At 48.0% G+C, this 140,930-nt stretch overlaps 3 protein-coding genes and 3 pseudogenes across 6 annotated transcripts; 4 read left to right on the top strand and 2 right to left on the bottom strand.

Moving 5' to 3' along the window:
* Positions 1-13,395: 13,395 nt before the first annotated feature.
* LOC119059723 (uncharacterized) lies at positions 13,396-13,548 on the bottom strand (annotated as a pseudogene).
* Positions 13,549-29,396: 15,848 nt separating this feature from the next.
* FBXW4 (F-box and WD repeat domain containing 4) lies at positions 29,397-107,092 on the top strand. 2 transcript variants are annotated; one of them, XM_037159346.2, is made up of 9 exons: positions 29,398-30,171; positions 43,208-43,303; positions 45,655-45,840; positions 46,323-46,455; positions 51,646-51,740; positions 95,918-95,983; positions 105,408-105,548; positions 106,025-106,166; positions 106,368-107,092. In XM_037159346.2, the coding sequence occupies exons 1-9, from the start codon at positions 29,468-29,470 to the stop codon at positions 106,485-106,487; spliced, it is 1,683 nt and encodes a 560-aa protein (XP_037015241.2). In that variant the 5' UTR covers positions 29,398-29,467; the 3' UTR covers positions 106,488-107,092. The 2 variants fall into 2 exon arrangements, with proteins under 2 accessions (XP_037015242.2, XP_037015241.2); XM_037159347.2 differs by lacking the exon at positions 95,918-95,983 and having other exon boundaries at positions 29,397-30,171.
* LOC119059626 (small nuclear ribonucleoprotein E-like) lies at positions 54,056-54,343 on the top strand (annotated as a pseudogene).
* On the top strand, positions 84,777-84,856 carry LOC119059720 (uncharacterized; annotated as a pseudogene).
* A 588-nt stretch (positions 107,093-107,680) lies between the features above and the next one.
* Positions 107,681-125,493, bottom strand: DPCD (deleted in primary ciliary dyskinesia homolog (mouse)). 2 transcript variants are annotated; one of them, XM_037159349.2, is made up of 7 exons: positions 125,368-125,493; positions 121,360-121,440; positions 115,660-115,784; positions 115,191-115,324; positions 108,397-108,499; positions 107,914-107,973; positions 107,681-107,777 (listed from the first exon to the last, which is right to left on the bottom strand). In XM_037159349.2, exons 1-7 carry the CDS (start codon positions 125,432-125,434, stop codon positions 107,697-107,699), a joined length of 651 nt encoding a protein of 216 aa, XP_037015244.2. In that variant the 5' UTR covers positions 125,435-125,493; the 3' UTR covers positions 107,681-107,696. The 2 variants fall into 2 exon arrangements, with proteins under 2 accessions (XP_037015244.2, XP_037015245.2); XM_037159350.2 differs by having other exon boundaries at positions 107,681-107,973; positions 125,368-125,491.
* A 68-nt stretch (positions 125,494-125,561) lies between these two features.
* On the top strand, positions 125,562-133,741 carry POLL (DNA polymerase lambda). 2 transcript variants are annotated; one of them, XM_037159492.2, is made up of 9 exons: positions 125,562-125,919; positions 126,406-126,569; positions 127,297-127,591; positions 127,783-127,945; positions 128,193-128,510; positions 129,392-129,565; positions 130,063-130,191; positions 132,234-132,402; positions 132,834-133,741. In XM_037159492.2, the coding sequence occupies exons 2-9, from the start codon at positions 126,455-126,457 to the stop codon at positions 133,196-133,198; spliced, it is 1,728 nt and encodes a 575-aa protein (XP_037015387.2). In that variant the 5' UTR covers positions 125,562-125,919; positions 126,406-126,454; the 3' UTR covers positions 133,199-133,741. The 2 variants fall into 2 exon arrangements, with proteins under 2 accessions (XP_037015387.2, XP_037015388.2); XM_037159493.2 differs by lacking the exons at positions 125,562-125,919; positions 127,297-127,591; positions 127,783-127,945; positions 128,193-128,510 and having other exon boundaries at positions 126,504-126,569.
* The last annotated feature ends 7,189 nt before the right edge of the window (positions 133,742-140,930 follow it).

Here is a 140,930-nt window from a genome sequence, read left to right as displayed (position 1 = left end):
TTTAGGCCCACCACCAATCATGGCCGTCCCCTTGGCCTTGCCGGTGACTGGTGTGCAGAGGAGTATGAAGGGAGATGCTGACCAATGGGGTATGAGAGTAAATCTGCTAGGGGGTTTCTAAGAAAAGTGTCCTCATGATAAAAAGAGATGCACAGGAAGACAGGGCCTGTGTTCTTCTGCTAGCTCTTGTCTGGTCCACAAGATGCTGAGACCTACAGCAGTAACCTCAGACCCATGAAGGGCACTAATGGAGACAATGCTGACATGCTGAGGATGTCAGGGCCAGACACGGTTTTGTCCAAAGAGATGACACAATGACGACATGACTGAGTTCCAAACAACCCTGGGGGCCTCCTTCCAGCAGACGTCTTATGATGAGATTATAACTATTCTTTATTGTTCAAGCCACTTGGAGTTGGACTTTCTATAACTTGTGAGCAAAGACCCTCTAACAGGTACAGAATATCATAAAATCAGGGCTGGGCTCCTTTGGCCCTCTGAGTGCTTTTTCTTTCTACGGCCTTCCTCAAGTCAGAATAAATCACATTTCTTCTCCCAGGAAAGCACTGCGGCTTGGACAACAAAATGCCTGCAGGGTTCCCCGGGTGAGCCTGGGGGTTCGTGGCAGCTCTGTAGGTGTACCGCTCAGATCTCCCTTCAAGGAAGGACGTGCCACGTGGATGCCCTTTCAAGTCAAGTCCTGTCTGTCACAGGCAGCCCTTGCTAATGACTGAGCCCATGCCGGGGATACCAGGGCCTGGCCATTCCTGCCAGCATGGGACTCCTTCAACTAGCAGTCTTTCCTCTAAGCCTCTACCTGCCCAATTCTGCTTCTTCCCATTTTTTCCTTTTCTAAGGCATTACCCTCTCTTCTCACACATCCCCCCCTCAAACTGCACACCTTTCTCTGTCACAGTGTCTGCTTCCAGAGGACCCAACTGACACAGAGTTGAAGACCCATAATGACTCCTTTGGAGGGATTTGTCCAGCCTGGTCTGCAAAGAGGAGGTCTACTTTTTCCTTTTTATTGGTCTGCCTATTTCCTGATATACTGTTCCTAGTATCTTGAGTAACAGATCAGCAGACTCGCAGTGATTTAATACTTGTTAAGTGCCTACTCATGTTAGTGCTGCACTGGAGGCCTCGTGTTCCTCATCTCATTCCCATCTCAGCAAAGTCCTGTGAGATGGGTATAAGCGTCCTTATTTAACTGATCAGAAAACCAGGTCTTGACATATTAGTGATGTATCCAAGGTCACATCACCAAAAAGGGACAAACTTCATTTTATTCTGATCTGGTTATCACCCCCCATGAGAGCCTTGCCTTCCTGTCTAAAAACTTCCCCTACCGCCATTATTCTCTGTGCCTCTGCCCCACTTTACCGCTCCCAGAAATGACAGTTTTATGCACTTATTGTCTGTCTCTGTCTCTGAAGGGGAACTTCCCCGGGCATTGGCCTGTCTTATTTATCGCTGTATCCCCAGGACCTAGAGCATCACCGGGCCCTGCACAGTGCTCATCTCGTCACTGAACGGATGTGTGGGGGAGACCAAGCTCATCTTTAAGGCATGTTTATAATCATGGTTTGCAATAAAACACCATGGTTTGCAATATTTCACCACATTGGAATAATGCTGTACATTTTAGGAAGTGTTTCCTCTGTCATCTCATTTGACTGACACTGTTGCTGCTTCTTCAGAGTCTTCTTGCACTTTCTGTTCTTTCTGCTTCCTTCTATGCCACTTCCTTGGAGATGCTGGCCTGGTCTCACAGCCCATGTTAGGAACTAGTATTGACACACTCTCTTCACACCTCATAAGTCTCCTATAGCCCTGACCACAGAGCTAGCTCAATAATTATGTAGTTCCTTTGTGACTGGCTCCCCCACTAGCTGCGGCTCCAGGAGGACAGGCCTCGTTATGCCTGTGTATGTTCCATGCCATTGGCTGATACACTGTGGTGCTCATTATAGGATCCAATAGGATCCTTAGACTTCTGGTCAAGATGGAGGCGTAGGTAAACATACTTCGTCTCCTCGTCCAATGACAGAGAGAATGACAAGTAGACCCTAAAACAAATAAGACCTAGAACCATCAGAAGATCAAGCTTATGGAAGTCCAACAACCAAGGATTTAAAGAAGGCACATTTATCCAGGAGGAGCAGAGACAGGCAGAGAGGTGCAGAGAGGCAGCGGCAGTGGAACGGGCAGTCCCACATTCCTGTGTGGTGGATAAAAGTTGGGAGGGATACCTTGGGAGCCCCAGGCCAGACTGCACAGCCTAGGCTTCCAGCACTAGGAGGAGAAATCTCCATAACTGCTGGCTGTAAAAACCACTGGGGTTTGGGGTGACAGAAGAAACTGCCAGATTTTCAGGATATTCCACTTAAAGGGACTGCATAGACTTAGAACGTATGGAAACCCATCCCTCGGGGATTCGGTACCAGGGCACAGCTGGAAGAGTGTTGGTCGTATATGGGGAGTAAGTAAGTAACTGGAAACAGAGCAGGTGCTGGGCAAATCTCCAGAAGTCAGGCAGTGGCACTGTCCCCTCTCTGAGCCTCCTTTCACTCAGAGCCACAAATTGATGAAGTGGGTTGCCCTGCCCTGGTAATTACCTAAGGCTCCTCCCCACACAATTCATAGATGCCTTTTCTACAATAGGCCATGCTACAGGGAGTCAAAACAGCTCTACCTAATACACAGAAACAAACACAGGGAGGCTGCCAAATTAAGGAGACAAAGAAACATAACCCAAATGAAAGAACAGAACAAAACCCCGGAAAAAGAACTAAATGAAACAGAGAAACCAATCTATCCGATGCAGAGTTCAAAACACTGGTGATCTGTATGTTCAAACAACTCACTGAGTATGGCAAGAACATTTAAGAGAGAACAGAAATGAAGGTTACACTAAGTGAAATAAAGAAAAATCTACAGGGGACCAATAGTGGCAGGGGTGGGGAGTAAGCCAGGATTCAAATCAATGATTTGGAACATAAGGAAGAAATACTCTTTCAACAGAACAGCAAGAAGAAAAAAGAATTAAAAAAAAAAAGAGAGAGAATAGTTTAAGGAACCTCTGGGACATCTTTAAATGTACCAACACCCAAATCATAGGGATCCCAGAAGGAAAAGAGGAAGAACGAGAAGTTGAAAACTTATTTGAAAACATAATGAAGGAAAACTTACCTAATTTGATGAAGGAAATAGCCATGCAAGTACAGGAAGCACAGAGAGTCCCACACAAGTTGGACCCAAAGAGGACCACACCAAGACATATTATAATTAAAATGCCAAAGATTAAAGATAGAGAATCTTAAAAGCAGCAAAAGAAAAGGAGAATTACCTACAAAGGAGTTCCCATAAGACTATCAGCTGATTTCTCAAAACAAACTTAGCAGGCAAGAAGGGACTGGCAAGAGGTATTCAAAGTGATGAAAAGCAAAAACCTACAGTCAAGATTACTCTACCCAGCAAAGCTATCATTTAGAATTGAAGGGCAGATAAAGTGCTTCCCACACAAGGCAAAGCTAAAGGAGTTCATCATCACCAAGCCCTTATTATGTGAAATGTTAAATGAACTTACCTAAGAAAAAGAAGGTCAAAACTATGAACATCAAAAAGGCAACAAATTCACAACTATCAACTGAATCTAAACAAACAAAATAAGCAAACAACCAGAAGAGGAACAGAATCATAGATATGAAGATCATGTGGAGGGTTATAAGCTGGGAGAGAAAATGGTGCAGGGAATAAGAATCATAATTGATAGGTACAAAATATACAGGGGATGTTAAGAGTAGTATAGGAAATGGAGAAATCAAAGAACTTACATGCATGACCCATGGACATGAACTAAGGGGGGCATTGCTGGAGGTAGTGGGCATACCAGGAAGAGGGGAGCAAAGGGGGGAAAATTGGGACAACTGTAATAGCATAATCAATAAAATATATATTTAAAAAAAAGAAGTACAAATAGGTAGTTACAGGATAGCCATGGGGATGTACAGTATAGTAGGGAAAATGGAGTAGCCAAAGAATTTATACACATGATCCATGGACATGAATAATGGTGGAGGGAATTGCCTGAGGGAGTTGGCGGGTGCTGGGTGGAGGGGGGAAATTGGAACAACTATAATAGCATAATTGACAAAATATAATTTAATAAATAAATAAATAAGTATATAAAACGAAAAACTACCATCTACAATAACACATGCACACAAACCCAAATACTTACAATGGCATCAAACCCCCCAAATACTTAGTATAAATCTAACAAAAGGTGTACAGGATCCATATGTAGAAAAGCGGTGAAGGAAATAAAAGGAATCTAAATAAATGGAGACAGATTCCACGTTAGAAGGTAATATAGAAAAGTCAATTGCTCTCCCCTATACCAGGAATGAACTACTGGAATCTAAAATTTTTTTAAAGATATCATTTAAAAGTCTTTGTTAGTGTTATGTGGTGCATTCAAATAACTAGCACATTAGCTTGGTGATTAGCAGTTTCAACTTGACCACACCCTTCGGTCAGAAATCCTGGGGTTACCAAGACCTTCAGGGAGTGACCCAGGCCTCGTCTTCAATTCTGAGTCACAGTTGTCCTTTGAGTGGTTCCACCCATCCCTGGACACCTCTGAGGTCCTATTTATCAAGCCTCGTTCTTTTTCTCCGAGCCACTTTTATTTTGGCAGCTCTGCAGGCTTCCCTCCCTCATTTTCAGACCTTCCTGCCTCTCTTGCTCCCAGCAGGTTGCCGAACTTTGGTCTGACATGTCCAAAGACGCCTCCGACTCCCAGCAAGTCTTACTGCCTCGTGTCCTGTTTCCCAAGTATTGTCTGGTGTCTCTGTTCTCCACTCTTCTTCGCCTCCAACCCCCTCCACGCTCTTGGCTCAAGCACGGGGCTGTCCTTCCAGAGTGTGTTTATTATGTTTAAATCATCTTCTCTGCAACAAATATTTGCATATGGGAACCCTACATTTGCCATCTGGTTTTTCCTATTTTCCAGCCAGAGGAACTCTCAATTTCATATATATTTTGAGAAATGAAGTTTTCCCCAGATGGTCTCTCCAAAGAACCAAAGCAAGGTCAGGGTTTATGCATTCCTTCAAAGGTTCTGGGCAGAGGTTAGAATTACTCATGTATTCTCGGTCCCCTCAGCAGTTATTTTGTCAGTGCACCTGATAATGGGACACGGCCTACCTCTTTTTTTTTTTTGTTTTGTAGCTAAAAACATACCAGAGTTTGAGAGAGATGTTGAACCATAAACTGGTGTCCCCAGGGAAGGGAGAGAAACCTGCCCAGTTGCTCAAATAATTTCAAACCAAATCCCCTAAGAATATTTCCACAGGGAGAGAAAAAAGTATGGATATTAGAAAGATGATGAACCAGGTGTGCCAAAAGATTTCTTAGTCATTCTTAGCTCTAGAAGGGGTTGGGGGCAGACCCAAATCTCTACTGGGAAACATATTTCCCCTTTTAAATCAGGAAAGAAAAAAAAAAACCCCAACAACATAGCCCCAAATAGAGAATGTTTTCTTTTGTAACTGGAAGCAAACATTGCTGATGGCTTTAACAGCTGCCTGCCAACACAGCCTGAGAAGCAGGCAAGCTCAAACATTTTTTGAGATCAACACATGTACAGACATACAGTATATTAGGTCAAATTATAAATCCAGGAATAAAAGAACAAATAAACAAGTTTCGGCTTTCTCTAGCTTTCTGCATCCAACACCAGCTAAACTAGACTCTGAAGCCGAGAAATCTAGATTCCAAGCAGGCATGGCTCTCAGGGGTTCAAGGCAAAGCTCCCTCTGGTAGGAAAAGAAGGTGCTGTTGTAGATTAACTGGCTGACGGCTGGCCGGGTGGAGGCTGACGGCCCTGCCTAGCCGAGGCTTCCTTGTGTCTTAGCCCGGCAGACTCGGAGGATGTGGGGCAGGCTAACTTCAGGCCTGCCATTGACTTGATCTTTGACCCCAGTAAATCATTTAATATGCCATGGGCCTTTGTCCATATGTTCACGTTTGGTGTAATTCGGATGAGAATTCCAGCAAGTCTGGGTGTGCCACCCATTAGGGCTAAATCTTTCTCTGTAGAGCTTCTGGGAAGAACATTCTGGACAGCTGCATTGCAGAGAGCCAGGGTATCCGGACGAACCACATCGAAATGCCTGCAGATGCTGAGATTAGCATTCCCTTAATTCTGGCTGAAAGGTAGGACGAGTTTGTTCTTTGGTTATCAAAATGGACACTAGACTTTTGTGATATTGCCTTAGAGTTTTGCCTTAGGGCCAGAACCCCCCCAGAGTGTAGCGGGTGGGAGGATATTGTGTTATTCCCCTGATTCCATCACTATATTAGCTGGCCCCCTTGAGCAAGTCACTCAGGCTAAGGTTGTTCAGACTTTAGTTGGTCAGGAAATCAACAAAATGAATCAGAACTAAATACTTTTCAATGAAGTCAAGTTGAGTAAAATAAAAAATACAAGTACTTAGGCCACATTAAGTATAAGCAACTGTCACATGTGGGTGTGGATGTATGTCCTGTGGTCAAGATAAGCAATATATTTTTTAAAAATATATATATTTCATTGATTATATTATTACAGTTGTCCTGATGTTCCCCCTTTGCCCCCCTCCACTCAGCACTGTCCACTCCCTCAGGCAATCCGCCCACCATTGTTCATATCCATGGGTCATGCATATAAGTTCTTGGCTACTTCATTTCCTCTATTGTACTTTATATCCCCATGACTATTCTATAACTACTGATTTGCACTTCTTAATTCCCTCACCTTCTCACTCATTCCCCCATCCTCCCCTCCTATGAGGCAACCATCAAAATGTTCTCCATGTCTATGAATCTGTCTGTCTTCTTCTTGTTTGCTCAGTTTGCTTTTTAGAGTCATAATTGGTAGATATATATTTATAGTTCTTTTTAAAGATTTTATTTACTTACTTTTAGAAAAAGGGGAAGAGAGGGAGGAAGAGAGGGAGAGAAACATCAGGGTGTAAGAGACACATCAATTGGTTGCCTCTCACATGTGCCCAGTTGGGAACCTGGCCCACAACCCAGACATGTGTCCTGACTGGGAATCCATCCAGAGACCTTTCGGATCACATGCTTGTGGTCAATCCACTAAGCCACACCAGCCAGGGGTATTGTTCATAGTGTTGATCTTCTTTTTCTTAAGTAAGTCCCTTTAGCATTTCATATAATAATGGATTGGTGATGATTAACTCCTTTAGTTTTTTTCTTGTCTGGGAAGCTCTTTATCTGCCCTTAGATTCTAAATGATGGCTTTGCTGGGTAGGGCAATCTTGGCTGTAGGTCCCTGCTTTTCATCACTTTGAATATTTGTTGCCAACCAGCAAACTTCTAGGCTGCAAAGTTTCTTTTGAGAAATCAGCTGACAGTCTTGTGGGAGCTCCCCTGTAGGTAACTAACTGCTTTTCTCTTGCTGCTTTTAAGATTCTCTCTTTATCTTCAAACTTTGGCCTTTTAATTATGATCTGTCTTGGAGTGGGCCTCTTTGCATCCATCTTGTTTGGGACTCTCTGTGCTTCCTGGACTTGCATGTCTATTTCCTTCACCAAATTAGGAAAGTTTTCTTTCATTATTTTTTCAAATAGATTTTCAATTTCTAGCTCTTCCTTTTCTCCTTCTTACACTCATATGATGCAAACATTGGAATATTTGAAGTTGTTCTAGAGGCCGCTTTTAATATCTTCATTTTTTTAAATTCTTTTTTCTCTTTGTTGTTCTAATTAGTTGTTTTTTGCTTCCTTATATTCTAAATCATTGATTTCATTCTCAGTTTCATTCATTCTACTGTTGTTTCCCTGTAAATTGTTCTTTAGTTCAATTAGTGAATCTTTTGTTTCTGATTGGATCTGTTTTATTCTGTTGAGGCCTCACTAAATTTATTGAACATCCTTATAAGCAGTGTTTTGAACTCTACTTATGATACATTGCTTATCTTTATTTCCTTTAGCTCTTTTTTTGGAGTTTTTGTTTAGTTCTTTCATCTGGGCTGTGTTTCTTTGTCTTCTCATTTTGTCAGCTTCCCTGTGTTTGTTTCTATGTATTAGGTAGAGCTGCGTTGACTTGGTGTCTTGGTAGTGTGACCAAGTATAGTAGGTGTCCTGTAGGGTCCAGTGGCACAGCCTCCCCTGTCCCCCAAGCTGGATACTCAGTGTGTACCCTTCATGTGGGCTGAGTACAGCCTCTTCTTGTAGCTGAGCCTTGACTGCTCTTGGCAGATCAATGGGAGTGATTTACCTAGGCCAGTAACCTTCAAGGATTGGCTATGACCACTTATCACTGACCTCCACCCTCCACGGAGGATCAGCTGTGCAGAACAGTGTGATGGTGCTCTGACATGGTCTGTAACTGTCCACTTGGTGCACTGGCCCTGGGGTTCCCTGGTGGTGCAGGCCAAGGTCAGTCCCCTCCTGTGTTGTGCCTGGTACTACCCTGCCTGAGATATATAGCAATTTGAGATTGCTGCTACTTGTGCTGGGCTTGGAGATTCCCAGGCAAAGTCAAGCTGTGAGTCTAGGCTGGCTGCTGCTAGTGCTGGTCCTGGGGCCATTTACTAAGAGGTAAGGGGGCTGGGAGCTTACTGAGGCCAGCTTGTTTGAGAGGATTTAGAATGTTGTAAAGCATGATCCAAGACCAGCCATTTATATGGAAAAACCACTGTTAACCGTTAGGTGGGCTCTGTAAGTTGGGTGGGCCTCAGGAGATCTCCTGAGCAGGTCAAATAGTGTTAGCCAGGTTGATGGAGTCTCAGATATGGCACCCACCTGATGACTCTGTGTCTCTGTGGGGGAAGGGTTCAGAAAAGGAACAATGGCTTCTGCCCACCTTTCTGTCTGGGAGGAAGCTGTGCCCCAGCTCCTGCCTTGATACCAGATACTTCAGTTCTTCCCTGTATGCCACTCATACCTTTCAAGCTGCTACCCCAGTGCTGGAGCTCAGAGGGAGTGAGTTTGGGTAGGTGAGTCCATGTGGGGTTCTTTAAGAGGAACTGCTTGGGGTTCCAGAAGTTTCCTCCACCAACATAATCCCCACTGCCTTTTGTAGACATAAATAATGGGGACTTATCTTCCTGGCACTGGAACCCTGGGCTGGGGGTCCTGGTGTGGGGCTCGGTTTCCTCACTCCCAACATATCCCTCCAAAATTTTTATCTACCACACGTGGATGTTGGACCAGCCTGTTTTGTGTCTGTACCCCTCCTACAAGTCTGGATGCATATGGTTTCTTTAATTCTGTAGTTGCCAGGCTTTCATTCATCTCAGTTTCTGATGGTTTTGAATGATGGTTGTTTTATATTTTAATTGTAATATTGATGTGGTTGTGTGAGGAGGCAAGCCATGTTAACCTATGCTGCCATCTTGACTGGAAGTCTTAGTGTAAATGGTAATGTTTTTTTAAATTCAAGTACCGGGACTTCTGACCAAGATGGAGGCATAGGTAGATACACTTTGCCTCCTCACATAACCAAAAGAAGGACAACAACAAATTTAAAGACAAAAAATAACCATAACTGCCAGAAAATCAAACTGTATTGAAATCTGACAACCAAGGAGTTAAAGAGGAAACATAAAGCATACACCAAGGCACATTATAATTATACTCCCCAAGATGAAAGATAAGGAGAGAATCTTAAAAGCAGCAAGAGAAAAAGAGACAGTTAGCTACAAAGGAATTCCCATAAGACTATCAGCTGATTTCTCAAAAGAAACCTTGCAGGCAAGAAGGGGCTGAAAGGAAGTATTCAAAGTGAGGAAAGACAAGGACCTATGTAGGACATAGATAAGGTCCTACAAGGACCAAAGCTGTCATTTAGAATGGAAAGGCAGATAAAGTGCTTCCCAGATAAGGTCAAGTTAAAGGAGTTCATCATCACCAAGTCTTTATTCTATAGAATGTTAAAGGGATTTATCTACAAAAAAGAAGGTGATCAAAAATATGAACAGTAGAATGACAACGAACTCACAACTATCAACAACTAAACCTAAAAAAACAAAGCAAACAACCAGAACAGGAACAGAATCACAGAAATGGAGATCACATGGAGGGTTATCAGTGGGGAGGGGGAGAGGAGAGAATGGTGGAAAAGGTACAGGGAATAAGAAGCATAAACGGTAGGTACAAAATAAACAAGGTAAGGTTAAGAATAGTATAGGAAATGGAGAAGCCAAAGAACTTATATGTATGACCCATAGACATGTACTAAGGTGAGGGAATGTTGGCAGGAGCGGGGTGCAGGGTGGAGGAGATTAAGGGTAGAAAAAATGGGACAACTGTAATATCATAATCAATAAAATATATTTAAAAAATTCTAGTCCCACCCAGGCTGGTGTGGCTAAAAGGATTGAGTGCTGGCCTGAGAACAGAAGGGTTGCTAGTTCAATTCCTAGTCAGGGCACATGCCTGCGTTGCAGATCAGGTCCCCAGTAGGGGGTGTCTGAGAGGTAATCACACACTGATGTTTTCTCCTCTCTTCCTTTCTTACCTCCTCTTTAAAAATAAAGAAATAAAATCTTTAACAGAAATTCAAGTCTCAACAGTTCATTGCTGATCTTTAGGGGCACGTAAGAAACTTGACTTTTGTCTTTTTAACTGCCGTGTTGAGCTTGACCCCAAAGACCCTCTTAGTGAGGAAAAGTTGGGGCAGATGGGTGGGTAATCACAGCTGTCCCCTCCCCATCTTCCCTCCTTCCCCACTCTGCAAACATGTGTTTATTTCATTTGAGTTGACGTTATGCTAAAGAGCAGCTAGAGAAGAGTGGTTACTGTTGAGAAATAAGGAAAAAATGTTTAAGTCTCAAGGTTAAGATCTTTGGAGGAGTCAGGTTTGAACTCTTAGTGTTTGAAACAGAATGGTGGGTGTGGGAAAATTAGCAGTAAAAATGACATCTAAAGAGGGAAGAGAGGGCTTCACCAAGTGATGTAAGCAAAGATGAAGGCATGTTATACCTGGGGTTAGATACAACTTTCTACAAAAATAGCATGTGAATCGAGATCAAACTCCCATTTCTGACCCAGAGTAATTAGAATATAATGAAATCATTGCTGTATTAATATTTATGCTAATGTTTGTTTCTGAAAACAATAAGAAAATATGAACGGTCCCTATGCAACTTGAAGGTTTTTGCTGATATGAGGCTTGCTGGTTGTGAGAAAGTGAGGCTTTCAGTGGAAAATGAGCTGAGAAAAAAGAAGATTCCAGACCCCACCTTTTTCTCCCCGGTAACTACAGGCACCTGGGAAGTAGTTCTCAATAAACGCATATTGAGCAAATCTGGAAGCAACCCAGCAAAGCTGACTTTAGTGCCCCAGTGTCCAAGGGCAGCAGGGCAGAAATGAATTCACACAACTGTTATAAATAGAATCTAGGGCAACAGCTAAGTCAAAGTTCATGTCGCTTCTTGGGAGTTTTACCTGACACTCTGGACAGAAAGGCCGTTGCTTACTCAGTGACTGAGGTCACCCAGAGACGTGACTCTGCTTTGGGTTGCCGGTGACCTCTCTGAGGACTCCCGCAGTCCCTATATCTGAAGGATGTCTCCCGCGCTGTCAGAGTTAACTGTGTAGCTGGGGACACATGCTGGGTAGTAATAGGACAACCCTTAGAATCTCCTCAAATTAGGACCAACTGACTCCCGTAGGCTGTGTCTAAAGAGTTGTGTCCTTTGCTGGAGGGACCCCAGTTCAGGAAGGGCGACTGCAGGGTGAGAAGTCCTGGAAGCCAGAGCCAAGGCCTAGGAGCGGAAGCCGTGGGGGCAGGTTCCCTAGGACGTCGCAAGTGCGGCGGGGGAACCATTTCTAAGAGAGCCGCTCTGAGTTGTAATTAATTAGGTGTAAGGGAAAAGACACCTTCTCACCTTCCCAGCTTTCATTCTGGGCCTCAAGGAAATAATTTACACAAGGTTCTCACCTGGAACATTTCCCCGAGAACTGGCGCATTGTGTACATTTCTTTCATGCCTCCGCAAACACTAAAGAAATTTCTTTAGGCAGTTACTGTACCCCCCAAACACCACCACTTCCTTCTTAAACAAGGATCTAAAAGTCAATGATCATATTACTTCAGAGAGGGACAAATGTCCATTAACAGTTAAATAGGGAGGGACATTTTATTATGTGAAGCCAAGAGCAGGAGCTGTGCAATCAGTAGATCTGAATTCAATTTTCCGTTCTGCCACACACCGGCTTCGTGACAAATCACTTGCCCTCTCTGAGTCTCTGAGAAACGGGGATGACAATAGCAACAATATCCCGCCTGTTACCCACATAGGCAATCATTGTAAGCAGGGACGTGTTACACATTAATTATGATTATCGCTGGGGCGAAATTGGTACAAACACTCCCTGAAAGCTGCTCAGTGGGGGCGTCTTTTTAGAAGGGTACAGGCAGATCACGAAGCACGGGGAGAATGAAAAGTTCAGTCAACCAATATTTATTGACCATCTACTACGTGTAAATCATTCCTAATAAAGAGGGGGGAAAGTGAGGTGGGGGAGGAGTTAGTAGGCATGGCTCCTGTCCTTTGACAGACCTGGAGAGAACAAATACATGGTAGAAAGTGTGACCCACATCAGGTAGTATAGACATACTACAATGCAGGTAGTAAGTAAATAGTCTAGTCAGTGAATGCTAAAATTTTTGTGGGAGGACTTTCAAGGGGGCTATAACACGAGTTTGCATTGGTAGGGGGGTAGGATTCAGATGAAAGAGGACTCACTCTTTTAGAAAGAGAGTGGGTTGGAGCAAAGGCTTAGAGGCCAGGATAAAGGAGACGTTCATATCACCTATCAGACTGGTCATCTGGCAGACACTCACTGCAAACTCTGCACCGTGCTAACTCCTTTCACATGCTGTTGTTTAGTTTAACATATACATAATGTTATAGCAGATTAGCCTTTGTCATCTCTGTTCTACAGATGAAGAAACTGAGTCTCAGCAAAATTAAGTATTTTTGCCCAAGACTACCTAATAAAGAAATAACAGAGCCAGAGTTCAAATCCAGATTTTCTGACGCCAAGCCCACAAGTCTTTCCATAGTATGTGTTGCTTGTTCGAAATACTGAAAATAGGTCAATATGAGTGGAATGGAAATTTCCATGCTGGGGCCATAAGAATGGTAGGGGGAAACCAGAATATTGCCCATGAAGCCTATGGGTAGCCAAGGTCTCTGAGGAAGGGAGGGAGGGACATAATTCTGTCCAGGATTCCTAAGTCCAGGGCTCTGTGGGGGCATTGGCTATACTGACTAATCATTAGGCAGTTCAGGAGGAAGAAAGCTAGCTCCTTGTTATTCATTCTTGGGTAATTCCTCATCTCCAACTTATTTTCTTTTCTATTTTTTTTTTTTCGTGAACACAGTCCCCCACTACCACAAATTATTCAGTCAAGTTTCCCACATTGGGGAAATCGCAGGGGTCAGCACATCCGGAGTGCAATGGATAAGCCTCGCCCTGGGAAAACCACCTTCGTGATCATGGTGTCTCCCCTGCCAGGTAAGTATCCAACTTACTTTTTTGATTGTTAATCTTGGGTACCTTGGCAATTTCTACCCCAGAAATGTCATCGGGTTTTGGTAATGAGAAAAAGTGAGATTCAGGTAGGTCCTGGATCCCGTGAACTACAGTGAAGAAAGTTCTCACACACAGACTACGTCGGTGCCCTGAGCACTACTGAATCAGGCCTTCCAATGAGATGCTTCTACACTCTTTTCCCAAAGTAAAGATTTTGTTGTAGGTCAACGGTGACAGACAATGCCCACTCTTTAAAGGTGTGTGGGAACTTCCCAACTCCTTAAGTAGTAGTTTGCTTGGGGTCTCAAGCGTGTAGCTGCAGTGGCGATTCTTTCTGCCTCCAATCCCTCTTTCTGAGTGAATTTTAAAATGGATATTGATCTTCAAATCTTTCCAAAATATATGCCCTATGACCCAGCAATATCACTGTTGGCAATTTATAAGCACATTCAAAGCAAAGTCAAGTATATAAATATGGAGCACTCTTTAACATGCCCCCAAAACTGGAGACACCTAAGTTTCTAATGCTATAGTGGTAGGGAATTGGTCGAGTATATTATGGTACATCCTATTCAGTGGAATGCAATGCAGCCATTTAAATAATATTGAAGAATGTTTTTAATGGTGTAGAAAATGTCAAAGTTATTTCAAGCTATATTTGAGGCCAATTTTTAATTTTGGAAAGGATATAGCCATTTACAACTTTAAGATGGCTACTATATATGTTAAACCCTGAAAACAAGTGTTTGTTTGGATATAGGGAAACTGGAACCATTGTGCATTGCTGGTGGGAATGTAAAATGGTGCAGCCACTGTGGCAAATGGTATGGTAGGCTCTCAAAAACTTAAATACAGAGTAACCATTTCAAACAACAGGTCCACATCAGGGTATATACGCAAAGAACGGAGAGCAGGAACTCACAGAGTTATTCGTATTGTACACCAATGTCCATCTCAGCACTATTACAAGAGCCTGAAGGTGAGAACAACCCAAATGTCCATCAATGGATGAATGGGTGAACGAAATGTGGTCTATACATACAATCAGGTATTACTCAGCCTTTAAAAGGAGTGAAATTCTGATGCCTGCTGCAATGTGAGTGAACCCTAAAGACATTATACGAAGTGGAATAAACTGGACACAAAAGGACAAATGCATGATTCCACTTGTATGGAGGACCTAGAGTAGTCAGATTCATAGCAACAGACAGTAGGACGGTGGTTCCCAGGGCTCGGGCCCAGGGGAGGTGGGGGGTTGCTGTGTAATGGGCGCAGAGAGTCAGTTTGGAAAGATGAAAAAGTTTTGCCGAGGATGGTAGGGATGGTTACACAACAGCATGAATGTGCTTGTGCCACTGAACTTAACATGGTTAAGACAGTAAATTTTGTTATGTATATTTTAGCACAATACATTTTTTTTAGAAAAGTATATATACAAAATATTATCCAGAAGGCTGGGTAGTAGATTATGGGTGATTTTCTTTTCTTTTGAATCATCTTCTATTTGGTTTTAAACATCATTTAAAATTTGCTTTTAATTACATAAGAATGATAAAACATTCTCCATGGAAAAGAATAAAACACTTCACACAAAGTTAAAATCCCCTTAGATCACCTCCCTCAGTCCCAGATATATATCTTTGAACCCACTAAAATTATATAGGATTGTTTTATATATAACATTTTTCAACTTTTATTTTCAGTCGACACTATTTCTTAGACCTGTCTCTACGTCACGCTTTTTCAGTTCTGCTCTGTTTAATTATTACATATCATTCTATGGATGGAGGTGCTATAGTTTATTCAGCCAGTTGCCCATTGATGAACAGTTAGGTGTTTTAATTGCAGGTTTTTGCAATTAACAACAATGTTGCATGAACACAATTTGCGTTTTTTTTACATTGATTCTAATAAAATATTTTATATTTATAAAGAGAAAAACTATTTTATTTTTTAATTTTTTCACCCCAAACCCCTGACAAAAAGTATTTTAAAATATTAAAAATATTTGTTGTTTGAATTTGGGCTGGAACAAAGGCAGTGACTTTAATTCACTGTGTGTCCCCAGTTTCCTAGAGGCCAAGGTGGCCTGAGACACACATGTGCCCTCACACTGTGGGTGTGTTCGGGACCAAGTGATAACACTTGGCCTCTATTATTTTTTTCCTCACAGAATTCAGAGCAGTATAATCCATCAACCTACCCCCTCTCCAATTTTCATGATCCATTTGAAAATTGAAAAGGCCAAAGCTGCTACAGATAAGAGATTGAATCCATTCCTAAAACCTCAAATCAAAAGAATTGAAACCTGCGGTGAGAGTTTTCAGCCCCTAGCGGGGCGGAGGTGATAAGATAGATATCTCAACCCCTATGGTACATCTAAATTCTTAGGTAGAATTTATATAATTTGGTCCCTTGGATGTGTAACCACATTAGCTCCTGTCACCATCTGATCTTCAGTTCCTAACCTTGTACTTGGGATGCTGGAGACGCTGGAATTAATGAGGAAATCAGCTAATTCTCAGCACCCCCTACTTAGTCCCATGTCATCTTTAACCGAAGGTGCAACTGAGTGTAAAATAAGCAAAGTTCTTGCATTTGCTAAAATGAGTTACCACACAAAGGCTCTCTGGTTTAAAAAAAAAGAAAGAAAAAGAAAAAGAAAAAAAACCTCCCCTCTCTGCAGCCTCCCCTCAAGCCTCTAATCTCATCTGTGAAAAAGAACTGTACTTTACTGTCCACAAAACAGTCTATTTTCAAAGTGAGGGGAGACTCGCCGGGCGAGGACAACCATCGGTAACTGCGGTTCACGAATTCCTGCTTGTTTATAGAAAGCAGTGGCTAAGGACAGACACTTTGAAACCACCTGTGAAAGAATTAAAGACCGAGGGGGGCAAAACCCCCATCACAAACAGAATCTCACTGATCAAGTGTGAAAGAAAAGGAAGAAAGAAAAAGCCAAGTAGATCTTTGCAGGCAACCACTAGATGGACATAGAATTCAAAAACATTCTTTAGTGAGATCAAGGATGGCAGGCTTTGAAGCCTGGAGGGCTGGCGAGTCTCAGAAACGGCCTGGCCGTGGCAATCCCCACACTGAAGCATCCACAGTCTTGCACTTGCTGGAGGAAGGCATTTAAATGGGAACAATGTCAAATTTCACAGCTATCTTATGTCCAGTGACCTTACGGGACCCTAAGGGAGAGACAGATAAAAAATGATTGTTTTCAACAAGGTCCTAAAAGTGAAGAAGTCACATAAGCAACCTCGAGAAACAACTTCGAAACGAAAACACTCACAAATGGTTGCAGGCAGGGTGGTAAGCCAACAGCGCTTATTTATTTATTCCTCTATTTATTCTTTTTACTGAGGACTCACAGTGAGGCTTATTCCTTACAGAACACACACAAAGGTAAAGCTCCATCACCACACTATGTGAATTCCTGAGGATAAAGTTATTGTGGAAAAGAGGAGGTCACAACTATCCTAAATTATTTAATCAATTTGAAACAGGTTTCATCGTTGTTATAAAGTGAGACATATCTATTGTCTGAGGAAACAGTATCTGCACTTTACGTGAGAGAATAATTTGAGGACAAAGATGAGGTCTCAAACCTCTGCTGCGTTGCTCAGATAAGAATTTCAATGGTACTCCACATGCCCTAACTACGACTAAGTGAATCATCTTAGCTGAATGTTTTCATCCTCCCTTTTAAAGCAAATGAACATTATAGGTGCAGCTAAGATTCCCTTTCACCCCAATCTCATTTTCCATCTTCCGTCCCGGAGGCAGCCACCACTACCATGAGTTGAGATGTACAATTCTGTAAATGTTTGTATTTCTACATACATGTATATGGCCACTAAAGAACTGATATTGTCTTATGTGCTAATTTTTCCTAAATTGTGTCATGCTGTATGTATTGTTCTGAATTTATTTTATTTTGTATATTACACTTAACTTTATGTTTTGTCAGCTATCTAGATATGTGTCATTCCTTTTTTTTGGACTTAATGTTTTAATTTTTTAAAAGATATTATTTATTTATTTTTAGAGAGAGGGGAAGGGAGGGAGAAAGAGAAGGAGAGAAATATCATTGCGTGGTTGCCTCTCATGTGCAAGCCCCACCGGGGACCTGTCTTGCAACCCAGGCCTATGCCTTGGCTGAGAATCGAACTGGTGGCCCTTTGGTTCAAAGGCTGGTACTCAATCCACTGAGCCACACCAGTCAGTATTAATTTAATGTTTATTTTTTTTAATCATTAAAAATTTTTTTCAGTTATAGTTGACATAGATTACTATATTAGTTTCAGGTACACACCCCAGGATTTAATGTTTTAAAGGAAGAAACCTAGGAGGAAGGAAAAGATTATTCAAACCTGAACAGTTACATGTACAATACGTAATGTTTCTGCCTGCCTTTGATTGGGAGACTAAAGACAGGAGGCCTTCTTGGAAGAAGGGAGGCCCACGTTAAGTTTTTGAAGGAGATGAAAAATGCTTAGTGACAAAGCATATCGCACCTAGGGCATTTCAGAGATACCCCTTAAAGTAACTTCCCAAACTAGATATTGTGAGATTTGCTGTATGATTTTTCCTTCACTATGTAGCATATAGGTTTTATGGCTAATTAAAAAAAACCATTTTGGCTAATTGAAGATTTTGACTGTTGAAGATATGTTTAAAAAGGGATGCTATACTAATTAAGTCAAGATTTACTAAAACGAAACCCCAGCAACTCTATAGAATGGTATCATTTAAGTGCAACAGGTGGACACAAACCAATTACAAATGAAGGAATCTTTGATCCATGGAGTCATTGGTGTGTGCTGAATAAAACACATTCAAAATGTATTTGCAGAGTGAGATAAAGACACGGAGGTCACAAGGGGTGCTGCTTATGTTAGTCGTTTTAATTTCACCTTGTCAGCACGCTTGTGCACAAAACTTGAGACAGCAAGACTTTGATTTGTTCAGGTTTCCTTAAGGAGGAGTCACAGAATCCTTGAAGCATGATTTGAAAAAGATGGATAAGATATTCCACCCAAAATTCAACATCACCTTTAATCTTGCCCTCTCCTCCTCTAATCCCTAGGTAATGTTTTGTGCTTCTTTTGCAGGAAAGCAATTTTGTTAATCACTTTAGCGCCAATTCTTGCATCCCTGGCAATACTCAGAACTGCTTCCATCCAAGTCTTTGATGTGGGAAAGAAACACACACACTCTTTCGCATGTAATCTGAAAACAATTCACCTCTTGCCAATGAATGCACAGCACTCCACTTTAATAGAGAGCGAGTTCTGTGGAGGTTTCTAATCCTTTCTGCCAAAGAAGAGAAGAGAGAGAATCACTCAGGTAGCCCAACCTCATTCAGGAGTTAAAATCACTTGGAATGTTTTGTGGTGTGTTTGGGGCTTTTAAAAAATATCACTTGCGGAAGATTACGGCTCTCAGGGGAAATCAAAACAACTCAAGATTTTAAAAAATAAATAAATAAAAAATAAAAAGTAAAAAAGGCTCCCTATCCGCAACGCAAACAGGATATTCTTCTCAACTCAGATAACTCTTGATCTGAGTGTATTACAAGAAACCTGCTTTAATCCCTCAAAGCATTGGTGTTACAGATAAGTAGCGGTAACTGAGGTGGCTTAAATTCCAGAAATGTACAAAAGCTTTGGTTGAGAACAAAACTAAGAAAGAAAGAAAGCTCAATCTGCATTGCGGTGACTTGGAGAGGTAAATTTAGAGCAGTAAAAATGCAAAGAATGACCCCTAAAAAAGGAATAGCCATAAAAGTCCAGAATTGTCTGCATAGCCTTACAGGCTACTCATGGTCTGTGTCTGAAGTTGTGTGTGTGCTTTAGGAGTGTGTTTGTGTAAGCATTTTAAGAAAGTGAAATTGCTTTACTGATTTTTTGATCTGATGGAGTTCATTTGAAAGTTTACTTAACATTTCACTGTGATATTACAACATTCCGAAGCTTCAGCACACAAATGATTTTTTCCTTCTGCAATTTTTGAGTTCTAGTATTTTCTCCATTTCACCCTTTTCCCTGACATATCACTACTTACTTGAATGCAATGAGATAGACTTTATTCTTTCTCCCTCTGTCAGTAATGATCATGTTTTCACAGTTTGGGTATCATTTTGACCTACCTTCTGACACCCTCGTTAGCATATTGCAGAGTTCCCCAGGCCCCTTCTCCACCACACCTCTTTATTGGCCGGTAAGGCAGTTTATTTCATGATGGCCTCTTCCATTTACTCAAAATGTGCTCAAAATGCTCTTTTATTTTTCAAAGAGTCCTGCCTCCTTAAGAAAAAAGAGATAAAGCTTATTATTTGATAGGTAGTATACACAAATACTTAATAGAAATTCAAAATGAAAGAAACACTGTCCATCACCCACTCCTTAGAAGCAAACACTGGTACCATCTTTTTGTGTATTTTTCCAGAGATATTCGGCATACAAAAGTCAAAGCACATAAATATAATTCTCCCGACAAATGGCAATGTGTTATATACAGTTACTCATTTTGCTTTTTTCACTTAATGTATATTAGAGGTCCTTCTATAACAACATATATGATCTTCCTTGTTTTTCCATAGCTGCTTATTATAGCCTTCTATGGATATCCCATGACTTGTTTAAACAGTTTAGGATATATTTGTTCCAAACACTTCCATGCTCTTATTTCTTCTCAGGTTGTTTCTATGACTCTACCTTGGGTGCTGTTGAAGAAGTGTAACATGGAAGGCCTTAGAACAAATTTAAAAAGTTTATTTTCTAAACTTAAAAAATTTTTTTTTAATTTACCCAAAGAAATATGGGTCTGTAGCTTCAAAAGACCAGCATCATGGAAGTAGTGTGATGCCAAGACTTTCAGTTGCTTCCCCTTGGCCCCATCGTGGACCCCACTGAGATGGTGTCATGACCTAATGGCTTAAACATTTAAAATGCCGTTGCGCATTGATTTCCCTATGGGGTTCCCATAGGGTACTGAAGTGATCATTTCCTTTATGAACTTTAATTCCCTTAACCTACAAAATAGTAAGTATTAAATATTGCTTTATACCCCTTTAATTGAACACCAATTCGACATGCCATTTCATACATGACTAAAGACTCAAATCAGGGAAATTGGAACTTCTAGTTGACCCTAGTCTTTCGGAAGAGTGGCGCAAGCTGTGGGCCTGGACCATTGTGATTTGTGCCCTGTGGCCGAGTGGGCCAAGAGATGGAGCGCTTGAGAGACTGTAAATTAAAATTCTGGGGTTATGCCTCACATTCCACCAAGACTGGTCATGCTTAAGGGATGCAAGAGCACCTGGGCAAAATTCCTTTCTGCTTCTTGGTGGCTCCATAGAACTTGGAGGCCCAGGCCCTTGCCAAGTGAGGGTTTCAACTTTTAACTCTGTCTTGCCAGGGCTGGTATCTATGCAAGTGTTGTTTGGTTCTCCTATTAGACTGACTTTAGTTTAGCTTTCTGATCTGTTCATTTTGCTCCTAATTTATGAGCTCCCACCATAGATAGGACGCTTAGCTTTTCTTTGCTCATTCTTTTACTGGGAAACTCTTCTAGTGTAAAGCCTGTATTCTGGTTTTTTAAAATATATTTTATTGATTATGCTATTACAATTGTCCCATTTCTCCCCCTGTATTCTCCTCCGCCCTGCACACTCCCTCCCAACTGCATTCCCCCCTTTAGTCCATGCCCATGGGTCATACATGTAAGTTCTTTGGCTTCTACATTTCCTATATTATTCTTAACCTCCCCCTGTCTACTTTCTACCTACTATTTATGCTGCTTATTCTTTGTACCTTTTTCCCCTCTCTCCCCCTCCCATTCCCTGCTGATAGCCCTCCATGTGATCTCCATTTCTGTGATTCTGTTCCTGGTCTAATTGTTGTTTAGGTTTTTTTGTTTTGTTTTGTTTTGCTTTAGGTTCAGTTGTTAATAACTATGAGTTTGTTGTCGTTTTACTGTTCATATGTTTTATCTTCTTTTTCTTAGATAAGTCCCTTTAACATTTCATATAATAAGGGCATGGTAATGATGAACTCCTTTAACTTGACCTTATATAAGAAGCACTTTATCTACCTTTCCATTCTAAATGATAGCTTTGCTGGATAGAGTAATCTTGGATGTAGGTCCTTGCCTTTCATGACTTTGAATGCTTCTTTCCAATCCCTTCTTGCCTGCAAAGTTTCTTTTGAGAAATCAGCTGATAGTCTTATGGGAACTCCTTTGTAGGTAACAGTCTCCTTTTCTCTTGCTGCTTTTCAGATTCTCTCCTTATCTTTCATCTTGGCTAATGTAATTATGATGTGCCTTGGTGTGTGCTTCCTTGGGTCCAACTTGTTTGGGACTCTCTGAGCTTCCTGGATTTCCTGGAAGTCTCTTTCCTTTGTCAGTTTGGGGAAGTTCTCCTTCATTATTTTTTCAAATATGTTTTCAATTTCTTGTTCTTGTTCTTTTTCTTCTGGCACTCCTATGATTTGGGTGTTGGAATGTTTAAAGATGTCCTGGAGGTTCCTAAGCCTCTCCTCATGTTTTTGAATTCTTGTTTCTTCATTCTGTTCTGGTTGGATGTTTCTTTCTTCCTTCTGGTCCACATTGTTGATTTGAGTCCCAGTTTCCTTCCTGTCACTGTTGTTTCCCTGTACATTTTCCTGCATTTCACTTAGCATAGCCTTCATTTTTTTCCTCTAATTTGAGACTATATTCAACTAATTCTGTGAGCATACTGATTACCAGTGTTTTGAACTGTGCATCTGATAGGTTGATTATCTCTTTGTCACTTAATTTTGGGGGGAGCTTCGATCTGTTCTTTCATTTGGTCCATTTTTTTTGTCTCGGCGCACCTGTTACATAGTAAGGGTGGAGCCTTAGGTTTTCCCCAGGGTGGGGTAACCCACATCGCTGAGTTGTGATGCTGTATGTGGGGGAGGGTCCAAGCCAGAACAGTGCTGCTTGCTCTGCTTTCTGCTGGTTTTCGGTCACTTCCCCCACTTTCCACAATCAAATTGGGCCCTTCTGATGCTGATTTCTATGTGGGTGGGCTTGTGTATGTTCTAGGACTCTGTGTGTCTCTCCAACAAACTCTCCTGTGAGGCTGGGAGTTTCTCTCACTGCCTCAGCCCCCACAGTTTTCAGTTAGAGGTTTGAGGCTCATTGCCCCACTGGAGTCCTGAGTTGTGTGGTCTATCCCACTGCACAGTTGTTCCTCCCAGTTTATCTGCACATGAATGTGGGACCACCTGGTCCTCCAGCTGCCACTTTGCCTCGAGTCATCTCTGCCGGGCTGCGAGACTCTGCTCCTCCTACTGATCTGGATGAATATTTCTTCTTTAACTCCTTGGTTATTAGACTTCCATACAGTTCGATTTTCTGTCAGTTCTGGTTGCTTTTTGTTTCTAAATTGTTGATGTCCTTCTTTCGGTTGTGCAAGGAGGCGCAATGGGTCTACCTGCGCCTCCATCGTTAAAGCCTTTTAGCTGTTGTAAAGGAGAGCTGGTTTTGAAGCAACAGAGTTGGTGGTCCAGTGGTCATTGTCCTACATTAGGAGCAAGTGGTGTCACTAAGCTCCACGTGTTTGAAAACCTTCCTGACCAGTACCTGCCTTGGGAAAGGAAGATGAGCCCAAGCTGTACTCCTTGTTTTCAAGTCAATCTACTGACCCTGGGAAGATCCCCAGGGGCTAGCTTGGACTAAACCCTGCTTTTCTCTCCATGGTGGATTTTTAAATGTAGGAAGTTTTTCTCATTAATTTCTGCATTTGTGTTTGAAGTAGCTGCTATAAGGGAAGAGAAAGGCACATTACACTGAATATGTCATTTTTTTTTAAGAACCAATGACACAGGTTCTTAAAGGATAACAAATTTTGGTCCAAAAGCCATATTGAGCTTTCCTTAGTATATGACTGTGTAGTGGACTAGTGTTTTTTAACTGAGGTAAACCCCCCAAAAATTAAATAAGACTTACCCTTACCCCATTCATACCCAAACTTTTATATTTAACAACTAAACACAACGCCCCATCTGTTCAAAAGAAAGTATTTGAATAATTGACTGATACTCCAGGAAAGTTGCCTTTTGTGTTTTTCACATTTTTAACAGGACTCAAAACCTAGCACAAGATGAATACATTATATCCTGCAGTTCATTCGGTGTAATAACTGTCTTGAATGAAAAAATGCACCTGAAGTTAGGCATGTTTAAGTGGTAATATTCATTATAGAATCAGAAATAATAATTTCATATTTGACCTGGCACTTTCTTCCAGAAGAACTGAAGACACTTAAAGAAATTTTTAACAAGAATGTATCATTCTTTTCTTTGAAAAAAGCTCATTAAGGTTATATTTGCATATAATCCATCTCAGTGGCCACCTTGTTTTTATGTATGCATTCATTTAAAGAAATCCTCAGGTAATCATAAAAATTTCATGCAATTTTGGGGTTCCATTCATCTTCACATTTTATACCTTCCATCATCTGTTGCTAAATGACTCAGTCCTCTGCCAGAGATCAGAAAAATCACTAATTCTGATGCCAGATGGCAACACAGGAATTTATCCTAGATCCCAGTACCGATGGCGTGCTCTGCATTTTGTTCAAAATCTCTTTGACCACCACCTATTGACATGAAAAGTCTATTTTAGACTAATAATCGCATCCCTTCATTGGCAAATCTGGAAATCTGTTTTCTGAACAAACTTACATTTTATATTTTTATCCTGCCCACCCCCTTTCTTGCTGTTCTATCCCTATATACATAGGATCTTTAAATTTTGTATACATGTGTATATATCGTACTATACATAAATACATATATGATTTATTTAAAAGTGTGCTTGAAAATGTCTGTTTTCTCACAGTTGTGAAGTCAGGACAGTACCTAGGGATGATGTCTGACCTCTTGGAAAAAGAATCTTTCTAGTACAGCTGTTAACGTGGATAACTAGAATCTTACGTAGTGGTTTGCTTCTTGTTGGAGATGACTAGGGTACATTATTTTAACTTTTTTCTTTTGCATCTGGGGAGATAGGACAGAGTTTCAAGATACCATAAATCTTTATGACTCAGGAAACACATTGCCTTCTTTTGCAAAGATTTTCTGTAAAAGTCACAAAAGTCCAAAGTGAACTTTTATAAAAACTTCATTTTGTAGAACAGATTTAGACTTACAAGAAAAGTGTGAAGCCAGTCCAGAGAGGTCCCGCGTGTTCCCATTATCAACATCTTACATGAGTGCAGTTCATTCGTATTGACTGATAATGGACGGGTCGGGTTTGCTGAGTTTTTATCTGAAGTCCTTTCTCTTTCCTGTCCTAGGATACCACATTGCATGAACTTGTCATGTTTCCTTTGGCTCTTCTTGGCTGTGACAATTTCTCAGACTTTCTTGGTTTTCGATGACCTTGGCATTTTGGAGGAGAACTAGCCAGGTAGTTCTGTAAAACATGCCTGAATTGGGATCTGTCTGTTTTTCTCATTATTAGGCTGGGATTATGAGTTTTAGGGAGGAAGACCACAGAGGCAAAGTACCATTTTCATCACTATGTCAAGGGTAGATGTTGAACTTGATGACCTGGCTGAAATAGTGTTTGTTAGCCTTTTCCACTGTAAAGTTACTCTCCTTCCCCCTCTGTCCATATTGTACTCTTTGAAAGGAATTCACTATATTTAGCCCTGTTGAGTATGTGAGTGTGTGGTGGAGTTATGATCTACCTTTTTGAAGGTGAAGTATAACATAAGTTATTTGGAATTCTTCTGCATGGGAGATTTGTAAAATGAACTTTTAAAATATTAAAATAAGCTAGCCTAATTACTTTAAATTATTTCTTATTTTTCTAATACTCTAATTTAGGTGTAAACACCTCTTAGGCTTTTTTTCTTTTTTTTAAACAGTGATTATCTGTGTAATACATGCTCACTGCAGAAAACTTAGAAAATGCAGACAAGTGTAAAGCAACAGCAAAAAGAACTACCCATAATTCCACCTATGATAAGTGTCCATTTCTAATGTTCCATCATATTTCCTTCTAGTCTTTTCAGCATAAAGTAACTATTTTTAAACAGTACATACTTTAAATTGTTTCATACGAAAGAAAAATATTTTATATTTTCAATATGACAAAGATAGTAGAGTCACAGAAAAAGAGATCTTGATGGTGTTCCTAAGAGACATAACTTCTGGAAACAGCAGTTTAGATTCCTACCATTTATGACTGGCTCAAATGCTTACGGATATGGCATTCACTGTTGGGCCCCCTATTTCTTCTAATATGCTAACTTGTTCTTTATTTTACTGTCACATGATACACGTTTTAAATGCAGTAAGTACAGTGGGAAGAAACTCAGGTGGCTAGATAAAAACCCTACTAATGAATGTCCTAGGCTGCAGATCTCAAGCTCTCCTGTTGCATGACGTGTTTGGACTGAGGATGACACTATTTTCCTTTTTGAGAGATTTTATTAATTTTATAAAGGTGATACATGCTTCTTACCAAAAAAATCAAGCAATGCAAAACGTTACAAAGTAAATCCCAAAATTCTATGACCCAGAAATAACCATCAACATCATTGTACAAAATCTCCGTGTGTGCGTGTGCACACACACATACATACAGGCAGGGACAGTGATAAAAAGGGTCACATAATACATACCATATATTGTTACTTAAATTTAACAGAAGAAACTGAAGCTTAAGCAAAATGAAGGAATTACTACACTTTAGTTAAATGTTCTTTTGCAAGATAGTTTCTACAAATCTGTGTAAAGATTATGAAAAGCATTAAGAGGTTATAAGTCTACATGGTTTCCATAAATGTTTAAAGATGATCAAAAGCATTACGAGATTATAAGTTGACATGGTTAACTGGCAAAAAGTAATTGAAACAAGAACAGGAGCTAATTTAATTGCTTAGAAACAGCTTTTATTTAGATACTAGACTGCTTGATAGAGGTATAGTATTATTAGGTATGTCTTTATTAGTTATAAGGAGTCTAAGAGAACCCCGAATTCAACACCTCACTCCATTTTCTGCTGTGTATGGCAAAGGCAAGGTTCAGAGTACAAGCTTTGGGGTAAGGTTGGAATTAGTACCTGCTCTGCCATTCAGGAACCATGTGATTATAGGCCACAGTTTTATCTTCTACAAAAAGCAGGTTAATAGTATCTTCCTCATGTGACTGTTGATAGGAATCAGTGAGACAACACAATGAAAAGCTCTTATGATATTGCCTGATATATAGTAAGTGCTCAATGAACATAAGCTATTATTATTGTAGAAGAATAATAGTGAGCATCAGAACCAATGTATGATATTGAACACTGTAGGTCTCAAAAATAATCTTTTGTTTCATAATAATTCCCCTGTTAAATCTGAATATTTTTAAAGGCTGGGGCCTGAGGGCTTAATCACTGGACACGTGGATGATGGAGTACTAGATGTGGGAGCCAATTGTATCTGAGACTGTCACCTATGTTTATAAGAATGGACAGAACACAAAATTCTAGCCTCTTTACAATCCTAGACATATATACTATAACAGTAATATTCACTACTATGTATGTCATTTATATGGACATACACAATGAACTTTGCACTTAAAAATTCTCATTAAAAGTATGCTACTACAGTATGTGTTTCTAAATACTCAGTATAAAAACCCACATTGACTCTTAAGTTTTAATATAGGTTGGGACAAAATTAGTTTATTCACATATTATTATGTATTATTTTATTATTTTCCATATAATTGTGAACCTAATTTTGCTCCACTCTGTATATTATAAATTCCATGTTTTTGGCATCCTAAGTTTAAAGTAGTCCAATGTTTTCAGTTTACTTATTAACATGCAAATTTAGAAAACTTTTTAATAAGCCCTGACCAGTGTGGCTCAGTTGTTTGGGCAACATACAGCAAAGAAAATGGTCACTGGTTGGCTTCCAGGTCAGGGCACGTGTCTGGGTTGCAGGCCGGGTCTGCAGTTGGGGGTGTGCAGGAGGCAACCAACCAATGTTTCTCTCCCTCTCTTTCTCCCTCCTTATCCCTCTAAAAATAAATTAAAATCTTCAAAAAAATTGTCAAACAGTAGGAAATTACAAATTGTCTAACACAAATCTGAACACAAAATGTAGGAACCACATACTGTATTTATCTCTGTCTTCCTTCCAGGGTTGTTCACAGTACACACAGGAAGCAAAATCAACAAATATTGAGTGGATAATGACAGGACCTCAATTTGCAGAGTTCCTACCTCAACAGTGTTCTAATAGTATGAATAAGTAAATAAGTAAATTTCTTCACAGTGATCTCAAAGAGATGGTGTAAATTCTTTACGTGTACTGCAGTGTTGTATCAAGTATTGCTTTTAATAAGTAAACCACTGGCTGAAGTTTGGAACTCTTTTTCTACACAATGCCTGTTTTGGGGGGGGCGGGTAAGGGTATTTTTTTGTAACAGGATTTGACCTGTAACTATTATTGAGAATTTTCTTAGCGGAGTTCAAAGCATTTTACAGGGATCATCTCATTTATCCCTCGAAAGTAAGGCAGAGGCATTATTATCTCCACTACAGACTGAGAACACTAAAAAGCCAAGATAGGTGGGGCTTTTTGTTGTTGTTTTGCTAAGATCAAAAAGTAATTCTAGGGCAAAGCCAGATTCCGGTCTGACCTTGTTACATGATGCTTCTGCAATACCATAGTGCAATGCAGTTGCTTCCTAGGTCTCTCTTTGACTATGTTAAAGTGTTGAATAATTTCCAGAGTTGATTTTTAGTTCACTGTTGCTACTTAAAAATGAGTCTTAAGATGTAAATACAAAATAAAACCCTCAAATCCTTTCTATCAGAATTTGGGGTACAGGATACACAGACAGGACTAGGTATTTTCTTCCCTTGCCTCCAAATCCTACTGTCTAGCCTAGTGCTGTCCAATGGAAAAATAATATGGGCCACAAATGTGAGTCACATGTATAATTTTAAATTTCCTTAGTCCAATGTATCAAAACTCTTATCACTTCAACATGTAATTAATACAACATTATCGAGATAGTGGTATTTTTCTTGTATAAGTTTTCAAAATCTGGTGTGTACTTCACATTTATGGCCCACCTCATTTTGGATTAGCCACATTTCAAGTGTCCAGTAGCCACATGTGACTGAGGGTAGGTGGGTGGGGCACGCCAGCATGTCTGGACTTCAGGAGGTTTTACTTAGCTCTCCCTTCAGACTGGTGCCCTTGAGAATGGAATGAGTGCTGTGGGGAAGGGCTTGTGGGTGACCTTGGAGAATCCACTTGCATGTGGGTGGTGACTAGTAACAAGCCCTAGCTTTGCCATTTACTGATGCATTGGGGAGTTAGGAATTCGGGATCTAGAGGACTGCAAACCTCCCCAAATACCAGCTCACTGACAGGACGATGGTTCATACCCTTTACGAGAACCCCGGGCATGCCACTTGAAAGGGGGTTGCAGTTTGTGGGGCGCTGGTATATGGCTTGTGGAAATGAGGCATCACCCGAAGAAGAGGAGAGCGCTAAATTTAGCCATCCAAGTGGTTGCTTCTTGAGGGCAGGAGCTCCAACTAGCCGCTTCTTGAAGGCGAAAGCTCCTTTTGCGTGTGGCCTGTGGCCAGGCTCTCTGTGGGCCTCACATGCTAGACGATGAATGCATGTGCTAGCACCAAACGCTGCGGGAGGTGTAAGGACTGGGGACCGAGGTCCGCTCTCCTGCCAGAACCCCGAAGCTGCTCCGCGGCCGTGGTTGTGAGGGGCGGGCCCAGGTTTCGGCCCGCTCCGCCCCATGTGACCCGGTCCGACAAGGTGTTGCCTCCTCCCCGGGCGACGGCGGCCGCTCCGGCTAGCTAGTGTGTCGGCCGGCCCCGCGGCCGCTCATGAGCGGCCAGGGCCGCTTGGGACCCCCCGGGAACGGCGGGCCGGGCGAGGGCGAGAGCGGGGAGGCAAGGAAACTGCAGGAAGGGAGGGTCGCGAGGAGGAAGCGAAGGAAGGGGAAGGGAAAAGCAGGAGCGGGGCAAGGCGGAAGAGGAAGCGGGGCGGAAGGGAAGCCGGAGCCGCAGCAGGCGAAGGAGGCAGCCGTGCTGGGAGCCGAGGCGGGAGCGAGGGCAGGCCCGGGGGAGGAAGGAGAGGGAGGCGGCAGCGTGGAGGAAGGCGCGAGAAGGATCGTCAGGGGAGATGAGGGGAGCGCAGAGGCGAGGAAGGAGGCCAAAGGAGGAAACGATGGCAACGAGGAATGGAGGGCTAGGACTGGGCGGCGGGAGGAAGCAAGGCCTGGCAGAGTACTGGAAGGAGAGGGTGAGGCTTGGGGCCGCTTCGCGGGGACCCGGGCGGCCCTGGCGGCGGAGGTCGAGGAGGAGGTGGCGGCTCGGGAGCCAGCGGGCCGCCCAGTCGCGGGGTCGGCGCTCTGGCGCTTGCCGGAGGAGCTGCTGCTGCTCATCTGCTCCTACCTGGACATGCGGGCCCTCGGCCGCCTGGCTCAGGTGTGCCGCTGGCTGCGGCGCTTCACCAGCTGCGACCTGCTCTGGCGCCGGATAGCACGGGCCTCGCTCAACTCCGGCTTCACGCGGCTCGGCACCGACCTGTAAGCGCCCGCTTGCCCGCCCGCTCCCCGCCCTGGGCCGGCCCGCGTCCCGGGAAAGGGCGGGGCGCCGCGGCCTGGTCAGCCTGGGGCCGTGTCGCACCCCGAATTCCGCACCCCGGCCCGGCCTCCGCCGAGACCCCTACCCGCGCACCCATGTCTCCTCGGAGGTCCCCATCCGAGGAAGCCTCCCAAGAGCATCCCTCAGTCTGCACTGTCCCCGTGGGCGGCTCCTCACAATTAGCCATCTTAAGCACTCCCTTCAGCTTTTAATTGTCTTTTCACTTGACTCGCCGAGCTCCTCAGTCCCAGAGAGCCCGGCTGGTCTGTGGCTTTGGAGGCCTCCTCTGGTCCCGGTCTAGGACTCGCGTTCACTGTGTCGTCTGTTTGAACGTTTGGGGACCTTCGTCCGTTCACCCTCTCTAACGGTTGTTAGGCGTCAGAGCTCAGATCAAGTCGAATATGGAGAAAAGGGTTCAGACCCGAAAAGGAGGCCCTTGGTCCAAGTGTCAACTCTAGTTTACGACTTGATACAGGCTGAACGACACACAGAAGGGTGCCTGCTTGTGGCAGGAGGTTGGGTTAGGTTTAGGCTGTATGGAAGGGGATGGTATTGCAGTTTGGCTTGTTCTTAGCAACTTTTTGAATCACTTAAAGCTATTAAATAAAAGGGAAAAAGATGTATGGAATTGGAGGAGAAAAAACTTTCAGATTGCCCTCAACTCCATCCGGTTTGAGTTAAAAAAGAAAAGTAGTTCCAATATAGTATAACAACATTAAAGAAAGTCATTTGAAAACATAAAGAGATACAATGCCACCACCTCTGGACACCAACTGATTTTAAAAATTTTCATTCTCTTGCTTCTGAGTTGCTATCTTAACTGATCCTAAAAGAATAGGTACATAATTAATGTTTGTGAGCTGTACCATAATGAGATTAAATGTTTGTTATATCCAGCTTTTTGCTATTACAGATAACAGTGAAATGAGTAATCATTTTTGGTAGCAGCTTTATTGAAACAAGTCACATAGCATCTAATACATATCTCTTTTTGAATTAGTTAATTAGGACAAATTCTCAAGATTGGCATTATTGGGTCAAAGGTTATGGTTTGTAAAGGTATACCAAGTCACTGTGGCACCAGCAATGAATGTGAAATTTTTAAAAATCTTTGCTATATTGGGGCATATAATGCTATCTCAAAATTTTGTTATTTTGCATTTTGTTTTACCATTGATCAGGGTAAATATTTTCCCGTATGTGTGTTTCACATGTGAGATTGTCTGTTCTTAGTCTTTGCCCATTTATTATTGGGGTCTTGATGTTTTTCTTGTAAATTTGGAATCCTTGAGGTTTATAGGTATTAGGCTATAGTTAGTAGGCTATAATTTGTCATGTTTGATACAATTATTTTTTCCCAGTTTCTTTTACTTTACTCTTTTTAGCCTATAGAAGTTTTTTTAAAACTTTTTAAAACATTTATTTAATTATTGTTCAAGTACAGTTTTCTGTTTTTTACTCCCATCCCAGCCCACCCCCCCCAGCCTATAGAAGTTTTACACTTACATACAGGGTGAGCAAAAGTAGGTTTACAGTTGTATGGAAAAATGATATCATAATTAATAAATAATAATACAAGAATAAACTCTGTTGCCTACTCACAACTGTAAACCTACTTTTGCCCACCCCTGTATATTAGAATCTGTCAGTCTTTTGTGATTTATTTATTTTTTTCCCCCTAAATGTGAGAAATTTATAGCTCCTCCATAGGCCTGAAAAATCTTCTCTTTGAATGGCTGCTGGTTTTCTTATTATTTGATTTTTTGGAACAGCTAACACTTTAATCAATATCACTTATATGTGCAAAGGGTGAGTTCAACTCTTATTTTCTAAATGGCTACTTGGTTATCACTATACATTTTGTTAAATAACTCCTGTCTTTCCCTCTGTTTTAGAAAGCTTATTTTGTCCACTATTAATGAATTCCCTATTTTGTTCCACTGATACAATTTTCCATTTCCATACTGTGTTAAATACTGTGTATTTTTGGGTGTGTATGTGTGTGTGTGTGTGTTTTTGATAGGGTCTAATATCTGCTAGGGTTAGGTGATCCCTAGGGTTAGGTTGTTGGATTTGTGTGCCTGTGTGTGTGTGTATGAGAGACAGAGAGAGAGACATCTATACTTCTACTCAACCACCCAAGCAAGAAAAAATTCTGTGCCTTTTCAAAAGTTTTTGTGGTTTTCATGATAAAGTTCCCACATACCTGTTGTTTTACTTATTCCTAAATATCTTATGCATTTTGTTTTTATTATTGAATGCAATCTTTTTTTAAGTATGTTTTCCAGTTGGGTATGACTGGTGTATGAGATTAATTTTTTTGTGAATTTTGAACCTGATAATTTTGTTTAACTGTGACTAATTCTAGTACAGTTTTATTGTCAGTGACAATGATTCTCTGGGATTTTGGGCGGATGTAGTCTTGTTACCTTTATTTCTTAGAAGAAAAACTTTCAGGGAACATACCAGTTGACTTATAAGAGAAGTTGGCTAAAATGACTGGAATCCAAGCCAGCCAGCGAATAGTTTGGCTTTCTCTTTCTCCTTATAGAGATTGAATGGACGAGTGAAAGAACTGGTGTTTATTTTTCTTTTCTTTTTAGGTGCTCTAAAAGAGAGCTAATGGGAATGAGTGTGTGTTCTACAGGCAATAATGACAGTAAAATAAAAATGAGTTTACATGTTTAGTATACTCATTTATAGTGCTTTGATACTGCAAAGTGACATGGCTTTATTATTTATTTGCCACATGTGTTTTGATTTTTGTTTGCTTGTGTCCTAGGATGAGTTATGTCCAAACTTTTAGGGAAGTTGTTTTATCACAGCACTTGATAAAGAGCAAGGTCACTGTTTGTGTTTTCTGAGTTGAGGGGAGAAGTTATGTGGGTTAGAGCAGGTGGAGACGTGTTTACCAGTGTGGTCTCTTTCTGGACAGCTGCAGAGACGTGATAAGCCACCAAGAGAGGTGGCTGTCAACCCTGGAGGAAGATGGCATGCACCCCATTCCTCTTGTAGCATGAGGGTGCCATGGCCCAAACTTCAGTGAGCGTATGGCTGCTTGGGTAGTGGCAGGGCTGCAGTTCATGCTTTGGGCTAATTAATTGCAGACTGGACAGTGGGATAAGTTTTTGTAAGTATGGCACAAAACTCCATTTTATCAGAAGCCACACATCTTCACTGCACCAGTTTTATACCCTATAAAGAATGGGAATAACATGTCTCGTAAAATGAGCCTTAAATGTGTAAGAGCTAGCAGAGTGTCCAACACATAGTAGGCACTCCATAAATTGTAAAATGAAACTTCTTAATTGCTTGGCTTCTCCTGTAGTCAGTCTGCATATAGCAAAAGTGGAGGTGGTTGGACTTGGAGATGCTGCCTAAAGATAGCAGCAGGTGAGGGAAAACACACATGCTGCTTGGTTTCCCTCACCTGCCCACATGTTTTCGGAAACTTGACAGCAGAACCTGTGAGCTTAGGGTCTGCCCTCCCTGCCGAAGAGCCTCTTGATTCTCAGAAACACAAACTGCTACGGTTTACTGACCTTCCGGCCCAGGGCAAGTCCCATTCAGTTTGGCTGTTCCTAACTGATCATAGCTTTGTTGAGTAAGATGAACTGCTTTGGTTCCTTGTGATTTGTTAATGGTCTTATACTTGTGCTTGAAGGCATTTTGGCCACTTTAAAACCACAAACAAATAATTTGCTTCCCTTTAGGCCTCTTGCTCAAACAGTGAACGCTGGTAGATATCCTGAGGGTTTTTTTTTTTTTTTTAAACAGACACAGAGTTTGAGTCAGTCATCTGGTTTGAAATCAGTTTAGTTTGAAGGTTTTATAAAGCTTGGGAGAATGGAAATATCTGTAATATAAAAATCAAGGAAATGTTTCGTATAGCAACCTTTTAAGTTTTCCCTAGAGTATGGGGAAGACTAACCTAGTTCCGTCTTCAAAGCCAAGACAGTGAAATTTGACTCTGGCAGTTAGTGCGATGGGCGGAAGAGCGAAGGTGCTATCTGCAAATGTCCCGATGCTGAAAATTAACAAGAGCAGAGAATGGAAAGAGAGAAGTGTATCTGTGTTTTTAAAAAATACTTCTGCCAGTCTTATGTTAAAGAAAGCTTATTACTTAATCCTCTTCCTTCCAAATTAAGTCCTACAGGTTTTCAAACTTGAATTTTATTTTAAATATCCTCTGAGCAATACCTGGGTGCCCTTGTGTTTGCCTGTGGTAGATTTGCCTAGAACTCACAATAAGCGTTTAGGAGTAAGGCGCTGAGGTGTTTGCCCTGGCATGTACATTCATTCCTCAGACAGGGTCTTGTGGGCTGGGAGCACTTTGAGGCTGGGGAGCTGGGGTATCTATTTCAGTGATGATTAACGTCCAGAGTGGTGAGATGGACACAGATAAGCAGAGTGTGTTTGTTTGTTTTAAAATGATTGCACCTAAGAGCATTTTTTTGGCCCAGAAAGCATAAAGTTTCCTTTCCTAGCCCTGAACAGGGAAGGCATCGCTGACTGGCTACATTTAAGGTCTAAACAGTGATTTTCCTAAAACGGTGATCAACTTAAAGTAGCTCTGGCCTTCCCCTTCCCCTTTCTGCTTCACCTAGGGAGGAGAGTCACTTACTTGTTCCCCAGTTCATCGCAAGGTTTCATGTATAGATCTTTTTTATCTTCAGTCGTTTTTGGAAAGGCTTATTTTTAATGGTTCTGTGAGTTAATACAAGTTGAGTTCAGTTTACATGCTTCAAATAAATAAAACAATAGACCTGTGGAAGCAGGAAATGGTCTAGTGCAGTCAGTACCTCCAAACGCAAACTGGGAGAATGGAGGAAGCCTTTTCCTCCAGGACCACGAGAGTAGAGAAGCTGCTTGTATACCTCCCAGTCTTGTGCCATTGGATGAGTAGGAGATGCATTCGCTAGCTTTCAAGGCAGAAACAAGGAGAAACCCAAAGTCCTCACAGTGTGGAAGATGAGCAGTTCTTACTGGGATGAGATCTCTGACAATATTTCAGCATACCATACTTCCCATTTTCTGTGTCTCATACCTTCTCCTGAAGTAAAAATTGTGTTTGACCTGCTGGAATCAAACTGATAGTGAGGTTACTGAAGAAACATACAGATTAAAAAAACCCAAAACTATTTTTGAGTGGTTGACAAGGAAAAGAATTACTTTTGTATGTCAACTTAACCTTAACTCTGGGTCGACTCTGGCATTGGATTAGTTTCTGGTCCAGACTTATTGGTCTGGTCCAGACAGCCATGGGGCAGGGAGAAGTTCAGGTAGACTCTTCTTGAGGCCAGGCTCCAGGAAGTTTTGAAAATGTAAGATGAGTTAAACTGTTTGAAAAGATGAGAAAGTCGAGTTTTGAATTTTCTGTGAAAATTGGCATACTCTCCACTTTGATTCTTAGAAACCATGTTTTTGCTAAGCCCCAGAATTCACCTCAGGTGTGTGGACCAAATTCAAAGATTTGGTTTCTTCTCCCTACTCAGCAGTCCTGTTCAGGAATGACAATGATTCAGATGGAGCTTCCGTTGTAATTCACAGAAGCTAGATGGTTGGGCTCATCAGGAATCTATTTATAAATGCAGAATCATGTATATGCTCGAACTGTATCTAAGACTGTGGGACTGTCTGGAGAAGAATTGATCTGTTAGAGGTTTGCCACCTTGTCTCAGCTTTGAGTCCGTTCTTCATCATATCCAAACTGTCCACACGGCCCTCCCTGGAAGTCTGGGCCACCCAATGGGCCCCCGTGCTTGCCCCTCTTTAGCCCACAATTAATTGCCAGTACATTCTTTCTTCTTCTCCTTCTTTTTGGTATTTGACATGAGCTCAAATTGCTGAGAAAGGTGACAACTGTGAAATGAAGACAGGGCTTGGAGACACCTTAAAAAATACATGCGAAGGCCACTAAATGACAAGAGCAGACTGCCAGGCTCTTTCAAAACATCACCATGTCTGTTGACTTTCCATTCCTTGTCCGCAGCACAAAATTGGAGGTCAAAGAATCATAGGAGTTAGAGATGGAAAAGACATTTGGGGTCAGCCAGTTCAGCCCTCCACCTTCCCCTGCCCCTGATTCCGAATCATTCCTTACATTATATTTTCTCCCCCAGCTCTAGTACAGTTTTCACGGTCTTCACTCAACCCCGGCTGTCACCTTTGGGGAATGATGCTGGAGGCTCTGTCCAGTTTCTCCTCAGCAAAGAGAGATATTGCTTCTGCCCCCAGTTGACATTTGTGAACTTCTTTGTTGGTGGTCTCAGCTGAGAGGCTGAAGGCTAACTGGGAGTCTCTCTTCTGCCTGGTGACGGGGCTCTTCTGGGCGGAAAAGCGCAGTCGGTGTGTGACAGTGTTGGGAACGGAAAAGGGCTAGGGTGCAGTGTAGCCACTGCTGACTTTGTTCCTAGACTTTTGTGTTTCAAGGCTTTTGACCTGAAAAGAGATGTGTGTGTGTGTGTGTGTGTGTGTGTGTGTGTGTGTGTGTGTGTGTCTATAGGAGGTATTGGGGAGGTGGATGGAGGTAAGGAAATTATACTGAATAGGAGTTTGATAGGAACCCTACCTTGCAAATGAGTAGGTTAAGCAAACAAACACTGGTTTGGTGAAGTAGTACAGGATTGTTTCAAGAAAACATGTTGGGGAAGAAAGAGTGGCGGCTTACTATGTAGAAGTTTCACCTTATAGTCAAGTTGAGAGGAACAGATGGGGATGTGGATTTTGGACAAGGGTACAGTGTTGCTTTGGGGGGGGTCTCCCCTTGGTTTAAGAAGTGGAGAAAGAAGTCCTATGTTTACTGGCTGCACGGTTTGGCAGGGAGAATGGTCATTTTTAGAGGCAGCTTTGGAAGGTTACCCCCGCTCCCCCTCTTGTTCAGCAGCTGTTGGGAGCAGTCCGAAGGGGGTATTATATTTCCTCTGGTAACTCTGCCAAGAATGAGAGGAAATCCACAATCTGTGGGCTTTTGGGGGAGGGGGAGCGGGGATGGTGGGGTGGTAGGTGATGGGACAGGGAAATTAAATTGTTTTATAGTAAATACGTTGAGATACTTTTCCTGGAAAGCTATTTCCCTGAAAGGAATGATGTTTCCCCTGCTGACTAGATCTGTAATGGGCTCTTCTAGGACTTTGTTTTCTTTCTTCCCTGTAGCTCCCATGTTTCGAAAGCCCACATTGAAAAGATGAGTCAATATTCACATACAGGTGGTGTACATACGTAAGCGGCCTTCCTCTAGGAATGAGTTACTAACGGAGAACCTCTCATTCATCACTAGTCTTGGCTGCAGTTTGGCTTCATCAAAACGCCTAGGAACTGGAGACGTGAAACTTTCTGGGTGGTGCCTGGTTCACCGTCCCATCGTCCAGGCTGGAAGGGCACCAGGGATTTTGAAACTTGGCCACCAGGGCTGAGAATCTGCTTTGGTGATGAATATGGAATACAGTTACAAGATTAAAAACTCTGAAATAACCCCAAGGAGTAGAGTAGTGTATTCCTCACATTTTGGATGGGGAGCCCAGGGGAAGGTCATTTTGAAGGAATGAGAACAAAGTCCACTTCTGAGTCTGTTAGATGCCAGTTCATGCCTCGGTTAGAAGATGGCCCGTCCTCAAAAAATAGTGGCATCTTTCTTGCTGCTGTCTGTTCTCAGGAAGTGCTAGATTAGTCTGGTACTGTGCGATTTTTGAAAAACCGATTCTGTGACCCAATAAGTGTGGGAAATGCGCGCTGCACACCCCCTCTCTTGGGGACTCACCATTGGTAAACTAAAGGCACTGAGACGTCCCATGGTAGAGAGACCCGTTTAATTCTGTTGCATCCAGCACTGCACAGAATGTTCTGATGATAAAGTTCTGTTTTTCACCGCTTAATATTTCTTGACATCTTGCAGAACATGCACACTGGTCAAGTGCCCTGCAAATACAGGATTTGACCAACAGGTGGAAATGAATGTGAACGTGAACATGACCGAAATTCTAAGCTCACCTCAGGAATCAGGGTTACGCCCAGCTCTTTTAAAACTGCTTTGCACAGCTTTGACGTGTGGGTGCCACCTTAAGATACTTTACCTGCTCGGATTCCTTCCCTGGAGCTTCTCTAGCATAAGAATTTGGAAGCCTTGGTTGAATTCCTGAAGATGTACTGAATTATACATTTTTAGGAAGGGCCTTTGGGGCTTGAAGGTAGCGTGTCCAGCCTCCTGAAAACCTACAGACATTGTTGAAAGTGTGGCTTGCTAAAGGGAGAACTGTACTTTGAGCGCTCATTTAAGCAGTGTCTATCAAAATACCTGTTCTCCTAGGACTGTGGTTCCCACCTTTTGTGTCTAAGGCATACTTTTGGGTGATATTAGAATTTTTGATTGTATGTTAAAGGATTAAAAGCTGAATGTCTTCTTTATTTTTTAAAGCAAGTTTCAGAAAGTTGAAAAGCTTGTGCTTATTTACCATCTAGTATGTTCCTGTTTGAGTAGAACTATTACTGCCCTGACCTTGTTTTCTTACAACTTACTTTGAGATAAAGTTTACATCTAGTCCTCTGAACACCCAGCCTTCCTCTTATTTTGCAGCAACTGTGTCATGAGTCACTCAGTGGTGTGTTTGACAGAAAGCTTTATAAAAGTATGGCTCTTTAGTTGAATGGAAATAAATGCTGTACATTGTTTAAAATTTGATGGCACGCTTATTCAGGGTTCCTGCTATATCACTGGTTGAGATCCACTTTTAGAAGTGCTAAGACGTTGAAGAGTTGCCCCTGTGGAATTTATGACTGTATTGGACAAACTAGACATACAGCTGTGAAAAGCTAACAAGCCTAGGTTTATGATAGGTTCAGTCTGCGGGTTTGCAAGAGAAGGCAAGGAATGTTTGGAGGAATCAGGGAAGCAGAGGTTTAAGCTGGACCTTGAAGAATGGGTGAGGTTGACCAGTGGCCAGAAGAGGGAAGGAGGCATTTGTCAAGGACAGTGGTAGGTCGGTGCTGGCATCGTAGGAGAAGGTATGGGTATAGTTATAAATGTAGAAGAGATGGATTTGGCTGGAGCTCAGTTGCATAGTGTGCAGTGATGGGAGGTGAGGCTGAATAAATAAAGTGAGCTGTCAAAACGAAGAGATAGAAGTTTCTTGTCTTAGGCTATCTAAATGCTTGTTCCTAAAGCCAAATTCTTAGTTTTAGTAGAAGAGCTAGTGGGTACGGGCACACTGCGGGGAAATCTGCTTTCTGGAGAGCAAGCAGATTAAAGAAATCAAGAGACAGTATTAATTTAAAATTCTAAGCGTCCAAGCCCTGTCCCCCTCCTCAGCTTGGTGCCCCTGAGATGGCCTTGATTGTCACTTGTGGACAGATACCCTCCTTTTCTGAATTTCCAAGTCAGCAGGAAGTTATGCTTACGGTAATCATGCCAATCACACAGGTAGGCAGCTTGGGTGGCATTAAGGGGAATCAAACTACAAGATGAAGCAGGGAGGGACATTGATTTGCGATCCAGGAGTTTTCTGATCTTAGGGACTGTGCAGGTTTAAGACCTCTGTGATGTATCCATACCGCCCCTTCCCTCACCCCCCCGGCCATTTTTCTTCTGACTAGGTTTATTTATTTGCTTTTGGTTTGGGGGGCAGTGAGGAGAGGTGAAATGAAAGGGGAATCTAGATAAGTGCCTAGATTAATTTCTGTCCCTCTGGACTGCCTTGTTGCCAAGGTTTTAAGGGACCCGATAGCTTACTGTGGGTGCATGTTGTATTGTTGTTGTTTAAAATAGGTCATGTGTCCAAGAATGCAGTCAAACTGTAATGGGGACTAAGTGCCGGAAAGCTGAGAAGGTGGGGGCCCAAGTGGAAAAATGAGCCTGAGGCAAGAGAAGGAGGGCTGGGAAAATGGAAGTTCCAGTAGGCCCACCGGCCAGGTTAGGGATCCCTGCGTGCCTTAACAGCGTGCAAGAGGTTTATTTTCAGGGCACCAGTCATTTTTGGAGGGAGTACCCCCACCTTAGGCCAGTAATCGTGCTGGAGAAGCAGCCAACCAGAGAGCATTTCAGGGGTGGGTACAAGGGTCCTTATTGGATTCCCATTTCTGCCGTCTTGTTTTACTGACCCCATTGACCGGGCCTTGACAGGTCCCCACAGGGAAGGAGGGATGCCTACTTTCAGAGAAGGAAGGTTTTTTTTTTTTTAATCCCTTCTGATTTTTCCGGTCCTGAAGCTAGTAAAGATATGTTTATGATTTGACCACCAGAGATGACTGAACCAACAAAAGGAATGAAAAAGCCTAGTTGTTGCTTTTAACAAAGTGGTGCTCTTCTCAAGTGAAAGCCGAATGGAAGAGCTTTAAAGAGTTGGAATTTGATGTGAAGGACCAGAGCCCGTATTTTGGTTGTGGTGTCATCGTGGGAGAGGGCGCCTGCACCTGCTCTTTGGTAGCCGCTTCTAAAGTTCAACTCTGAAAGTTTCTTGCTGCTGTCTGTGATCAGGCCCTCAGGGCAGTGCTTTGACCCTTAGTAAAGTGTCACCAAATTGCAGTTAAGTGACCAGGGAGATGAGAGAAGTGTTGTCCTTATCCCAATTCAGGAAATATGTTGACTCTTTCCCTCCTTGTTTCAGTTTTGGTTTCATCTCCACCTGTGAACTTAGACCAAACTGGAGAGGAAAGAGGAGAGGTTAGCTACAGACAATCTCTCCCTTCGTATCTGGGAGGGATGTGCAAGTAAGATTTCACAGGGAGTCGACTCTCTTTCATTGAGAGTGCAGTTCTTTGGGCCATCCTGCTGACCACCTTTTACTGTCCTCAGCTCTCTGGCCAGAGGTAGGTAGTGCAGGGTGCTTACTAATAATGTGAAACCAGGGACCATATTCACCCGGTGAACAAATTCAGTAACTTTATTTTAGCTTTAACATGCGCCCACCCAAATCCTAATCATTCAACCTGAAGGGGACTAAGTTTGACATGAGAGATACAGTTTCTACTAGTCATAATTGAGTTAGGAGAAAAACAGATGATTATTGAGTTTGCTTTAAAGATGACACCATTAATGGACATTAATCATTATGTATATTTATGTGATAATAATTAGCCATTTTGTAGAGATTTATAACATGCTGTACTTTTAATTGTCATCTCTAAAACACCACAGTTGTGTGAAATACTGTCCTCATTTCATAGATGGAGAAATTGACCATTAGAAAAGTTGAATCACCAGCTTCGAAGCCCAGTTTCCTGAGTCTGCATTCTGTGCTCTCCCTGTAACTTCATTTGATCTACAATTTAGATGTAAATGAAAAGACCTAACTCTTCATAATTATGCGATATATTTTTTAAAAATTGCACACTTCCTAAACTACCATCTATTTACCTCTTTTGTTATTTATGGAGGTGTAATTTTGTGTAGTCTCCTCACCTTTGTTTTATAAATTTAGTTCTTTTATCCTCACCTGAGGACATTTTTTCATTTTTTTTTTAAAGAGAGGAAGGGGAAGAGAAAGGGAGAGGAAGGTAGAGAAACATTGACGCAAGAAAGAAGCATCAGTTGGTTGCCTTCTGTACTGTATATGCCCACATCAGGGATTGTGTCCATCAGGACCAGGGGCCGAACCCTCAACCCAGACATGTGCCCTGACCAGGAATTGAACCTGCAGCCCTTCGCTTACAGGATGACGCTTCAACCAACTGAGCCACACAGGGCCGGGGCTAATTTGACTTAGTTTTAAAATTACTGTTCCCTGCTATAGTCATTTCTAAAATATTTTGTAGTCCTCACATTTATCATTTCTAGTGGCAATATATTCTTGTGCATTAGTACACCATTCTCCCCCATAGACATTTGGACTATTGCCAGATTTTAGCGCTAATATATAGCTGCAACTATAAATGTCTTTATAAAAATATTTTTTTCTTTTGAATTATTTCTTTGTGATGGGCGCCCAAAGTGGGAGTGCTGGGTCAGAGGCTGTCATTGAACAGCGTTTCTCGCCAGAATTCCTCTCTGAAAGGCCGCTCCGCGCGCTGCTAGCAGTGCGTAACCAAACCCAACCCTTCTATCCAACCAAAGCGAGAGCAGATTTTCCATTCAGTAGACGTGAGGCGGTACTTCCGCAATTGTTTCAGTGTGTACGTCTGTAAACTGGGTTTGCGGGTGTTCCCCCCCCCCCCGTGTTTTATCATGCGAGTGCCGGGGGTGGGGGGGCCTGTTCTTGTCTGCCGTTGGATGTGGGGGACAGGGTCTTGCAGTCTGGGTGTGTCATCCTGGTAGATTTCCATCAGTCCCCGAAAACTTCTAAGTTATGAAACTTGTACCTGTGGTATTAATTATTCATTTCCCCCATTCTTTTGGGGGAAATTACAGTCTTTTTCTTTTTTCTCTGTGCAGTATTTAAAATTTAAATACTTTAAACTCTTAGTTAAAGAGACCATTTTAAGTTCATTCTTTCATTTTGGGGGAGTGTATTATATTGTGCCGTGAGTCGATAATCTAAATCAGTTTTTTCTTTATGGACAGCCTGTGGTTCCAGCACTGTTTGTCATCGTTTCTCTGTTAGATCGCTTTGGCTTGACTAGAGACACTATTTTTTTTAAGATTTTATTGATTAATTTTTAGAGAGAGAGGAGGGGAGGGAGAAAGAGAGGGAGAGAAACATCAATGTGTGGTTGACTCTCAAGTGGCCCTCACTGGGGACCTGGCCTGTAACCGAGGCATGTGCCCAGACTGGGAACTGAACCAGCAACCCTTCGGTTCGCAGCTCGTGCTCAATTCACTGAGCTATACCAGCCAGGGCTAGAGACACTTTAAAGGAAAGACTGTTCTCCTCGGATTTCTTAGTTATCCTATTATGGAGAGCAGGGATTTTCCTTTCTCGTCTCCTAGCCCCTTCACTTATGTCCAGAAATGTTCTGGACGTTCCCGAGTCCTGACTTGTAAGCCCGTGGCATTTTCTCTGGCTGGCAGTGCATCGTAGTGACTGGACTATCTGTTTTGTCTCGACACAGGATGGCCAATGTGCCAGTGAAGGAACGAGTGAAGGTGTCTCAAAACTGGAGGTTGGGGCGCTGCCGAGAGGGAATTCTGCTGAAGTGGAGATGCAGGTAAGTAGCCTCTTGACTCTGAAAGCTACCTGGGACAGAAAAGCATGCTGGGAAGTGAAAAGTCCGGTCCTAGCTGGGGTGCGAATAGCCTGTCTTGAGTATAGGTATGGTCCTGGTCGTCCTTTAAACACCACAAAAGGGGCGTCAGAGGGACAACTTTTTCACATTACCAAGAGGATTACAGAGACTGTATTTCATTTTAATGAGTTTCATATTTTTTATGATTTTAAAAGTAACAAATGTTTATTGTAGAAATTTGGAAAAATAGAAAAGTTTAAAGAAGAAAATAAAACTTAACTTGTAAGTTACCTCTCAGAGGTAACCACTGTTAATGTAACTCATCAAAAGACATAAATGAAGCCAATATTTCAATGTATCTTGTTTTACAATTATTTTTCTTTAATTCTTCTAGTGTAGGGAGTTAAACCTTCATTCCTGGCTTCCTGTAGTTCTCTCCCTCTACTAAGGGCAGAGTAGAATATAAAGGTTTGGATATATATATGTTATAGGAGGCAGAGCTTAGGAAAGTTGCCAGCAGATTTAGGTAATGGCTTTGGGAATGCTCATGCCACAGATTTTATGCTTCATCAATGCTAAATTATTTCAGTCACTGTATGACTCCCTACAAAAAAAGTGCTCCTTGTTGATCGGTTGGAATGGGTAGTGAACGCCATGATTCCTCATTCTTGGTTTACCTGTCCCTGTACTGACAGATATAGGCAGGCTTCTTCTTCTGGTGGCCCTTTCTCTCCTGCTTGTGTCTGGTCTGCTGTTTGACTGACATCAGTTGCTGTGAGTGATGTGGAAGTGGTGATGGAGAAATGGGGGCTTTTATGATGAAGGACTTTACCCATAGGCTTTCCACTCTTGTCTTTTAATACCAGAAAGTAGAGTTTATTTCTCTATCAAGGTTTTGTCCCTGGCCTTTTTTTTTTTTGGCTGGTTTAAAGCAGTTTGGCAAATAAACACACAAAATAGTTAGCAGGCTGCCCTGGGATTCTCCACTGTTCACCTGGCATGAACCGAGTTTCTTGTCCTAGGCAATGGCTGCCTACCAGGTGGCTCTGAACATGAATTCCAAACCCCTCTGTTTGCTGCCCACTTGGGTGTGCCATGAACTTGTGCAAAGGGATGTTGAAGAGGAATGTGTATAATGAGTGAGAATGAAGGCATCTATACACATTCTACACATGTTGCACATAATATATGCACACACTTGTAAAACCTCATGAGCAGAATGTCGGTTACTACAAAGTCCAAGCTGCATTTAATGGCCCGTCAAGTCAATTTGCAGAACTTTTCCACATTCCCATGACGCTGGTATTAAGGAGTCTGGGGAAGAAACACAGCCCAGTTTGCTCAGACGGGCTTGGCAGTGAGAGCTGGTGTCTCCGCAGATGGGGTGAATCAACTGTCCCTGTGCTTTGCTTGGGCCTGGTAGCTCCAGAATCCCTAGGTAGAGTTGGGCAGGCTGCCGGGATGTCTACCTTGGGGAAAGGGCATAGTCCCCACCAGAGAGCCTGGTGTCTGGCAGAATCTTCTTTCTTCTTAATGCTCACTCTGTGCCATGGGACTGGTCTGTGGCTTTTAACCTCTCTTCTTGCCGCCAGAGCATAAAGGGGAATCTTTAACTATGTGTGGATTTCTTTTATCAGCTACCAATGAGAGCTATTTCTCCTCTTTAGCCCCTGAATTGTAGTAAACCGCCCTAGGGGCTGTGTTTTTCCATTGCCACTCTTACCCTACACCTTCTAATAGAGAAATGCAGATATCCCCTGTGAAGATGTAGGTGTCTCATCAGTACACTGTTAGCATCCTTTCCTAAATGGCTTTATTCCTTTTACTTATCAGTGGCCCCTTTTCTCTAGTAGGACAAGGGAATGGAGCTTCCCTAGGACCACTCTCCTCTTTTCTCTATCATACCTAACCAATTAGAAAAGAGGCATGTAGGGGAGTCTTGGAGCCTTGAAATTTAAGCACTTACACTTCAAATTAGTGAGAATACAGAATGAAAAAAGATTAGCTCATCAGGATAGGTTGCATTTTGGCCCTTCCCACCCTTCAATCATTGCATTTTCTAAGCTCTGCCTACCCAGTAATTCAAGTCTTAAGCATTCTCCAATTAAAAGTGCTATTTAATTGGTTTTTTAATTCTCACTTTCTCTTGGATAGTCCAAAGATAGTAAGGTCACCACAAAGTTCTTTGAAGATGGGGAGAGTGAGGCATATATAGACTTAGTCTTGCAGGTCATTCTTGCTAAGTTGGGGATCAGTCGGCCTCTCCAAAGATTGAAGTCAGGTTTTCTTTTTGTATCTTGATGATACTTAAATTTTGTGTTTCATCTCTGCAGTCAGATGCCCTGGATGCAACTAGAGGGTGATTCTCTGTACATATCCCAAGCTAATTTCATCCTGGCCTATCAGTTCCGCCCAGATGGTGCCAGCTTGAACCGTCGGCCCCTGGGAGTCTTTGCTGGGCATGATGAGGACGTTTGCCACTTTGTGTTGGCCAACTCACATATTATCAGTGCAGGAGGGTAAGTGCTACAGTTTTCTCCTTCCACCCTCTTCCTTAGGACTCTTCAGGGGCCATCAGCCAGTGTCTGACTGTTCTGTCTTACCTCCAAAGGGATGAGGACGGAGACTAGAAGAAGGAGTAATTATTTTGTCTCTGCCCCACTTCCGCCCTGCCTGACCCCCCCAATTTAAAGCACAGAGATTTACCAAAGGCACTTAATACGGTTAGCTGGGGTAGGAAAACAGGAAGAGTCTTTAATGAAAAGCGAAGCTGGTCTTGATACTCCCAAGGGGGAAATTTGTTTTGTCTCTCAGCTCTGTTCAACCCCAAGTATACTGAAGAACTAAAGGTAACTGGAAGGCAGAACCTTATTGGACTAAACTGCCTCAAGCTTAGCAAATTTGGACATCATTCCAGGCTTGGGCTATTTCTATGACTTTTTCCTCCTCTTACAGAGAGAATAATTGGCTGTTTGGGGTGGGCTCCTTATTTCTCTCCTAGAGATGGAAAGATTGGTGTTCATAAGATTCATAGCACCTTCACTGTCAAGTACTCGGCTCATGAACAGGAGGTGAACTGTGTGGACTGCAAAGGGGGCATCATTGTGAGTGGCTCCAGGGACAGGACGGCCAAGGTGAGGTGGTCACCCCCTTACATACCGTTATTCCCTTCTGTCTATAGGGAGTGGGGTGGGAGAGGGTGGATAGGGCCGCAGTCTCGGGATTGGCCGAGAGCATTGGGTGGGGGCGGAGGAAACAACACAATAAAGGACTCACTTATGTGCCTCTGGCATGCAGCTTGCCATGCCAGGTTGTGTCCTTGCCAGCTGGCCTGGGAGAGGAGTGGACAGTGGCTGGGAAGCTTGCCACTCACTTGAAATGTGGCGTGAACTCAAAAACAGAGGGCCTGGCCAGCTTTTCCTCCCTGAGCTGAATTTCCTCAAGTTTGTGGGTTGAGTTCTGACCCCAATATTTTATTTTAAAGTCTCCCTCTTTTTACTTGCTCTCTGTTTAGGGAGGTTAATTTTTCACCACCTTGTTTATAAGCAATCAGGCTGATAATTAAAATGTGTTTTTACTGCTTCTCTGGAGAGTGATGTGGTCAGTAAGCAGTAGAAAAATGACAAGAGAAAGGTGTTATTTGTTGCATCACTGCCAAATTGTCTGGTCTACAGTCAGACACCTGCCAAGACCCAGCAGAACGAGCCTGATAAGTAGTGTGACCCCTGCTTTATGGCCTCGGCTCCTCCTGTTTGAGTCAAATAGGCTCCCACCCGTGAGAGAGAGAACTTTCTCCTTTTGAGTGTCCAGCAGCCCTAGGCAAGCCCCACACGTGCCTGATCCTTTCGGGCTGCTGTGGGAACTTTGCTGACCATTCATTGGATGGTGCAGGAGGCCTAGTTGTGTCTTGCCTGTCTGTTTCTCAGCTCTGGAGACTTTGTAGTGCTAACAGGAGCAAACTCCGTGTTCATGTCCACAAACAGGCCTCTAAGACACGTAGGGAGAGAGGACTCAGGAGAGGGACGTCTTGCTCTCTACTCACTAACTTTTCTGACTCCATGCACTCTCTGGTGACTACTCCGTCATGGAAAAATGTCACTAATTTATATAAAAGAAGAGCTAAGTATATTCTTTATTGTTTGTGGAAGTTTTTCCTTCCTTTGCTGTTTTCTTCCTCACACTTTGTATTATGTTGGAGACATGCACACCCGCACAAGGAGCCTGAGAAATCCAGAAAACCTTTGAACAGACGTGGAAACTGAGTTTCCTATCACCTGCTTCCCACTCCCCCACCCTATACTTCAGGTTTCTGATCGGCCACTGTCTCTGTACCATTCCTTGCAAAGAGACTGGACTTAAGTTTCTGTCAAACTTAAGTTTCTGTCAAACTGTCCAGTCCAGAGACTGGACAGTTTCTGTCCGCTCAGAAGTCAATTTGCACAGAAACCTTTGGTGGCATGTGTGACCTAGATCATCCCATCTCACTACAGCATCTTCTTGTCATACTTTCGAGCTTCCCCCGGCTCTTCTTTTTCCTTGGCATCCCTTTCTTCCATCCTGTTCTCTGCTCTGCTACCCTGAGCAGCGTGAAACTAAGCCTTATGACCACACTCAGCAGTTCAAGGGCATGGACTACTTACAGTCAAAGAATGGCAGCAGTTCTGTCTGGGATACTGGGTTAAGTAAGTACTGACTCAGCCCTACTTGGTGACTTCGTTTTTTAAAAAGTACTGAAATAGGGTACTGTTTAATTCTAAAATTGTCACTGAAGCATATTCTGTTTCTTTTGAGGATTTCTTTTAGGTCAGCGACAGCACTCTCCCTCCCGGGACTTCAACTTCAGAAAGCTAGTCAGCTCTTCAGGCTTCCCCAGTGACCTCCAGGCCAGCTTACCTTTCCCAGCTTTCTGGATGCTGCTTGTATTTCTCCCTTTCTGTTGCTGGCTTTGCATTTCTCCACCTTCATCTTCTCGGCTCATTTCTATGTTACCCATAGTTAGTCTTTTATAACTGATTCTCCATGTTCTCTTGGTGGCATTTGCAATTCTACAGCTGCTACTTCAGGCTTCTAATATACATGAACCTGTGTAAGAACTACCATGCTTGTCTTTAAATATCTATAGCCTCTTTTTGAGGGGGTTCCCAAATATGTACTATGTCTTAGGAAAGAGGTTTGTTTCATTGGTGTGAAGAAAACTAAAACATTTTCTTTGTAAGACTGCTGAGCAAGTGACTTCCCCGAAAGCCCTCTTCCTTCTCCTTCTGGAACCTAATTTTAAACTTACTGCAACTTAGCTGGAGTTGCTTCTCTGGGCTTCAGTGGGGCCAGCTGTATTCTGAGATGCGGCAGAATGGTAGCTTATGTTCTTGATGGGCCTGGGCTGGAACTGGCCATCCCTTTGTTTCTTCCTTTTTCTCTGTTTCATTCATTGTGGTATGTACCTACACAAGACACCCAGGGCTCTTCAAAGGGGAGGAAGATACAGCCTCTCTACTTAAGGGGAGCTGAGACCTGAAGGCACTGTGAAGGGGATTGGAAATGGCCAGAGACTGAGGTGTAAAGCTCTCGGGAAAGGGCCAGAAGGTTTAGAGGGTGGAGGGATCACATCTGGCTTGGAAGGGGAGATTTTCTGTAAAGGGTGCATTTGAACTCATTTTTTCTTCTTTTAGTTATTTTTCAGTGCATATATTTCCTTGTTTGATTTATAACCATACAGAATGTAACCAGGCACTACGCTAAGCCCTTTGCATTTATTTATCTTTCTCATTTTATCTTTTAGGATAATTTTCTGCTGCATAATATGCTTATAATATATTTTAGCTATCCAGTGTACACAGCTGTATCGACTTTATTTTACAAGGTTTTCCAGTGTTATTACAAATTATTTGTTAGTGTCATTTTTAATGGCTTCACAATGGACTTGCCATAATTTAGTCACTGTTTTTCCTCTTGGTAATGTTTGTATCTAGTTTTTTCCTATGGTATTAAGAACCATTATTATTGATGTCTAATACCTACCAAATTCTGTTGCCTACTGTGCTGGGTAATTTATACGTATCTTCACTTTTCCACACTGCCACTCTGAAAGATAGATATTCCTTCCCATTTAACACATGGGGAAACTGAGGCTAAGGAGTTTTGAAACATTAGTAAGACCAGGGACGATACGTAACAAAGAGGGTTCAGCCCAGATTTGTCTGTTTCTAAAGCCCTTTCCATGACTGCAGCCTTCAGGGAATATTTTCATCATTTAGTTTTCTTTGTTTTAGGTTTATATTCTCAAACTAGGGTCTCAGCAATAGAACCACTAAGTCAAAAGCTTTGATAATTTAATTGTCTTTTTCTTTTATTGATTCTAGAGAGAGGAAGGGGAGGGGGGGTGAGAAACATCGGCTACCTCTTGAACATGCCCTGACTGGGGACCTGGCCCACAACTCAGGCATGTGCCCTGGCAGGGAATTAAACCCATGACCTTCAGTTTTCAGGATGACGCCCAACCAACTGAGCCACAGCAGCCAGGGCAAAGACTTTGGTGATTTTAAAGGTCTTGGTACATACAGCCAGTTGCTTTTTAGAAGAACTGTATAAAAGTCCACTCCCACGGGGTTACACCTCCAGGGATGGGTCTTCTTTGTATTTGACCACTGAAGGTGAAGGTGTCTTCAGCATACTCATGTTTCTGGTAGATGGGGCGCTGCTGGGGCAGGTTAGGAGGCCCACGTTCCTGAAATGATGCTCGGAATTGGCCTAATGCTCCCTGAACCACTCCTGGAGGCCAGGAACCTTGTTCTGTGGCTTGTATGATCTGGGAATCCACTGGCCTGTGTCCCGGAGGCACCAGTGAATTCAGGCCTAGGCTGTCCCCATAGATTTTGTAATCAGAGTTCTGAGTGACTTCCCACCACCCGTGCAAGAACATGCCTTCCGTGGGGCTTGCTTGCATCAGGGAAGAGGCAAACCTCCCTTCCCATATGGGGCCCGTCTAAGGACAGTAAAAGTGCATCTAGTTACTACCCAAGTGGCTTGGCTGTAAACCTAGAAGAGTGAGCCAGAATCATGGCACGCTGAGAAATTTGTGGTATTTACCTTTGTTTTCTGCCCCTCCTCATTCAGGATCTTCTTGTTAGATTTGTTTCTTTTCCCTATGTTGAGAAAAGTAATTCATGCCCACTCCCCCATCACACACACAAAATCTGAAATACTTTCTCCTTTTATAGGGAAGAGATATCATGTGACCCCAAGGAGGCTGGACTACCCCCACTCCATTACTTACCCCTTAAACTCAAGGAATGTGTCCTGAAAGTTCTTCCATCTAAGGTGCTGACTGACCTGTGTGTTCCCCTTATAGCACTGCAGGGACCTTGAGAGGTCATTGACCCATCCAGCCATCCCAGGGTCCCTCCTTGGCTGCTGTCTGGGGACAGCCCTGTATATTCAAGGTTTCCTTTTTGTTTAGTTAGAGGCTTCTATCCCCGTGTATCATCTGGGGTAGGGTGAGGTGGGGGGGCCGCGTGCTTAATGGGAGATTTCTAAATACACTGACTGCTGAGAGGGCTCCATGAGTGTTGATTAGAGTTAAGCCCAGAGTGGCTGCTAATGTACATTCCTGACTGATAGAGACCAGATAATGTGCTCCAAGCAATATTTTTAACCTGTAGGAGATATGGGAGCTTAAAAGAGTTAAGCTTTTCTGCTACTTTTGGTGACACTAGGTGCTAAATTCCGTGCCGACATGAATAGCATTGGATCCTGGGCATTGTCAACAAACAAACAACAACATGCCATCTTGCTACTTTGAGGTTTCTGTTCTTCTTCCATTCTTTTCTTCTCTTGCTTCTCTCTTTTTTCTCCTCTCTCTAATGCTGTCTCTTTCCTCCTGCACTGTGCCTTGATCTTCCTCCCTCCCCGCTACCTCCCCAAAGTGAAATCTTGGTGAGAGATAGGAGAAAGGAAAATCCACAAACAGGGGGAGGTTGCTAAGAGAGGTGAGCCCCACCACTCACTTGTCTTAGTCAGGCCTCAGCTGAGGAATGTGAAACTTCTGATTCCCTGGTAGAAAATCAGCTGGGAAGTAAGGGCCATCGGGTGGAGGCGAAAGGGTGGTTAGGACTGGGAGCCAGGGTCTATTTGGGTGGTGGGCTATCTCGAAGCCGAGAGGCCCCTCTGCCGGCACCCTGTGCTCTGTGTACACAGGATGGAAAGGGTCTCCACCACCGCTGCCACCACCCCAGCCCAGGGACAGTCACCCCCACCCTGTACATCTTTCCTTTACCCCATGCCCATCCAGGCACTGCCAACGAGAGCATCTCCTCTCCTGTTTCCAGGTGTGGTCTTTGGCCTCAGGCCGGCTCGGGCAGTGCTTACACACCATCCAGACCGAAGACCGAGTCTGGTCCATTGCTATCAGTCCGTTACTCAGGTAAGGGAGATATTTTTGGATATGCTTATGTCCCATGTAATAATGCTTTCATTTTACAAGGTCAGGTGGGCTAGAAAATCTTCTACCTGTATATTCTAGGTTGCTTTAAGTTACTCTCCTGGAGGTTTTGGGAATCCTCCAGAGACTCGAGGTGTGCAGCCCACTGCCTATATGCATGGGCTTGAGATAACCTTCCAGGAGCCAGCTTCCTAAGCATCTGGCCCAGGAATGTGAGGGAAAAGATGCTTTGTTAGAATATAACTGAGTCCAGCTATGACAACAGTGTCCTGTCTGAAATAGATGCCCTTCCGGGTTGATATTAAAGCAGAGGCCTCTCAGCACCCCGGGGAGGTGACAGTACCAGTCAGCCTGCTCCCACAGCTTTCATGCCAGTGGTGTGTCCCTTCAGAAATGTCTCCCGGAGAAGCTCTTACAGAGTTGAGGCGTCAGGAGAGGCAGAGGCCTGTGGGCCATTGGGCTTTCATCCAAAGATGTGTATGTGGAGTAGATTTACTGACCATTGTAGAAGAAGTGCCAGACTTTTGATGATGGCTCTACCCTACCCTTTGGCCTGACTGGTATTTCTCTAGCTTTCTCCATCCTGACTTCTGCGCTCTCGTGGACTAAGGCAGAGCCTCTCTCCTCCCCAGCAATGTACACTGATGCCCTCTCCCGTATCTGCTCTGTCACGGTGTTTGTCTCCGGTCTTCCCCACTTCCTCTGTCCCTCCCTCCTGATTCAGATGATCAGTAGGAAAGCTGTAGGGCTGCTGCCCTCCAAAACTGAGTTTGAGTCAGTCATTTGTTTTATGGGAGAGTCAGTTCCCCCCTTTGCTCAGCCCCCTTTCCTCCTCTTCACCCCAAGGAGCTTGCACCCCTCCTCCTGCCCCCTTCCACAATTCCCTTTCAAATTTTTTTTCTTCCTAAAGAATTAGAGCCGATTAGCCACGTCATTAATTCTTCAATTTGACGGCTGATATAGCAGGACCTGAAACACATTGCTGACCTCAGAGAATGGAGACCCCATTCCTTAGCATATTGACGATGGGAGAAGTTAATTAAAATTCCACAGAGCGGAGGTGTCGGCTAACCTATAAACCTGTCGCTGTTCAGAACAAATCATTTAGGGGTCCTAGGGAAGAGGGAAGGAGAGATCAGCAGGGAGTAGAGAGGCCTAAGTGTGTGGGAGCGGATGGTGGAAAATGGAGCCAGTGAGCTTTGGCCCCTCCTCAGTTTCTTCCTCATGCCGCCCCTGTTTCAGCCAGTGAGCCGGGCTTCGGGGTCTGTGGGCTGGGTCTGTGCGAGGATCGAAGGAAGGTGGGACAGTCTGTGGGAGATGACAGGTGCGCCGGTGACTGTCTTGGTAGTTACCTGTGGACATCTGCTGGCTTCAGGGGACTAGGGTGGGTTGGGGTGGGTGGTAGAGGGAAATCCTTCTGGGCTGGTGATGGTCGACGTGCTTCCTGTCCGTGGGTTTAGGCCAAAGAACACAGACAGACTCTCCCCGCGCCCCCACGTCATAGTCTTCTGCTCCAGCCGCCTCTTCTGGACTGTGCCAGGCTACCTGTTAACAGGATGGAGCACAGCAGCTGTTGCAGATGGTGCCAATAAGAAGTCGAGGACAGAGTCTGCCCTCACCATTAGGTAGCAGTTTAGATTACAATTAAGAGAGTTTGTGGCGTTTGGCTACAACTTGGAGACCAGCTTTGAGGAAAGACCTAGCTTTCTGTTGCCAGTATGCCCTCTGACTGCTGTGCTGCTGGCAGCTGACACTGATTAGTCGTGAGCTCCTTGCCAGACCCTCTGCTGTGGCCTTGATGTGCTTCATCTTTGGTGAGAACCTGAGTCTTATGTTTTCTTCACGTTCTCCTTCAGAGTCTTCTTGGTGTACTTTCTTGACCCTGCAATGAGTCTTTCACTCACTGTCGGCTGGCTGTTCAGCTCCTGACCCAGAGTTATTTGAGATGACCTTTCCCCTAACTCTGCAGATGGTATATCTTAGACTCTAAAAATAGTTTGCGGCTTTATTCCAGAAGTAGCTTTTTGAGGTAGTGCATGGGTTAGTGTGGTCTTTTTTTTTTTTAAGATTTTATTTATTTACTTTTAGGGAGAGGGGAAGGGAGGGAGAAGGGAGGGAGAGAAACATCAACTGTGTGGTTGCCTCTGGAACGCCCCCCACTGGAGAACTGGCCCACAACCCAGGTATGTGTCCTGACTGGGAATTGTACTGGTGGCCCCCTGGTTCACAGGCTGGCACTCAATCCACTGAGCCACACCAGCCAGGGCAGTTAGTGTGGGCTTTTGTCAGCTTCCACCATGGCGTACTGTGGCCAAGGCCAAAGTGCAGAAGGTGATGGTGCGGCCCATCAACAACCTTATCTTCAGGCACTTGCAGGACAGATCTTGGATTCAGGTGTGGCTTTATGAGCAAGGGAATGTGCGGATAGAGGGCTGTATCATTGGTTTTGATGAATACATGAACCTTGTACTAGAAGGTGCAGAAGAGATGCATTCTAAAACAAAGTCAAGAAGACAACTAGGTCGGAGCATGCTAAAAGGAGGTATTACTCTGCTCCACAGTGTCTCTAACTAGAAATGACTAACAAAGTGAGAAATTGTTGAGAAGCAATACCGTTTGTGTTCTTTAGGTGTTCTTTGTTGCAGGTAGTTCGTGAACATTTATTCATATTGTTTTGATTACCCTTTTGTTATTATTAGATGACAATAAATGCTATGTGATTGTTTTTATTTTTAAAAAATCATTTGCTTTTGGGATTCTGTCATTGCACTAGGAGACCAGGGTATATGGCAGTGTTATCTCTGCCCCTTTTTCTCGTACCCAGAACTGTTGTGGGATAGGGGCCTTTTCATCTTATTGTTAGATCAGTTTCTTCTCTCTCTGTCCATGGGTTTGAACTTTTCAACAAACTTATCCATTTATCCCAATCTGGGAGGCACTGCCTCCCAGCCTTGGGGTCTGTTCTGGGAGACCGGAGTTCTGCTTTGCCACCAGCCAACAGAGTGGCCTCAGGTAAGTTGTTCCCTTCTCTGAGCGTCAGTTTCCTCATCTATTAAATGTAAATATTTTTCCCTTTATAGACCTTTCTAGATTATTGTGACTATGACCTGCAGTAATGAATAAGAAAATACTCTGCAAAGCGAAAAGGGCTGTAACATGATGTCCACCAGAATCTCTCTTCTCTCATGTAGCATTCGTTCCATGGCCTCGGTCTCCACTCTCGCCCTGGGCTTTGGCTGGCCCTGGTGGAGTTCATTGCTTGTTTGCAGTCTTCTTGAGGTGGGCACTCGGCAGGAATCTCTCTTTCCTCTCCTTTTCCTCCTGTAATGTTCCGGCCGCCTTCTGTTCTCCTTCCTGCCACCTTCCCATGGACTATGGTCATCGGTGTCACTAACGTGATGAGACCCTGAACTCCTCATGAGGAACATGGTGGGGATGGAGGGGCAGCTGTCCTCCTCTAGGGCAGGTACTCCTGGTTTACCTGACTTCTTCTTTTTTAAAAGATTTTATTTATTTTTAGAGGGAGGGGAAGGGAGGGAGAAAGAGAGGGAAAGAAACATTGATCTGTGGTTGCCTCTTCTGCACCCCCCCCACCGGGGACCTGGTCTACAACCCAGGCGTGTGCCCTGACTGGGATTTGAACTGGCAACCATTTCATTTGCAGGCCGACACTGAATTCACTGAGCCACACCAGCCAGGGTGGTTTACCTGACAATTTCTCAGGCCCCCACAGCTCCCTTACACAGTTAGAAGGAACCTGGACAGTTAGGAGATCTGGCACTTCGCTTCTCTTAATCTCTTTCTTCAATTTCAAATAATATGTCAGAGCTATTTATCATATTTATCTGATGCTGGGCCTTTTCTGCCTTTTTTTCTTACGTGTTAACTTAGACACTTGTAGTGTGAAACCTGAAACCTCAAGCCCTAGGCTTATTTTGAGGTGCTCATGACTGAATGAAAGCAGGTACTCTTTCCTGTGTCCAGATGTCACCTCTCCTTCCTTCCGTGACCTTGAGTTCTCGATTCGTAAACAGGCATGGAAGATGATACTTCACACCAGTTACGTGCTTCAAGCACTCAGAAAACACAGGAGGGAATCCAGTTGTCTCCACAGCAGGGTGGCAGGCAAGGACCTTTCACTCTGCCTCTTACCCTCTTCTTGCCCTACTAGCAGTAGTTCTGTTTTTAAGATTCTTGACTTGTAGATGAGGCCCTCCCCCTGAAGAGGAGGCCTGGCCTGGCGCTGTTAATGAGCGGTGGGTTCAGGTGGAATAACTGAGATACTGAGGCCTGCCGGGGTGGCAGGCAGTGTGTCCGGGATAGTGTCCGGGTGTGTTTGTGGGGCTGCGTAAGTTCAGCGCAGCTGGTCTCACAGATCCAACCTCCTGAGGTCCAGTTGGATTCCGAGCACTTTTCCATGAGTAACACAGAAAAACAGAGTTTTTAAAATGTGAAATACGTTTTGTTGCCATCTAAAATTGTTGACAGCTGAATAAAGTTAGTAAATCCTCAAGAATGAGGAAATGCAGAACTATTGAAGACTTACTTTCATTCCCCTCTGCTTTTCCTCTTTTCCTTTCCCACTCCCTTTTCTCCTTACTGCCTGTGTACTGACCGAACATGTGCTATGAGGCAGCTCCCCCAGAGGTCCTATTCGTAGTTGGGGATAAGATGGGTACATAATTGTGATGGTCACCACGTGATACTAAGTGCCTGAAACTCGGCTGCCTTTGAGGGCGAAGAGGGGTGCCGTTCCGGGCAGAGGGAGAAATCGAGGCTTAGAGAACCCCAAGATAGGGCACGTGGGGTGGAGTAGAAGAGGCAGCAGTTGGTGCTCCGGTCTTCAGCCCGTTGCCACATCCCGTGGGCTCGGAGGACCATGAGGCAGGCCCCAGATCATCGCCATGCCTCCACCGCTAGCGTCTTGGATAGTAGCTGTGGCCCTTGAAGGGCTCTGTGGGGACTGGAGCCAGAGTAGGGAGAGAGAGGTGTGGCGGAAGGCAGTGTGTAATCTAGGCCTGGGCTTGCTCAGGTGGCTGTAAATGCCTGCCCCAGTCTGGGAGTGCGGGTCCTCGTAGGTCTTCAGTCTGCAGGGCCCCTCCGAGCCAGCCAGCCCTGGGGGCCCTGATGGTGAAATCAATTTGTAGGCCTGCTTGCCCAGTTTGCCTGGGAGGGGAAGAGAGAGGAACCCCCAGCTCCTCCTTCCTCTGCAGACACCGTAGTTATTACCCTCAGGAGAAAGAAGGTGCCCAACAGAATCCGTCCCCCATCCCAGAACAACGCTTTCTATCGTAAGAGTGCGTGTGGTCAGGACGGCTTCCCAGGACACTTGGGTTTTAATCCCTTCTCTCTTGTTTCTGTCATTAGGGAAATATATGAGCGGTATAGGTGTAGAAACTTGACTTAGCCGTGTTATTAAATATACAATATAATTTTGTGTTACTTTGCTCACTGTGGTGGCCTGTTTGTTTTTTGGGGGATTAGTCCAAGTCTGCATGAAATGTACCGATTCAAATTTGTAAAGTGAGTTGTGGCCTCTGGGGGGTTTTGACGGAGCAGCTGCCCCTTCTTGCTTCACTTCTCCCAGAGGTGAGGGAGAAGCTGGAAGGAAAGCAGGCACTGTGTACTGTTTGGTAAGGGGGTGGGTTTCTTGGGAGAGCAGGGTGTTTGTTCCAGTGGCTACAGGGTTTACTGTGTGTTGCGTGGGGGGTAGATGCATATTCACTAGCCTCTTGAAATGCACCTTTCTTTAGTGAAAAGTAATTGCATGTGGAGTTTTCCCTGACAGAGGTTTGAAAGATTGGAAAAAGAAGCAGCCAAGTTTTGGTTTGGATTCTTTTGGTTCCCAGTGGTTCAGCAATCCTTTGGCCCTAGGCTTCATAACTCACTCGGTGCTTTGAGGAGGAAAGGAATCAAAAGTAAAGGTTGTGCCTCTGAGTTTTGCCTTTGCTGGTTGGCAGTGGGGAGCTGGGTCTTGAAGAGGATCTCTAAGCTTGATAACCTGAAAGAATATTCTGATGGATGACTTGGTCAGGCCTCACATTGTAGCTGATTCTCCTGGTGGCTTGGCCCCTGGCCAACTTGAAGACCTCTCTGTTCTCCCTTCCCAGGGCTGAGGCAAGAGGGCAGCTTCCTCTGAGGCCTGTCTAGGGAAAAGATACCTTGCTAAGGCAAGAATCGGCCCGGCATTCCCCTTTGCCAGGCTGCAGAGCACACAGAGGGAGCTTCCTGTGTGTGGTGCTCCTGGATGAGAGGGTCAGAGGCACAGAGGTACCATGGAGGGGCCAGGGGCTGGTATGGCTGGAAGGGGAGGCATGATACCTGGAGAAAGAAGGGAGCTCTGGGTAATGCTAGGTGGGCCCCTTGGTCTAGCCCGAAATGACGGAAAATTGGAAAAGGATTAGGGTGAGGATACAGCTGAATCAGAGTCTGGTCCTGCTGAGTCTCAGGGCAGCGCCCGCCACCCTAGAGTTCATTGCCTGTGCTAAGCCAAGCCTCTCTGGCGGGTACGTCCATCAGTAGCAAGGATGAAATGCCACAGGGACAGGGGTGGGTTTCATTTCCTCAAGACTCTGGCTATCTGCCACTAGCCAGGGCAGGATGGGCACAGGGAGGCTCATGTGCTAAGTTGCTGGCTTGAGACCAGTAACCCAGCCAGTCCGGGCTGGCCCAGAACCCATTTGTGGGAGTGACTCTGTCCCTGGCCAGCAAGGTTGGCTCTGTTGTCAAAAGCTGACAAATGAAATACCACAGACAGAAACAGAGGCCGCTGTAGAAGGCTGGAGACAGAGCCCATGCGCGAAGACCCTGCCCCTGCTGACTGGTACCTTTCCATCCCGCAGTCACAGTGTCTCAGTTCTTCCTCCATCTGTGTCTCTCTCCCACCTGCCGCCTGCCCACGTTCTCTCTCTGTCTCTGTCCAGGTACTTAAGCATTACAGTACTATGTGCTAGACCCTGGGGAAACAGCAGTGAACTAGACAGCGTGGTCTGATGGAGAGACAGACCAGTCAAATGGGTGACCTGCGTGCTAAGTTCTCAGGTGGGGGAACGAAGCACCGTGGAGGGGTCAGAGTTTTCTTTCCCTTCTTCCCTCTCCGGTCCCCGCCTGCACTACCATGTCTTCTCTTCCTCCACGGTGCAGGGGAGAGAGAGAAGGTCGTTTTCCTGCCACAGCTGTGGCTGACTTTTCTGGGCTGTGTGTGCGCCGTGCCTGTGTTTTTCCACCTTTGATCATTGTTCTGCCCACAGATAATTTAGCAATCACATCCCAAGGTGGAAGCATGGAGTTAATGTTAAAATTAGTTTTTTTTTTACTCTTTAAACTTCAGTGGGTGATGAGGCAGAGAGGAAGGCGGGAGGGTGAAGGGGAGCCATAAATTCTGTGGCTGGTGTAGCTGTTCTCTGAGCAGCCGGGAAGCCTCTGATGTCTCCACAGCACTTTCATTAACATTTAAATTAAGGGTTTGTTTTCCAGTCTGTTTTATAGGCAGGGACCTTTCATGGCCTGTCACATGTGGCCCCCCCCCACCGCCCCTTCTTCCAAGCAAGTGTGTGATTGTAGCCGCTGCTCTGCCCTAACTCTGGTTGCAGCTGGAGTTCAAAGGGGACTCCTGGAGATGGAGCTGTGGAGGTACAAGGGGCAGCCGTCAGGATGTGGGTGTTCTTCCGCAGCGAAGGCACTGCGCAGGGGCTCCTTGTGCTCTTACCTGGCCTGTGCTTTCTCTGCTCTTTCAAGGGACACATGCTGCAGTCTGATGCAGACCCCTCCCCACCCTCCCTCCCCTGGGGCCGCAGGGCCTGCGGGAAAGGGGGCATCCATGAGTGGCTTCTGTCCTCATAGCACAGCGTAGGGCCTGGGACAGATCGTTCTAAGGTACGATCTTCATGCTTATCTTTCTCCTTTTGATATTTTTTTCTCTTTTGAGCCTCGAGAATACTTCCTCCTATTCCACTTACAGAAGCAACAATATAAAAGAAATTACCATCTGTGAGGAATTTATGATATAATAGGGTCCTTTGATTCCGAAAAGTGCATTCTAGGCAAGGTAGATGTGTGCCCACACACCATACCTAGTTGCCAGCTCTGAGTGGACGGTGTCTGAAATAGCGTGCTCATGTAGGTGGTCACTGAAGAAACTCTTTTCCAAGGTCCTGGCGTCATAGGGGGCTCTCCCACACCTCACAGAGCGGATGCGTTTCTAGGCTTCCTCTTACACTAGCATATCTAGCAGCATTTGCGGGTGTTTTGAAAAGGTACCCCTGCCCTGCTCTGTCTCCTCCTCATCAGCTTCCTGTAGATCTGTGGACGGTGAGAAAGTGTGCCAGACACTCACAGAGCACCTCATTAGTTCATGACCTCTGGGGGCTTAGTTCCCCCACTGCTGGTCTAGAGCTAGCTTTTCTTTCCAGAGAGGGGCTTCGGGCCTTTTCCTCCTTTTCTTCAGAGGCTTGGAATAGTCTTTCTCTTGGAGTGTCGACTTCACTGCTTGAGTCACCGCCTCTTTTCTCCTTCCTTCACTATCCACTCATACAGTTTCTGACTTATCTGCAGGGTTGAAAATGGCTGAGTATCCTGCCCTCCTGTTCCAGGTAATCTAGTCAACAGGTGGACACCCTCATGCCCTGCAGTCCTGCCCAAGGGGAGTGCAGGAGGGGCTAGAGTGACCCCGGTGCAGGTGCTGCTGGGCTCAGATTGCAGCCCAATGTCCAGGCCCTGCCTGGTGGTGATTAATCTGGGACACGGGCCGGCAGAGGCCCGGCCAGGGCAGCTTTGGTCCCTCACTGTGAAGACCTTTGGCTCAGAGACTGAACTGATCTCTGCTGCCTGCATCGGCTTGAGTTTGATCTGTCAAGGCTGAAGAGGAACCTGGTGGCGGGGCGGAAACTTCTAGTCCTGTCTGACTTACAGCACTGATCCGTCCCAGTGGCCCTGTCATGTCAATGCTCATATATTTAAGGCTTCCCCACCTGTTAGCTGTGGTACTCAGACCAATCAGAAGAGGGGTTTCCATGAAGTGTCTGTGGTTTTAGTTTCTTGAGCCAAAGGAGCTTATTCTTGTAAGTTGACTGGGGGTTGGGTGGACCGGAGTGAAAAAGGCAGTGATGGGGGTGTGGCTGATCAGTAGCATGAATATATGTTTGTGTATTGGGGGGTCACGTCTGAGGTAGGAGGGTCACCCTACCCTCCTGCAAATAGTGGCTGTCAGGCAGTTTGGGGCAGATTTCAGTATTTTATTTTGGAGTCATCTTAAATTCCTTGTTTTTCTATTTATTTCAAGCCAGATTTTTTGAAAATGTGCTTCCCACCCTGGCTGGTGTGGCTCAGTGAATTGAGTGACACCCTGTGAACTAGGGGGTTGTGGGTTCAGTTCCTGGTCAGGACGCGTGCCCGGGTTGTGGGCCAGGTCCCCAGTGGGGGGCACTCGGGGCAGCTGCACATTGATGTTTCTCTCCCTTTCTTTCTCCCCACCTTCCTTTCTCTAAAAATAAAATCAAATCTTTTTTTAAAAAAAAGAAAGAAAGAAAGAAAATGTGCCTCCCCCTTTCCATCTGTGAGCATCTCGTCCCTGGATCACTAGGAGGCAGTCCGTCGTGTCAGCTGTATTTCTTCTCCACATTCAGGACGGTCACGTGTGGCTCTACTCGGTCATGGGCTTAAGACCTAAGAACAGGAATTCTGCTGCCTATGACCCCTGTATCAGTGAGTCTCAGTAAGTTTCTTTATTGTAGTTCCATTTAGGGGGTTAGGAGATTGGAACCCAAGAGCTGGAACGTTCCCCTCACACCAGGAAAGACCATAGACATCCATGTGCGCCACCACCCGTAGCGTATGTTGGCACCGTTGCTGTGGGAGGCCGGCTGAGCAGATGCTGTGATTCACAAAGATCAGCGCTGACTCTGAATTCTGCTGTGCTGACTAGAGTTTCTATGTACGATGGCCATAAAGGATGCATTTATGCCTAAGCAAGCCAGCAAATGTATTTTGCTCTTCGTTCAGACCAAAAGATCTCTGGCTTTGTGGATTGGACAGGGGCTAACCCTTGTGCTTCTCTAGAAGCTTTTTGAACAGGAATCTTAAAGTTGAAGATCAAGAACTTTGGGAGCAGTGTTTTTATTTGCCATCTTCTGTGAGAGTTGTGTACCTGAGTGCTACCCCATGTCTCTGGGGTTGCCTATTAAGCTGACTACCCAGGTTCCTTGCTCCTTTTCCCAACTGTCTCTTGCTCCTCTCTCTGGCCAGGGCATTTTCACAGCCAGTAGTTTGTGACATGGTCTGTAGCACCCTGTCAGACAGACTTGGCTCAAGCAGAAGTTGCTGGCATAGGAGGGAAGAGTGGAGGGAGGAAGGAGGCGAGGACGTGCATACAGAAGCCATGGTCATTGCAGAGGGAATATTAGTCCGAGAGCTGCTGGCCCAGGAAATTGCTTTCTGCAGAAGCTTTCCTTTTTCATAGTTTGCAATGCAAATTTAAAACATGGATGGATGGGGAACAAAAAAGTATAGGAGGGGCAGGTAGAGTGCCAGTTGGGATGTGATAACATCCAAAATCTTCAGCAGGGTCTTAATTTGCAAATGGGAATTACAATAATGAGAGTGAACCTTTTAGGAGATTAAAATAATTATAAATCATATCTGGCCGTGACCCCTACCCCCACATATACTCTTTCCATATTCTTGTGTTCAGATTTGTCTCTGGCCCTGCTCAGCTTGCCCTGCTGTCTTCTCCGCTGCTCCTTCCTACAGCAAAGCCATAATCCAGCTTCTGGAACGAGGGCCATGGTGGTCATGGTGTAGGATTTTGATTTTCACAGCAGCCCCCTCTAAAGTCAGTACACTTTAGAAAATGTGCATGGCGGCCCTGGGGGCTGGAGCCTCTGCGTACAGGCTGGAGAGCTTGCATCTGGAGGCAGGAGCTTGCCTGCTTACTGAAGGCATTACAGCCAAGGTTCTCATCGTATGCTCTCTCTGATCCTCTCAACACTGTGGGTAGGCTTGATGAAGCAGAATGTGGGGCCAGCAGGCTTTTTTCCATTCTCAATTTCCCAGGCTTCACCCGCCCCATCTGGAGAGGTGTGGCTTTCTGCTCACAGGCTGGACCCACTTACGTCTATGTTGCTTCTGGTGCTAATGGAGGTGGGGATACGTAAGGGAAGGCCACCACTTTCATTATGCTTCTTTGTAGGAGCTGAAGTAGATGGGAAAACACAAAGGCTAGAAGGAAGACCTTTTCAAGCATAATGTGCCTCAGTAGTAGAGGCCCTGGGCAGCTGTGGGGACTACATCAGCTCTTTTAGTGTGTCTCTGTTGCACATGTGATGTGCACTGGCTGAACACACAGGGAAGGAAAGGCTGAGATGCGCGGCGTAAACTGAAATGAACCCCTTGCTGCCCATGCCCACCGTAAATGTCCCTCCCTTCTTCACTGATTGGGGCATTTTGAAAGAGAGATTAGTGTGAGTCTTGCCTTGGGGCAGTCCTGTGGTGCATTGTCCAAACTCTGGAGTCTCAGGACAACAGTCTCCCTCTTAGGATGCTGTCCACATTCAATGGCCATCAGCACGTGCTTCTCACCACAAACTCACTGCTCAGTGGCCCGCAGGGCTGTGGGGAGGGTGCAGCTCAGAGTACTTGACCTGCTGTCTCTTTCTCCTGAGGACTGTACTCCTATAGGCCAGTGCTTTCTCCAGTCATTTTCTGTCTTGTCGCAGCTGTAGCGTTAGCTGTCCTGGCAAAGCCCAGGCCTCTTCCCTCCTGGGCCTGAATGGGGAGGAGACCGAGTGAGTGATTGGGGTGGGGTCCTGTGGCAAATAACCCACAGGAAGGGTCAGCTGGGCATGAGGGTGAAACTTGTAACGTTTGGCAAAGAGAGAGGGACACGTGAGTTGATGTGTTTGGAGCATTCTACTTTCCTGACCAGTTTGAATCTCACTAGTATCCAGGGTGAGCTGCGGTTGAGAATCAAAACAAAAAAATTAACACGAAAATGTAAGTTGTTCAAAGGATTCTTCCACTTGTTAGAGGTCAGTGGCCAGGGAAATCCTTCTTTGCTGGCAGTAACAGTGGGCTGTCTGCAGGAAGGAGAGGAGAAGTTAGGGGTTTACACTTGCATTAGTTTGGCAGTGAGTAACAGAATAAAAATGGGAAAACCTCTTGATACCTAAATTTTATTTCTAGGGATTTATCCTAAGGCAATAACCAGACAAGTGTACAAGATGTACATATAAAGACTTGTATTAAGAACACATATAGGCCCTGGCTGGTGTAGCTCAGTGGATTGAGCACGGGCCTGCAAACCAGACAGTCGCAGTTCGATTCCCAGTCAGGGCACATGCCTGGGTTGCAAACCAGTTCCCTGCAGGCCAGTTCCCAGCAGGGGACGCAAGAAAGGCAACCATACATTGATGTTTCTCTCCCTCTGTCCTTCCCTTCCCCTCTAAAGATAAATAAATAAAATATTTTAAAAAAAAAGAACACATATATATCCATTAATAAGGGTCTGGTTAAATATTTTATGGTACAGTCATTCAACAGAGTTCTACATAGTCATTGAAGGGATGATATAGATGTGTGCTAATTGATCCCAAAAGATGTCATAATTTCATGAAGTGAAAAAAGGTCACAGAACAGCAAGAGTCACTTATTTGACTGTCTCGTTAGAGTTATTTCTTATGTGGTGGATTTCTCTGACATTTACTTTCTTTTTACTTTTTTTTATTTAAATTTTTTATAATGAGCCTGTTTTTATAACTAGAAAAAAATATAAATTGCATTTAAATGTCTAATTTAGTATCAGGCAGCTGTATAGAGAATCCTTCCTCTTTACAGTTAGTTAAATTAAGGATGCATGCATCTACATTTACTTTTTTATTTTAAACAGTTTTATTGAAGTATAATTTATATATCATAAAATTCACCCACTTTAAGTGTACAATTTAAGTGCACAATTCTATGATTTTTAGCAAATTTACAGAGCTGTGCAACGGTCACCACAGTCCACGCTACCATATTTCTGTCACCCTGGAAAGATCCTTCCTTATGTTTACTTTTGCAGCATTAAACACAGTTTCACGCTCGGGACCTTTTGTGGGAAAAGAACTCAGTTAAAATATTGGAATTTGTCTAAGAAGACAAGGTACACTCAGAAACATTTTTCCGTGTGTAATGAATATTCCTGAGCACCTGCCATACAGATGTGTCCAGAATGCTGTAATGTGTAAGGTCACACAGGAATATGAAGTAACACAAGAGACAGTTTTCATCATCCAGGGGTTTATAGTCCAATCAGTCTGCACATCCTCAGATTTAATTCCACTATATATGCAGTGTGAGAGCCATCAACTATCAAGGTTATTGACAGGGAATCAGAGGAAAGCAGCAACCTTTTTTATTAAATCAGAGGAACTTCTTGGGTGACATGGAATTTGAAGTGGGACTTCAAGAATGGCACTCCTTAAGTTGCATAAGAAAATTTGAGGTAAGGGGACAGATATGAACAAAGACATAAGGGATGGGAAGCTAAATTCAGGTTTGGGCATTCAAAGCAGACAAGTTTGGCTGCCTGGGGAGGAAGGTTTGTGTACAGATGTGGTGGACAAGGAGGCTGGAGTGGAAGTTTGGGGCCTGGTTTAGAAAGGACTTTGAAGAGAAGAGTTTGAATTTAACTTGAGGATAATAGGAAACCATAGAATATTTTTGGCCAGGTTGAAGCCACTAAATGATTTACCTGGTGGTACAGTGTATGGGATACTTTGGAGGAGGATAGACTGATGCTGTTAGTATGCTCTTCTGGGAGTACACTTTGTTAGCAGTGAGGGGATGGATTCCTTGGATTGTGGAAAGATACCCTGGGTTCAGGAGAAGCAGAGGACACAGCCTATGGGCAGTCGTGACTGAATTTGGGGCAGAGGGGCGGAGACCTGTGTGCGTTCCTCCAGGAGCCTGAAGGTTGAAGGGGACCCTGGTTTCGAGAAGGCGGAGTTCTGTTTGAGACATGTTGACTTGTGTAGGGGATGGCAGAGTCAGGTAACCATGGCCAGAGACAGCCAGGGAGGTGGCCTGGAGCTCAGACCTGGGGTCAAGATGCGGAAGGCATCAGTACAGAGACAATAGTTGAAATAACATGAGGGATTAGCACCAAAGGAAAGCTCAGCAAGAAATAGACATTTGGGCAAGGAGAAACCAAGAGGCAGAAAGTACCATCAGAGAGAGCAGAGCATCCAGTAAGACTAGACTTTGGGCAATTTCCATACATTCACTTATCACTAGCTTGCTTTGTTAGGTCTCCTCCTTATTCTAAGTGATGGTAAGAGATAAAATCAAAGTCACAGCCTTGATAATGATGCATGGAAATTTGCATGCATTTTATTCTCCTTGCTTGATTTAAACATTATGCACTTTTCAAACTACAATAGATTCCAAGTTTTGCTCTCTCTCAAGTTCTTTCCTCCGGCTCTTGTTCTCTATTGTTCTACCCTATGGTTATTTATTTTCTTGAGGGTTGCCCACTTGGGCTTGGTAAATTTTTTCCCCTCTGCTCACAAAATCACTTAGGGTACACTGGGTTGTGGAGGGTCAGCTGCTGAACTGGAGATGCCAAGTGAGTTAGTAGCATTAACCCTTGTAGTTATGGAATAAACTACAATGGCATTGGGGAAATCAAGAGAGGCCAATTTAGGTGAGAGAAGAAAGCCAGCTGACCACTTGGCTGTTTGGAGAGATGTGGCCCCAGGGGCCACTCAGGTTCTGGGCTTGCTTGGGCAACTGTCCCTGTCTGAGAACGTTTTACTTAAAGAGAATTAAATAGAAACTTTCAAACCTCCTTGGGGTTTTTTGGGTAGTAATTCCATGGGGCTTGCCATTTGTGTTTGAAGCTAGTGGTGAGGAGGGCGGAGTAAGGAGAAGCGAGGGGGTGGAGATGGGAAGCAGAGAAGGAATCAGAGAGAGAAATTTTATTGAGGGAGAGTTTGCTGGGTTTATGGGAGGGAATCTCTCCCCTCCTCCCCATTCGGATTTGAAAGGGCCGGTGAATCTTTGATTAGGTGCAGGTCAAAAGAATTTACACATTGTGACCTTAATAACTAGAGGTGATTGGCAGGCGGGCTCTGGGGAGGGGGCCGCGGGCCCCTTTCATCTCACTTAGCACAGAGGAGAGACAATGGGCCAGCCGATTTTCCTTGTTGTCCCTTGTTTGAAAAGGTCTGGTGTCTCTACTAGGTACCTGTGACATGGGGGTCTTGATTGGGGTCTCATAAAGGCCCCTGTCAGTATGTCCAAAGGCCAAGAGTACAAAGGCAAGCAGTGGGTGGGGGTCTCAGCTGACCACTGAAGAAGGGAGGGGAGGGTCCCGGAGGCAGTGGAGGGAGAAGCAACCCCCTATGGGAGCCCTTACAGAAGGAGGGGAGGAGGGGGGCAGAAAAGGGCCATTTTTGTCCCTAACTCATCAAGCACATCTGCAGAATTGTCCAAGCTGCTGCCTCCTGGTTTCAAAAGAAAAAAATGATTGTTTGATAAACCGTCCCCGATTCACCACTTTCTCACAAGGGTGGGAGACCCAGCCCTGACCTCTGTATGATTTCACATCAGGACCAGGCTTTCTCTCCTCCACCCCCAAATTGCTAGAGAAACTTTGAAATGTATCCTGTGGCTTTCTCTCTCCCTTCTTCAACCTCCCCCCCCATTTCCCACCCTCTCCACCCCACTGGCCTCTGTTTTTTCCCTGGCTGGGCGCTCCAGAGTGTAGGCGAGTAATTAGTCCCCTCTTTCTGGGGCACAATGAAGCCAGGGTGTTTGGCGGGCCCCTTCCCACCACTCATGGAGCCGGGGGGCCTGGGGGGAAGGACCAGGTGGCATGTGCAGTGTGCTGCAGGCCTGCACAATCGCTGGGGCACAGGGCCGGGGGCTCAGGGACTGGTGTGCTTCTTCTTCTCGAAGGAATGTGCAGAGGCGCATGCATTAATGGTCCCCACACAATGCTCGCATTTTTTTCCAGGCAGAGGCATCTTCCTTGTGAAAAGGCTGCCGAACCTGGAGCCCAGGCGGGAGCTTTGGCCGCCACGACGGCGTTATTTCCCACCCTGCGCTTAGTCACTTGGAGCTAACATGGGAGACCGACAGGCCGCGTCTCCCGAGAGCCCGATCTTTGTATCTGATGTGTGCTCCCCCTCTGCCCTGTCAGTTTTGTGTGTTCACGGAGTGTTGATTTTAATGCGGGCCTGTGTCGGGCTGGGAGGCCAGGCTGGGGGGTGGGGGGCGGCTCAGGTCTTTGTCTTGCAGGGCCTCTTCTTGGAGGGTCTTCGGCCCTGGAGGCTAGTGGCAGATTTGAGAGGTAGGGTGAGATGCCAATTCTGGCTGGCAGAGGGTTCCCCCGTCCATGCGTCTGTCACAGACCACGCGGGGTGCCCAGAAAACAAGAGCACCTTGGGATGCAGAGGCACACGCTTGCCGGCCTCCACCCCCACCCCTTGAGGAGGGGCAGTTAGTTCTACCACACAGGGCTGCCAGCTCGAAGTGAGTGCCACCCCTCTTGTGACTGAGTCTGGCAGGAGCACAGATTGTGAGCTTCAGAGAGCCGGGGCAGGGCCTTGTCTGCAGGGGTTCAGAGCGGGTGGGGACAGGCGGGAGGGGTGCCGGGGGAGCACCAGTCTGCTGCCGACAACTACCCAGCAACTGGTAAGGGTCAGGAAAGAACAGAACCAGAGAGAAAAGGGGCACGAGCCTGGGGGAGCGTTGGCAAGTCTCTAATGCTTCTCTCCAGCAGCTGAGGGAAGAGTCCCCAGAAACTAGGGACAGATGGGAGGCATTTTCCCCAGTGAGGAGAGCTGGGGCCTCATCGCAGGTAGACTCTAGGGGCTGTCCAACAGGATGGTTTCTGCCTTTACCATCCACCTCGCTGCCGTGTAGCGTCCTGCCGGGAGCCAAGGGAAGGGGCCGTTACCCATTCTGGGCCCCTAGTCTTGCTGAGAAAGAAGATGCATATGCATGACTTGAGGACAGAGAGGCTCAGAGCAGCAGCCTGGTTGTGGCTCTGCTTCTGGGGAGAGGGAACCCCAGGGGTACTCCTGAGGCAAGGAGCTAGTGGCAGTGACCTGCCTACTGCTGCACACGACCAGGCCATGGTCCCGGCATCCGGTGTGGTGCCCGGAGTGAGGCCCTCCGCCGAGGGATCAGGTTGTTAGAAAGGAGCTGTGTCTTCACTTTCCATGTGATCAGAAGGCAGAGATGCAGGCTGGCCACTGAGATGAGGTGGCCCTGGAGAGGTATCCCGCCAGGTTCCCCGAGCATAGTGGCTCCTCTATGCTGCTTTTGGCATCCTTCAGACTGTCTCAGAACCGGTGCCAGTCACCCTGCTGGGCCTGCCGAGGGGGAAGAAGCCAGAGCCCCAGGGCCTGTGAGGGGCCTGCGCCCCAAAGCGGCCTACCAGTCAGGAGTGGCTCCTGCTTTGGGCTGCTCTAGGGCTGAGAACATTTCTCTCATTGAGAAATAGGCACTCCTAGCAATGCTCAGCACCTCCCCTTTTCCTTCTACTGTTCTTTTCCCTTATTTTTTCCAAATGCTGTGTCTTCCCACCCTTCTCTTCCATTCTGTGGACAGCTAATAACCCAAAAGAGAGCTTCTGTGTATGGATGTGATAGTGGAAGGAACGGGTGTCAGGGGCTCCAAGAAAACACTGTTGCTCCCCCAGGCTATCCTGCTGGGCCTGGGGGGCACCAACAGATCGTAACCTTTAAATGCAGACTTGGTGGAGGAAAGAGATGGAATCGTGGAAACAAATTACATACATCTATGGGGGGAGTTCAGCTGGAGAAAATGAGCATTTCTTACTAATTGGAGTGCAGGGCATTTCATTACTGAGCTCATTACAAGGGGGAAGCGTGTAGCAGGCCTCTCTGGGGGTTCTCTGGACTGTCTTTTTCCCTTTTAAAGTATATTTATAAATATAGTTATATTTAGTTGGGGGAGAGTCAGGAGTTGCTCTTGGTAACCTTTCAGAGCGTGCAAGAATTTAAAGGAGAGTGTGGAGCCAGGTAGAGAGAGGCAGAGAGGGACCAGCGGGAGGGTGCTTGGAGGTGCTCCCTCATTCATTGTCAACGACACAGAAGTAGAGAAGCGCAGGTGGTAGTGGGTGGGGTAGGGGAGCTCACTTCTGGAGCAAGACTGAGGAATTTTGACAGACAGTAAAAATGTTGATCAGAGACCCTGCCTCCCTGGGAGACCATTTTAAAGTCTGTACTGAAAGTACCAAATGGGGAGATTCAGGTGCAGTGCAGCAGGTTGACAACTATTGTTTCCCAGCATGCACCGGATCTCACCTGTGGGGCTGGGCCTTTAACTGAGCTGGGTGCATACGAACTTTGATCTAGGCAAGGGAGGCCTGGTCCTGTCTGTGGAGTATCATCGGAGTCAGGTGATGTCAGCTTTAAACTTCTGACTCCCTTCTCTGCTGCTGCCATCCTAGGGCTCAAGTCTCAAGTCCAGTCAGTCCCTAGAAAAACTCCGATTCAGAGCGTAGCTGGTATTCATTGTTCTCGGGGAAGCTGGAGAAAGGGACTGATTTGTCATGGGAGAGTTTCTCCCATGGAGGGTCCCAGGAGCAGGGTTACAGAATCTCATTTAGAATCAGCACTTGCCGGATTGCATCAAGGTCCTAGAGTTTTTGCTTTCTCTCACACAAACCGTCCTTTACTTTCACCACGAGTAAAGCTCCATCTCCCTGAGGATCCTGGGACTTTAAAGACACAGGATATCTTTCTGTGGGCGGTAGGCCTAATTCCTAGTGGAGGCCTAATCCCATTCTTCCTTCTTCAGTTTGGGACCTCCCCAGTGATTGGGTGGACCCGAAGTTTGAGTTTACTGAACACCTGTAGGAGGCAGCGTCTTTCATCTGCCTCTTTCCTCCTTTTTACCCCATTCCTCCCCATAAAGAGGGGAAAGTTTACTTTTGTGCAATTTTGCTTCCCCAAGAAAAGGAGAAGAGATGATCAGAGGAAATGATTAGCACCTCATGGAAACTGGCTGAGTGATAGATAGCCAGTGCTGTTTATTTATTTTAGTTTCAGGCACAGGTCCTGTGCCCTTCCCTTCCTAGCCCGGGGTGTGTACCTTCACTGTTGCAGAGCCTGTGCTTCTGTGTGCGTCAGGCGGCAGGCAGGTTCCTTGGTCTCTGGAAGCCCTCCCCCTAAACACGAACACCCTCTCCCGAGATGACCCACGTGGGATCCTGCCTTTCACCTTCAGTATTCAGTGTTGATGTCACTGCCTCTCCTGGGACAGAGTCCCCTCAAGAAGGCATCTCAGCATAAGTGGGTATGCATGTGTGTGGATTCTTATAGCCACTGGGCCCTCATTTCCTTTTCCCCAGAGCGTGGAAGAGGACCCAGGAACCTAGTTACTGAGTTTCTGGCAATCACCGTGTTTCTTGAGGTCCTTTTATTCTCTAGATTATCTTCCCCAGCCTTCCCCTTGGAGCTCTCCTTCCCTGTGGCGCTGGAGTGCAAGGACACCTATTCTGAAAGACTCGGTGGTTGTGGCCCCAGGGGAAAAAGCAGACCCTGAGCGAGGGTGGGTACTGGTGAGTTGGTGGAGGGCCCAGGCCTGTGAGGTGGCAGCTGACCTGAGGGTTCTGAGCGGGTTTGTCATCAGGGTCTCAGTTCCTCGGCTTTTTTGCAGAGTGAGATGGGGAAGGGGATGGGAAGTTGGTATTCTCTAGAAACCTTCTTGAGGATACCTCAAGTCAGCAGCGGGCAGGGTCCAGCACTTGGCACAGGTGCTGTGTAGCAATGGAAATCTGAATCGGGCCGGGCCACCCAGCCAGTGAATCAGGAACCCACCCCTGCCGAGTGTGTTTGCAGATTTGTGTCTTGTCTTTTCACTCTTCTGAAAGGTTTGATTCCATCCCAAGTGGCTTAGTGGGAAAGGAAGGAAACTTCCAATCAAATGACCTTGTTGGTATCCTAAGGTTTTTCCAGAGAGAGAAAACTATGGTTTTTCCATAGTTTTTATAGTTTTCAAAACCGAAGAACAAACACATGCCACCAGAACAAATCTGCTCCAAAGCAAGGACTGGGGGTGTAGGGGAGTGGCAGGGCTGACCTTGAGGAAATGGGCCAGAAGGACGGGCAGTTGCCTCGGGAAGGGGTTCCCACGCCCAGCACCGCCCAGAGTCCTAGGTGAAAGACCCCTTATGCGTCAGAAGCCTGGTGAGAACAGTCCCTCCTCCTCTTCTTCTCTGGGTGGTAGGGCCACACAGGCCTGGAGTCAGGGCTCTCGGGCCCAGTAGAAAGGAGCCAGTGGAGCAGAGGGACCTGTGGATGGGGGCTCCATTTCCGGAATTAATGAAGGAGACAGGCAAGTTAAGATTATCATTGGAATCCCCTCGGCCCATGGCAGGCGGCCTTGGCCAGGCCTAGGGCCAGGGAACATGGTTCTTGGGAAGAAGTGGGTTCTGGCAGCCTCCAGCGTCAAGCCTCCATTTGAAAAGCCATGCAGACCTGTGACTAGCGGGACTGCACAGGTCTGTGGGGGCTTGGGGAGTAGGAAGCCTCAGACTTTTGTGGTCAGGCTGACTAAAGCCATGCTTGTGCCTCATCCTTACCACTATCACCAAGAGGCAGAAAAATCCCCACCAGGCCTCTTGGGACAACTCTGATTCCACCGGGACTTCAAGTCTCAGAAGAGGGGTAATAGGCGTGAGGTGCTGCGGGATCTCCATTGGCTGTTTATGATCCGAATCCTGGGTTTGAAATTAATTGGGTTGCAGAAACAACTTCTTTTTATTATTTTTTCAAACCACCTAAATACCCCAAAACCAGATTTAAAAGCCCCCAAATCTTCCATCCTCTCCCTCCCCCTGTGGCTGTATTTGCTGGGCAGTGAAAAGTGCTTCCCCAGCCTCCTTCAGGCTGCTGTGCTGGACACAGTGAGAAACCCAGGGACGGAGGAAGGTGGTGCCAGAAGGCCTTGCCGCTGCCCACCGCCCCCTCCCCCCAAAACGAGCTCTGGGTCCCCTGGCCTGCCCTAGCCGCCTCGCTGTCTGGGCTTCCGCCCAGACAAGCAAAGGCGCCTTGACCGACAACAAGCCTCAGTTGTGTTGAGGCTGTGGGGGAAATGCTTTCTGGAGCCCAGGGATCTCCTCTGAGAACACCTGTGCCTCCTGCGCTCCCGTCTGGCCTGGGCCTTTTGGCACAGGGACCGCTGCATTCCAGCCAGCAGGCTGAGGGTGGGGGGTGTGTGTGAAGGGGCTGTGGGGTCTGTGGTCACTTTAAGGGGCACAGACTCCAGTCTGCCCCTTTAAGGCCTGGGTTGACTCAGGGTCTCCCACGGCCTGGCCAGGTTAAATTTGCCCTGACAGTCATCAGCACTGTCAGGAGCTTTCCAATGTGGTCTGCAGAAGAGGGACAGGGAACCCAAGGTCTGTCTTCTTACCTGGTTCTCGATGTTTCAGGAGGAGGACAGTATGGTTTTCTCTTACGGGGTCACTTCTTGATCGTGAGTCCCCACTGCCTGCCTAGTCATTGATGGTGATAACAGTGAGGATGAGGATGACGGATGCTTATGGAGTGCCAGCTAAGTGCCAAGCACTATGCTGAACCCTTGCATTAAGATCTCCTTAATCTTCCCAAATAGGTACTGTCACCACCTTGACTTACAAGTGAGGAAACTGAGGCCTTAGAGCGGTTAGTTACTGTGCCCAAAGGTACAGCTGTAACTGATAGGGCCAGGGTGTGAGCCTGGCATCTGACTGCAGAGCTCACGCTTTTCAGCTTCTGTGCTGCACTGTCTGTTTTCTCGGCCCGGGGTGATCTCACTGTCATTTGGGATCAGAACGTCTTGATTGTCTTGAATGGCTTCCAATTTTTTAAAAATATGAACTGAAGTCGCGACTCTCTGGCTGGACCTCCAGCTGCGTCAGGGCAGGCCTCTGCGAGTCTGGTTTCTCCCAAACACCCTAGCATGCAGCCTGGGCCAGCTGGGGTGGCCCTGAGGTGCTTGTTGAAGGAATGAGGCCCCTAACCTGTCTCCTTCCAGCCCGGCAACTGCCTGGGCACGACCTTGTTCCGTGAGAGGGGTGGTCAGTCCCAGAGTGGGAGCTTCTTGCTGACACACGGCTGACTCAGGGACAGCAGAAGCTGAGAAGACAGAGTCCAGGCCAGGTGTGACTAGAGCTGAGCCAGCTGTTTTGAGCGGACAGGCCTGCTTGTCCCCCGTAGGCTGTGGTCTGTGCCGCTCCCAGCAGGAAGGGGCAGTGCGGCGTGAGGAGAGGGTTTGCTTTCCTGCCTCCGAACTGCGGGTGTTTGGACTAGCCACTCTTTCCTTTGTAGACTCTTCTGCAGAGAATCACTTTGAATCTCTTTTGGTAGTCTTGAGCTGGGGTGGGCAGAAGGGAGTAGACAGAACTTTCTAGCAACTGGTCCAGGCCGGTGCAGGAGTGGGGTGGGGTAGCACACCATATCGCAGTCATTATTGTGGCTAGATCTCGTCACTGGATAAGCAGGCAAAAAGTTTGACCTGACAGCCATCTGCAAGCCGGGTGCCAGATTGCTCCAACTGGCCCAGCCGCGGTGGTCCCTGCATGTAGTTCACCTGGGCGCTCAGAGACGCCATCATGTTGGGTGTGGGTTTTGATGACAATTGGAAGTGCCATCCCACTTCTGTTGCTGTGAGTTGAGGGCAGTTGGGAGGCAGGGTGGTAGACAGTGGCCTGTGGCATGGGAAGCCCAGCTTTGCTCCTTTTCATCGGTCCCTGCTTCTGCTGGGTCATTGTGTTAGTGGTGGAGTAGCCCTGGGGAGTATCTGGCTCCGGAGTCTCCGGGTAGAGCTCCAAAGGTCTGTGTTGAAGGCAGAGGGTTGAAGGCCACGTGGGTGGGGCTTGGCCCCCCAATGTTATCTTACCTCTGCTCTACTGGAGCAGCTCCCCTGGTTCTCGTTTTATAAATCTATTAGAGATTTAACTCAGAAGTTTTCTGTGGCTGTTTTTAAAAGTTAGAAAACATTGTTCTAGAGTATCTGTTTCTCACTTTACAGACAAGAAATGTGAGGCTGCAGGAGGGCACAGGCTACAGGCTTGCCCAAGGTCAGACAGCTCACGAGCAGCTCGTCCGGTATGGAATGCTGGCCTGCGGCCGGGCCCCGGACCTTCCTAGTGGTGCGGCCCCGGCCTGCACCTGTGTTCCCGCTTGGTGGCATCTCATCTCCTCATTCTGCCTCTCACCCAGGCACAGCTGTTTGGCCCCCGGTCCCTCTGGCTTTGGTTTTAACCTTTTCATTCCTTCCAGAGGATCTGCTTCCCTCTCTCTCCTGGGTCTGGGTCGGGACCCTCCTGGGGTGGCTGTGGGACGCTGGCAGTAAGCACATTACTTCCACTACTGGAGCCGATTCTGGCTTGTGGACACCTCAGCCCTGACCCCAGATAAGCCACGAGCTGCTTTCACCCCACTGCCTCCCTTGCCTCCAAGCCGTCCCTAACCAGAGGACTCCCTTTCCTCCCATAGTGGCAACAGCAGGTTTGGAGCCCTGGGTCTCCCTGGTCTCCACATCCTCAGGGGAGTCTCTTGCCCTAAAGCTTTGGGGGTGTCTCTGAAGGTCCATAGTGTAATGCAAGCTATAGCCCTGTGGCCCTCTGGTCCCCACCTCATCCTGCCCCAGCTCAGTCCCACCACCCTTTCCCTGTTTGCTTCATACATGCAGAGCTGTGGTGCTAGGTACAAGCCAAGTACCTTGCGTGCCCCTGCGTCACAGAAAGCTGTGTGGGGCCCCTGGCCTTGACTGGAAGACACAGATTGGGTGGGTGATGCTGTGGGTCCTCCTCCCGGCCCCAGCTGCCCCCGCCAGCCCTGGTCTGGCTCACCACGGGACCCAATTCAGAGGCCTCTTTTGTTCGACTCGCACAGAGCAGCCCGGCTCACCGTTCCCACATGCCGAAGTTTCCCTGCCATTCACTGGGAAGGCTGAAAAGCCCTCAGCTAATTGCGTTGGGCTGAAAATTACCACTTCCCTGCATGCGTTCCCCTGCTGCTGAGGACATTTGTGTCACTGCTGCATTTAGGGGGAACAAAGGCCCCCTGTGGGGAGAGCCCAGGTACGAATGTGGGGTGGGGGGAGTAATTGCAGTCTCTCCAGGTGAAAGCCCCTGTTAAACTTCAGTAAGTCAATTAGGCTGTGGGGGGAGGGCCAGGACCCCACAATAAACTGTTCCTACTAAGCAATTAAAGAAAATCATTTTAGCTTTGAGGAGAGAAACTGCTTATTAGAAATTTTGTGGGTCCCCCTTCTTCCCTACCTCAACTCCCTCCCCTTGGGGATGAAACAACAAAACGCCTTCCTCAATAGAAGTGTTTCTCCTCCTCCCACTCATTGTGTGGCCTGAAAGCACGCGCTGTGGGAGGGCGGAGGGAGGGCCAGAGACGGGCTGAAGCAGGGGAAATGGCAGGGGCCCGAACACCTGGACTGACTAGACATCACCACTGCCTAGGAAGGTTGGAGAGAGGGACTCCGTGGGTGTGGAGTGCCCCCCTAAGCAGCGCTGAGGACACAGGGCGTGGGTGTGTATGTGTAGGGTGTGCATGTGCCCAGGGAACCGCTTTCCTCTGCTCCCCAGGCAGCGGGTGTACCTGCCTGAGTACGTGTGCGCCATCCTGGCTGCCCCCTCACCAAAAGTAACAAACACAGGCTCTGTGTGTGTACCTGCTTCCACGTGTCTTCTCAGCACAGGATGGCAAGGCCAAGCCAGCCCCGCTGACCGTGCCCCTCTTCCCAAGGCTGTGACTGAGCCCATGTTCTCTTTCCTCCCAGGAACCAAATACCAGTACCTCGGGCTGAGCCATAGCATAGCTTTCCGCCCGCGACCTTCAACAACTGAGGGCTGAATGCAGCCACCTCCTGGCCCTGGGCTGGGAAGGGGCTGGAGGGAGGACTGAATGGACATGCTCATCTGCAGTGTTCTTCCTCCTGTTGCTTGGGTGGGGGTGAGGTGCGGAGACTCAGCGGAAATCAGTGGCCTGAGATGCTTTCTTGATGTGCAGCTTGACTGAAAGGGCTTATGGTGGGAGTCTCCAGGTGACACTGACTGCCCTCCCCTGCCAAATCTCTGCAGGCAGCGCAGGTTGGAAAGATAGGTTGATCTTATCTGGGGAGCTTGATGGGGAGGAAGGTAGACCTACACATTCAAAATCTATAATTTGGTTAGTTATAGATGTACGTGCACACACACACCACAGGTCATGTGGGTAGCGTAAGCGCCATACTCAGCTGTCCCCAGCCTTGGTGCTTCAGGGGAGGGCCTGGTGGCGCTGATGGCGGGCATGGCAGAGAGTCATGTACCGCTCTGGCCCCAGTGCTTTCCTCTGGCTCATGATGTGTTTGGCCTTCACTCCAATGTTCCAGAAAGGTGAAATCAAACATCAAGGAGTTGACTTTTCCCAGAAAACAAATATGCTGAGTTATTTGCCTAGCAAGGGGCCTTAGGAGGTAGAAGTTGGTGCCTACAGGCCGCCAGTGGGGAGGTGAGGGCTGTTGACAGAGTCCTGAGCAGGAGTGTGGCGGTAAGGGTTTATGGGGAGCAGACGCTGGTTAGCATCTGGGGTCTTGGGGGGTGTGTGGAGTAGCTCACAGAGGAGCAGGAATAGGCTCCACATGGTGGCTTCCTATAAAGAGGTGGGTTTTCGGAGGAACCTGAGGCTCAAATGCTGGTCACGTTTTGCTTCAATTTTTTATATGTACGTATCCATACCTGTATTCAAATGTAGCTATAGATATAGATACATACATATAAGTGTCTATTTATGTAACATATAGTGCTATGTTTATAGAGTTTTTATATGACATGATATCACTTATTATTTTATGTTCCAGAATGTGGTTTTCCATGTATGGGCGGGCCTTGGTTTCCTCACACCTAATTTCTGATTTATGACTTCAATGTCTTTCTGACCCAGGGCCAGCGTCATTAAAAAAAAGGGAGTGAGAGGCTCTTTTCGGACTGCTTTAGGTTGTGTGGGGCTTTTTGATTTTTTTTTTCAAGAAAAACAAAATTTTACGTGCCATGTGTGAGTTTTCTGTTTGGCCCCTCCTGCATTTGTGTGTGTGTGTCCCTGAATCACTAGAGGGACTCAGCAGTGGAATATTCGGGTTTGCTCATAGGGCCAAATTTATTTTTCCCTTGGCTTTTAGGCCATTGGTACTGGGGCGGGGTAGGAGAGGGGTAAAAGAAGTTGCAACAGAGGAGTTGCTTGGGGTTAAGTTTTCACTGTGTGCGCGTAATTTTAAACTTTTAATTCTGAAAAATTTCAAACATACATAGAAAACATGGCAAAATTAAGTTCTCATCCCTAGTTTAATTATTTTGTTTGTCCTTAACTGAAACTAGATAAATACCTGGAAAGTATCTTTAAGTTCCTCATGTCTCAGGTGCCTGGCGCTATTGTTGCTGAAATAGAAGGGTCCGAGAGCGGACCAGACTCTCCCACCAGAGCGAGCCTTGCGGTTTCCAGCAGAACTTTCACTCTCATGGTCTGTAGAAAAGGATCCAAGAGGCCGGCTCCCTGAAGACCAAGGCTTTCTCACGGAGAAATGGTCATCCCAAGCCTCTAACAGCCTCGGTATCTGCTGTTGTGCGGACCGTGTCCTCACCGACTGCTGGGAGTGGGAGAAGAGATTTTTTCCTTAGCCCGGGTGTCACAGCACACTCCATCCCCTGTTTGAAATTCCAGGCCAGCTTGTACTGCCCCGTTTTAACTGTTCTCCTAGCAGACCCACCAGCTGTTGATCTCATGGTTGGGGGGCTCTTCTTAGCCAGGTCTCAAGGTGTCCAATAGGTGTCCGACAAAGCCCTTTGCTCATCCATCAGTGGGGACATTCATATGGGTGAGACACCCATCAGCTACTGAATGAGACACTGGAGTGGTCAGGACAAATTGGTTGTAAGTGACAGAAACTGAATTCACATTTACTTAAATCAAACTGGAAATGTTTGGCTAATGAAATCCAAGGGCAGAGCGGAGCAACCAAGTCAAAGAAAGAGCACAAATACAGCTGGGCCCAGGGGAAACTGGCCTCAGAAGCCATAATGCTTCCAGGACCTCATATTTCTGAGTCGTTCATCTTCTTTCTTCCTGGATCTTAGCTTCCTTCTCCCAGCTGACCAGCTTATTGCATAAGTCATGGAAAGTGACGGCCTCCAAAAATCTCAGAGCAGAGGCCCATTGGCCCCGCTTGGGTCAGCTGCCTACCCCTTGATCAATTAACTGTGGCCAGAGGATGGAGAGTTGTACGAACAGGGGAAGTCTCTCATGAACCACATGTACAGAGGGATGGTGTAAGGCAGACAAAGCATAGGGCTTACTGTTTTTTTTTTCTTTTTTTAAAATTTTTTTATTGATTATGCTGTTACAGTTGTTCTATTCCCCCCTTCATTCCCCTCCACCCTGCCCCCCCGTCCCCACCATTACCCCACCTTTAGTTTACATCCATGTGTCTCAAGTTCTTTAGATTCTATATTTCCCATGCTATTCTTGCCCCCCCCATCTATTTTCTATCTACTGTCTATGCTACTTATTTTCTGTACCTTCTCCCCCCTTCTCCTCCTCCCACTCCCCTGTTGCTAACCCTCCTTGAGATCTTCATTTCTATGTTTCCACTCCTGATCTAGCTGTCCTTTTAGTTTGCTTTTGTTTTAGATGTGGTTGTTAATAACTGTGAGTTTGTTGTCCTTTCACTGTTCATGTTTCTTTAACTTCTTTTTCTTCAATAAGTCCCTTTAACATTTCATATAATAAGGGCTTGGTGATGATGAACTCCTTGAATTTGATCTTATCTGAGAAGCACTTTATCTGCCCTTCCATTCTAAATGAAAGTTTTGCTGGATAGAGCAATCTTGGTTGTAGGTCTTTGGATTTCATGACTTGGAATACCTCTTTCCAGCCCCTTCTTGCCTGTAAGGTCTCTTTTGAGAAATCTGCTGACATTCTGATGGGAACTCCTTTGTAGGTGACTGTCCCCTTAGCTCTTGCTGCTTCTAGGATTCTCTCCTCATTTTAATTTTGGCTAATGTAATTATGATGTGCCTTGGTGTGTTCCTTCTTGGGTCCGACTTCTTTGGTACTCTCTGAGCTTCCTGGATTTCCTGGAAGTCTATTTCCTTTGCCAGATTGGGGAAATTCTCCTTTATTATTTGTTCAAATAAGTTTTCCACTGGTGGCTGTGCCTTTCCCCCTTCTGGTACCCCTATAATTCGGATGTTGGAGCGTTTAAAGATGTCCTGGAGGTTCCTAAGACTCTCCTCATTTCTTTGAATTCTTGCTTCTTGACTCTTTTCTGTTTGGCCATTATTTGCTTTCTTCTGGTCCACTCCATTGATTTGAGTCCCAGTTTCCTTTTTATTGCTATTGGTGTCCTGTGCAATTCCATTCATTTCATTTAGTTTCGCCTTCATATGTTTGTCTAATTTGTGGCTGTAATCAACCAGTTCTGTGAGGATCCTGATCACCAGTGTTTTAAACTGTGCGTCTGAGAGTTTTGCTATTTCTTCATCACTTAGATTTATAGGCTCTGGGGCTTTGAGCTCTTCTTGAGCCATTTTTGGTCTGTTCGTGCCCTTTAAGTGTGAGGAAGGGAGCCTTGGACTCCCAGGTCGCTGGGTTGTGACGCTGTATGTGGGGGCGTGGTCAGAGCAGGGGAAATGGCGGCACCCTCTGCTGTTTTGCACCGCCGGGTACGAGCAGAGCCTTAGGTGGTTCACCTGGGCCGGGCCACTCAGAGTCGCTGGGTTATGACGCTGTATGTGGAGGTGAGGTCAGAGCAGGGAAATGGCGGCACCCTCCCTGCCGCTTGCTGTGGGGACCCGCTGGGTCCCGGTCCAATCGCCCACTCCCTCACTTGTCTATCCACGCACAAATGGGCGACCACAGTCAACCTGCAGCCCTGCTCCCTCGCTGTTTCCCCATAGTCGCTCGCTTGGTCGCTCGCTCGCTCACTAGGTCCAACCCTGCGCCTGGATTCCGCGCGCCCGAGTTTGTTTGACGGAGTTTTCCTGTGCAATCCCGCTCCGACAGCTGCTGGTTTCGTCCCTCTTACCGGTCAGACTGAAGAATTTGTTGTTAACAGACTTCCGAAAAGTTCAATTTTCTGTGTTCTGGCTGTGTTTTCTGTTGCTATTATTTAGTTGTCTCTAAACTTGCTTGTGTGAGAAGGCACGGATATCCACCTATGCCTCCATCTTGGCGGAAGTCCGGGCTTACTGTTTTTATAGAGGCCAGATTGCTCCAGGTCATCCAGTCCCAAAGTGTCTCTGTGGATGGAACTCCCTTTAATCTCCGCTTCCTCGCTTCATTACTGGTCTGCTGATCAGAAATTCTTCCTTTGTCAACTGTCGATGGTGTCCTTAGAAAAACCTGCCACTTTCCTAGTGGGACATGTACAGGGGAAAGACCCTGACTGCAGACTTGTGAAGCTGGACAAATGAGCACCGTCCCTTTGGGGCAGAGAGAGACCGAAGCCAAGTCCTGACCTGGCTGGTCCTCCTCCAGAGGCAAATGACCAGCAGGCAGCCTCACGTAGACTCTAGGGGCACAGTTTACCTCGCAGAGCCAGATGGAAGATAGAGACTCCTGCTGCCTCTTCCCTCCTTAGTGCCATTGTCAAGAGGGCAGGAAATCTTGGGGAGGAACAGAGTTCAAGGTCATAATTCCTGGTGCTGCTAACTAATCTGGAAATCAGGAAGTTCCTCAGATCTTCATCTTCCTGAAGAGCCCTGTGATGGAAGTCTTGTGTAAAAGGACCTCAGCACCCTCACTTTTACACTCTCTCCAGCCTTGTAGCTTTTCCACTTCCCCATGTAGTGGAAGTCTCCGTCTGTGTGGCCACCATGAGGACTCTGGGGCCCTTGTCATCTCCCATCACAGGGAAGTTCACGCAAGAGGGTTTTTTTTTCTTTAAAAATTTTTCTTTAGCCTTGGCTGGTGTAGCTCAGTGGATTGAGCGCAGGCCTGCGAACCACACGATCGCGGTTCAATTCCCAGTTCAGGGCACATGCCTGGGTTGCAGGCCAGTTCCCAGCAGGGGACTCATAGGAGGCAACCATACGTTGATGTTTCTCTCCCTCTCGCCTTACCCCCTTCCCCTCTAAAGATAAATAAATAATAAAATCTTTTAAAAAAAGGTAATAAAAAATTTTTTTTCTTTATTTTTTAGAGAGAGGGGAAGGGAGGAAGAAAGGGACAGAAACATTGATGTGCAAGAGACATTTTGGTTCACAGTCCTGTGCTCAATCCACTGAACCAAACCAGCCAAGGCAACATAAGAGTTGTTGGTTGGATTTGCACACCAAGGTTTGGTGCTGGCTGTCCTCTACAATGAACACCTTTTTTCTTGAGGAATAGGTTTTACTTACACACAGTCCTCTCTGCTTATCATGGATCATACATCTGTAACCCTGTTGTGTGTAATTCATGATGCATAGAGGCCCTATAGGTCTGTCAACTCTCCGTGACACCCCTTCCCTCTCCTTAACATCCTTCACCCTTGGCAGTAGCCTTCGGGGTAATGGTGGAAAACGCAGCAGCAGTCAGACCAGGGTGAAGAGTGTAGAACTTCACCTCCCCTTCAGCTTCCTCTGTCTTAATGGGAGAGAAGTGGTCTAGGGATAGACGGCGGTGGTGAACCTGTAAATCAACACTCACACCCTCTGCCTCCCTTTTTTTTAGTTTTCTGGATGTCACCATGAGAATCCTTTTTATTGGTGGGTCATCAGGACCTCTCTTCCTTTAAGCCTGGCAAGAGTTAGGAGGCCAGTGGAGGAGAAAGGCCGGTGTAAAGGCCAGTGCACTGTGATGCTTGCTCCATGCTGGTGCTTATGGAACATGGAGAATAAAAATCAGAGCCAGACCAATGTCTAGGGACTCCATTGCTGGTCTAAATGTTGCAGTGGGTCAGGGACGTAGGACCTTTGGATCACAGGTCATGCAGATTGCTCTTTGACCTGTTTCATCTCCTCTGCCCTATTTCTCCTGCCCAAGTCTGGATCAAGTCTGAGTCTCAGTGTTCCTCTGCGGTGTGTTAACGTGGGTGTGTTTGAAAGAGTCAGACTTGAAAATAAATGTGTCCTGATTCTCTGTGTGGCTTGCCAGTCAAGCTCTGCTTTCCTCTCTGCAGAGCCGTAGTTGATCCTAATGATTCTCATCGTCCTTCCATCTCATGCCTTTATTCAAATGCCAGCCACTTATGGTATGTTCATCAGCAAATCTGAAAAAAAAACACCAGATTGTCTGGTCTTAGTCTCCCCAGTAATCACTAGACCATGTGGGCTGCCTGTGCCCAGTGGAAGACATTAGTAGCATGGTAGCCCAAGCCTTGGGCTGACCACTACCCTGATGTCAAAATTGACCACCTAAAAGGAAAAGTGATTTTTTGTGAAGCTGGAAATATATATTTTGTGCTTTAGGCCGCGCGCGTAGCCATAGCTGCGACAGCCACTGAGAACCCAGTACACACAGGCACTGTTGTGAGGCGTGCTGTCCCCTCTGCCTCTGTCGGGCTCTCAGGGGGGTTCAGAAGCCCACCTGTTTAAAGAAGCTTGTTGTTCACTCCTTTACAGAAAGAGTGGTTATGAAGCAGGAGTTTAGGGGGAAGTACCGTAAGAACAGGGTGAAATCTGTGAAATTCTCAGAGGCAGCTGTTTCCTAACCACTTGGAAGCCCTCCAGGTGCGGGGTCTATGTCAAGGCCGTGAGCCGGGTTCAAGATGGAGCCAACTGACTCCTTGGTTTGTGTGATATTATTCCTAGTCTGCACTTGGGTATTCAGCATTCAGCGTACTGCCAGTGTGCGACCCTTCTTTCAGGCAACTGCAAAATGAATATTATTGTTACTGTCTTTCTTGTAATTTCTCATTTTCTATTTTGTCTTTTTACCTAAGTAATATATAAATATGTTCAATTGTACAAAGTTCAAGCAGCTTAAAATACACAGATTATAAAGTGAAACTCCACTTCAGTTTCCCACGGCCCTTCACCATGCCGCTCTTCTTGTAGGAAGCCCGGTATGTGTCACTCTGGATCTTGTAATGTGAAGCAAGTATCAGACACATACAGCTTCACGAGCGTGGTGTATGTACATTCACACACAAGTGTAGGGTTCTGCTTCGTTTTAGGCTCACGTTACGCATTTGTTGTGCAGCTTGAATTCTTCCTCCACCCTTGTGGTACAGAGGTCCGGCACTGTCAGAACGCACATCTCGGCCACATCCCTTTTACTGCTGCGTTCTAGTTCGGAGAAGGTGGGCGCACCGTGGTTTACTTAGCCATCCAACTACTGATGGGCACTTAGGTTGTTTCTAGTGGTTTGCTATCATAAACAGTGCCATAGGACAAGCCTGTGTACTTGCCTGTTTGTGCATGCAATCAGATATTTTTTGAGGAAAGACACTGAGAAAAGACTTGCTGGATTGAGGGATAAGTGCATTTAAAAGAAGTTTTTAGATGCTGCCAACTGCCACCCAGTGGGACTGTATCAGGTTATATGCCTATCAACAGTGTCTACAAGTACCTATTTTCTCTTACACTTATCAGCCCTCTGCATGATATCAGTTAAAAAAATTTTTTGCCCTTCTAAAGGGTAAAAGAAATGATACCTCATTTGGGAAGTATGTATAAAATATAATTACAAGCTGAACTCTGCAGCCTAAGTGGCTGAGATCAAACCATGAGTCCTCCCACCTACTAGCTGTGTGACCTTGGTGAGTTACTTGACCACTCTGTTCCTCAGTTTCCTCATGGAAATTTTATCATGGAAAATTTAAGCCCTGGCTGGCGTGGTTCAGTGAATTGAGAGCTGGCCTGCAACCAAAAGGTCGCCAGTTCGATTCCCAGTCAGGGCACCTGCCTGGGTTGCAAGCTGGGTCCCCATTTGGGGGCGTGTTAAGAGGCAACCCGTTGATGTTTCTTTCCCACATCAATGTCTGTCTTTTTCCCTTCCACTCTATCTAAAAGTAAATAATAAAATCTTTTTATAAAATGTACTCAAGTAAGTGATCCTTTTGTAGTTCATAAGTATGCTAATTGGGTGTTCACACCCTTGTGTGACTTATGCCTTCTGCAAACCCATCTGACATAAAAAAAAATACTAAAGTAGGATAAGTATCCATTTTTGGCCATTTTGCTTCAATTCTGCCCATATAACTTTCCTTTCCCATATTATTTTATAGCAAATATCAGACATGTAAGTATTTCACTGTATATTCCAAAAGACAGTGGTGCTTTTAAAATGTACTTATAAATCCTGTTATACTTAGAAAAATATCAGCTCTGGCTGGTGTGGCTCAGTGGATTGAGTGCTGGCCTGCAAACTGAAAGGTCACCAGTTTGATTCCCGATCAGGGCACATGCCTGGGTCTCGGGCCAGGCCCCTGGTTGGGGGGCAGGTGGCAGATACAACAGATTAATGTGTCTCTCACATGTCAGTGTTTCTCTCCCTCTCTTTTTCCCTCCCTTCCCCCTCTCTCAGAAATATTTTTAAAAAGAAAAATATCAAATTTGTAGGAATGTTTTGATTATTAAATGAATTAATCTATGTGAAGTGCTTAAACAGTACTTGGAAGTTTAATATTACTGCATATGTTTTTCTGGCCATTTATATTTGTTTCTATAAATTACTTATTGAGATTTTTGCTCACTTCTCTACTTTTGCACTGTTATTTATAAGATCTTTTTATATGTTCTCGGTATCAACCTTTTAACTATGATATATGTATTCGATCATTCCTTTCAGCTTGTTCACAGTGTCCTCTGTTACACAGGAATTTTTTAAATTTATTTTTTTATTGATTATGCTGTTACAGTTCTATACCCCCCTTCATTCCCCTCCACCCTACCGCCCATCCCCACCATTACCCCCCTTTAGTTTATGACCATGTGTCTCAAGTTCTTTAGATTCCATATTTCCCATACTATTCTTGCCCCCCATCTATTTTCTGTCTACTGTCTATGCTACTTATTTTCTGTACCTTCTCCCCCCTTCTCCTCCTCCCACTCCCCTGTTGCTAACCCTCCTTGAGATCTTCATTTCTATGTTTCCACTCCTGATCTAGCTGTCCTTTTAGTTTGCTTTTGTTTTAGATGTGGTTGTTAATAACTGTGAGTTTGTTGTCCTTTCACTGTTCATGTTTCTTTAACTTCTTTTTCTTCAATAAGTCCCTTTAACATTTCATATAATAAGGGCTTGGTGATGATGAACTCCTTGAATTTGATCTTATCTGAGAAGCACTTTATCTGCCCTTCCATTCTAAATGAAAGTTTTGCTGGATAGAGCAATCTTGGTTGTAGGTCTTTGGATTTCATGACTTGGAATACCTCTTTCCAGCCCCTTCTTGCCTGGAAGGTCTCTTTTGAGAAATCTGCTGACATTCTGATGGGGACTCCTTTGTAGGTGACTGTCCCCTTAGCTCTTGCTGCTTCTAGGATTCTCTCCTTCATTTTAATTTTGGCTAATATAATGATGATATGCCTTGGTGTGTTCCTTCTTGGGTCCGACTTCTTTGGTACTCTCTGAGCTTCCTGGATTTCCTGGAAGTCTATTTCCTTTGCCAGATTGGGGAAATTCTCCTTTATTATTTGTTCAAATAAGTTTTCCACTGTTGGCTGTGCCTTTCCCCCTTCTGGTACCCCTATAATTCGGATGTTGGAGCGTTTAAAGATGTCCTGGAGGTTCCTAAGACTCTCCTCATTTCTTTGAATTCTTGCTTCTTGACTCTTTTCTGTTTGGCCATTATTTGCTTTCTTCTGGTCCACTCCATTGATTTGAGTCCCAGTTTCCTTTTCATTGCTATTGGTTTCTTGTGCAATTCCATTCATTTCATTTAGTTTCGCCTTCATATGTTTGTCTAATTTGTGGCTGTAATCAACCAGTTCTGTGAGGATCCTGATCACCAGTGTTTTAAACTGTGCGTCTGAGAGTTTTGCTATTTCTTCATCACTTAGATTTATAGGCTCTGGGGCTTTGAGCTCTTCTTGAGCCATTTTTGGTCTGTTTGCGCCCTTTAAGTATGAGGATCGGAGCCTTGGACTCCCAGGTCGCTGGGTTGTGACGCTGTATGTGGGGGCGTGGTCAGAGCAGGAAAATGGCGGCCCCCTCTGCTGTTTCTCGCAGCTGGGTGAAGAGCAGAACCTTAGGTTGTTCACCGGGGCAGGGCCACTTAGGTCGCTGGATTATGATGCTATATTTGGAGGGGGGGTCAGAGCAGGGAAATGGCGGCCCCCTGTGCTGTTTCTCGCAGCTGGGTGAAGAGCAGAACCTTAGGTTGTTCACCGGGACAGAGCCACGTAGGTCGCTGGATTATGACGCTGTATGTGGAGGCGGGGTTAGAGCAGGGAAGTGGCGGTGCCCTCTGCCGCAGCTTGCTGCTGGGGCTGCTGGCTCTCGTCCAATCGCCCACTCCCTCGCTTGTCTATCCACACACGAATGCACGACCACAGTCAACCTGCAGCCCTGCTCCCTCGCTGTTTCCCAGAGGTTGCTTGCTGAGTTGCCCACCAGGTCCAACCCTGTGCCTGGATTCTGCGCACCTGAGTCCGTCTGACCGAGTTTTCCTGTGCAACCCTGCTCTGCCAGCTGCTGGTTTCACCCCTCTTACGGGTCAGGCTGAAGGATTTGTTGTTATCAGACTTCCGAAAAGTTCAATTTTCTGTGTTCTGGCTGTGTTTTCTGTTGCTATTATTTAGTTGTCTCTAAACTTGGTTGTGTGAGGAAGCACGGCGTCTCCACCTATGCCTCCATCTTGGCGGCTACACAGGAATTTTTTATTACTTGGAGGTTAATTCTCTCATCTTTACCTTCGTGGCTTCAAAGTTTTGTCTGGGCTTAACAACCTCTTTCCTACTCCAAGAGTATAAATATTTTCCTATATTTTTCTTCTAATATTTTAATGGCTTTTCATGTAGTTTAAAAAGTGTTTATGTTTTTAATCCATCTGGAATTGGTGTCTGCTGTGAGGCAGGGCTCCAATTTTATTTTATTTTCCAAATATGTGGCCTGTGGTCTCTATACCATTTACTGATTAATTCATTATTCACCTACTGTCTTTAAAGGCCACATTTAGGATCTACTAATTTCCTGTGAATATATGAGTACAGCTTTGGATTCTTTATTCTGATACATTAATCTGTTTGTCTCTTTCAGCACAAATTTCATAATACAGCTTCATAGTATGTTTGATATCGAGCAACTTCTTTCTCATTGTTCTTTTAAAAATATTTTTGTTTATTCTTTTGTATTTCCTCTTCCAGATGAATTTTATGGTCAATTGATTAAGTAAAATCTGGTGTGGATGGGACTCTGCTGGATTCATAGACTAGTAAGGGGAGAACCGACGGTTCTGTTGTCTCGGGCCTCACATCCAGGAACATGGCGAGTCTCTCTGCTTGGCCAGCAGTTCTGTGTCCTTGTGTAAAGCTTTACAGTTTTTACAGTGGGGCAGTTTTTGTTTTGTTAGGATTATTCTTTACCGTTTACAGTTTCTTCATTCTTGTGTGTGTGTATGTGTGTGTGTGTGTGTATAGATTTCTAATTACATTTTGATTAGGGATTGCTGGTGTATGGTAATGGCTAACATCTGTGGGTATTTGTTGTGTTCTGTACACTGTTTTGAGCATCTATCTTATCTCATATAATTTTTTCTCATATAATTTTTACAACAAGCTTATGCATAAGTCCTCTTATTATTTCTCCTTTACAGATAAATAAGCTGGGCCTTAGAGAGGTTAAAGAACTCTTCCAAGATTGCCAGGCAGCAGAGCGGGCAGCCTGCACTAGTCTCCACTACCCAGCACAGCACGCCAGCTATTCAGCCAACCCTGGTTTTTGTTGTGATAGTTTTAGTTGAGTCTTTTGGATTTTTAGGTAGATGATTATATTGTTTGTAATTTAGGACCATTTTTATTTCTTCTTTTTCCATGCCTCTTGTCGGATACCTAGTTTTGTGAACATCATCTCATTGTTTCCCAGGAAGTCTGACCCAGTCCATTTCGCCTTTGGCACTGGAACACATTGCCACTTCTTTCTCTAGGGAGTGGGTGAAGCAGTGTTTAGAGGCCATGTGCATGGGAAATAGAGGATAGAAACTCTTCTCCCTGCGGCCCAACACATTTCTTGTTAAGGTCAATAGATTGAATGAATGTGTATGTTATTCCATTGTACTGCGAATTTTTGTTTTTGATGTACATAATTTTTTCCTATTAATTTTGTTCCTCCGTTGCTCAAGTTCCTAAGTTTCTGTTTCTTAAGTGGAGTGGGTGCATTGGAGCAGAGCAGCCCCCTCTTATCTAGCCTGGGCCACAGTCTTCAAGGGCCAGTCTGACCTTTTACCACTGGTGACAGTGGAGAAGAACCATTTTGTGTTTCTGTGGAGGCGTCTCCCAGCTGCAGGACTGCTCTCTTCTATGGGGAAGCAGAAGTCCTGCTTTGGTGGCCCTTGTTTGTTAGAGCTGCTGCGTGAGGGTAGGCATCAGACACCTCGGCCTTGGGATGGTCTCTCCAGAGCCTGACCTTCTAGGTGCCTACTTAGAAGGATGTGTACATCCTGCCCTGAGAGGCCTGGGGTGTGTCAGTGTGTGTGTGAGAGAGAGAGACAGAGAGATACGACTGGGAGAGGTGACTTATGAGAAGAGCCTCTGCCCGCTGAGGGTCAGGAGTCGCCTCGCCCCCTATTGGCCAGCGCCTCATTAGGAAAAAGAGGCAGTAGAGCCCTTCTCTTCTGATCTGGGGCTTTCTGTCCTAACCTTGGGCTACTAGTCCGTCCCAAAGCTTCAGCCCAAGGTGTGCCAGGGCCACCTTTGCTGACACCTTCTCCAGCAGGCAGCTTATTGTTGGGTTTACCTGCTCTTGGCCATGGGCCAGCTGACAAGAGTGCCTGGTTTTGTTGTTATCTCCTACAGGATGTAAATGATGTTTTTCTTTTAAAAAAGTAGCACATGCTTATTAACAAAGATTTGGAAAATAAAGAACATTTAAGAAAAGGAAGAATTGCTAATCACTCTGTTGCCCCAGTACAATCACTGTTAGCATTTTAGTATGTTTCCTTTCACCCTTCCCTCTTCTGTGTGCAGGCTGTTTTTTTTTTTGATTGACATATGATTGACATATAACACTATCTTGGTTTCGTGTGTATGACATAATGATTTGGTATCTGTTCACACTATAAAATGCTGACCACAATAAGTCTAGTTACCAGTTGTCACCATACATAGTTACAATTTTTTTCTTCTGATAAGAACTTGTAAGATTTACTTTCTTAGCAGCTTTCAAATGTAGTGTGGTATTATTTACCATGCTGCCCGTCCTGCACCTTCCACCCCCGTGACTTAGTTCTTTTAAAGCTGCAAGTTTGTATCTTTGACACCCTTCACTCCAACCCCCTCCCCTTGGGCCGCCACCAGTTGATTCTCTGAATTTATGAGTTTGTTTTTTGTCTTGTTTTGATTTGTTTGGCTTTTAAATTTAGAATATTAATTTCAAAACCTACCATAGTTCTAAGACATCATTTCATATTTTAATACAACATACATAACATTTTTTAAAAATTTCACTTAGCATAATGCCCTCAAGACCCATCCATGCCGTCACAAACGGTGAGGTTCCATTCTTTTTATGACTGAGTGATACTCCACTGTGTACACGGACCAGACTCCTTTGTCCGTCCATCTGCCGGTGGGCACCTGGGTTGTTCCCTGTCTTGGATCTTGTGAATAACGCTGCAGTGAGCGTGGGGCTGCAGATATCTTTTTGAAAGTGTTTTTGTTTTTTTCAGATAAATAACCAGAAATAGTTGCTAAGTCATGGCAATTCTATTTGTAATTTTTTAGGAACTTCCCTGTGTCCCACAGTGGCTGCACAAATTCACATTCCCACCAACTGTGTGTGAGCGTTCCCTTCTCTCCACCCCCTTGTCCAAGGCCTGTTCTTCCTCATCTCTGTGACACTGCCCAGCCATTCTAACAGGTGTGAGATGGTAGCTCGCTGTGGTTGTGATCTGAAGTGCTGGGTGATTTGCGGTGCTGAGGATCTTTCCACGTGCCTGCTGTCCATCTGTACGTCCTCTTTCAGAAAGCGTCTACTCAGGTCCTCTGTCCATTTTTTAATCAGATCATTGTTGGGTTTTTGTTTCATTTTTTTGGTTTTTGCTGTTGAATCACATGAGTTCTTCATGTGTTTGGGGTATCTACTCCTTTTCAGATACATGATTTGCAGATATTTTTCCATTTATTGGGTTGCCTTTGCATTGTTGTTGATTGTTTCCTTCACTGCACAGAAGCTTTGTAGTTTAATGTAGCCTCGCTTGTTTATTTGTTCTTTTGTTGCCTTTGTTTTTGGAGTCAGATCCAAAAAAATTATTGCCAAGATCAACATCAAGGAGCTTAACATTTGTGTTTCTTCCAGGAGTTTTATGGTTTCAGGTCTTACATTCAAGTCTTTAATCTATTGTGAGTTAATCTTTGTGGTGTAAGGTAACAGTCCAGTCTCATTCTTTTGCATGGGGCTGTCCAGTTTCCCTAGTACCACTGGTTGAAGAGACTGCCCTTTCCCCATTGTATATCCTCGCCTCCTGTATTGTTTTTTAAAAAAATGCCTTATCTTTTAGTTTGATGAACACAATTATGTTCACCTTCTCCTCCCTGGTCTTACAGCTTTAGTTCTTAGGTGACCCCCCTTATAGGCAGGGCTGCTGTGGGTAGCAGGCCCCACAAGCGTGCTCCCATTCAGGTGGGTATTTCCCCAGCTTCAAGGAGAGATGTTTGTTGGAGACAATGAGAATTTTTTGCCTCTTTCTTCCCCTCCCAAGCACATCTATTTCCTCCCATCTCCTTGGGCAGCTCAGGGTGCCCCGTTGGCCAGATCTTGGAAACTGGCCACGTCACCCTCTCACCTGCCCCGGCCTCTGTCTCTCTTCTTCCTGACTGCTCTTGACCTCCTGTTCTCGCTCTGCTGGTCCCTCCCTCACGGCACTGCCACTGCACTGCTGCCCTGGGCTCCCCTCGTGAGCGAGTTCGTGTGACCTTCGCGCTGCACTCTTGCTTCGGGACTTAGCCGCTGTAATGATGTCAGTGGCACAGGTTAGCAGATGGCAGTGGCAGCAATGAGACCTGACATGTTCTAATGACTCCCTCCTTCCCACCCTTGCTCGCCAAGCCGATGGAGGGGCAGGGATTTCCTTGAAGCATTTTAGGAGTGGGCCGAGGGAAATTGGGGAGGGGTGCTCCCAGGTGCCGATGAGGCCTGTGACCTTTGCTGCTATAATATCAGTGTTTCACCAGTGGGGCAGTTTAGGAGCCCACTTGCAGCCCATCAAAAATTGATTTAATTGCAATTTTTCCTCCAATTAGGAGCACTGGAGCCTGACTAATTGGAGTAATAGAGAGTAATAAGGCTCAGATAAAAAGCCTTCCTCGGCGGCCTTTGTATCTCGTGTCAGCGCCTGTCAGAGGTCAGAGAGCTTGCATATTCTATTAGGCAGCCCAGCCTTCATTTGTACAAATTAGTTTACCCAACAGTAATTAAAATGCCAATGCGGGTTGAAGAGAACTGAATACACTTGATGGGCATGTTGGTGAATGATGTGACAGCTCTGGTGGCCTCCCTTGCCAAAGTGTGTCAGCCCCGGCTCAGAGGCGGCTGGGGCCTGGGCCAGCTGGGTGGCTCTGGGCCAGCCACGGGGCACAGCTGCCGAGCACGCCACTTCTGCCGCCCGCCTCAGAGCCACTCCGTCTCTTTTCTTTGGGCGGAGTCATTTTGGTCATTTGTCCACTTGCTCGTTGCACAAGCATTTCAATGTATGTCAGGTATTACACTCAGTGCTGGGCAGAGCTTTTCTAGCCAAGGGGTCTAAAATCACTTGGGCTCTGGAATCAAGATCGACTGGGTTGGAATTCCAGTCCTCCTGCTTGCTACCTGTGTGAGCTTGAGCAATTTCCATTACCGTTCTGTGCCTCAGTTTTATTGTCTGTAGAATAGGGAGAGTAGAACCTACTGCACGGGGTTGTGAAGACTAGGTAGAATAATGCTTTTGAAATACTTGCTCAGAACTTGGCACCTAGTAAGTGCTCAATAAATCACTCATGTTATTAAAAGGGCCTCAAATAAGCAGAGGCAGCAAGAATCTTTTTTTCACTCCGCCCACACTCAGCTAATTCACCTTCTTACCTTCCTCTCTCTTCTGTAATTTGTTGTTTTTTCTTCCTCAACTTGAGTACCAGAGCCCCTAGTTCTCTTGGTGTGTCTCTCTCTGATGTGAGGGCTCCTATGTCCACTGCTGGAGCCTGACGATGACTCTGAGACGCCAGGTTTGCCGGCGCTGGGCCAGGGAGGGAGGTGGGGGCCCTGGGCACAGAGTGAGAAACGGTGGAGGCTGGCTTTTGGCAGGGGCTCTCTTTTCTTGTCCACAAAGAGTCGAGTTAATGTAGTCAGAACGACTTCCAGACCCTCAGGCTTCGAGAGTCTCCCGTGCTGTGTGCACGTGACAGAGAGTTTGGACATTACTTTTTAGGTGGTTTTTCTCATCTAGTCTCTGGTCGTGGTGCTCAGGAGGGACTTCACAGCAATGACGTACGACGGTGTCGTGTGTCCTTCAGGTCTCAGTTTGCTGACTGGGGAATTTAAGAAGCAGAGGGACCCCCCTCACAGCCCACATGACCAGCTTCTCAGCCTATTTGGCTGCAAGCTCTGGAAGACCCTCTCAGTTCAAGTCCACAGATTTGTCCTGAGCGCCCCTTCTGGGCCAGGCACCGTGCGGGCACTGGAGTGCACGAGAGCCACCAGATGGTTCATGATCTCAAGGGCAACGTGGGAATATAACCCCCCCAAATACCATTTTCCCCAGGAAGGGGAGATCAGAGTGTGGGAGGGAGTCAGAGGAGGGACATTCAGGCCACCCGAGTTACAAGCTCCTATTTCTGCCTGTTCAGTGCAGGTCTGCTACCCCTGTCCCCAGCCATCCCCATGGTTTGAGTCTGAGTCCCGGTGAGTGTCCCCAGCGGAACCTGGTTCCAAATCTGCTGGAGTGCTGTTTATATGGTTTTTTTTGCTGAGTGTCCAGTTTGGCTAAACTCGTAGGTCCTCGTAAGTGCCAGGGGGACTCTACTTTCCCTGCTCTTCCTCCCTACATCCCATGGTGAAGCGAGGGGGAAAAAGAGTTTGTGGAAGGAAACATTCATGGGTGTCATGTCCAGGCAGTTAAGAAAGGCCTTTGTGGGGTATAAGGTGAGAGGCACCCCTCCTGGTGGCAGATGGACAGGGCTGGGTGGGGTGCAGAGCAGGGTTAGAGGAGCTTGGGGTCCAGGGGAAGGTGCTCCCGTCTCCACCGCAGCCTGCTGGGCGTTGGAGCTGGGGGAGGGGCAGGCATTCAGGTCCCAGGTGCCGGCCATTGCTCTCTCCCTTTGACTTTCCCTGATGCTAACTCAGGCCCGTGGCAGATCAGAGGCCTGCCTCAGGCCTCCTTGAGAGATGTCTCTGCTGGCACCCCTCACCTGGGCCCAAATCCTCAAACATCTGGAGAGCCCAATTGCCTGCTCAAATGATTTCCAAGTGGCCATTATGTTTCCAGCCCAAGGTCATTGGCTTTACCAGTTATTAATGAATTGCCCTCCAGAGGAAAGTGTCGGGGGGAGGTGAGGACAGCACCTCCTAGCTTTGCAGTTGGGAGCTTCACTGTTGAGTGGCCACGTCCCAGGCTGGGAGTCACTGGGATGTGACAGAGTGGCAGCTTTGGCACACCACTCGTTGAGTGGCTGCTGGCACGCCTGTGGGTTGAGAGGAAGCTAGGATGACGGAGCACGTCCCCAGAGGAAGTCTTGGCTTGAAGGATGGAAGTCGCAGGGTGGCTCACGTGGCCATTTTGTTAGTCTGGGTTGAAAAGCAGACACCTGCCCTGCAATTTGGATTGTAAATCAGTGGCTTGGCCAATGCCTGCCCTAACATCTCCCCAGTTGGTAACTCTCGGGCCAACTCCCCCTCCTCCCTGCCTCCAGCCAAAGCCACTGGCTTCTTCAGCGCCCTCTCCGCGGAAATCCATCTCCCCACTGACATGCTCGGGATCAGAGAACCACAGGTGCTGGGCAGGGCCAGGGCGGAGGCGCTGCTGCCCTGAATTGCTAACATGTCATTAGTATGTCCAGTCCCCCTCCCCCCATGCTTGACGTGTAGGGACATGGCCCTTCGCTGCCCCGGGCTGCTGAGTGACACAACGGCTGTCAGCTCTGTTGCGTGCAGTTTAGGTTTTCAAACCCTGGGTTGCTGCAGGCTTCCCCTCCCCAACCTGCCAAATCCTCTAACAAAGGAGTGGCCCGGTTCATAGGTTCAAGTTCTAGTCCTAGCATTACAGCCAACCTGGCTCGTTGCATGGACCCTTCTCCCTGCCTGCACTTAACAAGAAACTGCGGATTGTATTGGTTGAACTTTTTAAGAGTATGACACACTCTGGGAAATGTGGTAGGAGTGTTCTTCTCACCGGCCTCTTGGCAGTGTCTGTCCTTGTCCTCCAAACTCAGCCTGACTCCCGTTCCACCCTGGCTGCTGGCCCCTGGCCACTCACATTCCCTACTCGCTCACCTTCATATGCTAGCCTTTCTCCTATTTCATCTTTCCATATTCACACTCACCTTCAGTCCTTTTCTTTTTCACAGACTGGTGCCTTTACATCTACCCTGTGCTCGTACCATATTACCTGATTCCCTGAGTTCTTAGAACCTTCAGGAACATCCCCACCCTCCGCTCCAACCAGGGCATCACCTTCCAGCAGCCCACAGCCATTCCCAGGAGACCGTTTCCATGCCATGGCTCTGTGAACTTCGTACATCTGAAGCCCAGCAGGCACGCTGTCCCTTGGCCTCAGAGTTGCGCCCCCAGAGATCTGTTTTTTATGGCCGGCAGAGGCCATGCAGCTGGGTCCGAGAGGCGGGTTCAACTGTTGAACCTGTGGCTCCTCTGGCCAGTCGGCTGTGGGTCGCAGCCCTCGCCATGCTTCCAGGGTCTTCCCGCCACAGCTCTGGTGGCTCTCCAGCTGCTCCTCTTATCCTGGCTTAACCCCAGAACCCCTGGAGAATGAGCACTGTGCCTTCGATTGTGCAGCCATTTCCGCCACAAGTTCTGACAAGCCAGCTCTGACTTTGCTCTCCTTTTGTTTGGCAGCTCTTTTGTGACGGGGACGGCTTGTTGTGGGCACTTCTCACCCCTAAGAATCTGGGACCTCAACAGGTAAGAGAGTCCTGAGCCCACCATGGCTTGCGGTGGGGGAGGGGCCAGAGCTGCCAGGGAGGTAGCAGAGCTGGCTGCCCCAGCCCCCGCTTCAGTGGGCTGCTGGGTGGTCCAGGAGGCTGGGAAGGACCCCTGCCCCAAAACCCACTGACCGCCTCTGCTGCAGCACCTTCCCCCCTGGAGTCCTCTATTAGCCTGAGTCCACTGAGCCACACCAGCTAGGGTGGAAGTAATTTATCATTGGTAAATAATTTCAGGTAAAATCTATGAGAACAACAATTTGGACTTATAATACTTTTTCTCCGAGAAGTGCCTGGCTGTGTGGCACTATCTTTAGAGATGACTTTTCTAAAATAAAGAAATTTTGGAAGTGGCCTACAGATCCGTAAAAAGAATTATACAGAACAGTTAACATACATCCAGGTTTTATTTATAATTCTCTGCCTTGGCAGGCTTGACACATTCCCACCTGATTATCTGCCATACTATTGTGTGATTTTAAAATACTTTTTTTAAAAAGATTTTATTCATTTATTTATTTTTAGAGAGGGGAAAGGAAGGAGAAAGAGAGGGAGAGAAACGTCAGTGTGAGGCCGCATCCTGCACACCCCCCCGCTGGGGATCTGGCCTGCAACCCAGGCATGTGCCCTAGACCAAGAATCGAACCTGTGACCCCTTGGTTCACAGGCCTGCGCTCAATCCTCTGTGCTACACCAGCCAGGGCAGACTTCTTATTCTGAAAGAATTACAGATGCACAGGAAGCTACAGAAGTAGAACAGCGAGGGCGCCTGTGTAACACTGTACACTGCGTAACATCAACACCAGGTGACGGGCACAGGCGAGGTCCGCAGCCCTTCACTCAGGGTCTGGGTGCCTCTGTTCATGCGGGCGCACTTGGGTGCAGCACTTTGCAGTTTTATCACGTGTGTTCATTCGAGAGACCGCTGCCACGTCAGGACAGAGATCCCTCATGTGTCCTGCACAGTTGTGCCTACCCTCCGCATCCTCAGTGGCATTTAGTATTGTCTCTACTCTTTTCTTTTGCATCAAGTCTGAGAGCTCTTCACCTCCCCCAGGCGCCTGCTACCTCCTGCGTTCCAGCGCCGGTTAGCCACGGCGGTGTGCTTGTCTTGCCTTTCTCTGGCCTCAGTTGCTCTAGCTTGTCTTCCGCTTTTCTCCCCATCTCCCCAGGAAAGTATTAGCCATACCTTTTTTCCTTTTTTTTTTTTGAAATATCCATTATGTTGTCAGTCTTTCCAAATGATTTTTGTATAACACATGAGCTATTTTAATGAATGCCTTTAATGATCTCCCAAGTGCAGGAATAGGAAAGCTGTGACTTCACCAAATGCCGTATTACATCATCAGGCAGCTCTGAGAGTTAGGACACTGACCCTCCGCTGCAGGTCGGTCTGCTTTCTGGAGGTATGAGCCTGACCAGAAGCAAGGTGAACCTCTCCTCTGAGGACAGGCCTTTAGGTTTCAGAAAACTCTGGTCTGTGAAATTTTTCACTGTGGCTCATTCTGCCCAACTCCTGCTACGGTCAACGCCTTGCATCTGAATAGGGTGGAGGAGGAAGGAGCCCCCCTCTGGTGTGATGGGGGCGCTGAGGGGAGCAACTGAGGGAGCACAGGCTGTGGGGTCAGACACACCTGGGTTCCAGAGCTAACTCTGCTGCTTTATTCATTCTGTGACCTGACCTGGGGGGGCTCTCTGGGCCTCAGTTTCCACATTTGTAAATGGGATTTAATTATCCCTGTGTAACAGAACCAGCGTGGAAAAGCAGCCACACAGCACCTGTCACCTCAGAGGTGGTCACCCACTGTGAGCTATCTCCCTCCCTCTCCTCTTCCCCACCCACCGCTTCTGCCACGTGGGTGCCGTGCAGTTGGTGGAGACTCCCCTTTCAGTCCTCTCAGTATTCGTGGCCTGTGACCAGTGGAGGCGGGTGTACCCGCTGACTTCGTGGCCTAGACCAGGCTCCCGACAGGAAGGGTATATAAGTGACAAAGACGGGCGTTTCCACTGAAGGCCGGTTTGACTTACTTATGTAGCTGGACCTGGCCTGGGCCCAGGATGGTGGACAGGCCAGTGGGTGAGGATGCACCGCTGTGGCCCAGCTTTGTCTCAGAGGTGGAGCAATGTTGAAGTTCCTCTTTGCCTGTGGATGCCTTGGTAGGAGGTGTGCCTGGGCACAGATTTAGGGCCAGGATGGAGTTCTGTCACCCAGGAACGGCATTCCCTTCTGAGATCCCTCACCCACACTGACCTCAAACGCTGGGTTTTTACAGGACCCGAAAGGAACCCACATGAGAGTGCACACAAGGTGGTGGGTACAGTCCTCTCTGGTGCTGGACGAGAAACAGCCACAGCACCCTCTGGCCAGCCTTGTGGCAGGGCCGCCTGGGAGTCCCTGGACATGGCCGTCTCTCTAGCCCCCAGACTCCCCTCCTCACCACTGAGAGGAGCCAGGCTTTGTTTAAACATCCCTCCTGTCCCCAGGGGAGCTTGGAGGACCAAGTGGTGCAGGGACCAAGGGGAGGATGCCCTGGCGGAGGCGTCCCCTTTTGGTGGGAGGAAATGGATGGACAGGATGACTGTCCTTCGCTGTCTTTCCCAGGGAAGCCCGAGCAGATAATAAAGTCGTGTAGAAAATAGGATTAAGGTAATGAACAGGCAGGACAGAGTTTGATCTTTCAATAACGCCAAAGCCTGACTGACAGGCCGATCTGGAAGGTGGAGCGACATCGCCAGCAGGACTCGGCAGCGGGGCTGTGTGCGGTGCTGGGCGGATTCTTTTGCTTTTAACCTGTCACTGCTGAAACTTGAGGAGCACTGAGATTTTCTCTTTTATGTGTGCAGGGACTTGGGGAGGGGGAGTACGGAGGGGCAGTTTTGCCCCAGCATCACTCCTCCAGGGGCTGCCCTGAGGAGGAGGGTGGGGGCTGGGATGGAGCTCGGAAGTGTAGGTGCCCTGCTGAGTGTCCGCGCTTCCTTAGCCCTGTGTCCCTCGGTGCCTGTCCTCGGGCAGCCTGGGCCACTCACAGCACCTGGGACTCCTTTCAAGGTCACCATGGCTCCCTCAGCCCTCCATTCTCTCAGCACCCCTTGAGACTGTTCTCCCAGGGGGCTAAGCAAGGGGAGCTCCCAGCTAGAGGGCAGAGAGCAGCTGTGGCACACAACCGTTGCCTAGATGCCAAGGAACTTGGCCGTCCCCAGCCCTCCTCCTCTTCTGCCTTTCTCTCTTTTAGAGCTGGGGCCCATGGGCTGGGCCCAAGGATGGGATTTCCAACCTGTCTAAGCAGGCAGAGAGAAAGATGGAGTCCTTCCTCCAACCCGGAGGTGCTGGTGTGGTCCTGCTTCTGAGGGTGGATGTTCTTCAGACCCAGTCCCCAGCCCTCAAGGGCTCCATTTGGACAGACAGTGCCAGTAGCCAACCACTGAGGTGTCCTTAGCTAGGCCCTGGGGTCCCATCGTGCCCCAAGGTGCCATGCCAAAGCCATCCTGTTCCTGAGCCTGAGGCCCATCTATGTCCTCTGCCTGCCTGTGAGCAGACCCACAGCTGGACCTGGGTGGCTATTGTCTGCGTGGGGACTGCCTCCTACCTGCGGGCCGGCCAGACATGGCACACACACTCCCCCCGCCCCCAGGACGTGTTGTCGCTATGGGTTATACTTTTCTGCCAAGGGGCTTTGAGCTGGGCCCGGCATTGGTGCCCCAAGAGCAGGGCACCATGGTCACCCTGTGGGTGGTGGGCAGCCAGGCAGCATGACAAAGAGACTTGAGATCCCAGACCTGGAGGTGTCACCATGGGTCCAGCCATAGCTCTAAGCCAGCCTGGGGGCTGTCAGGTGGGGAAGGGGGTAGCAGTGGGCTTTGGTGACCTGCCTGTTCTAGGGACTGAGAGCTTGAGCCCTTGGCTAGGCACTGTGCTATGTATGTATGTGACCCATGGGTGTGGCACTGCTCATGTCCCCTCATGTCCCCTCCCCCTCCAACCAGGGCCATCCAGGTTCCCATTCCTCCTCCATTTGCATCCTAAAGCCCCTACGTCTCCTTTTGCAATGAAGGCTGGGCAGGTGGACTTCTCAGACATTCTGACAGGCGCCTTCTGCTTTTCCCCATGGAGCCTTTGCTCACCTGACCCCTGTGCCTGGGTTAACCCTTCTCTGCCTCCTGAAACCTTGCTCACACTGCAGTATAAACAGCACCTCCACCATAAAGCCCACCCTGATCCTGACCCCTGTGGCTGGAGTTGGTGACTCTTAGAGAACTCACAGGGCCACCTCACCGGCCACCGTGTGTCCTGGCATAGTTCCCCCTTGGGCTGAGAACTTATCTGGGGACTCTGGACTGAGCATAGGAGCTGAATGTCAAGTCATCTACTGGCATTTGGGATGGCAAGGCACCTGGCTGCAGCCTGTTGAACTGTCTGACGTGGAGCCTGGTGTCCTGCGTGCAGGCCAGGCCTCTCCGAGGGCATTGTGAGTGCCCACCCCACCCAGGTGTGGCTTTGTCTCTGCCCCAGGGCCTCTGCCGGGCAGGGGGTCCGGCCCTCAGTCAGGCTGATTAAGGGAATTGTCCCTCTTTAAGTACCTGCCTTCTCCTTTGAAAGTATTACTGACAGCGTTTTTCATTTTCTTTTTTCTTTACCTCTTTAAGGAACCCTGTAATTTCTTTCTCTTTCTTTCTTTCTCCCCCCCTCTTTCCTTTTTCTTTCTTGTCCCCTCGGTCCCCCTGAACTCTTTGAAATTGGCTCTCTGCCTACTGACACCAAACTGATACTTTGCGTTTCACTTCTCCTTATCCCTTTATGGCAACAGATGTTGAAATTTTGTATCCTTTTATCTGCCCGGCTGCCCCTTCCTGTAATTACGGTCCCCTTGTTAGCAGCACAAAGTGGGCTGCCTGGCCTTTGAGCCATTGTGTCTGAACACGTGTGCGCGGGCGGGCACTGGGGGCCATGCAGGCAGACGCACACGCGTGTGAGAGGTTGTGTGCCTGGCGAGGGTCCTTCCCTCTCCCCTGGCAGGTCTAGGGCAGGCGAAGCTTTTATGGGCTTCTCGTCTCCATCACTTCGTGGCTGGGACCTAGCTTCCTTTCTCTCGCTCTCCCTATGGGAGGGCTGGACTAGCACAACCCCCTGCTCAAAAGCCTCAGCTCTCTGCCACTTGTGGAGTTCTGCCGGCTGAGCAGCATGTCCACCATGGTCTGGGAGCCAGGTCACGCCAACTTGCTCCCCTCATGGACCCAAGCCTCCGACTAGACCAGACTGCCCTGGCTCTGCGCTTCTGCTGTGGCCGGTCTTTTACCTGGGCCATCCCCTCTTTCCTGCCATTGCCTGCCATAGTCTGGTCGCTCACTGAAGAATCACTCAGTACCCATAGCCAGAAATGTTCTCTCTGCCCTGTGACACTTTCTCCCATCTCCCTTCGGGGGCCCGCCAGGTCGTACCTTGCATTGTTAGGTGGCCACATGACACTTCTCCCCTTACTGGACTGAAAACTCCTTGAGGACAGGCACGGCACCTTTCAGAGTCACAGTCCGCATCTCCCTGCAGTTTCTCTTGAGCACATTGCCCTGTGTGCAGAGGAGCTCGATAAATGGTCACTGGTCAAACAAAGGGAGAGGGAAGGAGGTAGAGGAAGGCAGGGCCGGAGGGAGGGAGGGAGGGAGGGAGGGAGGGAGGGAGAAACCTCCCCCTTTCTTACTGATGTGTTGGGCCCAGCTTATCCCTTCAGGCCGTCTGTCTCCTGGTAGCCAAAGAGATCTAGAGAGGTGAACGGTTTGCCACCCTCCCATCTGCCCCCTCTCCCAAAAGCCGTTGTTGCATTTTTGGGTGGCATGTGCACAGTGGGGTGTCCTCACACCCAAACAGATGCAGGAACGAGCAATTGTAGGGTCTCCTGGGAGCGCCATTGGGAACTCAGTATGACGACAGTGGCTGGAACATGGCGGAACATGGTAGGGGGGAAGTGGGCGCCAGGGGTGTCTCAGGGCACGTTCACGCAGGGGGACTTTCCCTGGGCCATGGCTGTGGTGGGGGCGCAAGCAGGCCAGGCAGGGGTGAGAGGGCTCGGGAGGGAGGGAGCAGAGGAGGGAGGGGGCAGGACACCAGGCTTCGAGGCTCTTCAGGGCCCAGGCCGGGGAGGGGCAGGGGCTCTTTCTGCCAGGGACTGCCCGATGCTGCTGGACTCTAGCCTGGAACTCAGGGCCTTTCCAGATCAGACATCCAGGTCTTTGGAGCTAGCACCTACCATCTGTCAGCTTTCCTCATAAAGATGGTCATGGGGATGGGGTAGGGTCAGTGTCTTAAACGTTCCTCCTCCTTGACTGTCGAGAAGTTCTCTCCCCTCCCACTCCCCTCCAGTGTGAGTGGGGTGACCTGGGCAGCAGGGTGGTTGGGCCAGAGGGACCTGTTCCCTCACCTGATTCCCTCTCCAGGGCTCCCTGGGATGAGGCCCCAGGAAGCCGGCTGCGGGAACACCTCTCCTGCGGGCTGCCTCCGGGCCTGGCCACATTCATCAGGCTCACAGGGGCGGCCCCAGCTGTCTTTCTCTCTCCCTGGGTGGGGAGAGAATTGCTGGAGTCCCGCTCGGGGGAGGCCGGTGTGGACTCCCCCAGCCCGCAGCGGCTCCTGGAGGCCCGGCTTTGTGTGCAGGAGTTGGGAGGGAGTGGACTTTTTGTCTGGCCTTCTATAGTGACAGACCGGCCCTTGCTCCTGCCTTGGCCGGGGGCTGTGGGCCGGAGCCCTGTTCCCACACAGGCTGTCCCGGCCGCCAAGGCAGTGCACCACCACCCGCCCCCACAGTGGCAGGCGGAGAAGCATTCTTAGCATTCTTCCCAGAGAAAAGGGGTGAAACGTCTGAATTTGGGGGTCACCATGTTATACAAATTGCAATCTAATCGTTTTTTTACAAGAATACACTTGCAGTAAGAAAAGCAGCTCAGAGGAGGGGCTGAGGAGACGGCTTGTTTTGTCCCCCTTAACCCCAAAGTTTGGGGCTATTGTCGGCCAGTCTCTGTCTCCCCACAACAGTTGAGCTAGAGTTTTCTAGTTAAATTGGTCCTGGGTGGGGGCCACAAAGGGCCCGAGGAGCCATTTCTGTTTGTTTTCCCAAATCAAAACCCCAGCAGGGCTCCGAGGGCACCACTGGCCGCCACTGGAAGAGCCCAGCCGTTTCCCAGAGCGCCGTGTGTCAGCTTAAGCGCTGAACTTAGCCTCACGCACTGCACAGCAGAGCTTCATGAGTGCTGGGCCAGAGGCCAGGGAAATTGTATCTTTTTATTGGCCCATTTAAAGTGTGTGTGGCCACTGCAGAGAGTCAGAGACAGTGCTGCAGAAAGAAAATTGCGACCCTTGGCCGGGCTGGGCTGGCAGTTGAGGGCCTTCGGGGCACGCCCTGGCCCCAGGGTTGGTGCTCGCTCATGCCTTCTGGACCCCCTCGAAAGGAGAGGCCAGTGTTTCTCACTGCAGACGTCACAGCGGGACACCTTCCAGCGGTGACGCAGACTCTGGGGCACAGGTCCAGGTTGGCCACTTGGTCTGGGTGTGGCCCTTATGCTGCTGACCCTGCCGAGCCAGGATGCCCAGCTCTCCTTCCCCCCAAACCCCGGGACCAGGGTGGGCAGGTACAGCCATGCTGGGCTTCACGCCCCCAGTCCCACTGCCTTTCATCTTCTATTTCAAACAGACAAACATGAAATTACTTCTATAGATTAAAGGGGAGAGCTCCTCAGTCATTCCTGCCTCACTAATGGAGGGGCAGGGCCCCTCCATTATGGAAGGAGAGGGGGAACTGTGGAGTGAACAGCCCTACCTGATGCACACAAATGTGCACGTGGACCCGTGAGGGACAGGAAGAGAGAGACCGGCTGCTTCCAGGGCTCTGGCCTGCCCAGCGTGGGTGAATCGTGGCCGGTGGCCCATCGGGCAAGGCAGGGCTTCCTGGGAGCCCAGGTCAGTGATCTCGAGGAGATGCGGACCTGGACACAGGGCTTTCTGCTTGATCCTCCTCAGGACTCACCCAGTGTCGCCCTTCCCCCCATGGGTTTGTCATGTTCCACCCCAAGAGGAAGAAGAGCTCTTCCCTGGAAGGGCGGCTGGGGTGCGGGTGCTGCCTTAGGGCCTGACCCCCGCCGGACAGCAGCAGTGCTCCTTGCTGGGGGTCACCTCACTGTCCAGGGCTCAAGGGGAAAGGCTGAGTGGGCAGGAAGGAACCGCAGCCACCTCCTTTCCTCCTTTAGTCTTCAGGGGAGATAGCATCCTGCTGGGGAGAAGGGGTGCTGAGGGTCAGCATGTGTATGAGGTGGAAGGACTGGTGCTGAGGGCCACATTCACACACGTGACTGGCAGCCTCATCTGCTTTAAGCCCTTTAGTAGCCACTGTGTGGGCCAAACCTGGGCAGTGTGACCATGAAGTCCTCCCCACTCCATGCCCCGGCCTCTTACCTGTGTGTCCCTGTGAAGTGTCCAAGGCCTTGTTTCTCTAGTCTTGTCCTGGAGGAGAGCCCAGCATCTCTGGGTGAAGCTGGAGAATGGGGCCTGGTGGGCGCCCCTCTTCTCCTTCACTCCCCCAGCCATTCTGCAGACTCACTGCTTCCACCCACCCCTTAGGCACAGGGATTAGCAGGTGCACTTGATGTTGAGGGGTAGTTGCTAGGGCCAGGGGGCCCCCCTACATGGTTGCTAGGGGTCTGGCATTGGGCGAGGGGTCTGCCCACTGCCGCGGTCACGGAGGGAATTACACAGTCACAAAGAAATTGTTCTTCTCAGTAATCTGCTCTCGGCCACCGGGAGGGGTGAGGGTGGGGGAGCAGGCTGGAGCCCAGCAGGCTGGGGGCTGTGATCACAGAGGCGTGCTCGCCCCGGGCTGGGGGCCAGCCTGGCCGGGAACACCAGGGACTAGCCTGCTAAGCTGCTTTCTCAGCGACTTCGCTCCCCAGACACAAAGGTGTTTACTTGTTTTAACATCTCCTGGGACTCCCCTTCTCCCTTTGTGTGGTCTTTATCCCCACTGAGGTTTGAGCCCCAGATTACAGGCGGGAATTAAGGCATTGGACTCAGGCAGCTCAGAACGGCATGACCTGTAGATCAAGGAGTATAAAGTAACCAAATCTGTGTGCGTGTGTGTGTGTGTGTGTGTGCGCGCACACGCGCTCGACCCCTTCAAGGTCCATTCATTGTCCCGAGGAGGAGAGGCTGGGTGGTGGGTGGCCAGCATGCAGGTGTGATGGAGGTGTTTGGTTACGGAGAGGGGCTGGGGCATCTCCCCTCTGGATGCCCCCTTCTAAGGGAGTCTAATTGTAGCTCCGGAGGAGAGCTGCATTTCCTCAGGGACAGATGCTATTTAGAGGTTCAAAGAGTCTGTTTGGGCCAAGGTGGGACAGTGGCTCATCCTCTGGCACTCCTCTCCCCACAGTGGGCAGCTGATGACGCATCTGGGTAGTGACTTCCCCCCAGGGGCTGGGGTGCTGGACCTCATGTACGAGTCCCCTTCCACACTGCTGTCCTGTGGCTACGACACCTATGTTCGATACTGGGACCTCCGAGCCAGCGTCAGGTGAGTGTGCCGGGCAGGACAGGTGGTGGGAACCGCAGGAGGAGAAGGTGCAGAAACTCCACGTCAGGGAGCAGCCAGCAGGGTCAGCTCAAGCTTACACTCCTCACCTTGGGTAGCCCTGGCCTTGGGGCCTGGGAGACAGTAGCCACCAGGCCCTGATCGGAGCCCTGGGAGCTGTCAGGGTGCCGTCCAGTCCCTCAGCAGTCTGTCCCAGCCTTTCTCCAGACCTGTCTCCTCCCTGAGGCCTTATCAATCCTGTGAGGTAGTCAGCTGGGTGAAACACAAATGGGGGCCTAATCTACCCTGGGGGCTGGGGCTTGATGAGGAAGAGGCCTTTACTGAGGAGGCTTTTCCCCAGGAAGGCTGGTTTTGAGAGAATGTGGTGATTCAGCCTCTCCCCTCCCAGCCAGAATGGGAGGTGGGGGGTAGAGGTGGAGGGTACCCTGAAGCCCCCAGCATCTCCTCTTCCTGGACAGGAAGTGTGTCATGGAGTGGGAGGAGCCCCACGACAGCACCCTGTACTGCTTGCAGACAGATGGGAACCACTTGCTGGCCACAGGTTCCTCCTACTACGGCGTTGTGCGACTGTGGGACCGGCGCCAAAGGGCCTGCCTGCATGTAAGCATCCCGCCTTCCTCACACCTCCCAGAAACCAGGACTCATTTTTACTGGCTGCACCTGAGAGTGGGTGTGCCCAGAGACGTGGGCGGGAGCCTACACTGGCACTGGGCCCATTGCACTGGGCCTGGGAATCCTGGTTTCGAGCTCCCCCATCCCCCACTTGGGCCACTCCTACCCTCCTTGTGCCCTCCCTTGCAGGCCTTCCCGCTGACGTCAACACCCCAGAGCAGTCCTGTGTACTGCCTGCGCTTCACCACCAAGCATCTCTATGCTGCACTGGCTTATAACCTCCACGTCCTGGACTTTCAAAACCCATGACAGTCAGGGCCACCCAGCCCATGGGCCAGGAAAGCCAGCTACTCAGGGACCTATCCTGCTTGGAGGGTGCAGTGATAACTCCTTCCGACCCCCCGTGCCTGTGCTGCCAGATCTGCAACCACAGTGCTCGGGCCCTTAAGGCTAAAGGCTGCTGACCTCCGGGGAGCTGGGGTTACCCAGGGGCACGGTACCTCCCAGGAACCAGTTGGAAAGAAGGGACCCACTGTTCTGGGACAGTGAAGCTGAACCCACTGGGCCTTGCTCTCCTGTTGGCCAGAGCAAGGATCTAGCCTGGAGAGGTATGCCCTGTACCCAGGATAGCTTTGAGTGAGGGGGTGCTCCAGCCTTTCCTGTGGTCCTTTCCCTGGAAGGAGGAGTGAGGCCGCCAATACCCCTGCTGGCACTAGCACCCCCTTCCTCAGTCAGACCCCATCCTGGATCAAGCTTTTGGGACTCAAGACTCATTCCTGGGGCACTGTGGCCTGGTCTCCCTTTGCAAGCAAGAAAGGACAAAGGGAACCCAGCAGCTTTGAGTTCTAAGCCATCCCAGCCTCAGGCCTTGCTACAATGTTCATTTTTGTAAAAATAAAGCTTAACTGTTCACAGATCTGGCTCTTCACTGGCTGGGAACTCCTGGGAGACCCCAAGGAAAGGGAACAACAAAGGTTTCTTTTTTCTTCAGGAAAGCCCCTCCTTGACCATCTATCCTTTTGGCCCTGGTGGTGGGACGGGTGTCACCTGGAGGGTACGGAGAGGGGACCACCAGTGGCTAGGCTGCTGTCCATCTGCGGTGCGCCTTCCTCACCCCAACCCAGCGTGCACACACTCTTCACAAGGCTGCCTGCAGTGCTACCCTGGCTCTCCACCCACAGTGTCTTTGCCTCCTGGGCTCTGTGTGCGAGGCTTCTGCATTTTTAAATAAAAGCTTCTCCCTTACCCACTCTTACCTTAGGGAGTTCCTCTGGGCCACGTCTGCAAGCCTAGTTGTCTTCTGAGTTCATGCAAACAGGTTGGGGAAGATGCTAGCCCTCCCCAGCTTGGGTCAGGGTTCCCCCACCCACTTTGCCATCTAAGGTGCATACCTCCCTTTATAGGGAAGGCTTTATGTGGAAGGTCCCTGGGATGGGAGAAGGGAATGCCACTGCCAGCACCCTCCCCGGGGACAGAAGCACACAGAACTGGACAACAGGGCAGTGACTGAGAATGACTTTACTCAGGAGAAGGCATGACTGGAGCCAGGAGTGCCCTGTGGTCCAGCTTTTGCAGAGCCTGGATGAGAAGAGGCCACCCCTGTGTAGGAAAGGCCCAGGCTGCAAAGTCTCGCCTGCTGATGGAAAGAGCCTCCCCCACTTCACACCAGAGGTGCAGGCTCAGGGGTCCGTTACTGTGTCTTACAGTCCCCATCACCGCTGTGGGCCATCTTTACCTTCTTCAGCATCTCCTGCAGCTCCGCCTCGGCCGCCAGGACCTCCTTTGGCTTCTGGTACTGTAGATGGAGCCAGGACGAGGACACAATTCAGTCACTTCTCCCCATTCTCTCTCTCTCTCTCTCTCACACACATACACACATACACACACACACACACACGCTCAGGCCCCTTCTGATCCCTTTATTAAAAAATGAGGAAATTGAAGCCTATAGGGTTAAATGATTTTCTCAAGGTCACAAGCCTGGGTAGGAACGGGCCTTACACCAGAACCCTAGTTCCTCAATTTCCACCCCTAACCCTCACCCTCTATCCTCTTCTAGCTCTGAGCTCCACCCTGCTCTCCCCAGCTGAAGTAGTGATGCCTGTTCTGTAGCAAGTACACTGCAGGAATTAGGGCTAGAACTAGGGACTCATGGACTGACAAGTGGGCAGGGGAAGAGGGAGCCATTCCCTGATGCAGTGGCCTGGGTGACTCTTACAGAGATGATCAGGGTGCAGTTGGCATAAGCAAAGCTCAGCAAAGAATCGTCCAGCGGCAGCTGGTGTCTGTCCAGGTCAGGAACAGAGAACTTCTTGTAGTACCTGTGGGGACATCAAGGGGCCACTGGGACCTCCAATGAGGCTACCCCAACTTTGGGGCATTGAGCCTTGTGCTGCCAAGCTTCCACATGGTCCTCTCACACCTGTCAGAGAGGAAGAGTGGAAGCCAGTTTGAACACTGGAGCTTAGGGGCCCTGCCACAATGAAAGGCCTCTGGCCAGTCCGGAGGTGAAAAAGCAGAACTGGTCATGATTCCTTGACCAACCTGGGGTTGGAGGGACTCACACTGCAGGCTGAGGATGACCAAAGACGTGGAGAGGAGACACGGGATATGCAGAGCACACAGGCAGGCCAGACCTCTGCACCCCAGGAAAACAGGACATGTGCACAAACAAGGGACAGAATAAGGGCTGTCCCCCAAAGGTGGGGATCGACAGTTGCTATATACATAGATTTCCACTGCAGACCTCAACTACCTTTTCCTCTGCTGGGGTCTCGCAAGGCCTCATTGGCTTGTGGGCCAGGGAAGTACATCCACAGGAGAAAGCTGCCAGAGGGGACAACCATGTGACTCATCGAGGAGGCCGGACTGCTCTGTCGGCCCTGAGACAGCACTCCTCTCTCACACCCCACACACCACGGCCATCTGCAGGCACCAGTCCAGAGATCAGCGATCACTTTTAGCAAACAAACAAACAACACAAAAACCAAGGTAGCAACACCAAGTCCACAATGTGTGCAACTGGAATTCATTTTGCAGGAAATCTGACCTCCTTTACCAAAGAGGAAGAAGCCTGGGCTTTGAGAAGTGAGCCGTCTTGCCTGGTTTCAAAGCCGACTGACAGTGGAGTCAGGACTGAAATTCCCTGCTCCTGGGCTGCTGCTCATCACTCCAGAGCACAAAGAATGGCCCACTCGTCTGCAGCAGTTGGCCCATTTGGCACGTTCCCTGGTGGAGGTGCAGCGAGACTGTCAATGGCTGCCAGACCTGTCACCCGGGCACCGCTGCTGCCGAGGATGTGTGGGTTGGGAAGGGAAATGCTGCAGGCAGGTACAAACAAACTCAAGTGAGGGGCCTGGAGAGGATGGGGCTTTTAATACTTCAGAGGAGCCTGGTCCTTGTGGTGACAGCTACCTCGAGTCCACTTCAAAAGCCCTGATGCCCTGGGGACTCAGAGAGCTGACATCAATGCGGTACTCTGGCCCTGCTCTCCCTGCCCAAATCCCTCAGTTCAGCAGAGGCTCTCCTCCCAGGTTCCCCACTCCCCGCCAAGGTGCGGGACCATGGCAGGAAAAGAATGTTTACTTAAAGGCTGACAGTTCAAAAGGAGTGGGGGCTGGGAGGCCCTAATGGCACCACGGGTTTGCTTTATTTTCCAAAGCTCTGCCCCAGGGAAAGGCGATCCATCTGCCTGAACACCGGGTGGAATGCCGGCTTCATCCTCTTCCTCACCAGCCCAGGCTGAGGCCTTTTCCTGGGGCCCTTGGTCTGACCAGCAAAGGTGGCAGACACTGATAATGGGGGGTGTCAAAGGTTAAACAGAAAAGATTAGATGAACACAAAGGCTTGTTAGGAAGTGTTAACATCTTCCTTGCAAATATATACAAGGAGCTGACCTGGGAGAGACGTGGCCCAGGCACTTGCAGTCCAGGCACTTGCAGCCCAGCCAAACCCCAGGGGCCTGTGTAAAGGCCTTGCCCTGCATGGGGGCATCCTTTCTATTGGCCTGGCCTGTGTGACACACCTGTGCGCCCCCAGGGGGGCACTCTCAAGCCACATGCCTCAGGCTGGGGCAGTGGGACTAGAAGAATAATTCTGGAGCTTGGCCTCAACGGCAATGGCAGCAACAACCTCAAAGAGAACTTGAGATGTGTGGCTCGCCCCCTTCTCTTTCCTACACCACCTCCTCTCACGAGGCTAGGGGAACGGAAGCAATGCGTCTGGAGACTCAGCTTTGTTCTGAGTCTGTTCTAATGGGTTTACTTTATTGGTCAAGGTTAAACAATTTTCCTCAGAAGCTCCTAACAAGGCAGTGTTCAAGAGAGTCCCACAGGGGCATCCCTTCCCAGGGGGCTGCCCTGGGGTTTGCCTTGAGAGGAGCTGCACTTGACTTTCTCGCCAGCACCTGGACTAGAGACAGACAGGCAGCCCTAGGAAGGCAACAAGCATTTCCTAGGCATCGACTGTGTCCCAGGCCTTGAGCTGTGAGCCTCGGGATTTAAGGACAAAGAAGCAGCAAGGCCGTATCTCTGCCTCGGGAGACCATGCTGTGTTTCTGCTAAAAGTTAAACTCTTAAAGCGGGTGGTCCCTGGGCTCTCTGCAGACACCCCAACACACCCCCACTTCTATCCCCCTTCACTGTTCCAAGTCTCAGTCACACAGTGAGAGGTGACATTTATTAACATGTACTCTGTGCCAGGCACAGTTCTATACACACTGAATCCTCAAAACAACCCTCTCAGGTCGGTTACTTCTATTATCTCCTTTTACAGAAGAGGAAACTGAGGCACAGAAAAGTTAGGCATCTTGTCCAAGTCACAGAAGTGGTACACAGAAATGCTCTAATAGCGAATGGTAACTCCCAAGTTTCCTGACCCTCCCGTTGCCTGCAGCCCCACTTCTACGTAACAGACACTGGTCTAAACTCCCTGCGTCTGCCCAAGGACAGGGCGGATACGGGAGGCCCCCCCCCCCCGGGACCCAGCCACCCTACTGGTCCCCGCAGCGCTCTAACACATGGTGGTCTTTCCGAACCTCAAAAGCATTCAAAAGACGCATGAGGAAGCAAAGGTTCTCAGAAGGACTCCTGGCCCTGCCCTGTGACCCTGGGAAGACCCTTTCGCATGTGGGCCTCAGTTTCCTCCTCAAATAAAGGAAATATCTTAGATAAACTTCAAGTCTGCTGGCCCATCGGGTCAGAATAGGCCAACCTTCTTCGACGGGTGCCAAAAGGACAGCTCCTTCTTTTTGGCCACTTCAGAAATGACCTGCCAGCCCTGGCTAGTGGCTCAGCTCGTTGGAGCATTGCCCACACACCGGAAGGCTGTGGGTTCCATCTCCGGTCAGGGTGTACACTGGGCTGCAGGTTCAATCCCCAGTCAGAATGCACATGGGAGGCAACTGATCGGTGTTTCTCCTTCTCTGTCTCTGTCTCTCTCCCTTCCCCTCTCTCTAAAACTCAACAAACATGCCCTCAAGTGAGGACTATTAAAAGTAGAGGACGAAATGGCCGACCACACCCCGTCGCCCCTCCCACTGTACTGCCTTCACAACCCCCAGCCCTTTCCCAACCCATTTTCCCTTCAGTGGGCACAGTGAGCTGGGAAAATGAGCCAGGTCTTCAGGGAGAGACACTGGGGGACGGGCCGCTGGAGACAGTCACACGGCCACGCCGCATACACCTCCGGGGGCGTCCAGTGCACTGCACATGGGTGGGCCAGAGAAGTGCAGAGAAGCCTTCAGCCAGTCCAGCCCTGAGCAAATCTTCCTTCTTTCTCAAACACCAAGGCCCGGGCACACTGCCTGTCCCAGCCTGTGGAAGTGGCCTGGAGAGTCACGTGCACACTCACATACTGAAGGCTCTCAGGATCCCTACCAAAGGAAAACTTGTTCAACCCAGAGTTTCTTCAACTTATCTCAGCATAGAATCCTTTTTTCTTGCAATGTCTATTAACACCTCCTGTAGTGTTAGTATCACTGATGCCAAATCAGCCAAGCTCCCTTCATACTACAATCTCCAAGGAACTGCTGAGGGCCTGCTTGTGGCCGGCCACGGTGCTGGGCTTTGGTGCAGACGTGACGCCATCAAACTCCCCAACCTGTGAGAAAGGTAGGGGTGTTCTCCTGTGACAGACGGGGAAACCCTGCATAAAAAACAATGACTAATGCGTGCCAAGGGCCGTACTGAAGCTGCCATCTTCCCACTCCAGCGCCTGGCTCATTCCACTTACCGCTGCCGGCTTCTAGGCTGACACTAAGAACCTTCTTTTTGCACAAACCCTCTTAACAGGGACAGATGGTGCCACACTGGGATCCTGGAAAAGCACGTTCTTCCTTCCCTCACTAATACCTGGGGCCAAGGACGTGATACACTGGATTCAATTCCTTCAAGAACAGTAGCCAGCCCGGCCCTGGCCGGGTAGCTCAGTTGGTCACAGCGTCATCCCGATGTGTCAAGGTTGTGAGTTCAATCCTCCATCAGGGAACGTACAAGGATGGACCAATGAGTGCAGGAGTAAGTGGAAGGACAAGTCACTGTCTCTCTCTCTCCCTCCCCTGTCTCCACCCTTCCTCTCTCTAAAATTAATACATAAAAAAATTTTAAAAAGAAAAACGTAGCCAGCCCAGTTCTCCAGGGTCAAGGCAGGTCTGGACAAAGGAAATGCAGCTTTCATAGTAACCGCATTGCAGAACATTAGAACTGGGGCAGGCGTGGAACCCTGAGGTGAACGAAGAAGGCAAATCAGAGAGAGAGGCTGTGGCACCGTGGAAACTGCAGGTGCCCAGGCCTCAAGACCACTACCGACTTTACCTTTGGCAAGGCAGTCCATCATGCTGACTGTATGACACACTCTGAATGATGCTAACATAACACAGAGTGAAAACAGGTGCCCTGCCCACCTCCAGACGGCGTGATAATCAGAAAACAGATTTTAAAAGTATTCTGAGAAAGTTAAACATTGCTCAGAGGAAAGGCCATTCAGTTCTGTTTAATTAGTGGTAGTAAAGGTATAGAGCACATTACTACTCCAGGTAGAAGATGAAAGTGCCCCTAAACTCAGGACTAAGGGTGTAGTGACCCCTCTCACCTACCTTCCGGCGGAGGGACCTGAGGAAGGCTGGCCTGAGCCAGGCTGGGCTGAGCCAGGCTGGGCCACTGGACCAGCTTCGTAGTGCCGGTTCCAAAGTGGGCACCAACAAACTCCTCTCCCCTCCGGTCTCTGCGCCTGTCCCCTCTGGAGGCTCTACTCCTACCCCACCTGGCCTTACCCATCAGTTCAAAAATGTACCCTCAGCTCCTTGGGCACGGGCCTCCAGCCACAGAGCTCCTGGCCAACAGCGCCACCTATGGCTGAATACGCGCAGGAGATGGGACCCAGAGGATCTGCCCTCAGATGAATTTTTTGGTGAGCTAGCTTGCTTCTCTTCTCTCACTCCCTGGTAATCACATTTCTGCCTGATATCTGTATTCGACAGTGACCTCTGGGGGACAAAAGGGAGGCAGCAGCCAGCTCCACAAACTGCTGGGCTGCAGATTCAAGTGCTATCAGAAGCAGTTTTGTTCCCAGTTTGGACCCAAGGCTTCTTACGCCAGGGAATGCTTGCTGAAGTACGGAGTTTGTTTTCCTAAAGGCAATTTCTCAGTTGTCTGAAATTGCTAAATCCCACTTTAGGCACTGACTCCTGTTAATGATGAGAACAATAACAGGAATAAAGTGCCTTTTTTCTGAGGGCTTCAAAGTGCTTTATAAACGCAAACCCTTATTACTATGACTTTATATTTATGGACAAGGCCCACTGCAGGGGCTACTGGCTGGCTGCATGTACAGCAATAATCCTGAAATTAATTCATTCATCTTCATCCCTTCCCAGTCTCCTTAACCCTGCCAAAGTGATTGGGGTGGGGGGGAGGAATCCTAAGAAGTGGGCAGGACCCAGGGCTGAGCTGGGGGAGCCTGGGAACCACGCTGCTTCCCTGTGGGCCTTGTGGACCTGAGGGACAGGGGCAGGGGGCTGGCACCACACCATTTGAGAAGATGGATGAAGAGCTGGGTCTTCCTTAATGCATGGAAACCAGTATGGTTAGCTAAATTAAGCTGAGCACCCCAAGAGGCATGTTGGGTGGCTTCAAAGCCTGTGGGCCAGTAACTCATAAAACCTTCCACTTCGATGCTCCAAATCTATGTCTCGGGAGTTGGCCCCACACAGCAGTCCCCGGCCCACTATGAGACTGGCTAACGACAGTGCTCTTCCTTCTGTGATCAGAGCTCCAGAAACCCGAACAGAATCAATACATTTCCAAGACTGTCAGCCCAGCAGCAGCTCTGCCAGGATCAAATGTCCACCTCGGCCACCTCTGTCCCCTCAACACTACATGTTGCCCTCCTCTAGCAGACCACAAGGAAAAGAGCAAAGGGAAGTTGAGTACCCCTTTTGAAATATAATGTGAGAGACTTTCAAGAGGCCCAAACACCTGCCCGCTGTCCCTTCAGTCCAGGGAGCGGTCAGGTTTGCTGCTCCTAGGCCAACACTTCAAAGTCCTGTAACTGCCACTTCAGAGAGGTGTGCCTCCCGGCCCCCAGCTCCCTTCCAGGCCAGCTCTGACAGTGATATCATCAGGCCAAGTTCACTATGGGCTGGGTCCAGCCAGAGGTCAAGGTCACAATGACCTTATAACAGAAGCATCTAAGATCCCTCATCCTATTGAGCCCTAGTAGATACCAGGTATTGGACCAGAAGCTTGCTCAAATTTTCTTGCCCAAATGAAGCTGATCACATGACCATTGCTGGTCCTGCAGGGAGGAAGCCCTTCAGTGTTCACTGCCTTCTGTGGTTTTAGAGCAGCCCTCCTTCCTTCCTCCCTCAGAGCTGGAAGAGGAGGCTTCTCTGCCCCAGCACCCCCCCCCCGCACCCCCCACCCGCGGTAAGGAGCCCTCTGAGCACTATGCCAGGTCAACCCCACCCACATCCTGCTGACGTACAGGCAGGCTGCTGCTGACCACGCTACTTACTTTTTGTTGGTTGTTCTGATGATGACACAACGCTCCTTTCGGTCCACAGAGACACTATAAACATCTTTAGGGTAGGGGAGGTTTCGAATCCGCCACTGGAAACACACCTTGGTGTCCTTGCGCATGAAGATGGGCTGCAGAAGGCAAATCCAGCTCCAGGACTGTCCTTGGGGAGGGGCAGGAAGGGATAGCTCCCCTCCACAAATTCCAGCTCTTGGGCACAGTGGGGGACCCTCAACTCTTCTTAGCTCCCTCTGATGCTTCCATCGCTGTGACATTCCAGGCCTAGAACCCTCAGCCTGGGATGCCCAGGCCAAAAATCCTATGGCTACTCGTTCAGGCAAACACTGCTACAGCTCTGTGTCCAGGGGGGCACACTGGAGATGGAGAAGTGGACAAGACATGGTCCCTGTCCTCAAGCACTGACAGCCCCCTCCCCACTCCGCCCCGCCTCCCAAGATAAACATACATTGGCATTGCTTTCCTTGATGAGTTCGGGCCCCAGGTTCCCTGCTCCGTGGGGTGCTGGCTCTCCCACCTCAATCTGCCACTGGCCCAAGGCTCCCAGGGCACTTTTTACACGCCATTTTCTTACTGGGGAGAGAAAGAAGCAGCAGGATTTCAGGAAAGAAAGGGGATCTGCTCTTTTCTGCTGAGTCATTGACATCACATTAGGTAAGTGGAACAGGATAAAAGTGGGAGCTACAGGCCCCTTTGCACTGACTTTGTCCATCTGAGCACAGCTCTGCAAGAAGCCAAGTGGAGATAAGAACCACCACCCCTCCCCCAGTAGTGGCTGCCAGCAAGGGGAAAATGTGAGAGTTAGGAAAAGGTAGCTACTGATACTGGGAAGATTTGGATCCCAAAGTGAGTGAGTTGACATGCATTTTTTCCCTCTGAAAATGTGCAAAGGAAAAATAAATTAAGAGGGTGAAAGCTGATAGGCAGACTTGTCTCATGATTCATAAAGTCCAAATGTAGAAATTCACTCATTTCAGGTATACCTGAACAAAATCAAGCACATACCATAGCTTAAATTCATTATTTATATAGGATCTAATGTTTTCTTGTGAGGACATTTTCTTTCTTCCTTTTATAATGCAAACAACTATCTCTATGTTACCTTGTGTTATAAGCCAGATGTTTGCATAAAGCTACCTGACAAGCCCTGCTGGGAAGGCTGCCAGGCCACACCGCCAGGACGGCAGTCACGGGGCAGCCAGTCACTGCAGGGCACCCTCTGGGCCGGTGACCCCTCTGCTCCTTCCCCATCCTGCCACACTGGGGGGACACTCCAGCTGGGCAGCCCTGAAGTCAGTCGCTCGAGGCCAGCAGCCTTCCTGACACTGCTGTGGGCAGCCAAACAACCCAAACAGGGCAGGGAGTCTGCGGCGGCTACTGCAGTGAGTCGCTCTGCTCTTCCTGGGCTGGGGGCTGGACGAGAGCTGCAGTCTGATTCCCCAAACGGGAGTGGTGCGTCTCCCTGAGACCTTTGGAGCAGCTGCGCCAAACCCCAACACCCTTGCTGCTCGAAGAGAGGCACGCAAGCTGAACACCAAAGTGTGCCGTAAAATTAGAATTTTCCCTTGAATGTGCGCTTTTACAAGGTCTGCTGCATTCTGCAGTGTGGTTTTATTACGTCTTAGGGCCAAAAATTCTCCCTAGAAACACATTTCCAAGTTTATAATGAAAATTAATATGGAAGAGTAAAACCTGGAAATATGCTTTATAGGCAACTTTTTTTTCCCCCACAAATACTTCTACTCTTTTAAGTGAATGGACTGTGACCAGGAGTATATCCAAATCTGTTCACGTAATACAGCACTTCGCTTAACTGGAACCCTAGCACCCCAGCCTTCTGGGGGCCTCTGTCACAGCCACAAACTCAGAAGTGACAAATGCCTCCAAGCAGCAGCTCATTGTGACAAGACCCCCGCACCTCACCCTGCACCGTGGGAAAGGCCACTCCTGGGTGCTCACCGGACAATGTACGTGAAATGCTACGTGTGCAGTACGGCAGGAAATTCATTGTTTTCCCAGGCACACTGGCAACGGCATGAGGGGACAGCTCACCTCAGAGGGCAGTGTGGGAACTACTAAGCACAGGGGACCATTTAGTGTGAGGGCAAGTACGCAGCCTCAGGGCCTGAAGGGATCGCTACATAATGAAATGCAGTCATCACAGAGCTTGAAGGTGGAGGTTCCCTCAGAAAGCCTCAGTGCAATGCCTGTGTTTTTAAATGAGAAACAGCATTTCCTCCCTTGCCACCACTCTGCAGGGGACAGAGGAATTATCAAGGCGCAGAAGTAAACTGACTTGCAAAGGCCACAGTTAAAATCAGGTCTCTTAACTCCAAGTCTAGCTTTTGAGTCATTAATAAAAGGCTAAATTATATTCTATAAATATTTGACAAGCATGTATGATATTTAGAAAGGTTTCTATGTTTTTAAGTAGCTCTACTTCTCTTTTTATATTTTAGCATTTAAAGGAAAAACTTTGATTATTTGAGAACACAATTTACGAGGCACACCTGCCTGCCCCGGGCTGGGCAGCGCGGTGCTCCTCCAACCTCGGGACTTAGGGAGCCCTGTGTCCTGCAGCTCGACCTAGTGCGGCTGCAAGTGGCAATTCTGACCCCAGGGTTTCCTGTCTTTTCTTTCACTCCAAGGAAATGTTGGGTTTTGCACCTAAGCCTTCCCAAGGAGCACAGGGAGGAGGAGGAAAATTAGTTATTTCTTTACTACTGACCTTAAAAGCTATTCAGGTTACAGGAACCTGGCACCTTTGGCTGTTTCAGCTCTTAAAACAAACAAACAAACAAACAAACAAAAACCTTGGGATTAAATTTTTGTTTGAATGCAGAAAAAAGTGTACCTACTCATTCCCTTATGAGATCTAGTAACTGGTGTTGGTGAAGTTCCTGTTGTTTTTTCCCATGGACGTGGCCATGAATGCACATGTGCAAATCCACATTCTGTGTTTCTCATCCTGTCTTTGTTCCTGAACTCAAGGACAGCTCCTGCGGCAACAGAAGACTGTTTCCACCTGCTGTCGCTCTGATTTGATTATATGTTAAACCCTAACTGGGTATGCAAGGCAGCTCCCTGGGACGCTGTGTATCTTCCTGGCAGAGCCAGGCCCAGTCCTTGGAAAGGAGACTTTCAATGACCCTATAAAGGGTCTGATGGCGAATATAGGAAGGAAGCAGCGCCTGGGGCTTTTTCCTGAGTCAGCAGGAAGCAGGCTGACATGCCAGGCTGCCAGGTGAAAGGAGGCCCCATCTTTCAGGTGGGCTGGTAAGTAGAGGTCCTAAAGGCCTCCTTCCCCAAAGCCCCAAGCCCTGGCCCACTTCCAAAGTGGATAATTACATTCCCCGTTCCTAAATACTCCCTGCAGCTTACATTGGACGCAGGATTCTTCTTTTCTGCCCTAAAACACTGCAACATTGCTATGTGGCTATTAAACAGCTGCCACGTCCCATCCCTGAGGAGGCTGAAGGGAATCGAGTGGGCCATTTATAAAGCTGGTGAAGTGCTTGGGGATGAAAGTGCTCCACATCCTCCAAATGCAGCCTGGGGTGGGTAGGCTGGCGGTCAAATACCAAAGCAGATTAGGCCGATAATCCAAATGTAATCGCTGGGGGATGGCCTGCTCTTCAGCCTCTGCCCCCTGGCCATGCTGTGTTCCACTGGGGCTGGTTTGATGTTCCGATCATTGTTACGGGGCCCTTCAGTTCCTTCTTCCATGAATACAGAGCGCCTTCCTTGTGGGGGGTGGGAATGAATAGCGCTGACAGGGTGGCGAAAAAAATATGACACTCCTGCACTTATTAACAGAGTGGAAGAACTCCGTCCCAGACAGATCCGCTATGGGCAATTCTTCCCCTGGAAATCACTGTCTGTTCTTCTATCAGAATACCAGTTTGGTCAATTATCAAATTTATATAATTAGCTTCAAAAAATGGAAATTATTCCCATTTACAGCCACAAAAACCCTGTCCATATTTTACTTCACAGGATGCACAAGTAAAAATCAGCTCTGGCCCTGGGAGTATTTATATTTAAATGTTTATAATGAACAGTATTTTGCCAGGGCAGCTGCTGGGGCTGTGTTGGGGGGTGATTTAGAAATGGGTAAGAGAAGGATCAGCTGCTCGGGGACCCTGTGGTGGTCTCTGCCCATCTCTGTCCTGCTGTCTCCAGCCCCTACTCAGGTCATTCTGAGGACAGCACCATTTAGGAAGGAGAAAATAAAGCAGGCCTAAATACTCTCGACTCCCACCAGTCTGCTGGGGTGGACTGGCGCACGGGCTCTTAATTGGACAGACAGACCTAGGTTTACGTCCCAGCAACGTGAGTCTCAAGAAGGTGCTTAACCTCTCGGAACTCCCTCTTCATTTTTTAACTGTAATACGGGGACAGCAGGACCTGCCTCACTGGGCTGCAATGAGGGTGATGACGAGATAATTCACCCAGAGCACTCAGTATGGTGCCCAAAAGAAGTTACGGTATTAACATCATTGCTAGGTAAATTTTAGATGAACAATGTTCTCCTATGAACGAACCTCCATTTCCGCTTTTAAGAAAAAGGAGATTTGCCAGTCCTTGCCGTTTGGCTAACTAAGATCAAGGGTGGAAACTGAGTTTGGAGGTCTCTATTTCCCACCTGCTGAGAGAAGTGACAGGTTAACGTGGGATGCTACAGATGAAGGAGTGTGGACTTTTTTCATTTTAATTCCATGTCCAAGCACAACAAAGAGGCCTGGGTTTTGTTTGGTTGCTAGTTTGTTTTTATAGACACAGCAGCTAAGGCTGTTTGATTTGCTCCGTGTGGAGGAGAGAGGTGGCGGCACTGGGGGCTGGGGGAGCGGAGCTGCAACTAGGCTCCACCGTGATGGCGGTGGTTAGCCCACGTGACCTCTGCTTTCATAAGCTCGCCCCTGTTAGGCATTCCAAGGCTGTCACCCCCTGGGAGCGCTATAAATTACAATGCATTGTGAGGATATTACTACTGTATTGGTTTCCACCAAATCAGTGTCATATGCTAAACACATCAAGATTTTTAATAGCACCAGACTAAACCAAGTGGGACTGGAGCCCAAGCAGCTCATAATAAGGAGGGATCAACACTTCACTCTGTGACTGAACATGCGCAGGACACGCACTTTAAGACTGGAGACTAAGAGAATGCAAACCAGTGTAATCTGTGTTGTCGGTTCTGGACATTTATGAGCTGTCGGAAAAAGGGAAAAAGAAATTCCCTCACCAATGCTACCTGTCGATCAGACCCAGGAAGAAATTAAAGTCAAGAATAATGACAAGAAAATAACCCAGTCCACGATTCCATCACTGGCCTTTGCATTTCAGGTAGAGCTTAATAAAGAGACTAACTCCCATTGCTGACAGCCTCAGGCCCTGGGTCAAAGAACCAGCCACCTAGCTCTGGGAAGTCAGTTAATGCTGATGTGCAGCCCTGGGAACAGAGAATGGACAAATCAAGTAATTCCCAGAAACCTGCGCTGGAGCCCCTATTCATGAGCCTATTAAGAGAGGGAAAGAGCTACAAGAATTCAAATGATGATGCCACAAAACCACCATTTCTAGCCTCTACTCCCTTTGATTCAAACAGTCTCCAAGATAAGGGTCAATACTTAGCGGTGCTGCCTCAGAGATAAGGTTTAGAGGCTGCTGCCTCTGACACCTGCTTGTTCCTAGTGTGGTTTCAAGAAGTAAGGCACAAAATAAACAAAACAAAATAAAAACTCCCCAAAAAACTACAACCCTGCAGTGAAAAGTCTGCTCTTACCACTATTCAGCCTACAAGCTCACTTTCAATTCTACCTTCTCAGTAAACCTTTTCCCAATGGACTCTCTCCAATCTCATTCCTACCGTAGCAAAATCACTCACTCACTCTCTCATTTGTTTGGGGGTGGGATGGGATTCAATGGTCAAACCAACTCCCACCCACCTCTGGCACCCAGCCCTGCCCTCAGATTATTCTCAGAAACAGCCCTGCCACAAAGGCCTCTGTTTGCCCCCGCCCCTTTCACCTCCTTTCACCTCCTTTCACCTCCCGTTTGGCACTGGGCTCCTCCCTCAAGCCTCAGGCGGGGAGTGTGCTTAGGTCACCCCAATGTTCCTAAGGGCCTGTGGGAGCCCGTCACTTACCGAGGAGTTCCTTCGTCTTCTCATCATATTCTTCAGCCATTTCCTTCCCGTCTGGGAACAAATAATGCACCTTCCTTCTCCCTGCGCACAAAGCAGAGTGCCTTAACCCTGAGCCTCTTCTTGCCTTGTACCTTACTGATCAAGGGGGTCTGCCCGTGCTGAGAAACCCTCCCACAGCCTCCCTCTGCTTGTCAACCACCGTCCACTATTACTTTAAGACATGTCCTGGGACTCTCTTCCCCTCTGAAGCTTTCGTTCAACATATCTTGCTCTGTTTCCTCTATCAGCAATAGCTCCATACTTCTTCCCATCTGTTGAACTCCTCCTTACCCTTCAAAACCCAGCTCAAATATCACTTCCACTAGGATGTCTTCCTAAACTATCATCCTCAGCTAGCCACCTTGGCAAAATTTACTTCCTTGTTTGTGCCTCTCTAACGCTTTATTCGGGGAGCATTTACCACATAGTATGATACTTTTAAAGGCACCTATCTCTTAGGGAATGGTATATTTGTCTTTCTCTTCCCGGTTCCTGAAACAGACTTCTGTTCTCAGGATATTAAACTGGGTTTCCCAACCAAGTACTCCCTCCACCCATGCCATTGTTCTGCCTTCTTCTGCACAGCTCCAGGCCACTCCTATCGCATAGCCACGCGATGCCAGTCCCCGTGTATTTTCTTCATGTACCTTGGTTATTATTTTACATTTGTGTGACTGATTACTGCCTGACTCTTCTACTAAACAGGAGGGGTTTTATCTCCCCTGCCTATGGTTTTTCTAACACCAAGTATAGTACCTGGCATACATTAGGAACTCAACTGAATTCTGATTGAGAATGAACATTGATTCATCTTTCACTGAAAGAATGAAAGAACCCAAGGGAACACCCTAGCCCATCTCTTCCATGGATGCAGTGTAATCATAAGCATTTTTGTAAAAGTGGCTATGCCATTTCCCTATTTTTAGGTAAGTAAGTGGATATAGGTAGGCTCCTTGGTGAGACTGATAACAGAGGACTAATGCCCAGTAGGCAGACCCACCATACATTTGATGAATATAAGCCCCAGGGCCCTTAACCAAGGGGTTAAGGGTGTCACTAATGAAACCCTGCAACTTTACCCCACTACCAAGCCTTTTTCCTGTTCAATTCACTCCCCTGGGACATTGTCTTCTAGAGTTGTTCCTAATATATCGGGAACTCACCCCCCCAAGTTTGCATGTCTCTCAGAAGTCCCCTAGGTCACAATATCCTTAATCATTTGGATAACTCAAAGAGCTAGAAGGGGTTTTTCTGTCATGAGTAGGGTACAGGTGTTGCCTGGGAGTAGGTAAGGGTGTCTGGCCTGACCCTCTTCTCCCCGAGTCCAGTCTTGAGTTCAGGCAGGAGGCAGTGCTTACTTAATCTTACTATTGGCATTGGCAATGTTTACTACTGGTACATTATATGTTTTATTGAATTTAATTCTCATAATAATCCTATGTTGTAGGGGACCGGTTTGTTTTGGTCTGGCAAATGTGACTGAGCTCTGTATGGAAAACCTACAGAAGCGAAGTGGTGGGCAGGAGCCAGATCTTCAAACTGAGTTTTCCCGTGGGAATCAGGCCTAGAAAATGCTTACAGACTGTTATGGCTTGCTCTTGCTAAAAATCCATCACCCTGGTCTAAAACAACGAATGTGTATTGTCTATCTTCAAGGTAATTTCCAGAGCCTATATGAGTTCTCCCAAGGACAGAGCTAATCGGCTCATCGCCATTCCCCTCTGCATGTTATTTTCATTTCCTTGATTGTACCTAAAATGTAGACAATATTATATGTAATAGATAATAAATCTTTCTCTGATATAAGACCCTAAGAAAATAATAAAAGCCTGTCTAGGCAAGGGTCAAGGCGCTCCCCCCTTGAGGGAGTGGCCGAGGCACCATAGGCCTCTCCCCTTGAGAGAGTAGTGATGCCGTTCCCTGTTTCTCCACAGGATTGTTGTTGCCTGTGCACTGATTCTTGCCATTGGCCACAACAGGCGGACTCTGCTGGACAGAGTCCGCCACACTATGTGCCCCCATTCCCAAATGAGGGAAATTGAGGCTTAAGGGTCATACAATTTGCCCAAGGTCACAAAGCCAGGACACGATGGGCCTAGTGTTAAACTCACTTGAGGCCCAAGCCCATGCTCTAATACCCGTACCAGCGAAATCTGCATGGCTGAGATATCTGTAAGGTTGATGCTGTCCCACGGATTTCCTGCTCCCATTTCTAGTGAATTACCTGTGTAGGCCTGAGCCTGTTCTGCTTGGGTTCTCATGTTTTTCTTACTAATCTGAGCTTTGGATTTATTAACCATGTGTCATATATATTGCAAATATTGTTTCAATATAAGTTTGACAAAAATATTGTCAAATATAAGTTCATTTAAAGTGAGTTTTCCCAAATATTTAATTTTTATACAACTGTTTTTCCTTTTGTGGTTTTTACCCAGAAGTTGTACTTAGAATATTCTCCCTTACCCAAAGCTTATATAATATTTACCTAGTTTACTCAAATACATATTTGTTATATAGGTATGTGCATATGTATGTGAATTTGAAAATTTTTAAGTATATTGGTATGATAGTTTGTTTAAAATATGTGTGAGTGTACATGCATAGAAAAAATAGTTTATGTATTAAAATGTAAATTATGGTTATCTCTGGATGGTAGGGCTATGGTTGGCTTATTTATTTTTCATATTTTCACAATGAACATAAATTATTTCAGGGAAAAATATAGTGTATTGGGTTCTCATTACTAATAGCAGTGATTCTTGGTGGGAAGTCTCCCCCCACACACACCCCAGGAGGGTGAATCTACAGGAGGGGGTTGACAAGGCGTACCCATGTATTTAACAATGGTTTGTTGTTGTTTTCTATCTGCTCTAGTACACAGCTTGGCACACAGTAAAGCCTCCCTAAATGCTGTGCTTATAAATGAGCAGATGATTTTAATTTCTAGGCTTCCCTGATTGGCCTCTGCCTGCAGTTGTGAATCTCTGGGGGTGAATGTAATTTCAACTCCTTCCCAGTTAAGTAGTTCCTAAAATTATTTTGGCCTTTGAAGGCAACCGCAAGGCTGATGCGGACCCCAGTGAAAATGAGTTTGACACCCCTGCCCTAGTAGGTATCCTAAAAACTACAGAAATTAAGACCTAATTCATTCTGGCAGCCAAGTGGGTCCAGGAAGGGACCCACTTTAAGTTTGGGGTGAGGGGCCGGCTACACCCAACAATCCTGGAGTGAAAGTCAGGATTCCATACCGCTGCGCCATCGCTCCCAGGCACAGCCCCGGGCCCTTGCTCTGTCTCCCCTAAAGACCCACGGAACATTTCAGAAGTTCACTTACAGACATTACAGCTGGAAAGGACTTCAGAGATAACAGGGAGACCACCCAGCTCGTTTTACAGATGAGGAAAGTGAGGTCCAAACAAGTACCGGGGCCGACGGGAGAGCCCGTGAATTAACTGCAAAGTCGTAAGTAGAACCCGAGGTCCCTCCACTTTCCATGGCACCAGGCTGCCTTCAGTAATGGAACCCCAAGACTGAGGTTCCTGGGATCCCGGGTCAAGATGCAGTTGTACCACTGACTGGTTGGGGCTCTAGGGCTGATCTAAAACCTTCTTGGATTAGTTTTTTCTTCTGTTAAATGTAGTAGAAAATTAACAGCCTTTTGGGACAGCGGTGAGCAAATGACATAATGAGTGTGAAAGGAATTATGTATTATTTATTAGTAACAGAACTCCGAGCGGAGCCAGGTGGTGTACAGGAAACTAGGGGGTGTCCAGAGATGCGTGTTCCAGTTATGTCATCTTTCTGGACCTCAGTTTCCTCATCTGCAAAAGCAAGACCTGGCTTGGGTGGGGGCCGCGACCCTTCCAGCTCTGCCAACCCAGGTTCTGAGGCCCTTTCCGGAGGCGCCAGCGCGGAGGGCCGGAGCCTTAGGGTAAAGATTAGGGAAACTCGCGGGGGACCTCGAGTTACCATCTTGCAGCAGGGCTGTCTTCTCGGCATTCCGCAGACTCTCCAACCACCCAGTCACCGCCATCATTCCTCCGCCCAGTTGTGCGCCCGGCCACTACCATGGCGACCGTCTCGCCTCGGGGGGGGGGGGTGTTACTTCCGGATGACCCGGAAATTGTGCTGGTAATTTTTTCTTCCCCTCCCCCCCACCCCGCCCCTTTCTCACTTCATCTGCTCTCATTGGCTACTCGGGTAAGTAAGTAGTAATTTACTCTTGCCCACCCTTCGGGTGGCCTGCAGGGCCAGAAGTTGATCCTACCCCAGTCCGAATCCTCAGGGCAGGGTCCGGACTCGCCATCACTGTTCTGGCTCCCCAGCTGGGAGTCGCGAGCACGCTCCAGCTGCGTGGCGCGGCGGATGCCCCACACCTGCCGGAGTCTTTTCTACCCCCAGCTGTGAGGCCAAGACTCCCCCAGTCCCGGAAGGCTCTGCACACCTGCTGTGGCGGTGCCTCGTCTTCCCGCAGCTGCGAGGCTGAGCGCTCCCATGCCGAGAGGCCTGCAACTAGGGCAGGTACAGGGTATTCCGCCTCTCTCCTTAACTTCCCACACCACCAGGTTTTCCTCTGAGGGTCTGTGATGGGGTAGAGAAAGATTATGTGGAGTTTGTGCAGATTCACCCAGTTGCTACGCCTCTTTGGAAACCAAGTCCTAACGAGTTAGCTCTATTTCCTAACTTGGCATCCCCTCTTGGTAAACCCCTTTGGAATGCAGCAGGGCAGACACCACACTGAATCTTTAGAGTAACCCTTCTGACCAATGATACTGTTTGGTACCCTTCAGAAGTTCCCCCACTAAGTCTGTTCTTCCCTTCATATCCCCCAATACTCTGTCTTTGAAATGCTGGTGAGTGTAGAGCAAAACTGAACCACTGAAGTTCAAGTGGGTTTTGGGGGGCCCCGGGGAGCTGTGCTACTGCCCCCAAGGCCTGGTTGGTAGAGAGCATACCACCATAGGGAAAGGGGTTGTCGAGCCTCAGTTCTGGGTTTCTTCATGACAGCGGCCCTGATCACCCCTCACAAGAAAGGCCAGGGTCTGGCCATACTTCCATGGACCCCAGGGGCATCTTGAAGGCATTTCCTAAGCGGAAGAAAATTCATGCAGATTCATCATCAAAAGCACTTGCAAAGATTCCCAAGAAGGAAGATGGTGAAGAAGCAAGAGGTGAGCAGGCCCAATCTCAGAACTTTCTTGTGCTCAGACCTTTAGATTTTCTACATTGTTCATGGCCGGAATCGGATATTAGAGCTGACCCTGCCCACCCAGGGCCTGCAGGTTGTGCTAGGCTTGGTCCCAGAGCTCTGACAGGCCACTTGCTGTGTTATCTTCTGCCCTAACCTGAGACCTCCATCAGTCAGAAAATACTCCCTGGTCCCTAAGGAAATGAATGACCAGCAGACTCCTTGGCTCTCCAGGAGGTTGCCAGCAATGGGGGGTGGGGGGAGCCCAGAAATCCATCTTAGGTTCCCAGAGTTATAAGATATTTTGTAGCCAAATTGACAAATAGATGACAGAAGCTTACATTGGGTGGGAAGGGAGAATCTGTTAGGCTGTGAGGCCTATAAATGTAAGACATGTGTGCCTTGAGCCTGGTGTACAGTAGGTATCTATTAATACTTGTTGAATGAATAAATGAACAAATTGATTTACAGGATGCCTACAGTGTGCCAGACACTGTTCTAGTTTACACCAGTGAACAGGACTTCCCCAAATCCTTGGCCCTCACATCGAGTGATGGCCAATGAGGAAATTAACTGTGTACTTGTGGTGGAGCCTCCAGAAGGTGGAGCCTGGATAGAAAGAAAGTGACTCGGAGTAGGGGACTCTAGTGGGATCGTCTGGACCATGTCTGAAAGTTATAACAGGAGGCATCTGGGTATCTCCTCCACAGAGTGGCTGAGCTCCCTACGGGCCCATGTGGTGCCCACAGGCATTGGGCGAGCCCGGGCAGAACTCTTCGAGAAGCAGATTGTCCAACATGGTGGCCAGATACACCCTGCCCAGGCCCCAGGGGTCACTCACATTGTGGTGGATGATGGCATGGACTGTGATCGAGTCTTGCGCCTCCTCAGACTGCCCCAGCTTCCCCCGGGTGCTCAGCTGGTAAAGTCAGCCTGGCTGAGCTTGTGCCTGCAGGAGAGAAGATTGGTGGACACAGCAGAATTCAGTATCTTCATCCCCAACAGGTGGGCTGGTCCCAGACTCTTCTCAAATGTTTTCTGATAGCATCTTGAACTCTTTCCTTGGGTTATTAAAAACAACTCTCATTGTCTTAATTGAGTACATTAGAAGGCCAAGGTTTCCAAGGAGAGAAGGACTGGGAGCAGAGATGGGGTAAGACCTTCCGTGTCTTATCTTCCCATCCCCATCCCTGTAGGTACCTGGCCCAACCACAGCTCAGTAAAGCAGACCAGGACTCTGCTACTCCTCCTGGAGCCTGTAAGGCTCCACTCAGGACAGCCTTCTCTCCTCCCCCTACTCCCGCTAGACCTGTATCTCCTCCCCAGAGAACAGAAGAAGCTCCAAGCACCCATGCCCAGGTAAGGAGCCTTTCAGCCCCTGCAGCTCCTTTCCATGAGAACCAGATCACAGAAACATGAAGGGCCTGGGCGTGCTAGGGCTGGGACCGAGGAAGTCAAATGGAGCACGGCCCCACACTTAAGGAGACCCAAGGCATCAGGAAACCCAGAAGACCCAACCTAATTCTTGGGTCTAACCAGGAGACTCAAGCCCCACCTTTCGGGAGCGTTCATGGATTTATTGTCTCTTTTTCTTCCTTACTTCAAGCCTGGCTCTGATGATGGAAGCAGTGACGGGGAAGAGACCCAGGTTAGCGCAGCTGATTTGGAAGCCCTGATTAGTGGCCGATACCCCATCCCCCCAGAGGGAGATGGGGAGCCCAGCCCAGCCCCTGAAGGCCTGGGTAAGTGGGTCTGCGCACAGCCTTCAAGCCAGAAGGCAACCAACCACAACGCCCACATCACAGAAAAGCTGGAAGTGCTGGCCAAAGCCTACAGTGTTCAGGGGGACAAGTGGAGGGCCCTGGGCTACGCCAAGGCCATCAATGCCCTCAAGAGCTTCCACAAGCCTGTTGCCTCCTACCAGGTACCCGGGGGCCAGGGCAGCAGAGGGGAGGTACCGGGGAGTGTGGGGGGTTGGGGTGCGGGGGGGGGGTCGGTAGGGGGGTGTGCAGAGGGGTTGGGTGTGGGTGTCTCCTACCAGGTACCTGGGGGCCAGGGCAGGGTGTGCAAGGGGTTGGGTATGGTCTCCTCTTTATTGGCTAGAGGCTGGTGGAGGCTCAGGTCAGAAGTGGGGATCAGGCAGAGTGGTTAAGAATTTATGATTCTGGGACTTGGACAAAAGGAAGAAATGGGGAGGTTGATGAAACAGATTGGCAAAATTTTGATAATTATAGAAGCTGGTTATAGTTGCTTGGGGGTTTGTTACACTGTTCTGTGTACTTTGGAATTTTTCCCATAACAAAGTTTTTAAAACGTTTAGACTCTGGAGGCCAGCAGACCAGGGTTTGAATTCTGGTTCCACCAGTCGCTAATTGTGTGACTTTAGGCAAATTACTTAAACCCTTTGAGTGTCAGGTTCCTCACTGGTAAAAAGGGACTAAGAATAGCACAGACTCGGTGTTCTGTGAGGGCGGAGCTGGGTGTGCTGTGCTGTGCATGACCTGCCATGCGGGGCGGCCTCCGTCAGTGTTGGCTCTCGCTGCTGTGACGACGATGGTGCCTGGGGTCCCTACTTCCTGTGCCCATGGACATCCCTCCAAACACCAAAAGACAAGCTACCCAGCCCATTCCACTCGGACATCCCGTCTTCAGCTGTGCCCAAGCTTTACACAGCCACCAGCTGCCAAGTGGCCAGGCTGGCTTTTCCTCAGACATCTGCTGAAGCAGTCGGCTCCCCTGCCCCTCGGGCTCCACCCCTCCCATCTTCTCACTCTTCTTTCCTGCCTCGTCCAACCCCTCCTCTAGGAGGCCTGCGGTATCCCCGGGATTGGGAGACGGATGGCCGAGAAGATCGTAGAGATCCTAGAGAGCGGACATCTGCGGAAGCTGGACCACATCAGCGACAGTGTGCCTATCTTGGAACTCTTCTCTAACATTTGGGGAGCTGGAACCAAGACTGCCCACACGTGGTACCATCAGGTCACACCTTGTCCCTTTCCCTGCTCAGTTTTGCTGTGTCCCAGAGCTCCTGACCTACAGTTCTTGTACCTTATGCTCTGATGGGAATGAACCCAGACTAGAGGGAGACCATTTTCCAAAGGGCCCATCCATAGACGCCTGCCCTGGCTCCAGAACTGCCCTGCAGCTGGGGTACTTGAGGCATTCATCTGTGGCAGAGGCAAGAAGCATGTTTCTCTGTCTCTCAGACCAGCAAGGGCCTTTGAAGAGACCATGCTCAGGGCCAAGTACCCAGAGCCCAGATGGAATCACGAGCCAGGGCTGAACTGGGGCTTGTCTTCCAGGACCCCTGCCTTTTCCAAGCTCCACTGATTACAGATGCAACTGCTCCGGGGGGTGGTTCTATCTCAGGTCTTCCTTGGAGTCTGGGGGTGACGGAAGCCTGGTGTGCATGCTCATTCACTGTCTCTTCCCTGGTCCTGGGTCCTCATGGTGCCTCCACTGGTTTCTTCCTCCAGGGTTTCCGGACCCTAGAAGACATCCGCAGCAAGGCCTCCCTAACTGCCCAGCAGGCCATTGGCCTGAAGCATTACGATGACTTTCTGGAGCGCATTCCCAGGGAGGAGGCCACAGAGATTGAGCAGACAGTAAGCAGGTGTCTCAGAGCAGGAGGAGAGCCAGGCCCTGCCATGAGGCTCGGGCCTGGCCTGGAGCCAAGAGCTCCGCCCTCAGCTGAAGAGCCGAGCAGGCGGAGGCAGCCATGGGCCACCAGAGGCTGGGACCAGAGAGCAAGGAACAAGTGGAGACCAGCTCTGAGCCCAGAGGAGGGGTGGGTGGCTGTGGTCGGGGAGGGCTGCAGAACCAGCTCCTTGGATTGGGGTTCTTAGTGGTCAGGCAGAGTGAGCGTCAGCTTACATGCTAGAATGGTGTTGGGACCGGTTTTTGTGTTAGGGTTAGATCTGAGATGGGCTATAGTCAGAACTACTTAAGGATGTTGTGGTTTGAACTGGGCTAAGTTAGGGTGGGTCAGGGCAGAGGTTCTTAACATTTTTTGATTCACAAACTTTGAGAGAACCTAGTAAAAACTATGACCTCTTTCTCTCCAGAAGTTGTACAAATGTGCAGAGTTTTGTATCTTTTTTCCAGATGTATGGAGTTTCTGAAGCCCACCTTGGGGTTAGAACTGGTGAAGAAGCCCAGTGCTAGTAGGGTTGGGTTTAGTTTAGGGTATTTAGTAGGATATTTAGTTTAAAAGAAAACTAAACCAAGAGGTGAGTTAAGATTAAACCTGAATTAGGAGTAGGGTTTTTTTAGTGTCGGGCGCTTTTAGTTAAGATTTGTGGTTGTCCTAGAAATAAGGTTGGGTCAAGATTAGGTTGTCATTTAGCGTTGGGTTAGGGATCGAGTTCACTTAAAACCTAGATTACAGAGAGACTAGGGTGCATTCAGGGTGAGGTGTACCATGTGTTCAGTTGGCGTCGGGGTCGGGGTAGGTTGCCGTGGGCAGGGCTTGCTCTCTGTGGTTGAGGACTCTGAGCGGGTGGGACTCTGGACAGCTCAGTTGAAATCGGCCTTCAGCTCTTCTCTGGGCCACAGGCACAGGATGGATGACAGGCCCCTTTGTTCACCTGTCACCAGGCCTTGGTGTTAGTGATGACACCGTCACTCAGCCACGGTGTCTAGGCAAGGAGAATGCCCCAGTGAGCCTCTGGGCCCCCTGCCCACCTGGCCTGCTCCCCCACCCCACCCCCCATTGAAGGGTCCAGCCTTAGGGGGTTTTGATGGGATTACTCACCCTAGGCCTCCTCCTGTCTTCCTGGGAGGCTGGAGAAGGGAGTGAGGGGATTAGCAGAACTGCCTGTCCTGAGAATCGAGGTGTCATGGTTGAGGGTATCCGGGACCCCAGAAGTCTCAGTGTCCTGGGGTGGAGGCAGGAGGCCATCTGCATATGAAAGGCCAGTGTCTGTGGGGTAGGGGCTAATGAGCTTCTCCCTCTCAGTGAGGGATGACCCTTCAGCTGACAGCCTCCTCTGTCACAGCTCCGTCCTCACCCAGCTCCATTCCTCCGACACTGGCTCAGAATTGCCTCTCTCCCCTCCCCACCCCTCCTCTCCCTCTTTCCCCATCGCAGGTGTAGTTATATTTCTGGCTCCATTCTCCCCCAGACTTGGGCCCAGGGCACCCTGCCAGCCACCTGTTCAGGCTTCAACCCCCCAAGTCACACACTGTCTGTCACTCCGAATCCATAGACACCAGGGCTATGGAGACCTGGCCGAGGGCTTTCAGGTACCCTCTGTCCCGAGTGGAGTTCCACGGACCCAGCACGTGGGTGGGGCGGGGCCAAGAGAAGCCGTGTCTCTGCTTTGGAAGGGCCCTAGTGGGAAAGAGCAGCGCTTTCCCTCTGTGCTGAGCGTACTTCTGTTCTCTCTCCCCAGGCTGCGCCCCCACATGTGAACAGCGTCCTTCCCTTCTGTCCCCGTGATCTTAGAGAGCAGCTGCCCCCAGGGTGGATTTCTGGCCTCTGTTCCCTGCTCCTGTTTCCTTGTTTCCCCCGCTGTGTTCATCCGGGGCTGGCTTGGGCCGTAGGCTGGGGGCGGGCCCCCGGGTCAGGGAAGGCCCCTGCCGACAGAGAGGAACCCCTTGAAAGGCTAAGGCCCACAGCCCCTCGCCCCCTGCCACTCTTTCCCAGGTGCGGGGATCAGCCCAGGCCCTCAACCCTGGGCTGCTCTGTGTGGCTTGCGGTTCCTACCGACGGGGAAAGGCGACCTGCGGCGACGTTGACGTGCTGCTCACTCACCCTGACGGCCGGTCTCACCAGGGAGTCTTCAGCCGCCTCCTCGACAGCCTTCGGCAGCAAGGTATAAGCTCCGCCTCTGGGTGAGCAGTGGACACGGGGCAGGGCAGGGCCAGGTGGCCCCCAGGAGGGAGAGCCTCGGAGTTGCAGTCGCTGGGCAGGACGCAGGGGAAGGTTGTTTCATGAGAATCTCTCCTTGCGACCAGAGGTTTCAGGGAAGAGAGGAAACGGCCCCGCACCACACAGGAACTCAGTACTCCCTGCAGGTTGGGTGTCTCACCTGATCTTTCTGTGACACTGTGGAGGATGGGAGGGACATTTATGCACATTTTATAGGTAGGGAGACAACAGGCCCAGAATAGGCAAGGTCACCCAGCAAGGAAACAGTGACCTGGGACCAGAGGACCCAGGATGACCAGCAGATGCTGGGAGGGTGTGACGGCCCCTGCAGGGCCTGGTCCACGCCCTCCCAGCAGCCTTCCTGTGCTGGGCCAGGGTTCCTGACGGATGACTTGGTGAGCCAGGAGGACAACGGCCAGCAGCAGAAGTACCTGGGAGTATGCCGGCTCCCAGGGCCGGGGCACCGGCACCGGCGCCTGGATATCATCGTCGTGCCCTACAGCGAGTTTGCCTGCGCCCTGCTCTACTTCACCGGCTCTGCCCACTTCAACCGCTCCATGCGGGCTCTGGCCAAGACCAAGGGCATGAGCTTGTCAGAGCACGCCCTCAGCACGGCTGTGGTGCGGGACACCCGAGGTCTCAAGGTGGGGTCTGGCCGAGTGCTTCCCACCCCCACCGAGAAGGATGTCTTCAGGCTCCTAGGCCTCCCCTACCGGGAGCCAGCCGAACGGGACTGGTGACGCATGGCCGGGACTGAGGGCACAGCCAGCTGCACCAGCTGCCCACCCGGCTGTCCACTATGTCCTTCTAGCCTCCTCTGGCTGAACCTCACCACTTCCAACACCAGCTCCCTGGGCTTGAGGGAAAGGGCCAGCCTGGCTCCCAGAGTCCGCCCACCCTCCCCCGACAAGAGTGGGCTGCTCTCCCCTCCGCTACACAACTGCCCCGGTAGACTTGTGCACAGGCCCCCGTGCCCTGTTCTAAGCAAGAACAGGTGGCTGGTTTGAAGCCAGCTTCCTGTGCTGAAGGCCCAGGCATCCCCCTTCCCTGCGCTGAGGGGGGTCTAGCTGCTGGTGGTGGGATGGGGGCCCCAGGGGGAGAGGCGAGCAGCTGTGGCCCAGCATTACCCGTGACCCTTTGGAGCAGGAGAATGAGCCTCTCCTAGTACTCCCTCCACCCACCCCGCTTCCTGTGCAGCTGGAGGCGTTGGGAGGGGTGCCCCAGGCTCCATGAGGATAGCATGTGGAGGCCCAGGGGCCCAGTAAAGTGCACTTGACATTCAACCTGCCTGGTGTCTGTGAGCTGCCGCAGCCCCTGCCTGCCTTCTTCCATCCAGGTGGGGATGGAGATGGGATCTGAGTGGGAGCCCAGAAAGGCAGGTTAACTGCTCTTCAGACAGGCCAGGCCCGAGTCGGCTCCTGAACTGGACAGGGAGTGGTGGACATGAACAGGGAGGACTCACTGAGTCGAGACTCAGGAGTTCTTGTCTCGCAGTCAGCATCTCCTGTGGGCCCTGCCCTGAAACCCGCTGTCTGGGAGCATGAATAAAAGTGGCAAGGCCTGGTTAGGAACAACTGAGTGGTGACCTGGGTGCCACTATCAGGGCTGAGGCAAGCAAGGAAGGCTGCCTGGAGGAGGAGAGGGGCAGGCTGGCAGTGAAATAGCCTGTCTGAGAGGTGTAAGCAGGCTCTGGGCACAACTAAGGAACCTGCTTCAGAGGGGCTGCAACGAGCTGGGAGCCAGGAGAAGGCTGGGCTGGCAGAGGACTGAGTCACCTGAGGGGCTTCGTTTGATAGAGTGGGTGGGAGCGGCTAGTGGCATCCAGATTGTTTTCAGAGGCTGTACCTTGCAGGATGGAGAATTTGGTGAGGGATGTGGAGGGAGAGTGGGGAAGGTGTGGGTGTCCCAAGTATGAAGAGTAATGGGTACAGAGGCAGGGAAGGGGGCTGTGCTGGAGCAGCAGCCAGGAGCCTCGAGAGGCCCGGTGCCGTGGGGGTTTTGAGGTGGAGCGTGTAGGTAGCTCCGGAGGTGGAGGTGGGCTCAGCCCCGTGCACTGGCTGTGAGGCGGAGTGGGGTCAGTTGCCAAGTCCTTCGCCTCTGTCAGTAACCTGCAGATCTGGTGCTGGCTATTGTTTTCCTGGTTTCAGTCAGGGGACCCCAGCAGCTTTAGAATGGGCCCCCCAACTCTAGTTCAGAGCCCTGAAGTCAGCCACGGGGCTTTTGTCTGCGTGAGTTATGCAGGGAAGGAACCAAAAGCCCATGGGGCCCGAGTGCCCCTTGCACACAGCCCGGTGCCAGCCAGAGGTGGCTGCATCAGAGACCCTGAACCCTCTGTGAGGGCTGAGCGTCTCCCCGAGGGAGGTGGGGCTGCCAGGGCCTGGAGTCAGCAAGAGAAGCAGGGAGGCCGCCGGGCCCCCAGGTGCTAGGGCTGCTTTTGTCCCCACCCAGGTCTGCTAGCTCTGCTCAGGACTGGGCCCTCATGCCTGTCCCGTCACCAGCAAGGTCAGAGTTGGCAGAAGCCCAAAGCCCGGGGTATTGGGGTCCAAACGTGGCCACTGCCCCTCTACTCCTTTTTCTCTCCACCTCAGCACCCCTAGTCTACACAGCAGCCCCTCCCGCCCAGAGGACCTGGGCCTCCAGGGCTAGGAGCAGAGGGGGTTAACCCCTTTCTACACACAAGGAACCCCCAGAACTATGGGGAGGGAGAGTGCTGCCTTCTGTGTCTGAAACCAGGGTGCCCCTCCTGCCACCCCAGTCCCATCCGGAGACCACTGGCAGACCAAACAGACTCCTGGTCCCACCTTCTGGCAAGGGCGACAGGAAATCGTGGGCTGTGAGGGGCAAGTGCTCACATCTGGGGGGGGCCCATCCTGAGGGTGGAATCCTCTTGGCTGCGCAGTCTGACACAGGAGCCCAAGGAAAGAGCTGATGGAGGGGTTTCCGAGTCTCGGGAAAGGGTGCCCAGTTTGAGGCAGGGGTGGGCCTCTGTGTCCAAGTGAAGCACAGTGATGGGGTGGGGAGGTTCCCAGCCACTTGGAGCCTGAGCCTGGTTGTCAGCCCTTGCCCGTCCTGCTGGAAAGGGAGACAAACTCAGAGAACGATGGGAACTGGCGTTCTGTCCAGCGACTGAGCGCTCCCAAGTCACCACCCAGGCACCCCCGGGCCTAAGGAGGACACGGGTGCTCCAGGCTCTCGTCCTGCCCCAGCCCAGCCATTGTCACACTATTCCTGAGCCAGAGTTGTCCCCAGTCAGGCCACACATATGGTAGACAGAAGAGTGGTCCCCCACAGAGGGCCTTGCAGGTGTGCTTCCAGTTGACTGAGATGAGATTACATGGGTTATCCGGGGGGCCCCGTCTGGTCACGAATCCTTGGAAGTGGAGAGCATTTCCCAGCTACAGTCAAGGAGCTGCGGTGAGAGAAGGAAGCTTGGAGAGATGCAGCATTTCTGGCTCTGGGGGTGGAGAAAGGGGCCACCGGCTAAGGTGTGTGGGTGGCGTCTAGCAGCTGGAGGCGGTGAGGAAACAGACCCCACTGCAGAGCCTCCATCAAAGTGCAGTGGGCTGCGGGGGAGGGGAGAGGGCCTCTGAGGCCTGCGACAGGGGAGGGTTGGGGGAGGCAAAGCCCCAGGCCCCAGTGCTTTGGGACTGGCTGCCTCTTGCTCAGTCTGAGCCTCCCTTCATGTCAGTTTCCCTTTCACACTTTGTGTTGAACACACAATCCTCTCTGGGTTGCTCTGCCCCTGCCCTACCGAACTGGGAGCCTCATCTTTTCCCAAGGCCTGGGATGAAGACATTGACCTTGACCCAAGACTTACCCTGAAAGGAGAGCAACATAATGCCCAAGTTTACTCCTGGGTTCTTTCTAGCTGCTCATGAGCAGCTGTGGGGACATGGACAGGGGCCTCCCTGGTCTGGCGTGAACACGCAAGGCAGGCAAGCCCAGCCATGTTCTGCCCTCTGGGATCTATGGACCAGGAGTAGAACACCCAGGCCCTTTGTCCTGCTTCTCCAGGGGAGTTATGGAATTCCTGTCCCTTTAAATGACATGGGATGCCTCTTGCCAGGGATAGGGACTATAACTTGGAGAAGACACCAGCCTTACTGTCTTTACTCACCAACAAAAGAGCATCTTTCACTTCTGGCCAAGATGGAGGCATAGGTAGACACATTATGCCTCCTTGCACAACCAAAAGAAGAACAGCAACAAATTTAAACACAAAACAGAACTGACAGAAAATTGAACTCTATGGAAGCCCGACAACCAAGGAGTTAAAGAAGAAACATTCATCTGGTAGGAGGGGTGGAGCTGGGCAGCAGGGTGGAGAGGACTTGCAGCAAGATGGCAGCTGTGGAGGACAGGGGTGGATGAGGTGGCGGCTGGTGGATCCAGCAGTCCCATATTGCAGGCAGATAAACTGGGAGGAACAATTGGGGAGTGAGACAGACCGCACAACCCAGGGCTCCAGCAGGGAAATGAAGCCTCAAACCTCTGATTGAAAACACCTGTGGGGGGACTTCCGCCAAGATGGAGGCATAGGTGGATGTGCCGTGCCTTCTCACACAACCCAGTTTAGAGACAACTAAATATTAGCAACAGAAAACACAGCCAGAACACAGAAAATTGACCTTTTCGGAAGTCCGTTAACAACAAATTCTTCAGCCTGACCAGTAAGGGGCGAAACCAGCAGCTGGTGAAGCAGGGTTGCACAGGAAAACTCGGTCAGATGGACTCAGGCGCGCGGAATCCAGACGCAGAGTTGGACCTAGTGAGCGACCGAGCCAGCGACCGACCGCGGGGAAACAGCAAGGGAGCAGGGCTGCGAGTTGACTGTGGTCGCGCATTGGTGCTCGGATAGACAAGCGAGGGAGTGGACGATTGGACCGGGACCCAGCAGGTCCCCACAGCAAGCGGCAGGGAGGGCGCCGCCATTTCCCTGCTCTGACCTCACCTCCACATACAGCGTCATAACCCAGCGACTCTGAGTGGCCTGGCCCAGGTGAACCACCTAAGGCGCTGATCCTCACCCGGCTGTGAGAAACAGCAGAGGGAGCTGCCATTTCCCTGCTCTGGCCACGCCCCCACATACAGCGTCACAACCCAGCGACCTGGGAGTCCAAGCGCCGCTCCTCATACTTAAAGGGCACGAACAGACCAAAAATGGCTCAAGAAGATCTCAAAGCCTCAGAGCCTATAAATCTAAGCGATGAAGAAATAGCAAAACTCTCAGATGCACAGTTTAAAACACTGGTGATCAGGATCCTCACAGAACTGGTTGATTATAGCCACAAATTAGACAAATATATGAAGGCGAAACTGATTGAAATGAATGGAATTGCACAGGAAACCAATAGCAATGAAAGGAAACTGGGACTCAAGTCAATGGAGTGGACCAGAAGAAAGCAAATAATGGCCAAACAGAAAAGAGTCAAGAAGCAAGAATTCAAAGAAATGAGGAGAGTCTTAGGAACCTCCAGGACATCTTTAAACGCTCCAACATCCGAATTATAGGGGTACCAGAAGGGGGAAAGGCACAGCCACCAGTGGAAAACTTATTTGAACAAATAATAAAGGAGAATTTCCCCAATCTGGCTAAGGAAATAGACTTCCAGGAAATCCAGGAAGCTCAGAGAGTCCCAAAGAAGTTGGACCCAAGAAGGAACACACCAAGGCACATCATCATTACATTAGCCAAGATTAAAATGAAGGAGAGAATCCTAGAAGCAGCAAGAGCTAAGGGGACAGTCACCTACAAAGGAGTCCCCATCAGACTGTCAGCAGATTTCTCAAAAGAGACCTTCCAGGCAAGAAGGGGCTGGAAAGAGGTATTCCAAGTCATGAAATCCAAAGACCTACAACCAAGATTGCTCTATCCAGCAAAACTTTCATTTAGAATGGAAGGACAGATAAAGTGCTTCTCAGATAAGATCAAATTCAAGGAGTTCATCATCACCAAGCCCTTATTATATGAAATGTTAAAGGGACTTATCGAAGAAAAAAGTTAAAGAAACATGAACAGTGAAAGGACAACAAACTCAGTTATTAACAACCACACCTAAAACAAAAGCAAACTAAAAGGACAGCTAGGTCAGGAGTGGAAACATAGAAATGAAGATCTCAAGGAGGGTTAGCAACAGGGGAGTGGGAGGAGGAGAAGGGGGGAGAAGGTACAGAAAATAAGTAGCATAGACAGTAGATAGAAAATAGATGGGGGGGCAAGAATAGCATGGGAAATATAGAATCTAAAGAACTTGAGACACATGGACATAAAACTAAAGGGTGGGTAATGGTGGGGATGAGGGGGTAGGGTGGAGGGGAATGAAGGGGGGGAATAGAACAACTGTAACAGCATAATCAATTAAAAAAATTTTTTTAAAAAGAAAACACCTGTGGGGGGTTGAGGCAGTGGGAGAAACTCCCAGCCTCACAGGAGAGTTTGTTGGAGAGACAGGGTCCTAGAATGTACAGAAGCCCACCCACCAGGGAATCAGCACTACAAGGGCCCAATTTGCTTGTGGGTATCAGGGGAAGTGACTGAAAACTGTCAAAGAGTGGAGCAAGCAGCACTGTTCCCTCTCAGACCCCTCCCCCACATATGGTGTCACAACACAGCCACGTGGGTTGCCCTGCCCTGGTGAACACCTGAGGCTCCGTCCTTTACTACATAACAGGGATGCAGAGGGGAAAAAAAAATGTCCCAAGTAAAAGAAAGACAAAGCTCCAGAAAAAATACAACTAAGCAACAAAGAGACAGCCAACCTATCAGATGCACAGTTCAAAACACTGGTTATCAGGATGCTCACAGAATTGGTTGAGTATGGTCACAAATTAGATGAAAAAATGAAGGCTATGCTCAGTGAAATAGAGGAAAATGTACAAAGAACCAACAGTGACAAGGAGGTAACTGGGACTCAAATCAATGATTTGAACCAGAAGGAAGAAAGAAACATCCAACCAGAACAGAATGAAGAAATAAGAACTCAAAAACATGAGGAGAGGCTTACGAACCTCCAGGACATCTTTAAACATTCCAACACCCAAATCATAGGGATGCCAGAAGAAAAAGAACAAGAACAAGAAATTGAAAACATATTTGAAAAAATAATGAAGGAGAACTTCCCCAATATGGCAAAGGAAATAGACTTCCGGGAAGTCCAGGAAGCTCAGAGAGTCCCAAACAAGTTGGACCCAAGGAAGCACACACCAAGGCACATCATAATTACATTGAAAGATAAGGAGAGAATCTGAAAAGCAGCAAGAGAAAAGAAGACAGTTACCTACAAAGGACTGCTCAAAAGACTATCAGCTGATTTCTCAAAAGAGACCTTGCAGGCAAGAAGGGGCTGGAAAGAAGTATTCCAAGTTATGAAAGACAAGGACCTCCATCCAAGATTACTCTATCCAGCAAAGCTATCATTTAGAATGGAAGGGCAGATAAAGTGCTTTCCATATAAGGTCAAGTTAAAGGAGTTCATCATCACCCAGACCTTATTATATGAAATGTTAAAGGGACTTATCTAAGAAAAAGAAGATAAAAAATATGAACAGTAAAATGACAACAAACTCACAGTTATTAACAACCGAACCTAAAGTAAAAACAAAAACAAGCCCCTGGCTGGTGTAGCTCAGTGGATTGAGCATGGGCCTGGGAAGCAAAGGATCGAGGTTCGATTCCCAGTCAGGGCACATGCCTGGGTTGCAGGCCAGTTCTCAGCTCGGGACACACAAGAGGCAACCATACATTGATATTTCTCTCCCTCTCTCCTTCCCTTCCCCTCTAAATATAAATGAATAAAATCTTAAAAAAACAAGAACAAACTAAGCATACAACTAGAATAGGAACAGAATCACAGAAATGGAGATTGCATGGAGGGTTATCAGCTGGGAGGGGGCAGGGGAGAATAGGGGAAAAGATACAGGGAATAAGAAATATAAATGGCAGGTAGAAAATAGACAGGGGGAGGGTAAGAATAGTATGGGAAATGGAGAAGCCAAAGAACTAATACGTACGACCCATGGACATGAACTAAAGGGGGGAATGTGGGTGGGAGGGGGTGTGCAGGGCGGAGGAGAATAAAAGCGAGAAAATGGGACAACTGTAATAGCATAATGTATAAAACATCTTTAAAAAAAGAACAAAGCACCTTCCCAGGCCCTCCCTCCCATCTCGAATCAACTTTACACAGAAACTACAGCTGTTGGGGCACCTACTGCTACCCAGACTATGGACATGCAGGCAGGCGCCCCGCCCCCCGCCCCCTGCCTAGGCTGGGCTCAACCCCAAGATCTTGAGCCTTATGTCTACTCTGCCCTTTGGTCAAGGCACTGGACACCTAATTTGCCAGAACCCCTGGACCATTGGGCAATCCTGTTTCTGAGCTCTGGAACAAGGGGACTCCCAGGTCCAAGCCCCAAAGCTGGCCCGAGGCCTGCCAGACCTCATGCCCATCATCTGAACTGGGGGCTCTGTAA

Source organism: Artibeus jamaicensis, unplaced genomic scaffold (genome assembly GCF_021234435.1).
Source record: "Artibeus jamaicensis isolate MK-2021 breed Jamaican fruit bat unplaced genomic scaffold, CSHL_Jam_final contig_490, whole genome shotgun sequence".
NCBI lineage: Eukaryota > Metazoa > Chordata > Mammalia > Chiroptera > Phyllostomidae > Artibeus > Artibeus jamaicensis.
Note: the sequence above shows the minus strand (reverse complement) of the source record. Positions and strands in the feature narration are given on the sequence as shown.

Excerpts from the sequence above, each read along its gene's own strand:
- DPCD (XM_037159349.2), bottom strand. The coding sequence starts at position 125,434 with ATGATGGCGGTGACTGGGTGGTTGGAGAGTCTGCGGAATGCCGAGAAG. Across the intron at positions 115,785-121,359 it reads GAAGACGAAGGAACTCCTCG|TAAGAAAATGGCGTGTAAAA; the intron begins GTAAGTGACGGG and ends TTCTCTCCCCAG. Across the intron at positions 108,500-115,190 it reads ATCAGAACAACCAACAAAAA|GTACTACAAGAAGTTCTCTG; the intron begins GTAAGTAGCGTG and ends ATGTCCCCACAG.
- POLL (XM_037159492.2), top strand. The coding sequence starts at position 126,455 with ATGGACCCCAGGGGCATCTTGAAGGCATTTCCTAAGCGGAAGAAAATT. Across the intron at positions 126,570-127,296 it reads AGATGGTGAAGAAGCAAGAG|AGTGGCTGAGCTCCCTACGG; the intron begins GTGAGCAGGCCC and ends TCTCCTCCACAG. Across the intron at positions 132,403-132,833 it reads CGACAGCCTTCGGCAGCAAG|GGTTCCTGACGGATGACTTG; the intron begins GTATAAGCTCCG and ends GTGCTGGGCCAG.
- FBXW4 (XM_037159346.2), top strand. The coding sequence starts at position 29,468 with ATGAGCGGCCAGGGCCGCTTGGGACCCCCCGGGAACGGCGGGCCGGGC. Across the intron at positions 45,841-46,322 it reads CATATTATCAGTGCAGGAGG|AGATGGAAAGATTGGTGTTC; the intron begins GTAAGTGCTACA and ends TTTCTCTCCTAG. Across the intron at positions 95,984-105,407 it reads AGAATCTGGGACCTCAACAG|TGGGCAGCTGATGACGCATC; the intron begins GTAAGAGAGTCC and ends CTCTCCCCACAG.